General features: G+C 45.5%; 1 protein-coding gene and 1 long non-coding RNA gene across 4 annotated transcripts; one reads left to right on the top strand and one right to left on the bottom strand.

Moving 5' to 3' along the window:
• Positions 1-80,614: 80,614 nt before the first annotated feature.
• LOC140599319 (uncharacterized) lies at positions 80,615-102,264 on the bottom strand. Its single transcript, XR_012002056.1, has 2 exons — positions 85,665-102,264; positions 80,615-83,437 (listed from the first exon to the last, which is right to left on the bottom strand). It is a non-coding gene; the product is annotated as an uncharacterized lncRNA (long non-coding RNA).
• Positions 102,265-103,395: 1,131 nt separating this feature from the next.
• IRS2 (insulin receptor substrate 2) lies at positions 103,396-134,302 on the top strand. Of its 3 annotated transcripts, none has more exons than XM_072761007.1 (2): positions 103,396-107,574; positions 131,795-134,302. In XM_072761007.1, exons 1-2 carry the CDS (start codon positions 103,458-103,460, stop codon positions 131,797-131,799), a joined length of 4,122 nt encoding a protein of 1,373 aa, XP_072617108.1. In that variant the 5' UTR covers positions 103,396-103,457; the 3' UTR covers positions 131,800-134,302. The 3 variants fall into 3 exon arrangements, with proteins under 3 accessions (XP_072617108.1, XP_072617107.1, XP_072617109.1); XM_072761006.1 differs by lacking the exon at positions 131,795-134,302 and adding an exon at positions 109,781-128,243; XM_072761008.1 differs by lacking the exon at positions 131,795-134,302 and adding an exon at positions 109,757-128,243.
• Positions 134,303-144,179: the final 9,877 nt, after the last annotated feature.

The raw sequence follows: 144,179 nt of genomic DNA, 5'->3' as shown, positions 1-144,179 counted from the left end.
AGTACTGTACTAGAACACGGGGCTTGGTGAGCGTCCAGTATGTGCTCACCTCATGTTGGGGTGTGCTCGCTGCTCCCTGGTGGGGGATGGGACTGGTGGTGGTGGGGGCTCGGCTGGGCAGGCCTGGGGTGCTCAGCCTAGAGCACAGTACATGTCAACATTCTGGATATGTCGGGTGGGACTGAAGAACATTTTCTGGGTGAGTTCAGCTGGGTGAGCCTACCCTGTGGCAACAAGAAGAGCCCATTAGGGGATCAGAAGCTGAGATGTGGGGCCGAATGGGGTCAGAGACCTGAAAACAGAGAAACTGAGGGCCCGAATTTTGGGTTAGCAGTGACCAGGAAGTGGTCAGTGAGAATTTTCCATCTCCTTATCCAGGATTGCTTTTTATAAACCCTTAGTACACATTTCTGCCGACATCCCAGAACCCTTAAGCTCCTTTGTGCCACGGATATCGTTGACCTTGTGGGGATGAGTATAGATGCCCCTGCGGATCATGCTTTTAAATGTGTTATATAGGACACATAGGATTATAAGTGACTCCTTTATATTAAAATACAGTTCTATCCTCAGACACCACGGATGCCAGGTTAAAATCCCAAAAGGGTCACAATGAGAGAAAGAGGCAGGTGTTTCTCACAGCTCCCGGGAGCAGATGGTTTCATCTGTGCGTCACAGATGAGGGAAGTGGGTCTCTTGCTAACATCTAGAGACCCAGGTGTGAGGGATTTCAGCCAGGTCGTAAAGATGGCTTTCCTGGCTCCAAACAGCTCTTCCCTGCCTCAACCTCATGTCTTGAGTGAGGAGCGAGCTGAGGCTGGCAAGGGACTCAGGGTCAGGATGCTCTGTGGATCTGTAGCTGACCCCCCCGTTGGATGAAAGCTGGCACAACAGGAACTCGGCTTCCAGCGTGCCTGTGCCACTGCCCCCAGAGGGGAGCGCTCTGAGCCTTGGCACCACGGACACCCGGTGCAGCACTTCTCTGGGGGTGGCCTGTGCACTGTGGGGTTGTCGGCAGCATCCTGCTCTCTTCCTACTCGCCGCAGGGAGCACCTGCCTCAATCGTGACAACCAAGAGTGCCCTCCAGGATGCTCGAACCTCTTCATCAGCACTGCCTGGAGGAGACACCCCCCTCCGTCCGGGCTAGCTTGGGACTAGAATTCCAGGGTCCTTCCAGGTGAACCCAGTCAGCCCCCCAGGACCACATAACCTCCCCCGTCAGAAAGCCTCTACCGGACTTCAGCTGCTCAGGGTAGGAGGGAGCTTGGGGCTACAGGGCATGTGCCTGCAGCTCTGCCTGCACCCCTGAACCCCCGATGCTGTGTGACTCCATGCTAACCTCCCTTCAGCCATGGCAGGTTTATATCAAGCTCACGGTTCATCATGGTGATTCCTGGGTCCAGACCCCTGTGTGCTTAGAGCTCACATCTCTCCTGCTGGTCAGAGCTTTTACACCCCGGTACAGGAAACTGTGGGTGTGCTAAAGAGAAAGCACTGTATCATTCTTTTTTTTTAATCATTACAACAAAGCACCTGCTACTATCTGGCCCATCCAACGTGTTCAGTCCGTATCTGTTGAACATGCAGAGAATGGGTTCATTATATTCTCCGGGTAACTTCATTCTGGGGTTTGGCCCACCCCTTTACCTTTAACTTTTCATTGAAAATGATCTTTGTATTTTGGAAGAATTTTACAATTACAGAAAAGTTGTAAAGGTGGTACGGAGAGTGGCACGCATCCCTGACCCAGTTCCCACGATGAGCCTCTTCCTTGCCCTGGTGCACTGGTCCACCCGAGACCCTGGCCGTGGCACATTAGGGCTAACTAAGCTCTCAGCTTTATTTGGCTAGCACCAAATTGCCCAGTGGTGTTCCATTTCTGTTCCAGGATCTCATGCAGGGTATCCCACTGCGTGTCGTTGTCATGTCTCTTGGCCCAATCTCCTCTGCTCAGAGATGGTTTCTCCATCTTTCCTTGCTTTTCATGACCTTGACAGCTGGGGGTGAGGGGGTGTGGGTACTAATGATGGCATCCTGTGAAACTCCCCCAATCTGTGATTGTGTGATGCATTTTGTCTTGACTAAACTAGTGTTGAGGAGTTTAAATGCCTTTTAAAAGACATGCAACTCGTTTTGCCTTTTCTGTCTTTGAGTTATTTGTGGATAATGGTGGAGACCTTTCCCTATGTGTTCCTTAAGTTGCTAATCAGGTGGAGACATCTGTCTCCTCCAGTGCCCTCCTTCCCATGGCTGGAAAGCATCTCAAGTCTTGACCACTCCCCCACCTGCTGCCAGGGTGGGGATGGTTCCAAGTCGAGGACTGCTGACTAGCGCACCTGCTGGGGTGGGGGGTGGGGGCTCCCCAGGTGCTGGGCTTCCTCCTAGTGCGGCCTCCTCTTACCTGATGGCTCTGGGTTCCAGGTGTGGGTGTTCCAGTGAAGAAGGCAAAAGATGTGCTGCCTTTCATGGTCTGGCCTTGGAAGTTTCAGAGCATTACTTCCACCATGCTCTATTGGATAAAAGAGTCACACCCTACTAGGTTCAGGGAAGAGTCATCAGGTTATGCCTGGTGATGGAGGAATGGCAGTGTCACACTGTGGGCGGACATGGGACAGGAGATTCTGCTGGGGTCATTTTAGGAATCTGCCACAATCCACCACAAGCAGTCCTCCTGTTACACTGGGTTAGGCCGAGGTGCCGTGAAACAGCCCTGCCAGGGCCATCACCAGAGCCTGTCTGCTGGATACTTTCCTTCCTTCCTTCCTTCCTTCCTTCCTTCCTTCCTTCCTTCCTTCCTTCCTTCTTCTCTCCCTTCCTCCTCCTTATCTCCCCCATCCTTTTTCTTTCTTTCTTCTTTTTCTTTCTTTCTTTTCTTTCTTTCTTTCTTTCTTTCTTTCTTTCTTTCTTTCTTCTTTCTCTTGTTCTTTCTTTCTCTTTCTTCCTTTCTTCCTGTTTCTTTCTTCTGCTATAGAACTCCTTTTTGTGTTTTTCATTCATTCTTTCTTTTTTTTTAAAGATTTTATTTATTTGAGAGAAAGAGTTAGTGAGTGAGAGAGATAGAGAGTCAGGAGTGGGAGGAGGGACAGAGACAGAAGCAGATTCCCCACTGAGCAGGAAGCCTGACACAGGGCTCAATCCCAGGACCCCAGGATCATGACCTGAGCCAAAGGCAGATGCTTCACCCACTGAGCCACCCAGGCACCCTGTGTTTTTCATTCTCTCTTGATTCAGTTTTCCCATAAGAAAAAAATTATTTAAAAATTCATCCTATGGCATACAAGACTACCAATTCAGTTTCTGTTCCATAGGACTCTAAATAAATCATGCCAAGCCCTGCTGAGATTTATAAGAAAGTTTTTGAAGATAAGAGAGAGCAAAGCAAAAGCAAAGTCTTCTAATGCATGTAACAATGCTATGTCCGTGCTCAAAGAAAACCACTGTAAACAGCTTTTTGTTTCAAAGAAAATTGCATGAATGTTCATGTAAAAATCAGAACAAAATGTTTTCATCTCAAGGAGAGAAGATACAGGGCCTATTATCCATTAGAATAGAAACTGCAGACAAGCCTTTTCTGTCCCACAATTATGGGGCTAGGCTTCACCAGCAGTATTTCAAATTCTTCCCAGACCTTGAAGAGCCCCATCTCTCTCTCCTCACCATCTCGACACTGCAGGAAATTCTGGGTACAATTTTCACCACAAGTGAAGCAGGTTTAGGCCCTTTCCAACAGTACTCAGGACAGGTTTTTACCTTCTGAATCTTGCAGTCTTGGTTTGGTTCATAAGGGATGAAAAGCATTCTTCATATTCACTTGCAGATTTTCCTGGGAGGCTGCTAGACCTTTGTTCCAGAAAGTCTACCTCCTTCCAGGAAAGCTGGCTGCTGTGATGGCCCTGAATGCCTTTCCCCTGACCCCACCCCACGCCTACACATGGAAAAGTCACCTGGAGGCCACTAGGAATTCAGTTGGGACCTATTTCCCCAAGAAGGGATGCACATATGTTTTAATGTCATGGCCAACACTTCTAACCCCTCCTCTGTCATGTCCTGTGTAAAATCTGGGGTGTTCAGTCTTTTCTTTCTTTGGGTCTGCCTCTCTATTTTCTCAAGTTAAATGCTGAGTTTATTTCTACTTCTTTAATTCTTAATAATGAGAATGTTTAAGGATGACATGTTCATCTCTGAGTACAGCTTTTACTACAATTCTTAATTTTCCTATGTAGTAGTTTTACTTTTTTTTTTTTAAAGATTAATTTTTTCATTTGAGAGAGAGTAAATGTGCCCATGGTGGTGGGGTGGGGCAGGGGGAGAAAGAATCTTAAGTAGACTCTGTGCTGAACATGGAGCCTGATGCAGGGCTCGATCCCACGACCCAGAGATCAGGACCTGAGCCAAAAATCAAGAGTCAGATACTACTCCACTCCAAAATAAAATAAATATTTTATTCCCAAGACCTGCGTTTTAATAAAGCGAGAAAATCACAAAAAGGAAACCCAAAGTGTAGTAAAGCCATCACCCACATTCCCATCCTTCAGACTGAACTGTTGTTACCATTACTTAATATTTTCCCAGCATTTCCAACAACTGTGTGATAGATGTATGCATTTTTCATAAGAGAAAGAAAAAGAAAGAAGATAGGCAAAGCTATATTGTCTTCCAATGGTTACACACTGGCCCGTTGCTGCCTCCCAGCCCCTGGGGCTCACCAGCATGAGTTAGGGAGGTAGTCTTTCATTCATGTACATATCTTTATATTTCTTTATAGAGTGCATCCTATTCTGTGTGGAATAGGATTTCTTGGGTTGCTTCGCCATTTACCCCGTCGCTTCATTGCTGTCATGAACCTCTCACACTTGTTCCGCTGCAGCGGGAGGGGAGGTTTCCACGAGCCACGTGCACAGAAGCAAAGTAGCACAACCGCTGACAGGGCACATTTCTGACTCGAGGACTTGCCCATTGCTCTTCAAAGCCTCTGTTGCAATTCACCCCCAGAGGTTGGAGTTTTAAATGTAATCTTTGATTAATAGGGTCTAGTTTGCAAAGGTTCAGAGCACGTGGCTTCAGTTGTGGAACGAGACAGATGTGATACAGACCATTACATTACATTCATCTTGAATTTCTAACAGATCTTAGCAGTTCCTGGCATGATGTTTTCGATGCATTAAGTTCATAGCCTGTTCCTTTTCAGTCTGGGTTATCCCTTTTATCCATATGAACTAACCTCAGCCCCATTCAATATTTTTCTGGTACATTCTCAAATTGTGCTGCATTACGCCACGGCTCTGCTCTTCTTGTTTGTATCTGCTTAATAATTGGCATGATGTGTTTCTCCTACCCTTGATATGAATGCTATTATTGTCTTCCAATGCATCACTTGGCAAAAGAAATTTAAGGGCAATTTGATATTTATTCCTTTTGAGATGACATGTGTATGGCCTGCATACTTGTGGCAATTTTCTTAACAACTACAGTAAGAATATGACATTTACTGATTTTATGTCCTTTAATTTTTCTTTAATTGTGTATTTCAGTCTGTGTTTCCAAGACATTTTCTTCGGTTGTGTTTTCCCTCCCCGCCCAGCATACACTAGTATTGTTGCTTCTGTTCAAGATGTTGCCTTTTTCTCCTGTATTCTGGAGCTTTTCAAGCTTGTCCCACATTCCTGATTTATTATCAACCATATCAATTCCAGTATCTGCTCTTCCCTGGGGCCAGTTTGCTTATTTTATTGCCATTTTTGAATTTTTGAATTTTAATTTTCTCATCTGCTCATCTTTTCATATCGGCTTTACTGACTTTTCCTTTGGCTTCTTGGAGACCTTTGTCATCCTCCCTCCTCCCCCTGCACATCATTAAACCATGTAGGAAGCACTACTCTAGGTGCTATATTAAGTCAATGTTCAGAGGTTTTTCCTATTGCTGACACTCTAGGAGGTGACTGCTGTATCCTGTGCCTGTTGGATCATTACTGTATTGTCTGTGTGGGTGCATGTGTGCACATACTCATCCTGGAGAGGGATGGGTTCAGACCCAGTATGTGCCAAATGGCAGCGTAGCCTAAATGCCAGCCCCTTGGGGTCAGGGCACTCTGGGTGCTGAAAGATGCCCTTCAGCACTAACAGCAGGAGCTGAACCTGGAACTTTCTGCGAGTGTTGGCTGAGTTTCCTCTAGGGTGGTCTGTAGAGACCCTCTTCTCAGTATCTCAGTGGGCCCCTGGGTACTCTGAACCCACAGCATGCACACAGGTCCCCCTGGGCTTGGTCAACATGTGTCTCTTCCCCCTCCATGAATATATTATTCATCAGAATTACACTGTCCAGTATTTTCTGTGTCTTTCAGAACTCATATTCTATCCCAGTTTAGGGTGTGTCTTCATTTTCCTTATTTTTACACAAACATAGTAAGAATATGAATAGTGATGGTGGTGGTGTGTTGGTGTTGGAGGAGAGCTGTCCCTGAAGAGCAACCCCCATTTCTGGAAGAGGATTGGCAGCCATGTGTTCTGTTCCCTGAGCAGGGAGAAGGGAAAACATTTCCTTAGTCCTGTCTGGAAGTTTGCTCTTTTTGGGGCAGAAAAGAGAACATGTGTAAGACACTCATTTCAGTGTCTCCAATAAGTACTCTGTGGGTGCCATTTTCTTCTAAGATATGTCTAATACGTGTCATTATGCTTTGCCCTTGTTACCTTTGTCTTAGAAGGCTGTTGCACAAACTAGTGGCTTAAGAATATGTGTCCTAGTAGGTTTTCTGGATATCTCGTCTCTCTGTTATAAGTGCTTTTCATTAGATATACCTTTAGTATTATTGTTGAATATCAGTTATCAGATGGCACTGGTTCCACAGAACAGTTACGTGAACTCATCATGAAACAACTCTTGGTATAAGGAACGTCCAGTAGTCAGAGAATCACTAAATTGTGATTACTTCTCAAAAACATAGGTGGGCCAAGGGACTGAGTTTGTGAAAAGAGTGGGGGAAGGGGGAGGGAGAGAGGGAGAGAGGGAGGGAGGGAGGAAGGGAGGGAGGGAGGGAGGGAGGGAGGGAGGGAGGGAGGGAGGGAGGGAGGAAGCGTCCCTGCAAAAGGATTAGATTCCAAAATCTGCAAGATAATTAGAAACATGCATGAAAGCAAGTAGCAGAGCACTCTCTACCTGTGGATCAATGTGAGTAAAAGTCCTAATTTAAAGAAAAAATACAATATGAAAATAAGCCAAGTATGTTTGATTTTATGTGCATATATGCTAATATTTTATGGTTAGGAACCATGGCCAGAATACAAATTTCTATCCGGACAGTTTTATTGATTTGTTTTGTCATAAATTCAGAAGCATAGGACATACTATGCTTTTTATAAATGTCACAGCTTATAAAGTCGCTGGAAAGCTGGCAAAAATCCACAGCCTTTCCGTATTTCCCTAATAATTCCCATGCTGTTCTTTTGTGTATCCCCTTCTTCTGCCAAGCCTCCACACAACAATTCATTTATTTTGTATTAACTTTAGTCGTGCTCTGCAGTTACTTCAGCCACAACCTTAAAAGTATGCAGTTCGGCTCGCCAAGTATGTTTGCGTGTTTCTGCTTTTTATGACTTGTCTCCTTGTTTCTATGACTTTCAATTCCAGACTTAAGGGACACCAGAAAGGGTGCAGTGAACCAGCCTTCACCTGAGAACTTCATAGACATTCTTTGGATATTGTCTCTTCGGAGAGACATCCTGCCAATACAGAATTTTCTCTGATAGGTCATTGAAAAGTCTTCCTGATCTTGAAATGTCCTTACGATTTTCCCTTCAGGAAAATTGTTTCCCCAGGTAAATCATGACTCTGTGCCAATGAATCAGGTGTACACTCTGGAGCATTCCTATCTGTGATTCAGAAGTTCCATTTGATTTTTACTAAAGTGGCTTAATTTGGCCATAAGCCTGCTGTGCCCTGAAATTGTCATCAACTTGGAATATTACTAAGGATGATGTCTTGGTAGGAAATCCTGCGACTTTTCACAAGAAATACACCAAAATCACAGTATCTTCTGCCTGCCAAAAGAATAATTACCCTTAAAGTTACAACGTGAATGTTTTGTCAGAAACGGTACCCACAAAGGAGTGTGAGCTGATAGTTTTTTATGTCAACAGAAGGATCTATGAGTAAGTCAGGGCCCCAAGAGTGTTTGCAAGACATAGGTCTCAATACCATCCTAATTAACATCATTAGACAAAGATTAATTAGTTTACTGTGGATTCACAGGGCACCTGGAACATGATTGCTCATTATGAAGGGGAAAAAAGTCCACTGCAGTTAGATGAAATGCTAATTCTGGAGTTTATATAAGACCTGACAAAGCTTAAACAAGCTAATAATATTTTAACAAAGATTTTAATAACATGTTGATGAATAAGACCAACGGGAAAGCATTTTTAATTACTGTATGACATGCTCTTGTCCCTTGTACTATAAATACAAGAGTCACGAACAGTCACTCACACTGTGGTGTGGAATTATTTACTATCTGAGGTCACTAGAGCTTATTCTGGATCACAGGTTAATTACACAACAGTTTTTTTTTTCTAGAAGGAATGATGGGTGTGTGTGTATGTGTGTGTGTGTGTGTGCTAAGTATGTCAGTTGCTAATTCAGTTTCCCTGTTCATTAGGTCTGTGTCTATTTTCAGCAAATGATATCAATAAAGTTGATAGAATGGGCACCCGACATTGCCCATGACACCGACATGTGAGCAGGCTACTATGCCAACCAAAGTGTTTGGCTTTAGTAGTAAGAAATACATAATGACTCAAAACTACACAAGAGAACCCTAACATTAAACACTAATAACCTAGAGAGAAGCCAAGAAAGTAAGCTGTGAGAGAGGCCTTACAGGATCACCACATTCAGAAAAATCCAGGTGTATCGTGGAAGGCTACCAAACTCAGTCAGATATAGTTTAATTTTAGGTTTTGTTTGAGGCTAATGACAGATAGTACCTCTGCATGGAGACAGGGAAATGTAACAAAGGGAAATTGTCAATGCTGGACTTTCCAAATAAAGCCTTTCCCACTCTTGAGAAATTTTAAGGAACATGGAAACTTTTAGAATGGCATAATGGTTAGTGACATGACATTCTTCTAAACCTTCCTTCTTCCTTAATTATTTGCAAGGCAAAATGTAGCTCCTAGAATGAGGAAATCTGAAATTATAAAACATTGAAACTGACAGTCATCTTGAGCCTCTGATACCTCATGAGTTTTACTGGCATTATTTTACCATTGAAACCTCCTAGTAACATACAAGTGCCATTATAGTCTCTATGAAACATGCTACCTCTTGAAAAAGTACCAGGTTCAAACAGTTTCACCGGTAAATGCCTCACAAACTTCAAGGATAGTGCCAGTGCTATTTAAACCATTACCAGGCTTTAAAGAGAGTTCTTTTTAATAAGGTCAACAATATTACAATATCAGCATGTGATGAAGATATCACCCTGGTGTACACACACACACACACACACACACACCCCTCAGACTAATCTAAATCCATAAATTTAGTTTGATTCATAAATATCAGCATGAAAACCCTACTTAAAATAATAGTAAACAGAATAAAGAGCATGGAAAATATAATTCTCTGTGACCAAGTGTGATATGCCAGGAATACAAAGAAAACTTTCCATTAAAATATATATATATATATATATATATATATATATCCAGGTATGGGATAAGGAGGAGCTGACTGACATGAGACACCTCCAACGCTCTAGCATTTAACTACTCAGCAGGAACTCCAGAAGATGGAGCTCACATTTTGGGTTTAACTCTTTGAAACTTTTATTTAAAGAAATATATTTTTGTGTATATTTATATCACATAAGTATACAATACAATGAATATTTCCATTTCAATATTGAGAAGATAACCCAAAACCACAACAAAAAACAGATTTGTAAAAACACTTTACAAAAAATGATGTACAGATGACCAATAAGTACATGAAAAGATGCTCAACATCACTACCCATCAGGGAAATGCAAATTAAAACCATAAGAAGAGGGAACCTAGGTGGCAAAGCCAGTTAGGCATCTGACTCTTGGTTATGGCTCAGGTCCTGATCTCAGGATTGAGCTTTGCATCAGGCTCTGTGCTCAGCATGTGCTCAGTACAGAGCCTACTTAAGTCTCTCTCTCTCCCTGTATTTCCCTGTCCTCTAAAATAAATAAGTAAATCTGAAAGAAAGAAAGAAAGAAAGAAAGAAAAAAGAAAGAAAGAAAGAAAGAAAGAAAGAAAGAAAGAAAGAAAGAAAGAAAGAAAGAAAGAAACACAAGGGGATACCAAAACACATGCCTCAGCAAATCTAAAATCCTAGTTTCTTCAGGCCTTTTTGCAATCTATCCTTCTGACCTGTTTGTCCCAAATGACCTCTGACCTTATGTTTGTCACTAATGACTAGCTTACATTTTATGAAATTTTATATAAATATATGCCCTTTAACTCTTTGGTGTCTCATTTCTTTTGCTCAGCAAAGTGATTTTGAGGTCCATCCATGTTGTTACATGTAACAATAGTTTACTCCTTTTATTGGTGTGTAGTGTCCCACAATATGGGTACATTTGCATTTGCTTGTCCTGCTAGTAGGTGCCTCGTCTCCAGTTCAGATAAAATACAAATGAAGTTGCTGTGAACATTTGTGTTTAATTATTTGTGAGGGCATATGTTTTTATTTCTGTTGAGTACATTTCTGGGAGTGAAATAGCTGGGTTGTATGATAGGTGTCCTTATAACTTTTAAAGAAACCGTTAACACAGTTTTCTAAGGTAAGAGATTGAACTGAAGCCAACCAAAATGTTTTCATCAAACAAAATTCAACCTCTCCTGAACTCAGCTAACAAGGCTTTCATCCCTAACACTAGTGAAGTTGTCCTTCCAAGGACACCAAAGACCTCGATACTTCCAGCTATAAAGTGTGGTCCTCAGGGCACCTGGGGGTTTCAGTCAGTTAAACATCCACTCTGACTCTTGGTTTCAGCTCAGGTTATGACCTCAAGGTTGTGAGATCAAGCCCTGCATCAGGCTCCACACTTAGTGCAGAGTCTGCATAAGTTTCTTTCCCCTCCCTCTCCCTCTTCTTCTGCTCCTCCCCTACCATTTCTCAAAGAAAGAAAGAAAGAAAGAAAGAAAGAAAGAAAGAAAGAAAGAAAGAAAAAATAAAGAAAGTCTTTTTTTTTTTTTTAAGGGTTATCCTTACACTTTATTTGACTCTACACATCAGCTGGCTCAAATGCAGTTGATCAGGCCCTTTGCCTTGGAGTACTTTCTTTGCTTCCTCCCAAGACAACATACTCTCCTGGGCTTCCTCTTGCTGTCCTGCTTATTCTTCTCCAGTCTGCCCTGTAGGATTCCCTTCCTCTTCTAAAGGTCCAAATGCAATATGCTTATATATATGAATGGCGTTGAGAAAATTGGACAGCTACATGCAGAAGAATGAAACTCAACCATTTCCTCACACCATACACAAAAGAGACAATTATCATATGGTTTCACTCATATGTGGAATTCAAGAAACAAAACAGAGGATCATAGGGGAAGGAAGAGAAAAATAAAACACAATAAAATCAGAGAGGAAGACAAACCATAAGAGACTCTAAATCATAGAAAACAACCTGAGGGTTGCTGAAGGGTAGGGAGGGGAGAGATGGGATGATGGGCATTAAGGAGGGCATGTGATGGCCCTCCTTAATATAACACTGGGTGTTATATAAAACTGATGAGTCACTGACCTCTACCTCTGAAACTAATAATACATTATATGTTAATTAATTGAATTTAAATTAAAAAAATAAAGGTTCAATGCAGAGTGCCATGGAATTTAATGCTTGGGGCTCTATCCTCCCCTTCTGTGCATATTATAGGTTTCTCACACATGCCTGTGGCTTTATTTATTTATTTATTTATTTATTTAAAAGATTCTAATTTATTTATTCATGAGAGACACACACACACACAGAGAGAGAGAGAGGGAGAGAAAGAGAGAGAGAGAGAGAGAGAGAGGCAGAGACATAGGCAGAGGGAGAAGCAGGCTCCATACAGGAAACCGGATGTGGGACTTGATCCTGGAACCCCAGGATCATGTCCTGAGCCAAAGGCAGATCAGATGCTCAACCACTGAGCCACTCAGTCATCCAGGCCTGTGGCTTTAAATGCTATAGATTTTCTGATCTGTCTGTCTCTCCTCCATCTCGCAATTTATCTACCACTCCTCCCCCATCTTCTTTCCTTCCTTCCTTCCTCTTCATTTTTTTATCTTTTCTGCCTGTCTCCGGCCTTGACCTCTTAATTTCAGCCCTAAAGTCATATATCCAGGTACCTACTCAATTTTTATTCAGCAGGTTTATCTAGATGTAGGTATGTATTCAAGGAAGAACTCTTGATTTCTCCCCCAACTCTAGACCTCCAAACCTATTCCAATCTAGATCGTCCCCTATGTTAAAAAAATCACAACTCCACTCACCAAGTGGCTTAGGTTAAAAAAACTACAAGTTGGTAGACTTTTCTTTTTCTCACGCGTCCTAGAGCTAAGTCACCGGCAAGCCTTTGGCTTCAGTTTCAAAATACAGTCAGAGGGTGGACACTTCTCATAATCTTCACTTCGCAACCCTAGTTCAGGGCATTGTCGACACCCAAAAGGGTTTCCCGAGCCTTCGTGTGCACTCTTGCTTCCCGGCTGTCCATCCTCCACATGGTGCTCAGACCAATGTGTTTATGATACAATCGGGTCACGCCACTCCTCACTCAGCAGCACCGAGCACAAATCACTGGAAACCTCTGCTGTCACAGAGTAAGGTCTTGCATGACCTGCCTGCCTCTTTGGCGGCATCTGGTCTTGGACGTGCCCCAAGCCTGGGCTTGTTCGTGCTGTCTCTCATCTGCCCCCAAGTAAACCACGCTTGTCTGGCTGCTGGGGATTTGCACTAGGCCTTTTCCTTTCCTGGAATGCTCCTTATTCGATCTTCTCATGAACCATCTTCGTTTTTCCTTAGACATCTGACCTCTTCAGTAAAAACTTCCCTAAGTTGCCCGCTCAGTTCTCCTTAAAGCTCCCCTAGAGGGCAGTCCCTCCCATCAAGTGACACAATGCTTACCTGATTCTTTATCCGCAGTATCTGGCTGGGATGCAGACCTGTATGGCCACAGAATTCATCTGTGGTTTCATTTAGTGATCCAGGCCCTGCCTACAGATCACCTGAAAACCTGTGTGCTCAATCCTGCACAGGCTTGCTTCTCACCCTTGACAGGCCCAACTGTGGTCTAGATGTCTCTTCAAGGCGCCATGGTCCCCTGTGTGTGGATGCTTTGGTCAGGCTGGGAGATGCCCTGCCCCCTTCTAGGGCACCCTCTGAAACACTCAGGCAAGACCCTGGAAGAAACCAACTGGAGAATTAGGCACTTGATCTCAAATACTTTGCCTGGAACTGACCCAGGTTACTTCTTTTGATACCTTATTTACAAAACCTGCCCTATGGTCACACCCAACTCAAGGGTGTGTGGGTCTAGAGAGGGCATTGGGAGGCCTCCGACCGGTCTGCTCCACCTGCCTTACTGTTCCTGCAGTCCCCACAACCTGGACCTTGGTGGCCAGTGCTTGGCTTAAAGGAGTTCCTCAGCAGAAGTTTGTTCAGGAAGAATAACCTCTGTTTAGATCCTGTTTTTTCTTGCCATGGAGGCATGGTCCTAAGGAATCAAAAAGCCTTGGGGCTGTGCCTCTGGTCTGCCCTACCTCCCCACTTCCTGCTCCCTTTATCAGACATGCAATTCTCTTCTACTTCACTTGCCCCCTTATTAGAAATGCTCTGTTCAGTGATTCATTAACACGGTAGTGTGAATTAGTTCAATATATCATCCTGCCAAGAAGAATTGATGTTACTGTGCTTCCCGGCTGGGCACAGTATTTTTTTTGTAAGGGATGCCCTTCTGGTGCTTTCAAACTACAACATAGAGGTATCTGCCTACTTTTAAAAGGATTGTTTTCTCTGACGCTTGTTATCTTGTTAGTTTTAATTGCTAATCATGGTTCCTATTGATACTGTGTAATTTATCTAAGCCCAGCACAATGGCCTAAAGTTAAAAAAAAACCAACAACCCAACAACCTTGTTTTGGAATGTTCCTTAATTTTTGTTGTCATCAAGCAGGTCTGGTCTGTGCATGGAGTGATGAACTCGGCGTGCAAGAAATCTGAGAGATGGTCTACACTACTCACAGGAGAGCAAGGCAGGAGCAGAGGTGCTAAAGGGGTTGCCCAGAGCCACACAGCTAATCGGGAGGGTTACACATGAGAACCCCAAGTCCCACTTCCAGTCAAGAGCCAAATTGTACAAAAAACAAGCCAACAGGAAGCCATGAAATGTTGTGTGTGCTAAAGAGTTGGTTCTGTGAAATTCTTGAAGGTGATATTAAAATCTATCTTAATTCAACTATGTCCCTCTGAAGGTACTGTCTTCTCATTGTATTTAATTCATTACAGTTGAGTGTGAATTTATAGATGAAACAAACCATTGAGGTCCCCGTGAAATTTCATCCTCTACCTCTGAGGAGATGACACAGAAACTCTATGTCTTTGAGAAGGACTAAGTGGGATGGGAATTGGACTTTTCTAGCAATTTTGTGTATCTATTTGTCAAACCATCAGAGCTGATATCATTTTTACTGGGCAGGAGAATTAAGCTCTTTCCAGCTTTCAAGCAGGAATCATGAAACCAATGTTTTTTGGAATAATTAACAAAAAAAATAAAAAACGAGAGTGAAAATCTGGTTTCTCTTTCAAAGACAGTACTTTTTTTTTTAATTTTAAGATTTTATTTATTTGTTCACGAGAAACACAGAGAGAGAGGCGGAGACACATGCAGAGGGAGAAGCAGGCTCCATGCAGGGAGCCCAATTTGGAACTCGATCCCAGGACCCCAGGATCATGCCCTGAGCTGAAGGCAGATGCTCAGCCACTGAGCCACCCAGGGGCCCCAAAGGCATTACATTCTTGACAGAGTTATTGCTTAAGTGACACATGAGACAAAAGCAGTCATGGTCATAGCCTAAGGATGCAAGTGCTGGCACCTGTAAATGCATGTCCCACAGCCTCTTCTTAGCAATGAAGCTTTGACAAGCCACTCTGGCTGCTTCCCCGTCTGCAAAAATAGGGATATTAGAAATAATGATACCTCCTCCAGGGCTACTGGAAGGCAAGATGAGGTGCTGGAGTGCTGCCTGCCATGCATCAGTGCCCTGGAAGCCCGAGTTTTGTGTGTTCCCTGCGAGTCACTCTGTGATGCTCACCGCTCACCAAGCCTTACCAGCAGGACAGACCTGTGTTCTGTGGCTGGAATGGAGCAGCCACTTTCCCATAGAAGGTGTTGGGGACCCATGGCCACCATTCCATGAAGGCATCTCAGACTTGAATTTCATGGACACAGTTACCTGGCTAATATTAACAGAGCACAGAGGTCATGGGGGCCACCCCCACACAAATCATGAAAGCCTGGGTTATCTCAGGTGCAGTATGTGTTCTTCCTCCCAAAATTCTGTCTTCAGTTCTGCAGCTCCATGAGGGCCTGGCCCATCTGCAGGTTTACTAGGGAAAAAGGCTGCGGAAGCACCTTCACCTTCTCCTCTCTCTGGGCCCTGCGTGCACTCACTGCTCCCGTCCTTTGTGGTTGCTTATCTGACGCTGTGACCCTGTTGCCAGCGCATAGGACTGTAGCTCATGGCAGGTGCTGAGAACGCTGTCAGAGCCACATTGGCTGCAGACGTCAGCATCCATGCAGTGGAATGCAGAGGCTTGCCCTCTACCAACAGAGCCCCAGTGCACAGAAGGATTCCTTCCAAACCAGCAGGGTTGAGCTTGGCCCCACACAGAAGTAAAACAAGATTAAGACAGTTGCTGGCTCCCGGTTTCACCCAGGTGAAGGCCCTTGGCCACTTCGCCCGGGCACGACTGCCCTACCCATTCCCTCTGCAGGGATTGTCCTCGATTCCCCTGACCTGGGCTCCAACCTGATGTGTACTCCATTTTGGCTGCTTGGAACATCCCATGAGATGCACCTCCCAGTTCCCGCCCCCACCGCAGAGCCCAGGGGGACTACACCTGTTGTTTTGAGCCACCTGCCATACCCTTGAGGTCTTTGGTCGGCCCCACAGCTTGTGGCTCTCTGAGGCATAGGCCACACTGCTTGCTAATTGTTTTTACCTTCCCCAGTAAACTGGGAGCTGCTTGAGAGGAGCAACCACATTGTCTCCATCGTTGAACCCCCAGGGTCAAACCCGGCACACTATAAATTCTCACTCAACATTGTTAAAACAGCCATCAATTGTGAGATGGGCTAGAAGCAACCCTCAGTCCAAATCATCCATTCACTGGAGCTCCCTGAAGTGGCTGCACTGAGCTGACCCTTTGTTTTAAGGGTTTGTTGGTCTTAAGTGTGGCAGAAAGAGTGTGGCCTTTGGAGTCAGGCGGGCCAACCACGCCGCTTGCCATCTGACCCCCAAAGAAAGCCCTACTCGGGTGAAAGCAGAGGATACGGACAGGCTGGCCTCCAGGGCTGGCTCCCAAGCTGCTCTGCATGGGTCCTCCTCTGGGGGCTCCGCCTGGAGTTTGGAAGGATCCCCCTGGGTTCTGACCTGCACACGTTTGGGCTTCACTGGCTCAGTAGTTCTTGCTGCTGTGATTACCATTACGATTGTTTTTAATATAATAATATACAGTAATATACATCAGTTTTTCATAAGATATGTTTAATATAAGTGATATGATTTAAATATGTCCAGAGACCTCGGGTGTGTTTAATGCAGATTGTACTCAAGATAGATTTATGGAAACAATTATATTATTTGTGTGAGTGTGGATTAGCATATCAGATTACTTCTATCCTCTCTGAACGAGAAGGATCTAGGCTGCAGAAACCACATTCCCTGAAGGAACTGGGCAGAGCTGAGGGCACAGGGTGGCGGGAGGCCTGTGTCCTCTGGTCATGCTGGACTCATCTCACAGAGCTCAGATACCCCGGGGGCTGCAGGGGGAACAGCAGATCTGGGGGAGACCACCGGTTTCCGAACAATGTTGGTGTAGAATCTGTAGTCAACCAGCAGCCCAAACCGTGCCAGCCTTTTGCTCAAGAGGCTTGCTAAAATGCCTGTGGTTTCTCCCCAATAGAGGAGTTAAAATCCACACAGTTCATCCCAACTGAGCCCCTGACCCGGCTGAACTTTCACATCTTGTGTTTATAATGGTTTCCTTTTCTTTCCCATCATCAGCTTTGTACAGATTTTATGCTATGTATCTTTTATGAGTAGAAGGTTTTCCATGTTTTATAGGTCATCATGCTACTTATTTTAGTTGAACCATCATTAGAAAAGAACCCACACTAAGTATTTATTTTTCTTTAAAAAGGTAGACTATTAATATTTATAATTAGCCCTTGTTTTGTTTACATAATTATATTTTCCAGACACAAAATACCCGCATATATAGAATCGATAGAATTCTTACCCTTTTCCCACCAGCAGTGTTTGATATATTTGGTGCACACTTGTCAACCTAAATTATGTGATAGGCAAAGAAGCTATCACTACTTTGGAAATCTAACAATAACACCTGTAAAATTACAGAGAAACCGAGAAGTGTTCAACAATCACTTGATAAAATGTTGGTCTTGGAAAACAGATTATGTAAAAAAGAGGTATAGTGGGACTATCAAGGGCACAGCCAAAATTCCGGGTAATATTGGGCGGAAATGTCACGTTTCGATGTGTTTTGTCTAAAGAGATGCAGAGGTCAGGGAGGGCAGGTCCTGAAGTGGCGTGACCCCTCGCTGCGGAGAACGGCCCAGGGAAGGGACCGCATGTCATTTTGTGCATGCAACTTCTTCGCTCTTGGGACCTTGATAAGTAAGAGGATGTGTAGGCTGGGATCCTTTTTTAAAAAAAATTAAATATCTCTTTGGAACAACATGAACTAGCAGGGCTGTTGGGAGGACACCATCTATAAATAGAGCCTCTATTCTGGCTCCCCACCACATCCTATCTGTGACATTTGGAAGCCTCTTAGGGACAGAGCACTGGCCTTGGCTGCCTTCGTATTCACATGCAGGGCTGAGGGGGTGTCTGGGGCAACCCAGGGGCGCCCCCATAACACCAACATCACAGCATAAGGCCTCCCCTTCCTCTTTGGCCATATTGACATTTGCTGCCTGGAAAGTCTGTCCAGTACAGTCACAAACCTCAGCCAAGCTTCTCCTTCTGCTCCCACCATAACCTCTGAGGGCCTTCGTGATAACACTGAATGTGCATATCAAACCTGTCTGCTTACTCCATGTCCCTTGAGGGCAAGGACGAAGTCTTGTTTATCTCGGTGTGGCTGGATTTGACCTTGGCACCTGTGGATGAGTGGGCAATCTGTTTCTCGAATACAGGGCCCTAAATCCTTTCTAGGCCTTACTTCTCAACCCTGCAGTCCAGGATTTAGGGCTTTGGCATCATCTGAAATGGTTAGAAATGCAGAATCCTCAGCCCACGCAGACCCAGGAATCACTCTGCAGGAGAGCCAGATCCCCAGGAATGTGTTCACACGCTGACATTTGAGAAGTGCTTTCCTCAAGCCATGCAGGGTTAACTGGATTGTACCAGGTGAACCTCTGTTCAGGACAGTCTCTGCTCCCTGAGCACATTTCGGATAACGGACTCCCCGGGAGGCGTGGAGAGAAACAGTAAATTCATGAATCTCTTATTCATGCGTCTGATGCCACCCTACCATTAGCTGAGAAATGAAGAGTCCTGATGTTAGAGCAGCTATTTCTGTAATGCCACCGAACGTTTCCATTTCAAAAAAAGAACACTACAGCTTGAATACCACTTGCATGTTTGTCCCATTTTCAGCTGAATCTTGCATTAAATGCTAAACCTGAGAGTCATGAAATACAGCTTATTACTTCCTCTGAAGGGAAAGAGCAGCAAAAGACTTGCCACTCTGCCCTCTGCTATGAATTTCACTTGAAACTGAACGCATTTTTCGGATCTGTGACCTCCAGATCTGCTTATGTGTTTGTACTCTATATCACACCAAACTACATTTGGGTTGTCACACACGCACACAGACGCACACGTACACACACGCAAGCACAATCTCACACACTTGTGTTAAAATAAAAACTAAGGAGGGGCGCCTGGGTGGCTCAGTCGGTAAAGCATCTGCCTTGGGCTCAGGTCATGGTCCCAGGTCCTGGGACCGAGCCCCACATCTGGCTCCCTGCTCAGTGGGGAGTCTGCTTCTCTCTCTCTCTCTCTCTCTCTCTCTCTCTGCCTCCTGCTCGTGTTCTCTTTATCTATCAAATAAATAAACAAAATCTTTAAAGAAAAGAAATAAATTGAAAAAACCTAATGATACACTACTTTGAACTGTATGTGATGTTGCTTTGGAATTATTCAATGACTTTGGTACAACTTTTTTAAAAATCTGTATTACATTTAAAGCTAAACCCTCGGGAGCCTGAGCTGTGGGTTCATAGCTGTTTTCCTCAGTAAGTCTCACATTCTGTGACCATGTGGGTTCTGCTGGCACTCTGGCCATGCCTAAATGCGACACCTGGGAACCTGGGAGCCAGGAGGCTGACATGTCCTTGAAGCCAGCCCTCACTCAGAGAGGAGGAGCCACCCCCGTCCCCCGCCCTGTGTCCATAGGTTTGCTTTCTGTGGTCTCAGTTGCTCATGATCAACCGAAGCTATGAGGTCAGAAGGTCAGGAGTAGCCTGATGCTGCATACTATGTGGAGCCTTGATTTGGAGGGTTAATGCTGTTGAAGGGGGGATGTGTGGTAGAATTAAGGACCGGACGGGAAAGAACAGATCCTAAAACACTGAAACCATTGAAGCAATGATTTTTTGAACTTTATTTAAACATACCTAAAATTACATCCTTAGTGAGCATGACAGCTGCTTCTCAACATGGTAGGTAGACACCAGGTGTGCGTTTAATTTGCCAGCATCTGTGGGTCGGGACCCCGGGATGCCTGCTACTCTTTCTTGGGGAGAATAATTGGGAGACAAGTGCTAACCTAATTTCACTCAAAATCTGACTCATTTTTTAAACGTCTAGCCCTCTGATCTCTGGGAGGCTGAAGTGATCCATCCCTGTACAAGGGCCTGTCTTTGGCCTCCTCGCCTGTCTACCTTGTCTGGAGTCTTGGGCTGAGTCTCCCCCATTCACCAGTGACTCTGGGCCCTGTGTGAGGGCAGTCCTCTCCAAGGCTGAAGTTCTGTGGCCCTGCAGGGAGCTGCAGGGATGTCTGGGCCAGAGCCATGTGAGGGCAGCTCTTTCTTCCCAGTGCCCCCAAACACTGGCCGCCTTGGGAACAAGGTTGTGAGTGCGGTCAGATAAACTGATACATACCTGTTTTAAATGGGCACTGAGGAGGGCACTTGACGGGATGAGCACTGGGTGTTATACTATATGTTGGCAAATCGAACTTTAATTAAAAAAAAGAAAAGGGAAAAAATTAAAAAAATAAATAAAACCTTTCAGGAAAGGGCAGTAAGTCACAGGCCTTGCCGTGTTTCCTGTGATCCATGTTTGCAATCATTTAAACACCCCCCCTCCAGGTTCAGTGGCCTTCCACCATTTGCACACGGGGTGCTGACTTTTACCACCCCTCCTACGACACCCCGATAGTTCGAGGACATCATGGCTCACATGAGCCCCCATAGCTGGTGGTCCCAGTGACCCTGGCATGGCTCACATCCATGAATGCTCTGACACAGGTGGCTGGCTGCCTCGCCTAGACAACCCTGTTTCACACATGTGTATCTTGTACGGTGGCGGGACAGGTCAGCAGATGGCCCACATCTGACTGTGTGGGTGTTGCTGCTTCTCTGTGAGTATTTCGCACACCATCAGGTCTACTGTAGCACTAGCAGAGGCCAGGGAGTCTGGGGTTGGAGCTGGAAGGACGCTTGGGGTTCAGCTAGCTGACCCTTCCCTTCACGGGCCACTTGGCTTCTAATTGCCACAGCCAAACCACAGTTCAGACTTTCTCATTCTTTATCCAAAAGAGACTGAATATGACATAAATACTAGATTTCAAATATGTCACACCATAACAGCAGAGTGAAATGGGAGCAACACATACCAGAAGGAGGTGTATCTGGGTTATTGATTTTATACTATCACTTGGTTTCTTTGTGATTTTCGAGCACATCTCTTTGTGCTTCTGACGCACAGTCATCCCACCGGGCAGATTAATCTAATAATCCCTTACCTGTCTGCAAGGGCAGAGCTGGATCCATCGGTGTGTTTAGGTCACTTCTGACTCAGACTGATGACTCATGGAAAAGGGTGTTCTCTGCTGCATCCAGACAGGGCGCCGGGCCAGTGGGTGTGCGCCTCTGCCACGCGCTGGCCGGGCTCCTTACTCAGTGCTCAGGATTCATGCCGAGGAGGTTGTTAACTATTTGAGCGGTGCCTCTCTTGACCATCATCCTCTCCCACATGCCCCATGCTTCCTTTCCTTTCTTGTAAAGGTGTGTGGGCTTGAGATAAAGATTTTCTCTTCTTACTAATTTGATCTTAAGCCCCCCAGTAGCTTCCTTTTCCCGTAATTCCCAGACTCTGGAAAGTAGTATCAGCTGTAGAAAATCATCAACTTGCTATATCTGCTTTATTCCCTGTCAGAAACCTTCCCAGTTCTCTCCAGCAATATCCTAGAGGTCTCTCCCAATTTTTCTAAGATGTATCTTAAAGCCTTTCCAACTCATAAATTTCCCCATTTGAGCTGAATTCCCTATTTCTTTTCATTTTCCTTCAGAGAGGAAATTATGCTAAATTCACTCCACACATATGCTTTTTTGACTGTCTGGATTTTAAAAATATTCCTGAATTATCTGCCTCAGGAATTTCATCTTTAACTTGGATAAAAGAGTATTTAACATTTATAGAAATACATTTTTTGTAGAATAGGAAATATCATAAATGTTAGTTGGTTTTGATAATAGAAATACCTACCAAAAAAAAAAAAAGAAATGAGAATTTCAAATTCTAATTATTTTAAGAAAAGCAGCTTATTAAGTGTTGGAAGTATCATCATGTGTGTATTAAAGCAAGTGGATAACCAGATGTTCATACACTTTATTCTCCAAGGGTGGCCACACGGATTTATATCCCAACCGACTTGTCCTCATGGCACCATGTTGATGCATTTCCTTTTTTTTGTTTTTAAGATTTTATTTATTTATTCATGAGAGACACAGGCAGAGAGAGAAGCAGGCTCCCTGTGGGAAACCTGCTGTGGGACTTGATCCCAGAATCCTGAGATAATGCCCTAAGTCAAAGGCAGACGTTCAACCTCTGAGCCACCCAGGTGTCCACTGATGCACTTTCTTGAGCCTGGAGCCCTTATTCTTTCCCCTGCTTGTACCTACTTCGGCATGAGAAGGCCGTAAAAGTGATGCTGTGTTTCTTTTAAAGCTAAGTGGGAAAAAGCAATATGACCTCTTTTTCTTTTTCTCAATGATTGCCCTTGAAATTCACTCTGTTGTGCCACTCTGTTGTGAGGAGTCTCTGTGTGGGTATTCCAGAAAACTGTTCTGCATCAACTCCCTTGCATCTCAGGAGGAGTCCTCAAGCTATCCCAGCTCCTTGCCTTGGGGTGTTCCGGATAAGCTCCACATGTCAGGGAGCAGAGATACGCTACAATCCAAGTGTTCTGTCTGAATTCCTGGTCACAGAAAGCATGGCAGATAAATGATGACTGTTGTATCAAACCACTAAACTTGGAGGGATTTAGGGATTTGTAGATAGCAATAGATAACTAAAACAGGCTTTTAAAGTTCCTTCCTGAAAAAAAATAAAATAAAATAAAGTTCCTTCCTGCAGTTTGTAAATTACAAGTAAATGTAATTTGTACATAATTAAATGTGAAATCATACAAATCCCAAGTATATAAATTACACTGCCTTCATTATGGTCACAGAGATTAGGAAAGATAAATAGTATGCTTATTTACACACCAGTTTTGTTATGTCTACATAATTCCAGCTCTAAAATACATATATATTTAAGCACAGTTATGCAATCTTAAAATTTAAACATGATTTTGGGGAGGCTTTGTGTTATTGATGTTTTTGTTTATAAATTGACTTTGTTCTTTATTTTGCATTTGTATGGTAAATGGCTACATGTGTAATTAACTAAAAATTCATACCTGACACTGATAAAAAGTGCACCCTAAGGATAAATAAATATTCATGATGTGGGAGTCTTGTGTGGTTTCTTAAAGATTTATGTCCATGCTTAATCAGAGTTTAGTGTGATTTTTTACTTCCCCTGGAATTGAGACATATAAAATCTACAAGTGGATTTATATTTTGTATAGTATCTGTGTAAAATACATTATATGGATTATATCTATATATAAATTACATATAAAATAAAAGCCTATATGTACATATATGCGTATATATGTATATATCCATGTGAAATATATAGGTTAACCAGGTTATTGCTAACCAAATAACAATCCAATCTAATGTCATATATTGTCACATAGACTAACATAATGTCATATTTATCGTAAAATTCAACTCATAGAGAATTCTAACATGTACATAAATTTAAGCCACAGATTATGGCCGAACATTGATTTTTAACATGGCTAATTCAGATTAACTTTGCAAAAATGTTGACCAAAATGTAGGGGTATTTACTGATGCATCTGGGTCTCAGACACGTTCTGAGGGTCCACAGAGCTGAAGACACATATACTTCTTGTATGTATGCTCTTTTTTTTTTTTTTAAGTGAAATCTAACTGTCAAAATTAGATTTTACTTAGATTAATGGGCAAAGTATTTCTATTTCTTCTAAAATTATTATTTTAATGAAAGGTTAAGCATCCAATCAGAATAAACATCAAAGTACAAGTTTTGTTGAGCCACTGTCTTGCCCTGTGAAACCCTCGTGCACCTGTGCCCTGCCCTCGTCACACATGTTCCTCCTACCACATGGGCTCCGCTTCTGCACCACAAGCCCACACTCAGATTTGCAGACTTTTAAAAATTACTTTGTCCCAGATACTCTTACAATTTTGTTTGGGGCTAGTTCAGTGTATTGATGTGCATCCTGGAAAAAAATAGTAAAGTAGCAGTTGCTCCTGCTTTGAAGCACCAGTTTCTTTCATTCTTGACCTGAGGACCCTGCCCAGGCAAGGCTCTTGCCATCACAGGCTGGGAGGCCCCCTCCAAGAGCAGAAACTGGCTTCCCCAAGGATGGGTCACCCTGCACCTGGAGCAGGATGTTGCTAGGTTGTTACTCAAATGGTGGTATCTCCTCCCCTGAATCTCATGGGAATCCCTTTGCATGTGTAAAATAAAAAGTGACAGCGTTAACAACAAAATGCATTACTAACCAGAGAAAGATCTGTTAGTAATGCATGAAGAGGGGTCTGGAGGCTCACAGAGAACTCGCCGTGGCCCTAAGTCCTGACCCCCGTGTGGCCACTCCTGCTCTGCGCTGCACTGTCCTCCAGGCAGGTGTCCAGGTGCCACTCACCCTGTGGGATATGGGGCAGTGGAGGGGGTGCAGTGGCTGTGCACGTGGGACAGCTGGGACCTCAAAAATGACACTTTGTGAGCATTGTGGTTGGAAACACAATTGTCCATTTTCATTAGGCGAATCCTGCCACAGGTCCCAAAGTGAAGACTGAATGAAGGAAACTTGCTTATCTCTGTGTTTTTTTTTCCTCCTCCCTCCCCTCCCTCTCTCTATTCCTCCTCCTTCTCCTTTCTCTCCTTCCTCCCACCCTCCCTCCCTCCTCTCCTCCTTCCCTCCTCTCTCCTCTCCCTTTTTCTTTCCTTCCTCCTCTTCCTCCTCCCTCCATTCCTCTTTCCCTCCCTTCCTCTCTCCCTCTGTCCCTCTCTGTCTCTCTGCTTTGCTTCCTTTTCTCTTTTTAATTATCTTTTTAGTCAAAGCGCTCAATGTTTCCATTAAATGCATCCCGACAATGTTACTTTGCAGCACATCATGCATGAACTCAGCTCTGGTGTCTAACTAGGGCAGACAGTCCTGTGCCACCAGCATTAGGTTTCTGCTAGGCAGGCCACCACAAAAACGAAAAGGCTGTCCACAGGTAAGAGTCATCCTTTACTGGTACAGAGACAAACCAGTCTTTCTGTTTTTGACATCTGTCAAAACCTTGCCAGAAACCAAGGACAATCAGGCCTGTTGTGGTTTTATTTTATCTATAAATCTGTATCAAAAAGTACTGGTGTGGTTGACTCTTAAGCTTCTTGGATTTTTGAGATGTTTTTCATACCAGTTAAAAAGATTATTTTATCAGTGACCTTTGTAGACTAACTCTGTAGTAAACAGGAAAATATTCAGCCACTATGAATTATGTAATACTCTGAAATTGTCTAGACAGTGTTAGAAGGGTACAGATGGAGCAAATTCTTGGAAATGAAAAGCAATTTAGCAACAGGATTTGAGACCAAGATGATGTCCATCTCTCCCCCTGCCCCTCTCATCCCCCATTTGTTCCTCAACCCTTTGGTCCCAAGACACAGAAGGATTTATTTGGAGTCAGCCAGGGTCTACTCTTTCCACTGACTGAGTAACGGGGTGCAATGTCAGCTATGTGCTCTGTCCTATTTCTTTCCAGTCCTTTGCTGCCTGGTAAAGTTGTAACCGGGGAAGAGTCAAGGGTTTTCTGTACAGGTGGGATCTGGGCCGCAGACCCAAGGGCCATGTGGCTCATCCACACTATGGGGGGGGGAAAGAGAGGACATCCTGCGATCCTTTCTGATCACATTGGCGTTTGAACACAGACATTTTCTTCCCTGTTGTAGTGCTGTATTCCTCTAGTTACAGAAAATGGTATGTGTCCATCATCTTGTCTTTGGGCAAATGTACATGGCAGGAATGTAATTAACAGCTAAGAAAAAGGAGTGCCTGGGTGGCTCAGTCAGTTGGGCGTCTGCACTTGGTGAACTCAGGTAGGTTATGATCCCGGGGTCTTGGGATTGAGTCCTGAATCAGGCTCCCTGCTCAGAGGGGAGCCTGCTTCTCTCTCTCACCTCGTGCTCTCTTCCTCTCTCAAATAAATAAATAAAATCTTAAAAAAAAAAGCTAAGAAAATGACTCAATAATCAATTGTCACTTACAGAGAAATCAGATAAATGAATAAATATGCAACTATTGCCCACGGAACTTTCTTCCCTATAAAAACAAAATAAAACAAAACTGTGTGCTGAGGTGTGTGGAAGCCACAAAAAAAACATACAAAGTACTCCTTTATTTGGGAGCAAGTGTGTGCATGTGAAGAAGGTAACTAAGCCACACAGGACAGGACTGACCCCCGCCCCCCGCCCCAGGACCAGAGCAACAAAATATTGTAAAAAGGCAAGTTCCTTTTGTTCCCAGGTAGGTAGAAGTACACTTGCAAGTGAGGTGGAAGTTGAGCTGGCCCCTAAAAGAGGTAAACTCTAAACAGGTTAAGGAGAACGGCCTAAGTTTGAAAATAGGAAAAAAATCTGATGAGCAGAAAGGGGTGAGTATGGCAGAGGAGAGAGAGCAAGGGTGGCTAGGCCCTGGGTCCAGGTGGAGTGCAGGTGCGGAGTATGGGCTGGTGCCCCTTGAGCGTCACACACACTGTCCCTTAGGGATGCTCTCCGGGACCTGCTGCATGCACTGTGCCTGGGTTGGTCCTCCCTCCTTCTGCAGAGGCCGGGAGGGTAGAGTCTCATGGGGCTCTCGCCACACAGGCGTGTGTGCAAATGGTTTATGTGGAAATACAACAGCCATGTGGGAGCGGCCCAAGGAAAGTGAGCTCTCCAGGGATGATGTGAAGCTCATTTCTACACGCAGCCAGCTCGTGTCATGCATTCAGTGGCACAGGGGGACGGGCATGTCACGCACGCAGACCGGAGGGGGTTGTCCACACCCCCATGCTGATCTCTAGGCCGCCGTGCTATCAGGGGCTCTCCCGGTGCAGGGCAAACCTCCTGGAAGGAGCAGTCGCCTGCAGGTGCTCAAGTGGTGAGGTCCGGAAGAAGGGGAATCTGGGAAGGAACAGGCAGGGGAGGTTGTGCCCCCCAACACAGTGTCTGGCTGCAGGAAGCTGGCCGTGTCTGCCCAGTGAGTAACTGAGCAATTGCCAGCAGCAGCACTTTTCCCCCTAATGGAGCAAGACACAACAGCAAAATCACCATTTCTATAGAACTTCTTTGGAATGTTTTTCCCTCACTGAGGATCCCTGAGGTTTGTCACCTGCTGGCACCATGGATGTTCCAAGCTCCAGGGTCAGGGGTCCATCAGCTGGGCCTGAGGAGTCTGAGTCAGAGCAGGGATGGTGGGAGGGGAGCCGGGGCTGCCCTGCTCTGAGTTTCCAGTGCTCCCACTAAGGCTGTAATGACAGATGGATGGAAGAAATGAGAGAGGTACGCTAGGAAACAGGACAGGACACAGGAAATGGGTGACAGGACTGGGAAATTGGGTCTTAGACTAGCTGTTTCTTGAAACATAAGGGCTTGTGACCTCCAGGTAAACTCCTTCTCCACTGGGAAGGAACATGCGTTGGATGCAGACGTGCCAGGAACGTGGAGAAAGTTGCAAAACAGAGACTGGCTCCCGTCCTCTCTGCGCCCCTTCTAGCAGGATGCGGGCAGTTCGATCAGTGGCATCAATGAAGGCGGACTGAGAACCCTCAGGCCCACGTGTCTGTCCAGCTTCTCTTTTCTCCTCAACTGGAAATTAGCCTCGTATGGGCTGTAGCCTCAGAAACACTTGCAGGGTCTTCACGTGATTATTCGAGAGAACAAACATGAGAAAAAACAGGCTTTTTCCAGAAGCCTTTAAAAAATAACCTCCCCTCTAGGGCGCCTGAGTGGCTCAGTCTGTCAAACGTCTACCTTCGGCTCAGGTCATGGTCTTGGGGTCCTGGGAGCAAATGGAGCCCAAGTCAGGCTCCCTACTCCGCAGGGAGTCTGCTTCTCCTTCTCCCTCTGCCTCTCCCTACTGCTTGTTTTTTTTCTCTCTCTCTCTCAAATAAATAAATAAAATCTTAAAAAAAAAATCTCTCCTCTCAGCAGTGCATCCCCAAATGAGGCAGCATGTTCCCTCCGGGCAAATTTTTTATTTCTTTGTGCTGTGACAGAGCAGCCGCATTGCATTTGGAGAAGACCCTCAAATCTCCAGCACAGTGGCTGGATTCCCACTGGCCTCTGAGGACAGTGTGTGTGCTGCAGGACTCTTCCATTCAGGAAAGGCTCCGTGGGTGGGACAGAAGCAGAGGGATGGAGGAAGATGAAGGGTTTGTAGGGTTGGCTATGGCCTGTCTGGTTACCACTTAGATCCACCTATCAGGGATGTGTTAGTGTTCACCAGCAGGATGCTAATTTACGTATACATCTGCAATGTACAATTATAAGTATACTTACACACACAGCTACAATTTACATTACCGGCCTCAGAATAAAAATGAAGAGAAAATGGATGTATGTATTTATGATGCCTTCTATTTGGGCAGTTTTGAATATAACTGTAAAAAAATAAATCTGCAAGGTGTTTTATCATCTAAAATGGATGTCACAGGGGCACCTGGGTGACTCAGTGTGTTAAGCGTCCAGCTTGGTTTTGACTTTGGTCATGATATCAGGGTCCTGGGATCGGGTCCTGTGTTGGGTTCTGCGCTCAGCAGGAAGTCTGCTTGAGTCTCTCTCTCTCTCTCTCTCTCTCAGCCCCTCCTCCTGCTTGTGCTGTCTCTCTCTCTCTAAAACAAATTTTAAAAATCTTTTTAAAAAGTAAGATAAAATGAGTGTCACATACAGGGTTGCTGCCTTTATACTCCATAGCACTGACCAGCAAACAGCTGATAGGTGGATTTTGCTCCCCACCTGCTTGCCCTCACATGGAGGGCCTGGACACAGAGAGAATGTGGATCTGTACCTTCTCCCAGATGTCTGAAACTAAGGTCGTGTGTGTCACCAGGAAATGGTGATCCACATTCTCTGTTCTTTTGCAAGAAGAACTTTTGAATCTGAGCAAATAAAAAAGAAGAGCAGTCTCTCTTGATGCCCTCTCAACCGTGGTGCATGTGTGCTCCTGCTGGTGTGGGACTGTGCACTTAACCACTTACAGAGTGTTGCCAGGTGCGGAGAGGTAGGCCAAATGAACACGGCTGGCTCTCTTGAGGGGCTCAGGGCCCACTGGAGGGGACAGCAGACCATACACAGGCTCTTCTCCTGAGGCTCCTCCTCCACCCTCTCGTGGTTAAGCCCTCCTTAACTCATAGGTCTCAGCTGTAGCGTTGTTTCTTCTTGGAAGTCCTTCCTGACTCCCCAAAGTGGGAGTTAGGTCCCTCTACTCTTGGCTGTCATGATGCACACATGTCATAGCCTTGTGATTATTCCTGACTTGTCTGAATTCCTATCCTACCACCTTCACAGGCAAGGGAGCTGTCCTATGTTGTACCTGTCACGGGTACCCACACAGTACCCCTGACACAGAAACCCCACACACATTTTATGACAGAGTGAATGAAATCAGCAAGCCCTTGCCCAGTAACAATCTGCGTGATGGGGACTGCATGCAGTGGAGATGTCTAAGCCCAAAGCATTGCAGAGTTTTGAGGATAAATAAGTTGTTTTTTTTTTTTTCCACAAAGAACAGAGAACAGCTCCACAGACAGAAAATCAATACATGCAGGGCACCAAGGTCACACCCTGTCCCTGGAGTTGCCAACAGGCCTCCGCTGTGTGCTGTGGGCCCCCGAGCTAGAGGGGAAGGTGGATGCAGAGGGCAGGCGGGAAGCAGAGGGAAGGGGCCCTTCCAGAGCTAGTGGGTGGGGCGTAGGGTGGACAGTCCTACTTCTACGGTGGTCACTGAGGAGTTGAGGGACTTCAGGCAGGTGATGCGATCCAGAGGTTCTGAAATCAGGGCCCCTGGAGTCGCTCCCTTCAGGGTCTTCTGGAGGAACTTGCTGCAACAGGCTTGTCCAGGTCCCAGTCCCTGAGGTTGAGTGGTGGACTCCCTCCCAGTCAGCACACACAGGCAGGGCGGTGACGGAGCTCACAGGCACCGTTGTAGTAATTTGTACCAATGTTTGCTTTAGCCACTGTAACGCCCCCGGGAGGTGCTTCTGTGTGATCCAGTGTCCAGTCAGGGAGACCGCACCCAGAGGTTATGTGACGTCTACGAGGTCGTGGGGATGCTGACCCAGCCGGCACCTGCTCCGGGGCACCTCTAGGCCATTGCAACCAGCAGCCAGGTCTGGGGAGGATGGTGACCTGTGGCTCTTCCTCCAGGGCACAAGCAGCCTCACACATGGTGACAGGCACACACAGAATGATCCCCATCCTCCAGGAGAGGATCCTCACTGCATCCTCACTGTTTCCACCCACAGACAGGTGCTGTTACTGTATCCTTGTTACTAATAGTCACAGTTACAAAATGACTAATAGTTCTGTACTGGGACAAAATTTATCTTTCCACCCTTTACCTGAAACCCCCTGAGCCAGCCCACCCCTTCCTTTCCCATTCAGGGCAGATTCCCTCTAGATTCCAAATGTCTCTTGTCTGCTTTCTGCTTGATGCAGTTTTTCTGAGTTTGTAATTTATTCTCCAAGAGCAAAGAAGAGTCTTCTGGGGAGCAGCGAGGGAAGCCGACCCCTCCTATGTGAAGCCTCCTCCTGGTCCCCAGAGCCATTCCTTGGGTGCCAGAGCCCACGGGGCTGGCTGAGCCTTTGTGGGAACTCTGGCCTCCATTGCTTGGCAATGTGCCATGCCCCTGAGCCCCCCGCTGCAGGAGCCTCCTGTTCGAGTCTGGTGTGCGCTCACCCAGAAAGATGACAAAGTGACTCCTGAGGCACTTCTCTCCTCCTGCGTGGCTATTCTTTGCCTGGTGGTGTCTGTGCCGCAGATGGTTTATTTGTGGCTCTTGCCTGAGTATTTTTCAAGTGACTGTTCCATGTTGTTTCTGGAAACGTGGCCTTTTTCCTTGCCATCTGAAAGAGGCTGCAAGGTCTGCCTCTGGGAAGGCACGGAAGGAGAGGTGTGAAAGGAACGGTATTTCCTCCGGCTTCTGGGAGGGGAGGCCCTGGAGCCAGGTGGCTGCTCAGTGTCCCGCCCTGGGCCTCTCGGCAAGTGGGGACACCGGGTAAGCAGCGACCTGTGTCTGTGCTCCTGGGTAGCAAGCCTAAGCTGGGATTCTCTTAGAGGTTAGGAGGATAACTGGATTTTTTTTCTTATCCATCTTAAATAAGCCCTCATGTCCAATCCTGGTTGTCAGAAGTCGGCATAAAACCAGAACATTGCCTGTGTGGAAGTACCCTTTGATTTCTCAGGATTCTTAATCCTTTGCTCCAGTATTATTGTTTTTAGTGGGTTATTTATTTATTTATTTATTTAAGAGAGAGAGAGAGAGAGAGAGAGAGAATGAGGGATGGGGAGGGGCAGAGGGAGAGAGAGAGAGGGAGGGAGAGAAAGGGAGAAGCAGACTCCCCACTGAGCAGGGAGCCAGACACAAGGCTCCATCCCACGACCCTGGGATCATGACCTGAGCTGAAGGCAGACGCTTAATCTGCTGAGCCACCTAGGTGCCTCTGTTTTCAGTATTTTGAGGCAATATGAGGTAAGTTTGAAATCAGATGACTTAAGGTTGTGTTCTTTCTTGGAATTTTAGGAGCCATGTGATCTTGGGGAGTCACTGTAAGGTCATCATGGTGAGGAAAGCAGTATGTGTTGAGCCCTTGCTGTGCACCAAGCACTGTGCTAAGTGTGTACAGGAACCATCACATCCAAATTTCAGAGGCACATTAGGAGGCATAGGTGAGCCACTCACTTAATATAGTTCAATGTAAATAAGCCTTACTAAAACCCAAAGAACATCCAGGGGTCCATAACAAATGCCCTATGTGAAAGTATTTTGCTCCCTCCCAAGCACCTGCAGACGTGACATGTTCTGGTTGCTATCTGAACACATCGCTGACTCATTGTTCATGGTACGAGCATGCAAAGAGATGCTGCCAAGAACAGGGCCAAGTTTATGCTGTGCAGCCCAGCACACACTCCCTCACGGGGGTCCTTGCAGCCCCTGTGAACATGAGCAAAGCAGACAGCACAGAGCAAGAAGCAAGCTTTATCACCTTCAGTCCTGCATCAAAATGACTTGCAGCCACGAGTCAGAAATTCCACTGCTTGTGACCCTTTCATGGCATTAATTCTAATAATGTTTTCTTAATTTTTAATAAAAAGCTAGCATTTCTTTTTATAACTAATTCTGAAGCAGCAATTGAATCAAATTATAACTTCTACTAGTGACACCATTTCCTCCACTGAGTAATTTTTGATTAAGGACCAATAATTCTACTTAAAAATTATGTTGGACCATTTTCAATGTTTTAGTCATACATCTAGAGCTAAATTATTGTGGCTGCATTTTTTTATTGTCCCAGGTTATGTGTTAAATGCAAAGTATATATGTATTCTGAACTGAGCTGTAAAAATTTGCCAGTATGTGTTGGAATAAAATTGTATTTTCCAAGAACAAGTTTTGATCAAAAGGCAGGATTTTATTAAAGGAATGCAAGGGCTTTACAGCCCTTCTCATGTGTGTGCCTCTGTGTGTATGTATATAGACATAAATAGATAGTGTTACTGGCTGAATTATGTTCCCCTAAGTTCATATATTGAAACCCTGACCCCCAGAACCTCATAATGTGACCTTATTTAGAAACACGGTCTTCAGAGATGAGGTTATTGGGGTGGGGTCTCATTCAGTATGACTGTGAACTTATAAAAAGAGCAAATTTGGACACTGAAGTACATGCGCTAAGACGGCCAAGTAAAGGTGAAGGCAGAGACCAGGGTGACGTGTCTACAAGCCAAGAAACACCCAAGATCGCCAGCAAGCCATCGGAAGCTGGAGAAGATGGACAAGGAGCCAACCTGCCCACACCTGGATCTCGGACTCTTGCCTCCAGAGTGTGAGAGGACAAGTTTTTATTGTCTCAGCCACGCAGGCTGTGCTAACTTGTTATGGCAGCTCTAGGAAATGAATGCATATTTATAGTAGATGGAGGGATGGATGGAGAGGGATGAGGAATGCATGATAGATGACAGCTGGATGATAGATTCCACAACACACTTTATATCCGCAACCCTTTCCTTATCTGTTTTTAACATATGTATTATTCTTGAAGTAAATATCCATTCAGACAAGTGTATGCATCACAAATGCTCATGTTGATAATTTTTCCAACGTGCACACCTCTGTTCTCCCCAGACTAAGGAACAGAATGTGACCAACCCTTCAAGAAAGAGGCCATTCTCATGCTCCTCCAGTCACTAATCCTCCACCTTCCCAAAAGCTACTGCTAACCTGGTTTCTATCAACATTAGATTAATTTACTGATTTGGAAATGTATAAATATGGAATCATATAATCCGTACCAGTTTGTGCCCGACATTTTCTCCTTAATAGTATGTTATGCAATGCATCCATGGAGCTGGGTGTAGCTACATTGCATTCACTTCCGTTGCTAGATAATATCCCATTGTGTGAATACGTCACAATGTATTTATCACTTTACTGTTGAAGGACATATGGTTGTTTGCAGTTTGGGACTATTACAAACAATATTGCCAGAAATACTTTCATTGAAGTTTTTGGTGCGCATTTATGTGCATTTTGGGTGAGTTTATATAAGGAGTGGAATTGCTGAATTGTGGAGTAGGCAATGTTGAAGTTTAGAAAATACTACCCACTGCACAAGTGTGCCGGGTGTTCTGTATGGACCCCAACACAAAACCTGCCATTGTTTCTGTTCTCTTGTTTTCCTCCTTGCTTACTAGCTTCCTTCTGGACTCCCTGTCTCTGTCTCTTTTCCTTTCCTTCTTGTTTTTTCCAGTTTTTATAACTGTAGCCATTCCAGTGAGTAGGTACTCTTATCTTAATTTTATTTTCATTTCTCTGTGTCTTCTCACGTGCTTCCTAGCTGCTTGGGTAGACTCTTACATGAAGGACCATTTCAAGTCCTGGATTTTCTTTTTAAGTTTTTTAAAATCTTTTTTCTTCATAGATACACAGGAGTTGTTTGTTGTTGTTGTTGTTGCTGTTTTTAATGAATTCTGACAAGTCTCTTGATAGCTATGTGTATTTCACTTTACCCATGAGAGAAGTTCTTAATTTTAATGAAGGAAGGTTTATCTTCCCCAGCTCCCGCCTTTCTGAGTAGCACATTTTGCATTCTGTTTAAGAAATACTTCCCTACTCCAAGGTCATAAAGGTGCTTTATATTTTATGTTTCGATCTACAACCCATCTAGAATTGACTTTTGAGTACAGTGTGAGGTGTGAGTCAAAATGTTTTTGTAAAACATGGTCATGCCACTGATTCTCAGTGTTTATTGATACAAGACCACCCTTTCTACCTGCAGTACCACCACCTCAGTCAACAAATCCATGTGAGCGGGTCTGTTTGTTCATCCTGTGAGAGCAGCATACTCCATTCATAATTATTGTGTAATAAGGCTTGATATCTTCTAGTGGTGCTCCAATTTTTTATCATTGAATATAATTGACATACAGTGTATTATTAGTGTGAGGTGTACAATATAGTGACTGGACAATTCTTTTTTTTTCTTTATTTTTATTTATTTTTTATTTTACGATAGTCAGAGAGAGAGAGAGAGAGAGAGAGAGAGAGAGAGGCAGAGACACAGGCAGAGGGAGAAGCAGGCTCCATGCACCGGGAGCCCGATGTGGGATTCGATCCTGGGTCTCCAGGATCGCGCCCTGGGCCAAAGGCAGGCGCCAAACCGCTGCGCCACCCAGGGATCCCTGGACAATTCTAATCCATGACTCAATACTCGTTATGGTAAGTGTAGTCACCTCTGTCATCAAACAGCATAATCACAGTATTATTGACCCTATTTCCTATGCTGTACTTTTTATTTCAGTTATTTAGTTATTATAACTGAAAGTTTGTACCACTTAATCTCCTTCATCTATTTCACCCATTCCCCATCCCTATCCTGTCTGGTAACCACCATTTACTCTCTACTTGTTTTTGTTTGTTCATTTTTTTGTGTGTGTTTTAGATTCTGCATATAACTAGAATCATATGGTATTTGTCTTTCTCTATCTGATTTATTTCATTTAGCATTTTACCTTCTGGGTCCATTCATGTTCTCACAAGTGGCAAGATCTCATAGTTTTTTGGCTGAGTATTATTCCATTGTGTATATATAAACCACATCTTTATCCACTCATCTATTAACAGGCAGTCAGGTTGCTTCCATAATATAGCTATTGTAAATAATGCTGCAATAAACATAGCAAAGTGTATATCTTTTAGAATTAATGTTTTCATTTTCTTTGGGTAAATACCCAACAGTGGCATTACTAGATGGTATGGTATTTCTATTTCTAATTCTTTGAGGAACCTCCATACTATTTTCCACAGGGGCTGCACCAATTTACATCCCCCCACAGCAGTGTATGAATGTTCCCTTTTATCCACATCCTTGCCAACACTTGTCTTTTCTTCTCTTTTAAATACTAGCCATTCTGACGGGTGTGAGGTGTGAGGTGTTATTTCATTGTAGTTTTAATTTGTATTTCCCAGATAATGAGTGATGTTGAGCATCTTTTTGCCTGTCTGTTGACCACCTGTATGTCTTCTTTGGGAAAATGTTTATTCCTGTTTCATAGATCTATGTGTGTATTTTTGTGCCAGTACCATACTGCTTTGATTACTATATCTTTATAGTATCTGGACACAAAGAGTAAACAGATTCAGCAGTGGATTGAGAAAAAATACACTGGGATTGTGATACTCCAGCTTCTTTCTTTCTTTCTTTCTTTCTTTCTTTCTTTCTTTCTTTCTTTCTTTCTTCTTCTTTTCTTTAAAGAATTTATTTATTTTAGAGAAATAATGAGAATGGGGGAAGGGATAGAGAGCAACAGGGAGAGAATCTCAATCAGACTCTGCCTTGAACCCATAGCCGAATGTAGGGCTTGATTTCACAATCCTGAGATCATGACGTGAGCCAAAATCAAGAGTCAGACACTTGACTGACTGAGCCACCTAACACCCCAGTTTGTTCTTTCTTAGGATTGCTTTGGTTACTTGAGATCTTTCTTCACTCCATACAAATTTTAGGTTTATTTGTTCTAGTTCTGTGAAATATGGTATTGGTATTTTGGTAAGGATTACATTGGATCGGTTTTTGAGTAGTATAGACATTTTAACAATATTAATATTTTCAATCCATGAGCATGGTATATCTTTCCATTTATTTGTGTCATCTTCAATTTTTTTCGCTAACTTTCTATAGTTTACAGAGTATAGGTCTTTTGTCTCCTTTGTTAAATTTATTCTTAGGTATTTTATTCTTTTTGGTGCAATTATAAATGGGATTGTTTTCCCAACTTCTCTTTCTGCTACTTTGTATTAGTGTATAGAAACTCAACATATTTTTGTATATTAATTTTGTATCCTACACAATTTTTCTAATTTCATAATTCTTTTTCAAGATTGTTTTGGGTATTCATATTTTTGCAACACCTGATGGTATTTTGATTGACAATGTGTGGAATCTATAGGTCAAATCATAGTTGACATTCAGTCCCCAATCCATGAACATTGTATATTCCTTTAATTACTTAGCTATTCTTTGATTTATTTCTGTAAAATTTTTAACTTATTTACTTTTGTTAGATTAATTCTTAGTTGATGTTTTTTGATGCTATTATATTTTATATTATGTCCTGTTTGTTTACTACCAGTATATATAAATACAACAGATTTTTGTATGTGACCTTTGTTACCAGTGGACTTGCTAAATTGGTATATTAACTTTAGTAGTTTGTCTGTGGAGCCTTATGGATTTTCTACATGTGTAATTATGTGTCTGTGAATAAATGCAGTTTTATTTCTTCTTTTCTAATCCCCATATATTTTCTTCCTTTCCTTTTCTTAAAATGTTGACTAGGAACTCAAACAGAATTATTCAGTAGAAGTGGTGATAGCAGGCATACTTTCTCATTCCTGGTCTCATCTTTTCAATGCCTGTAGGGTCTAGAATGATTTTCCTTGTTTTATTCCTAATTTGGAATTATTAGGCTTCTCTTTTTCTTGTTTTCCTATTCTCTCAATCTTCTCATAAGCTTAAGGGTATCTGGGTGGCTTAGTCAATTAAGTGTTCAAGTCTTGATTTCATCTCAGGTCATGATCTCAGGGTTGTGAGATGGAGCCCAGTGTCAGGCTATGTGATGGCATAACACCTGCTCAAGTTTCTCTCTCTTCTCCTCCTTCTCCTCTCTCTTGAAGAAAAGAAACAAACAAAACCTTAACAAGTGTATTATTCCTATGAAAAAAAATGACTTTTTGACCCACCTATCAGTTTTATTGTATATTTGGTTCTTATTCATTAATTCCTACTCTTATTGCTATTATTCTTTTCTTCTATTTTTAGGGGAGAAGGTTAATTGGTTTGGGTTTTCCAACTCCTTGAGAGTTTACAGAGCTTATTTAACAGTTAGCCTTCCTTCTTGTATAATATATAAATTTAAGGGTATAAATTTCCTTCAAGTACAGTTTTCACTTCACCCCACAAGTTTTGTTATGTTGTATTTTCATTATAATTTAGTCATAAATATTTTCCAATTCCCTTTGAGACTGTTTCTTTAACTTATAGGTTTTCTATAAGCATATTGCTTAATATCCAATATCTGGCAATTTCTGGTTATATTTTGTATTGATTTTTATCTTATTTCCATTATGGCCTCAGAAGATAAGCTTTATAATTTCAGTGTTTTGAAGTTTATTAAAACATGTTTTATGGCCCAGGAGAGTTTCAGTTTTGGTAAATGTTTATGTTTGTTAAAAAAAAAAAAAATTTCCCCCTCGTATTCCTCATTTGTTGGCTGGTGACTGCTACTTTATTTTGGGGCACAATTAAAGAATACCTGTGTCATTTGATTCACTCCATTGGCTTCCTGGAGAAGAGGGAAAGAAGTTTGAAGCTCTGAAAGCAGATCTAGCCACCAGCACGCAGATATGCTTCGCTAATAAGACATGATGTCAGTCAAGCAAAATGGCAGCCAGTATGTGAAGGATAGATCTGTTGGTCATTGGAGATCTCTCACATGACTGAGGGGTATGCAATTTGAGACATACTGGATCTTCTTTGTAGAAGAGTGCAGAAAGATTCTAGGGTATCATAAATAAATGTGTGCTTTCTTTCTTGTGTTCCGAAGAGCTTCCATTTATCCTTTCTCTCTTTCCCTTGTACCATGCTCTTTGTTCAGACTTGCATCGATCCTTCTCAGGACGGACCTCGGAGCTCAACACCAGCAGATTCCTACTTATCTTATTGCCTCTGATCTCTCACCTCTGCAAGTACGATGTTCTTAAAATTCAGGTCAGACCACATCACCCCCATCCTTAAACTCCTTCAAGTGGCTTTCTTTAATCTACTTGATAAAGTCCAAGCATATCATGGCCTTTGATGCTCTATGGCCTGGCCCTACCCTTATGTCCCATCTCGTCTCCTCATGCACTATGTGGCCCAGCTCTGCCTGGCCACCAAATGCTTAACATAGCTCATGTACTCTTATGATTTTATGTTATTATGCCACCATGGGATGCTTGTCCCTTCTCACCAAACCTTATTTATTCTATTGGCTTCATCTCAATTGTAGCATCCTTTCTGAAAATTTTTCTAAATCCCTCCACATTCCCATACTTTGTCCCTTCTCTGAGATCCTATCCCATTTTGTTCCTACTGCTCTGGTTTCTTTTCTGTGCACAGTGTCTTGTATCTTTCTCTACTTGACTCCCTGGCGTGACAGTTTCTGAAATACAGGGCCCTTGCCTAAAGCATTTTTGGTATCCCCACTGGTATTTTATGTGGGTCTTTGCAGACCCACTCAGTACATGAATGTGCAGTTGAACCACCTAGTGTCTCATAGTAACTAGTAAAGTATATGCATGACATAGAACCAGTTTTTCAAGTGAAATGAGTCATCTGAAGTCAGCCTATATCAGTATGATATTTTGTAAGTAAGTCTAAAGCAGGAAGCATTAAGGAAGCCACAGCTCAGAGTTGGGGATAAACAAGATTAAGTAGAAAGAGAGATATGGATTGCCTTCTAACTCAGAAGATTAGAATTTCCATTTTCTATGTATTAAAAATAAATCTACCATCTGAAGTCAAAGGATGTGGTCAAGAGGTGTTCTGTCTTCCTTCTCTTTGAGGAGCTATGCTTCTTGACAGCTGGGGTCCCAGATTGCCTCTATAGTCCTGAGTTCAACTCTATCAGCTGCAGCTTGAGTTGCTTGAGATGGGAGTTATGGAATTGTTGAGAAATATTATTGCCAAGAAGGACTTTAGAAGGTTATCCTGATTATATGTCATGTCCTTAACTTTTGTGGGAAGGAAAGGGGGGAAAACTGTTCTATCACATTCCATAATTCAGTAGGCTTTTCATCGACCTAGTACCCAGGTTAGAGACCGTGACTCTGGCTTCGATTCTACTTATCTCTCATTCCCTTCTTTCTCTGCCAACAGCTATTATTATTTCTTCCCCTGAAACAGACTTCAAATTGGATATTTCCTTCTCATTGTGTCCTTTCTAACTCCCTACACCTGCACTGGTTCCTGCTGGTTCTCTTGCCATCCATGTCTATCATCCTGAATCCCCTCTGTGTGTCTGCAGAGTTATTTCCTTAATTAGGGTTTAATCGGGTCACTCTGTTCCAAAGAGCACACAATAGATCCATACCACCTGTGCAAGCATAATCCGCATCCTCTGTCTGGCCGTCAAGTCCACCCATAACCCAGGCCTACCTTAATTATCCAATCCTTGTCTCCTCAACTAGACCTCAAAATCTAGTTCAGAGGTCACATGACATAATGGTTAAAAGTGTGAATTTGGCTCCATTGCTTACAGGCTGGGACACCGACTTGCCCTCTACCTGCCTGTTTCCTTCACAGGTAGAGTGGGTATAATCATATCACCTTATAAAGGCATAGTGTACATGAGATATTTGATATATGTACCCAGTAGGCAGTACAAATATGAAGATCCAGTAGATCCACTTACTTTTTTTTTTTAAGGTTTATTCATTTATTTTAGAGAGAAAAAGAGAGAAAAACCAAGTGAGCAGGGGGAGACCCAGAGGGAGAGAATCCCAAGCAGACTTCTGCTGAACGTGGAGCCTGATGTGAGGCTTGACCCCAGGATCCTGAGATCACAACCTGAGTCAAAGTCAAGACTTAAATGCTTAACTGACTGAGCCACCCAGGCACCCCAAGATCTACGTGCTTTAACCACTCTGAATTTGCTCCTATCTCTCCTTTTCTACAGAATTTCTCCTTATCTACCCTCTGTAGCCTTAGGAGACTGTGATCACCATCCACATCACTTGAAGTCTTAGCTCTTCTCTTCCCTCAACTTTTCCATCTTGGTATTAGCCTCAGCTCTTCAGTGACAAATGTGCCACCAGGGTTCATTGTACGTGTCAACCTGACCAGCCCTGGCTGCCCAAATTAAACATTGTTTCTAGGCGTGACCCTGAGAGTGTTTCAAGATGAGATTTGCATTCAAGATGAGATAGCGTTTGAATGACAGATTCAGTGAAGCCCATAATGCTCCTCAGAGTGGGTGGGCCTCATCCCATCCATGGACGCCTAAATAAAACTGGGAGGAGGAGGGATTCACTCCTCTTCCTTCCCGCATGCCTTCTTGAGCTGCTGGGACAATGGTCCCTCCTGCCTGCAGACAGCCATTTACACCACCTGTTCCCCTGGCTGTCAAGCCTTTGGACTTAGGTTGAATTATACACCAACTCTCCTGAGTCTCCAGTTTGCAGATGGCAGATCTTGGGACTTCTCAACCTCTGTAATCACATAAATCAGTTCCTTATTATCTATCTATCTATCTATCTATCTATCTATCTATCTATTATCTATCTATCTATCATCTATCTATCATCTATCTATCTATAATCTATCTATCATCTATTTATCTATCATCTATCTTTTTGCTGGTTCTGTTTCTCTGCAAAACCCCAACTACTACATCTTTCAAATACATTATGCTCATCACTTCAGTTAAAATTCTATCTCCATTCATTCATTCATCAATCTATTTACTTAACAAACTTTTTTCAAGACCAAGTGCCTGACTTTATAACCTTCTGTTCAATAAATACATCCTTGGTTTACCTGCAATCTGCATATTTATTACATGATAGGAGGCCACTTTGTAAAATATATTGCTCCCATCTTTATCGTAATGAATATTTACAGGCATTAGATATGCAAAGACAAAGTCTTGCCCTCAAAGAGCCCATAGTCTAGCAGGAGATATAAACTTATAAACTTAGCACTTTAGTATCATGTCATCAGAGCTTACATTTAATCATGTCCTAGAAATTTTTGCATTCGCATTTTTCCTTTTTGGAATAATACCCTATATACATATAGAGTATTTTTATTATTATATTTGTATTATTTACATAGGGAAGTTGTATTATTAAATAGGGAACATTATTTATAATGATTTATATTATTATATTATTTATATTATATTATTATATTATTTATATAGGGAAAAATGCATTTATCTATAATTCCATATATATATATGTATATATATCATATATTCTAGGCTTCTTCCATATAGTCCTGCCTGTAAAAAATGCTGATTGATTAATCCTGTAGTATTTTCACTGTACGAGAGGGGTTCCTATTCAAGGAAGTTCTGGAAACCATACAGACTTGAAGCTCTCTTTGAGATTTACAGTAAACATCTGCAACTCAAAGCTCTGAGCAAAGCTTCAGGAAGAAAAAATGATTAACTGTTGAATTTGACATTTTTCACACTTATATGACCCTAGACATTTTTTTCCTGGGAAATGCAGTGCTAGAGTAATTATGACTAAAATTTTATCTCCTAATGAGGAGTTATCATGTGATTTTATAGAATTGAATGTACCTAAAATAGACTGAAAGGATCAGATTTTAAATGAACCCCCATGCTACCATGGGAATTACACTGTTTGTGTAAACATACATGTGCATATATGAAAATTAATGATCTGAGTAAGCTTTTAATCTAAATTCCTATTATTCTGTTTATTCATTACCTAGCAGATAAAAGTTAAAACCATAAAAGCATGTTAAGATACATTCTTAGAATATCCAAGTTGACCTTCTTTTATTGTCTATCTTTTCCTGAAAATGTTAGAAGCCTATCTGATTTGGCTGTAATTAAATTTGATTGGTTAATAATTCACCCCAAATTATTCATCATTCCCTATTATAGCTCTAGATTTATTTCACTTTGAATTCTCATAGGAAGTAGAGGGCCCATCCTTGGGTTTTAACCAGTTAAAATAATCCATATGCTTTTACCATAAATTAGTACCATAACATGACCTTTGAGATGTGTGGGAGTTTGGAAAGACCAATTTCTTATGAAGTCACATATCTTTTGTCATAGGCAGAATAGTAGGCCCCCCCAAATGCCTCTTGTCTCCAGAACATGTGAATGGGGTACATGACATGGCAAGGGGAGTCAAGGTTGCAGATGGAATTAAGGCTGCAAAAATCAGCTGCCCTCCTTATGGGGAGAGGTCCCATCATCCAGGTGAGCCCAGTGTAACCAAGTGTGTTTGTAAGCCAGAGGGGGACTGGAAATTCAGGGTGATGCCCCCTGAGGCAGGCTCAGCACAGTGCCACAAGCCAGCAATGCAGCCCTGCCAACTCCTTGATTTTAACCCATTTTGGACTTCTAACCTGGAGAACAGTGAGTTTAGAAAGTGGGGATTTGCCACCAGGTTTGCAACGGTCTGTTACAGCAGCAAGAAGAAAGGGATAGGCCTTGGGTGATCTGTGGGAGGCTCAGTTGAGGTCAGTGTTGCTTCCCCTGTTCAGACCTAGCATTTCCAAAGTTCTGCGCTCATTAGAGTAGGGCAATACTCTGTACGAGGCCAGGGAGCACAATGAGGCAGGCCCAGGCCCTACAGCCAGGCCTTGCTCCCAAGCTGCTCACACAGTCTGTGCATCCTCTCCCAGAGTTCAGCTGGATTCCCACTTCACAACCTGGGAACTGCCTCCAGGAAACTCAGGGGATCCTCCAAAGGCCACCTGCTCCTGCTCTGCTCAGCAGCCCCTCCCAGGTGCAAAGAGGTCACGGACCTCTTTGTAAGCCCATTTCTGCCTTTATGAGGTGACTGCTGAGGCTCATGGTGTTCCTCTTGGCCCACAAGTAGCCCGGGTCCATCCCACCCTCTGGGAGGCAGCACTGCTTCGGCTTTCCTCCTCCCGTGAGCCCCCCCTGATGTGAGCACCTGCCCAGGTGTCCCACGAGCATGCCCATGGACTTCAGCATCATGGTGGCATGTGGCCAAGCTGTGTGCCCAATCTTCCAGCTGGCCTGGCAGCTGGGGATCAGACAACTCACTTTTCCTTGCTCACGACCCTGACTCCAACACTCAGACTTTCTTTGGGAGCCAAATATCTTCTTAGCAGCTGCCCCCCACTTCCTTTCACAAATGAACTCCTTTACTGCACGAAAAGCCTCACTGCTCAGCTGGTTACTCTGAACCCACATCTCCCTGGGTCCCTGCAGACCCCATCCTGCCTCTGCTTCTTCTGTGCCAGCCAGAGCTCTGGGATTTTGCTGGGCCCCTTGATTGTTTTTTCCAAAGAGGGGTTTTTGTTCTGTACATTCTTTCCTTTTTTAAAAACTACTTTTTATCAGAGTAAAATATATATGACATCACATTTGCAATCTTAACTATTTTTAAGTGTGCAGTTGGGTGGCATGCAGGGCATTCTCATTGTGCAGCCATCTGCATTTGTACAAGACCCCAGGCCCTGCTCTGTGCATAACAAATTTGAGAAGCATGGCACTATGTGGTTTTAGCGTGGGGACACCCTCTCTTTCTTGAAGAAGTATTAGCTTTTGGCGTTTCCCAGCGCTATCCTCTTGGGACACACATCCTGCAAGTCTGGAATGCTGTTTCCCACATCTTTACCTTGCATCTTCCTAGGTTATGTTCTTGGCTTCCCTCCTTCAAATCTCCACCTCTCCTTCTGACATCAAGGCTTCCAGTCTTGTGTCCTCCCCTCCTCCTGGAGTTAGATGGGGATGCTGTAGTGTAGAGTCACATTCTGCTACGCCAGTTGGATTCTTGCTTTTAATCTGTCCAGGACTACCTGCTATTTTTCAAGAATATATCTGATCCTGTAATTCTCTTAATTAAAATCATGCCATGTCTCCCTAGGACCTACCAACCAAGGTCCAAATTCCTAAGAAGGTCATTCCTGGCCATTCCCAATTTATTTAAAGCTTATAATTTTTCCTAACCTTGTCTTCTTCTGTGTCTAAATTCTAGATCAGTGATTCTCTGTGCTGGCTGCACATTAGACTTACCCGTGGAAATTTAAAATACTAAAACATCTATTCCCCAGACTTGCCATAAATCAGAAACTCAGGGAGGGCAGCCCCAGCATTGGTGGTATGAAGATCAGAACTCAGGAGTAGACAAAGTTCCTGAATTTCGAGAATATGCCACTTCCCATAACCTTCTGGCAAGTGACATCTTAACTCCCACCCATTAGCAAAGAGCCATCTCTATTTGTGGGGGGAAAAGAGAGAGAGAGAGAGAGAGAGAGAAAGAGAACATTCTTTCCTTTGTGAGGCAGACTTTCTTGTAATATCTATAATGGATTTCACTTCATTCCACTTTAGTGAAGATGAAAGCAAATGTAAGAAGTCCAGTAAAATATGATCTTCCAGGAATTAATACATGCCAGGGGATGCATTAACTTAATTGGTCTATATTAATAGAATAAAAGAGGGTAACATAGTGGTCTTCATGATGTATCATAAAACATAGCTGTTGGCTAGATTTAAGAGAAAATCTTAATGTGTATGTGTGCGTGCGTATGCACATGTGCATGTGTGCGTGAGTGTGCCAGTACATAAGTGAGTGTGAGTGTGTGAGCATCAGTCTTGAATTCTCATTAAACTTGCTTTGTCTCTGAAGCCTGACTTCGCTGATTTTTTTACTCAAAGTTTTCACATCCTTAGTGTGAATAAGAGTTAACTGACATTCTGAATGGCAAAGGCCATTAACAAAAATTACAAACAAGTAAAAGTAAAAACAAACAAATAAAAAACAAGTTTGCCTTGTAATTAGGGTCATCTTTAATTTTGCAAGATGCAATATTGACTTTTCTATCATTCTTAAATATGACTTTATGGTCTGACTTTTTCAAATGGTAAAATATGTCCAATACCATTTTGATAGATGACCATCTACTTCAATAACCCAGCATTTGGCTGAAAAAATATTGCTTAGCCTTTTATTACAAAGGAGTGTGTGTGTGTATATACACATATAGGTATATGTAAGTATATTTTGTGTACCAAATATATGTACACACACACATATTCCAAAACTTTTCAAAACCATTCTTTTAGTCAATCATCTGAATTTCCACTCAGTCTGCAGTGAAAACACCCAGTACAACTAGTGCTGTATAACAGAAATTACATAGTGTTTGTCACAAACTGGGTGATAAGAGGCCAGTGACCCTCAAAATGCCAGAGAGGGAGGGACCCAGGCTGGCCCCAACCTGAGTGCAGTCAAAGTCTGTGTGAGAAGAGTTGGAGGGAGACAGCGGGACAGGTCATGGATAGGAGAAGGGAAGAACCAACAATGGCCTCGGGGACCTCACTGGAAGCAGAGGGGCTGGTCTGGGGGCAGTGCTACACCCAGAGGAGGCTCTGCAAACTCCCCTGCTGGGCCAATGTAAGGGGCCCACTTTCAGACTCACCAGCCTTGGTCCCTTCCAGGACAATGTCTCACATAGAGGAGAATGTGCCAGGGATAGAATCCAGAATGAGGGACCCCTGGGTGGTTTAGTGATTGAGCGTCTGTCTTTGGCTCAGGTCCTGATCCTGGGGTCCTGGGATCGAGTCCCGCATCGAGCTCCCTGCATGGAGCCTGCTTCTCCCTCTGCCTGTGTCTCTGCCTCTCTCTGTGTGTCTCTCATGAATAAATAAATAAAATCTTAAAAAAAAAAAAAAAGAATCCAGAATGGGCAGGATAGAGATATCCAGAGAAAAGGGGAGGTGAGGGTGGTGAACACAGCTGGGGGGAGTCTCACCAGGGTCCACCCTTACCCTGGTGGCTGAGGCAGACAACAGGAGGAGCTCCAGAGCCAGCAAGCTGGCAGAGCTCTTGGACCCCCGTCTCCCACCCCTAACTCAGAAAAAACCTTCCCAGGTAAAAATCAGCCACAGCAAAGGCTCACAGTATAATTCTGTTCAAAGTTAGTCTCAGGAAAAGGAGAATACGGAACAGAAGAAAGTTCCTGCAATAGTGAGGCTAGACCTGAAACATGCATCCACAGGCTGACGGGAAAGAAAACACACTCTACCTCAGCGAAAACTAAAAGATGCGGAGTAAGTAACAGAAGACATGGAAGATCAACACAAATCAGGATGCGGAAAATTCAGGAGTGTGCTGACAGCGTTCAGGGAGGGATTGCAATTAAGAGAAACTTTCTTTTAGAAAGGAGACCCGAATGAGAAGAAATATGAGGACTTCATAGAAGGTGAAAAGGAAGAAAAGTTTGGCATCAAAAGGAAGGGATCCAAGAAAAGGTGGAAAAACGTAGACTGCAGGCAAAGGAGATTCAAAATAAGTATCACGGAATTTCCCCCAGAAGGAAGCAACAGAAGGGTAAACACGCAGCTCCGTCCACTTTTCCTGGACGACAGCGAAGACCCAGCTGCCCCCAGAGCTGCCGACTACCAGCAGGACTGGACCGGGCGGCGGGAGCGAGCCTGTGGCTGCCTGCCTTTCCCTGGGTGAGTGAGGACGGCGTCGGGGTTGGACAACAGCGACAGGGGAAAACCCAACCATGAGAGTCAAAATTGCAAAACTGTACTTTGTGTTGAAAGGTGGAAGCGTGAGGGTACTAGCATGAGGGTACTTAGGATTAAGGATTAGGATTCGGTCCCTCCCTCCAGAAGAGGGGTCAGTGCACTAAGTGGGGATTGCCCATTTAGCACATTCTCTCCCCACCCCCAGCCTTGTCCAGAGATCGGTTGTGGGGAGAGGGCACCCAGCAGCACAGCAAGACGAGCTGGCTCCCACGGCAGTAAATCAGGAAGCTCCCAGGGCAACCCCAGCTGAGTGGCAAGAACAGTTTCCCCCCTTAATTAAAAGAAAACAAATCTGTGTGGGCTGCAGTGTTTACTTATTACTATTGACACTTATTTTCTGTTTGGAAATGTCTTCGGATTCAGGGAATCGATAATGCTCACACCTACCCTCCTCTCTTGTAACAGCAGTTCTGATATTCCGGTAACAAATAATACCATTTCCTGGTCACAGCCTCACTCACTGGGGCACTTGGGAACATTCCCCGACCCTCTCAAAACAAGAAACCATGCGATTCAATAGGATGCAGAATTGCAAATATCCTTCAGGCATGAAAAATAAAGTATGAAGATGTTTTGAGAAGTTCCTTTGAGGAGCAGAAACTCTAAAAACAGCTAACTGCTCCGGTGCTGCGGCTGGTCATTCAGTGAGCTCGCTCTGTGTAGCACTAAACAGTAAATGTACTGGTGAGGATAGTTTGATAGTTCTCTGAAAGGCAATTGAAAATGATAGAAAATTAAGTTTTCCACCTTTTAGATCAGAGAATCTAACCATATGTGCATTTAAGTATGAAATTTCCCCAACAGAGGAACTTAACAAAGGAAATAACTTTTTTTGTACTTGAAATAAGATTGGAAAGAAATAAGCAAGAGTTATTTACTTTATTGCCTAAGAAGTTAGCAAACTCTGAAGTCCTATAGGTAGTTTTCCACAAAGGGCATTGTAAGTAAGAGGATTATCAGAGAGGGTATAACAATTAACCCAAATGAGGAAATGTTTGGCAAAGAGGGTGTGTAAAATTTCCCCGTGACTTATAATTCCACAGCACATAAGTGGTTTCTTTTTTTTTTTTTTTAAGATTTTATTTATTTATTTGAGAGAGAGAGAGAGAGCTCACAAGCAGGAGAGGGAGGAGCAGACTCCCTGCTGAGCAGAGAGATGGACGCGGGACTCCATCCCAGGCTGCTGGGATCACAACCTGAGCCGAAGGCAGACACTTAACCCACTGAGCCCCCCAGGTGCCCCCATGAATGGTTTCTTTTTTAAAAATTTTATTTATTTATTCATGAGACACACACACACACACACACACACAGAGAGAGAGAGAGAGAGAGAGAGAGAGGCACAGACACGGGCAGAGGGAGAAGCAGGCTCCATACAGGGAGCCTGACGTGGGACTCGATCCTGGGTCTCCAGGACCACACCCTGGACTGAAAGTGCGGCGCTAAGCCACTGAGCCACCCAGGCTGCCCCCATAAATGGTTTCTTAAGAAATAATATATCACACTGAAATCATATACTAATATTGATTTTTAAATATTACGTTTAGGGATCCCTGGGTGGCGCAGCGGTTTGGCGCCTGCCTTTGGCCCAGGGCGCGATCCTGGAGACCCGGGATCGAATCCCACGTCAGGCTCCCGGTGCATGGAGCCTGCTTCTCCCTCTGCCTGTGTCTCTGCCTCTCTCTCTCAATCTCTCTGTGACTATCAAAAATAAATAAAAATTAAAAAAAAAAATAAATATTACGTTTAATTTTTGAACTTTGTTGGTGGATGCTAGAGTATAGCAATATCCTAATGACTTATGTTGCTTTTATGGAAATTAAAGGACAATAGGAAATAAGCAGCTATTTTTCATGAATACTCATGGAGAGGAACAGTCCGATGCCTCGTCCTCATTAATACCTTCTTTCCAATCTCACCAGCATCCATCTAGTTGGGGGTTTAGCCCCCAGGACAGCTCTGCTTATCTTCTCATTGGCCATATTCACAAAGCCAAGCCCCTCCTCCACCAGCAGCACCTGCTACTTTGTGGCTGGAGGCATCTCTTGTCAGGAATCTTGAGAATCTGCATCTGATTCAGGTCTGTATGCATGAAGGTGCATCAGAACATTTTAGTCTTTTTTTAAATAAATTTATTTTTTATTGGTGTTCAATTTGTCAACATACAGAATAACACCCAGTGCTCATTCCGTCAAGTGCCCACCTCAGTGCCCGTCACCCAGTCACCCCCACCCCCCGCCCACCTCCCTTTCCACCACCCCTAGTTCGTTTCCCAGAGTTAAGAGTCTCTCATGTTCTGTCTCCCTTTCTGATATTTCCCACTCATTTTTTCTCCTTTCCCCTTTATTCCATTTCACTATTTTTTATATTCCCCAAATGAATGAGACCATATAATGTTTGTCCTTCTCCGATTGACTTATTTCACTCAGCATAATACCCTCCAGTTCCATCTACGTTGAAGCAAATGGTGGGTATTTGTTGTTTCTAATGGCTGAGGAATATTCCATTGTATGCATAGACCACAGCTTCTTTATCCATTCATCTTTCGATGGACACCGAGGCTCCTTCCACAGTTTGGCTATTGTGGACATTGCTGCTACAAACATCGGGGTGCAGGTGTCCCGGCATTTCACTGCATCTGTATCTTTGGGGTAAATCCCCAGCAGTGCAATTGCTGGGTCATAGGGCAGGTCTATTTTTAACTCTTTGAGGAACCTCCACACAGTTTTCCAGAGTGGCCGCACCAGTTCACATTCCCACCAACAGTGCAAGAGGGCTCCCCTTTCTCCACATCCTCTCCAACATTTGTGGTTTCCTGCCTTTTTAATTTTCCCCATTCTCACTGGTGTGAGGTGGTATCTCATTGTGGTTTGCTAGAACTCATTTTAGTCTTTTTTCTAAAACCATTTGTGACAACATGATGGACCTTGAGGATCTTCTGCTAAATGAGACGTCAGGCAGGGAAAGACACACATTCCATGATCTCACACGTGAACTCTAAAAGAGCCAAACAGAGACTAGGATGCTGGCTCCGAGGGCTGGAGGTGGGGGAAATGGGGAGATGTCAATCACAGGGCCAAACGTCCAGCTAGCTGATGAATTAGTCCTGGAGATGCAGTGTGCAGCAGAGATGACAGTCAACAGCGCTGTGCTATAAACTTCAGAGTTGCTAAGAGACTAGATCTTAATTGTTCTCCCACAGAAAAGAAATGTAGCAGAGGCGTTAGCTAACACTGTGGCAGTAATCATTGCAATACATAAATGCATCAGGTCAACGCTACTGCACCTGAAGTTTACACAGTGTCATCTGCCAATTATATTACAATAAGAACAAATAAATAAAGACAGTGAGTGACTTTTTGTCCCGAAGTTACATCCAGGTTCATGCCTCTACCTCCCAAGAGAAATGGTGACATTTCAGAAAAACCTGGCCACTTTTACTGAAGAATGAGGAGCAGTGTCTGTGCATCTGGGAATACTATATATTGAAACCAGCTCCAGCTTGGCAGCATTCTGCTAATGGAAGAATCATCTATACCTTGTTACCACGGAATTGCTACCAGCGTGTTGTATAACTAACTCTTAGCACACCCAACCAGCCTTGTGTGCGTTAAGTATCAATGGTTATCTACTAGGAGATTTTTGTTTCAATCACAAAGTAAACTCATAACTTGGGTGTGTTCTACACCCCTTGGACCCACCAAAAAGCAGGGTTGAACAAGAGGGCAAGAACAGGTGCTACGAAGTGTGTTCTCAGCTGGCACGCTGGAGAAGCAATTAGATCATAAAGAATTCCTGGTATTTTAGGAAACACTTGTGCAGCTTTAAAATTTTGTTTGGTTTTCTTTTGCTGCCTAAGTTTGCCATCTCCGAGATTGCTTTGCCCTTTCACTAAACATTCAGAACAATAGGAAAAAAGTTGCAGTTCTGGCCTATTATTATTTTTTTAAAGAGACTTGTTATAAGTTAGACCCACTGTAATAGTGGGCTTTATCATGAGACTGTGTGGGGCATGAAAAGAGAGCAGATTGTGGGCTGACAAACCTGCATTTAAATTGCAACTCCAGGACTTATTAGCTGAGTGACTCTAAGTGGGTTGGTTGACTTCTCTGAGCTTCTATCTCATTCTCTGAAAAAACACGGATGACTACAGCCCCCTGCTGATTTATAGAAGAGAATCAAAGGAGACCCAGGACACCGGGTAAGCACTCAGGAAGTCTTCCTCTCCTTACTTCCCATGCATCCTTTACTCAGCCTTGCTACCTTATGACCACGGATAATTGAACGTGGGCTGTGGTTTTACGTATTTTGATATTTTAATGATCCTGCATAATGTCCAGGACTGTGCCGAGCGGCGCCTGGCAGGGAGGGTTGGGCTACGGGGCCTGGGCTTGCTGCCCTCCAGGAGGCGAGCTGGACCAGCCAGCTCAGGGACAGCCGAGCTGAGGGAGCAGCTCTCCCTCCTGCTCCCGCCCTGCCCCCACCACTGGGGTTCCGAGCCCTGCCACCTGCCGGCCAGGGTCTCCCCACTGCAGAGAGTTTCTCTCTTCCTGTCTTGGGTTTCATGCCGGGCAGCGAGGGGGGGGGCCCTCGCGCTGGTGGTTTCTCTCATGGCACCACACATAACTCATGTCCTTCCCAAATATGGGAAAGGCTGAATTGCCCCTGAAGCGCTGCTGCCGGCTCACAGGCTAATATTTGCACACGTTCTGAGACCAGTTTTATTTCTTATGAACTATCTGAGTAACACGCACTAGATGAATTTCATTCAAGTGACTTTTACAAAAGGATCTGGTGTTTTTTTCTTACAACAGAAAAAAAAAAGTATTGCACATTTTAAAATAAAAAACTAACAGGAGATAGAAAGCAGCTGAGTGGTGGCTGGGTAGGTGAAGAAGCTTGATGTTATTTAGCTGACACCCGAGGGTTTACCTTCTCCAGGGCTCAGGCTGGACACCTCGGTATGTAAGATTTCTTCAAGGACTACAGTTATGTCTGCATGACATTAGGCCTCACACGACTGGGACGATGGGGGCGGCCAGAGGTGTGTGTGTGAAGAGACTAGGTCCAGTGATTCATATCCTGGAGCATTTTTGCAAAATGAAATGCAGCAATGAGAGGTAGTGTTCCAAACCGTCCCTGTAAGACAGCAGTTGGGACCTAGCTCACCATGCTATTTTTAATAAATGAGGTCACAGAGTATTTATATGCACCCTTGGGGCAGGCCCCTGATTGAAACAGGAACCAACAAACTTACACTTTAGTGACCCCACCACTCTCAAACTTCCAGTTTCATTACATTTAGAACATTGTGTTATTTGGGGACAAAGCGGTAAAGAAGTGACGCAAAAGAAAGAAAACAAATGCACGAAGAAAGGGTTTTCTCTTCACCTGCCTCCTAGAATGTTGTCATTTGTTCCATTTAAGAAGAGAAGACAGATAAGCAAACCATGGTACCAACAATGGAATATTATTCGAGGATAAAAAGGAATGAGCTCTCCATGCACAAAAAGATATGGAGGAAACGTCAATGCACATCAGTGGATGGAAGATGCCAGTCACACGCCATATGATTCCAACTATGGGACATTCAAGAAAAGGCGACATGATGCACACAGCAAAAGATCAGGGGGTGCCAGGGGTCACAGGGGAGACACGGATGAGCAGGTGGACTACAGAGGATTTTTAGGGCTGTGGAAGAGTCTGTTCATGACCATAATGGCAGATACGTGTCATATTACACATTTGTCAGAACTTACAGAAGGCGTGACACTCAGAGTGAACCTTAATGCACAGGTGGATTTAGTTATTGGGGAAGTTTATCAACACTGGCTCATCCATTGTCTTAAACCATCCAGGATGTTAACAATAGGAAGGAGTGTCAGGAATGTAGGTTATTTAGGGGATATATGAGAACACTCTATGTTTCAGACAATTTTCCTATAAACTTAAAACTGCACAAAAAATACAGTCTATTAAGTTTTTTAAAGGGAAGCAGCTATTGGCAACTTGGGATTTCTTAGGGCTGTCCTCTGTGCTCTACAGGGAATCCTTGGGGCCATTTGCTTCTGGCCCTGTGCTCTGCCATTTCCTTGCCTCTGTCTCCCGGGGAACCTAGCAGCACTTCTGTTCCTGTATCATCCCTGGCCTGGCACAGTGTCCACCAGGAAAATGAGTGCCAGGCCAGGGCTCGAGCCTACTCTGGAAGCTTGAAGCTCTTACTCCACTTGGCTCTCTAGTGAGAAGTCCTTTTGGGTGACTTTAGTGAAATAGCAACACTTTCTGCTATGAGTGGAGCATGGGCTGTTTCTCTTTTCTTCAAGATGACCCACCTGGGGATGAGTTATAAAGCACTGGCATTTGTACAGATGTGTGTCCATGTTGCAGTGGGCCCTCGGCCCTGGAGGGAGGCACGTGAAAGGCACCCCCTGGCCCTGACACTGACAGAACCCTAGGCTATGGGCATTTCCTGGCCATCTTCTAAGTGCCAACCAAGCTCTGTACCAGGCAGGGGATGGACACAGTGGGGGTCAGATCTACCCCTGGGAGACTGGGAAGGAAGGATGGACCCAGCGACACAGGAGGGGCCATGCAGACAAAGAAAATCTACATAAAGCGGTATGTGGGGCCAGCCCCCCAGGAAGGCAGGACAGGAGAGCTCTCCATGGTTCCAGGCAGCACCCAGCTCTGGCCCCACAGATGCTCTCTCTGCAGCCCCCAGGCACCAAGTAGCTGTTCCCTGTGCCCGCTCACCCTCCAGCTCAGATCAGATGTCCCAGTGGCACCACAGGGAGAGTTCAGGGCAGGTGAGGACCCTGATTCACCCTCTAGTTCTCACTCTCTGGGATCTTGCATGGATTATGCTTCAAGGGACCTTTGCCAAAGCTCTTCAGGGCAGTTACATTACATTCGGAGCAAGCCTGGGAGTCACCATGACATCTAGCTCATTCTAACTCCTCTCGTCATGTAGATTCAAGGCTGGAAGGAGTCTCTGAAAGCCTCCATATTCTCTAAAGCTTAGGAAAAGGGGGCACCAGGAGGCTAAGTCTAGGTAGAGTTTTCCCCGTGCCACAGACACATTTCTCAGAAGCAGGGCAAGGAGAACAGAGAAGTGGCACGGAACGATCACCTCATTCGGGAAAAATCAGTCTTGAGCAATGTCAAGGGCACAAATCCTCTTTGAGACAAGCACGTAGATTACCACGTATGTCCATAAGCCCAACCATTCTCTGAATGCCACCTACACTTCCTCGTTGCCAATTTACCTGGCCACAGAGCACAGGTATGGGGACTTGTTCCATCATGGGACATCTCCCACAAGGGTGACTGCAGGTAGGTCACCACCACTGCCCCTTCAGCAGTGAGCTGCGGGGGTGCTGACCAGAATCCCCAGGGCAGGTCCCAATCATCCAGGAACTACGGGAGCAGTGTCCACTGAAGCAAGCCTTATTTTACCTTGATTTACCTCTTGGGCATTATCTGTTGTTTTCTGTTTGTTTTATTAGTTTCCAGTTTTCTTCACTGCCCTGGATACACTGAAAGGCTCTGCCATACGGCTGTAGCAGGTGCAAAGCTGAAAAAGAATACTGGTCACCAACATTACAGGGTGGATGAGACGGTACAACCTCTTCAAGCAAAAAGTGTCTAAGGAGGGCAGATCTAAACGGTTTTTCCAAGACCAAAAAAAAAAAAAAAAAAAACAGAAAAAAATCCCCTGTAATATTAAAATATTAATTTTATGATTCCAAACTCTTAAACTAGTTTTGTAATTATGAAAAAGGGAAGTTTTGCCTTGCTCTGTGTGTGTGTGCGTGTGTGTGTGTGTGTGTGTGCCAGTTCTGCTATCACTAATGTTATACGTTGGCAGTAAACTCCATGGGTTCTTGATTGTGCCTGTACTGGTTCCAGCCACATCCAGAAAGAAAGAGCCCAGGGGGGTGGGGTTGGGGGGGACGGGAGGTGGCCGTGGGCCACAGAGCCCTGAGCACGCAAGCCAGCTGCACATCTCGGGTTACAGCCCTGAAGCGGCTGCAGTGTAAACGTCACCGCCCAGAGCCCAGAGCGAGCAGAGATTCTTCTCAGAGCAGAGAACGAGGCGAAATAGAACAGGCTGCAATTGCTTCCAGCAACTCCTAGGCGCTCCCGGAGAGGTTCCCACCAGGTTTGCAAGCAGGTGGCTGCGCAACCACACTCGTCCCTCAAGCGTTGCTGACCTCTGTTCTAAGGCCTCCGTGAGGCCTTCCCAGACGGGCTCTGTAAACGTCTTTGAGAAGAAAGTAGAGTAAGGGGAGGGCTGAGCCACAAGGGACTAGGCTCGGTGATGATGCTCGGGACAAGGCTTAGGATCTGCACTTGTCTTCCATCCTCCATCCTCTACCTTCCAGGACTTGGGGCAGGGGGGCGACAAGCACAGCATGTGGGATCACTCGGTGCTCCCTGCAGGCTGACTGTCCCCAAGTCAGCCACTCTTCTGCTTGCCCAGCTATATGGCTCCTCATTTTGTGAACTGGCTGGGATCAGATCAGTGGGGTAACACCTCACTCCCTAGGACCCCTGGACCTCATTTCCCCCATGAACCCTAGCCCTTCCTATAGGGTGGCGACACCACCAGGAGTTTCTGACGTGTGTTGTGTGTGCCCTGTCCCTGAGCCCCGGGGAACAGACATCAGGTCCTGCATCCCTGTGTCCCCAGCAGCAGCAGCAGCAGCAGCCTGCCACAACCAGGTGTCCAATAAATGCTTTCTTCAAGACGTTCGTCTGAGATGAACAAGAGCCTGAGGACCATAAGCAGGATATCGTGCTGACAGCAGACGCTTGGTCCCACTTGCTCCCGGACCCTCCGTTCGGCTCCAGCTCCCAGACCACAGGAAGTGGACCCCACGCACTAGGGTGGCTTTATTGGCTCTACCCTTAGACTAATCATCCCTAAACATTCTTCCTGTTTCATTTTAAATGCCTCTTGTCTTCCCCAATTATTTTTTTTTAAGATGCTTCCTCTGTCTTTGTTCTATTGATATCAGTTCTCTTGATTACAAAAGGAGCCTGTCTTTTTAGATTAACTTATGTATTCGTCTGTACAGCATCTGAGTTATAGAGCAGATATTCTTTAAAACTAAGTAGTAATGGAGGTTTGGCCTGTCATTTCCTCTGAATTTCATGTTATACCACAGGCCATTGGCTCCGGTTAACTGATCCATGGTTCACTTTCTTACTCAGAACAAGTGCACTAATTTTTATTTTGGTCTCTCATGATTTCAGTAAAATGTATTTTTTTAAAGATTGTATTTATTTATTCATGAGAGACATACAGAAGGAGGCAGAGGGGGAAGCAGGCTCCCTGCAGGGAGCTTGATGTAGGATTCAATCCCAGGACCCTGGGATCACGCCCTGAGCTGAAGGCAGATGCTCAACCCTGAGCCACCCAGGGGTCCCAGTAAAATATCTTTTATTTTAGTGTATTCCCTGCCTAAAATGGATCTGTTATACTCCAGCCACTAAAGAAAGATACTATAGAACAAACAATACCTAATGGCATAGGAGAAAGCTGGCCTTATACCATTTCTGAAATAATGTGTGTGATAGAGTCTCTATTACATTATGGTCCCGAGTGTGCAAAAGTTAGTAGTTACACCAAGCTGGTAGGCTTATGAATGATTTTAACTTTCTTCTTTACGTTTCTCTGGATTGGGGAGTGTTCTTTGATGGACTCAAATTTCTTTGTCTCAAGGAAGAGAAAATGTTGACATGTGAGAAAGCGTAAACTCTCCTTTTCCTTGGCCATCCAGAGTGTGGGGTCGTTGATTCATATAAAGACCAGAAGACTCCTACTGCTGCCTGGCAGCGTGGGAAATCTCTGGTGTCATCAATGTTAGAAGGCTATAAACTTGGATTTGGGAAGGACAAGAGCCTGAGAAGTGGTCTGAGGTTTTGGCTCAGGAGGGCAAGAGTGTGGGAAGTGACGTTGTGATGGCTGCCAAGCCAGCAATGTAACAAGTGAAATTCTGTGATAAGACCAGTCACCGAGGGGCAAGAGAACCTATCATGTCCAACCAAGGACCAAGAACTCATCTGTTCAGTAAACCTAGGAACTCAGCCCTCCAGGAACAGTCACAGATTGCCCCTGGCAGTTACCAACTTCTGAGCTCACTGTCCAGGACAGCGCCAGGGCAGTCAGGAAGGGTGACACCAGAGGATGGTGCAGCTGGGTGGTATGATAGGGTGATTCAAGGCTGAATGAAGCCAGGTAGATCACCCATCATATCTGCCAGCTCCAGGTGCCTTTAGTAAAGGTGAAATAACATTTCCAAGCATTGCTTCTATAAACAGGGCGTTTTACCTACTGTGCTCTGTTCAATGTCTGTGAAACAGGCAGCTGCTTCACTATAGATGGGATCATTGGCACCGGGGAGGTGACACACCCAGAGATAGAAAGGGGCAGCTCTAATTTACACCTGGGTCCCCAGAGTCCCTCCAAATTCCCTGCTTCAATGAGACAAGAGGGTTGTATCCCTTGGACAAGCCAATGTCTCCAAGCTACAGTTTGTCTGTAAATGGAGGTGACTCAGTTAAGTGGATTTTGAGGTCCTCTTGGGCCTTTGCATTTTATGACTATAATGATTTTACCTATACTAGAGTCACAGCTTAATACAGTTTTTAGTGAAATGCTACATTCTTCTGGCATTAACTTCACAGAGTCCCAAGAGCAAAGCATGGCAAAGCAGAGACAGAGTGTGTGTTCAGATGATGGAGGGTTGCAAAAAGGTCAAGCTAGGAAATGCATTCCAGAGACCTCTGCTTTCCTCCTCGGAACAAGACCCAGAGCTGGTGGACTCAGAGCATCGCCTGCAGTGGTGGGAGTAAGTGTGTGAGCAGTATAGTCAGTCATGCTCTGATGCCCCATATCTATCCTCTCGTGACTTTCACACAGTGTGTACCACTTGCAACATGCAAATTAACTTTTCATTTTGAAATTCTAATTTCCTCAAAGTCTTTGAAACAAGGCTTCAAAAAGACAAATGGAATCACATACATCTCCACTCTGATACTGAGCTATGATTGAAAGGAACGTATCGATCCCAAGAGTTCTCAGTAAGCTGTAAGGTCTAGGTCTGTGCCACGACAGCCAGCCCAGCAAGGTGACAGAGGTGGCACGTCAGAACAATTCAGTAATAAGCACCCATTTAGGCATTTGTTGTTTAAGTTCTGCATTTCTGTGGACTAGTGCTTCTGCGTGTCATCACTATTAATGTGTGAAAAAAAGAAGTTTGCATACAGAGGTGTCAGAGTTTTTTTAATCCAATGGTAGAGATGGGAAACTCAGTTCATAACTTCTATGAATATATGTTTGTAAAGGCATACAAATTATTTTTTCTAATTGCTGACAACTGTTGAGAAATAGAACTCATTTGGGCTTTCTGTGTAAAGACTCTGAGGCACAGTATGTAGACTTCAACTGTGTTCAGAAGTCCGCAGAAAGGACCTGGTGGGCTGGAGCCTGTGGTGGTCGGACTATTTGGTCCTGGGGGCAGGGAAAGGCTCTGTGGTGAACTCAGAGGTCGTGAGGAGGGGCCCTCTGAGGGATCCAGCTCAGTTCTTACTGGTTCTGTTCCTTATTTGGAGTCTGTGACCACAGATATGTTGCCTACGCTGAAGGCTCCATTTCTGCTTCTGTGGGCTGGATTACTAACTGTGCTTCTTCATGAGGTGGGAGCAAGGATGCCATTAGGTGGTGTAAGGGAACATGCCCGCCACTGCCTAGCACAGGACCAGCATCCAACAAATGTCAGCGTTGATAAGGATGAAAGGGAGCATTGCATGTGTATCTCTGTCTTGGAAAGCAGGGTGAGAGCAGAAACTCTGAGGCTGGAAAGAAGGTGTACATGGGGAGAGGTGCAGAAAAGGCCATGCCGATCAGACAACGGCCAAGTTGTGTGGCGTGGGGCTGAGATCTGCTGGTAGCAGAGTGTTCTGCCTCTGACTGTCTTCTTTCTCTCTCTCAAACATGGGCCATTGACGGCTCTTTCCAATCATTCATTCTCACTTCAAGAAGTAGCTCTCACTTTCATTTCCTCAATGAAACCGATTCTGGTCTTGTGTTTGCAGGAAATCTGAGTTAATGAATGCTTATCTCCACCTGCTACAAATTCAAGGTAGTGTCTCTTCCCTGGTCTGCACCAGGGACACATGCAGGCTGGAAAAGCTTAGTGGACAGGCTAAATTTATGGGTCAGAAAGGCTGGTTATGTGGTTTGGGAAGCCCCATGACTGTGAGGCAGCCAAAAGCCCAAGAAGCTGCTTGACCAGGAGCCCACACAGCACAATAGGCCATGGGGTAGAGCTCAGAGAGCAGTGTGCTCCAACGACCAGGTAGAGGCTGAGGTGGGTCATGGCCACCCCTGACCAAATCACAATATAATCTGCTTTTCCCCAAATTTGGTCATGGTCCTTCCCTGATTGGATGGCTAATTTTTGGTGTATACTTGAAACTCTTTAAAAATGTTGTCATTCAAAAATCTGAAATAGCACCATGTAATACCAAAGATGCTCTTTTTCATTTAGAGGAGGAAAAAGATAAATATAATTTTGTAAATCCTTCAAGAGTCTCATACTGGATCAGAGTGCAAGGCCCATCATCCATAGACTGGCTTGCAAAGTGGATGGAAGGAACTTTGGTAAAAGATCTGAAGTCTTGTATTACTAATGAAAGGAAGTAAGTTTGCAAAATTCTGCTCTTATAGGTGTCAACTGACCTACAGTCATAAAAAAACTCACAGGTTTAAAAAGTTAACTAGGGATGCATGGGTGGCTCAGTGGTTGAGCATCTGCCTTCAGCTAGTGTCATGGGTCCTGGGATCGAGTCCTGCATTGGGCTCCCTGTAGGGAGCCAGTTTCTCCCTCTGCCTATCTCTCTGCCTCTCTCTCTGTCTCTCATAAAGAAAATCTTTAAGTAAATAAATAAATAAATAAATTAATTAATTAATTAATTAATATAAGAAGTTAACCATTTTAGAGCAAAAGGTTACTCGTTTTAGAACATCCAAAGATGTCTCCCCTTAACTCAAGGCCTAGTTGAAAGCACAGAGGGACTATTTGTTTTTCTCACTGGTTGTACCATACTTTTGCTTCCCCTGAAAGTTCACATTAGAAGCAAAGGCTCAACCAGTAAAAATAAAGCTAGCATATGGGTGCTTTCTTAAGCCGATTCCATTACTGATTTTCTCAGATGTTAGTATTTTCTCATTGATTTATTCCTTGGCCGAGGGTGATATTTGAAATCTGAAATATCACAGATGAGTTTTCAGAAGATATATAATCATATGATCCATTATCCAGGGAGTGTGCCAGATTTTAACTCTCATTATAACATCAGAGATAGAATTTTTACTATTATCTGTGCCTGAGATTCTGTGAAAAATATAACATCCAGGACAATTTGGTGTTTTGTCCTCAGGAGTATGATGTGCTTTTGATGACAATGGGAAGAAAGTGTGGTTTTGTAGTAAATTGCCCCAAAAGCCTAGTTAAAAAATATTCTTTAAATGGTTAGGCATAGGGATCCCTGGGTGGCGCAGCGGTTTGGCGCCTGCCTTTGGCCCAGGGCGCGATCCTGGAGACCCGGGATCGAATCCCACGTCGGGCTCCCGGTGCATGGAGCCTGCTTCTCCCTCTGCCTGTGTCTCTGCTTCTCTCTCTATCTCTCTGTGACTATCATAAATAAATAAAAATTTAAAAAAAATTTTAAAAAAATAAAAATAAAAATAAATGGTTAGGCATATGGCTCATTTCCATCGCATCAGCAAACAAGGAAAGTGAGCTGTAAGAAGGGGCACAAGTCATTTCATTTGATTTTAAGAAAAAGAAGAAAGGAGTAGATGATGGTGTGCATAGTGCGGGTGAGTCAGCAGACACAGATGGTCAGGGTGTATGGGCTCCATTCGGGAGGAAGAGAGGATGGATTCAAAGAGCCTTACGTCAACCGCTCATTTGTTAATTAATTTTACAGAAAGACAGTTGTGTTTCCTTACCCTGATCAACAATGGCATTTCCTCATTCTGCTGCATGCTGACGTGGGGGATTTTTTTTTTTTTTTTTCAAAAACCAACTCTTGGATCCTTCCCAACTGTTCATTCAAGCCATTCATGTTTTGCCTCCATTGATTTGAACCACAGCAATATGTTTTTCAATGGATCTCCACCCTCCTCATGAGAGGGAGCTATGCCTTTCACCCCAGGGTGTGTTGCTCATAGAGAGATCCACAAGCAGGGCGGAAGGGGCCTGATTGTTCCCACCAGAACCAGAGAACCCATGGGAGCCATGGAGGATGATGAGCTGTAATATCTACTGGGACAGCTTTAAAAGCCAAGGAAATCTCACTATTCTGGTGGAAACCCTACTCTGTGGCAAAGTGCATTCCCATGCTCATAGAAATTGTCCAGTTTGTTGGTTTTCAAAATATTTTTTTTAAGATTTTATCTATTCATGAGAGACAGAGAGGAGACAGAGAGAGAGAGAGAGAGAGAGAGGCAGAGAGAGGCAGAGACATAGGCAGAGGGAGAAGCAGGCTCCCTGTGGGGAGCCCAATGTGGGACTCAATCCCAGGACCCTGGGATTACAACCTGAGCCGAAGGCAGACGCTCAACCACTAAGCCACCCAGGGGTCCCTTTAAAATATTTCTTATCAGCAGATCTTCTTTTCAAACAAAATTAGAGAGGTCTCTGCACCACACTGTGCACTACAAAATACACAGTGAAGATACAGAAGAAGCTGCTCTACTAACAGCAGAGGTTGGGTAGGGAGCCCAGAAGGGCTCGATTTAGACAGTTCTGGTTCAAAATTGCAACCCCACAGAGCAAGCAGAGTGCTAAAGCACTGTTTTGTTGTCCAGCTCATTGGAAGCAAAAGTGCTCCGACAATCCAAGTCCCTTAAAAACTCATTGGGGTGCTGTTCTTTTGGTACACATTGGGTCAACAACAACAAGAAAAAGGTTCGGTTAAGCCTGGGGTATAGTGCTTAAGAGGTTGTGAGTTCTACATTTCAATTTATAAAACTTTCTATTAAGTGGTCAAGTTAATACACCACATATTAAAGGATTCACTTGTACTTAAAAGTTATTCTCATGGAGGGAAAACTTCATTTACTGGAGCTAGATAATATGTAGTCTGGTATATGAATTGATAACCATACAATTTGCTTTTGTTTTTTTTTTCCTTTTTAAAGATTTTATTAATTTATTCATGAGAGACACACAGAGAGAGGCAGAGACACAGGAAGAGGGAGAAGCAGTTTCCCTGCAGGGAGCTGGATGTGGGACTCGATCCCAGGACCCTAAGATTAGGACCTGAGCTGAAGGCAGATGCTCAACCACTGAGCCACCCAGCTCTTGTTTTTTATATTAGGATACATACCTTTTAGGGCCTGGGAACCCCAATAGCGATAAGACCCATTTCTGGTCTCGTCCCCACCAGTTCTACTGGTTATCCCCATGAAGCATCTCCCAATCAAGACACTATGTGCCAATGCATTGCCCACCATTGCAGGTATTAGAGACCTCTCTGTATGATTCCTACAATATCTTGATACTATCTAATTGTGCACCACTCAAAAAAGTTTTTAAAAAGAGCCCCTGGAACCTTTTAGCTGGGACTTGCTGCTTCTGCCCACCTTTCTCTGGTGTTCTACTTCCACTGCCCAGGCGGGCTGGCAGGGGTTGGCAGCTCTGGGGGAAGCAGACAGGGACATGCCAGAGCCTGGAGAGGCCAAGGGACCCCCTGCCTCACTTGGGCCCCTCCCTGGAGTCACCAGATGCAGGCTCTCCATGCACATCCGCCGTATGGCCACGACACCCATTAGCTTGACGGGATCTTTTGCCATTCTGCATTCAGTACCCATGTCCAAGTCTGTATGTGACAGATCTCTTGAGATGGATTTTTTTTTTCTAACAGAAATTACCTTAGAGCAGCAACTTAGAGTATTTCAACTTTAAAACACATGGCTTTCTAGGTACTTTTCAGAGTAACACACAAACAAATCCCTGTTAAGATAACAGAGCTATTCAAGGAATGCTCCTTGGGTTCACCATGAGGCTATGGATGGGAGTTGGCACTCTTCCTTCCCAGTTTGGTTGGAGGTATAGGAAATCTAGGTACTTTTTTCCACCAGCACTGATATTATAAAGTGAGTAATATCATAGGACAATGGGAAAGCCCAACCAGAAATTTTCAAATGTTTTCCTAAATATTACTCCTTTGAAAACTAGCTGTTGACAGCAATCGTATTTATCAGATTTGTGCCCGTGCACCAGTGTACACGCAGAGCTCTCTCCTCTGAGATGTGTGGGCCAGAGATGTGCAGTATGGACAGCTGAGCGTGTCGTCCATGGTGCAAGGAAGACACGGCAGGCCTGGCATGGGGGCAGAGCCACTGCTACTTCTGGCTGTACCAGCATCTAACCATTGCCAGATATGCTATTAGAAAGGCTCAGTATTAAGACAATTTGGAAAACAGTGCTTTAAAATTCTCCACCCCCTGCTGCAAATGAAGCACGTTTAAAATTTTCTCAGGGATTTGAGTAAATTATTATTAAAGAATTGAAAGTGAGGGGAAATAACTAATTCTGGTCTTTGAAGCCCATTTGAAATTTAATTGACCGCTAGGTCACCAACTATCTTGGCGCATGACCACTTAATAATGAGAAGCTCAACCTTACATTAGGAATGAGAGCGACATAATCCATCAAAAGCTACACACCATTTACAGTGCTTTCCTCGGAGGTTTCTTGGGGAAAGTGCAGAACACACAGTTTTAAGTAATTTATGGGCTTTTTAGTAGTGTTATAGAGATTGAGTTCTGGCAATAATGAAAGTGTTTGTCGACAAGTATGCTTAAATTTTATTTGACGCGGGCCATAATTGTACCTTGTCTCCTGCCTCAGAAGCTCAGGCTGCAATTAATGAAGTCATGGGAGGAAATTCTTTGAAAAAAATCTAGTAATACAGATAAACATAAGCATCTTAAGTGTTGAAATCGAGATAAAACAATAATACCACCTCATAGTCAAACAAAATCAATTTGTTAAATTGCATTGCTGTTCTGATGAATCTCATTTGCTCTATATGGACCCAATCATTAAAATTATCAGTTTAACAATTAATTTTCAGACTTGAAAATTACTCTTACATTAACCCTATGATATGCTTATAACAAATAAATATGACCAACACCACTGTTTCCAGTTTTGACCTGAGAATGGACCTAACCCTGATCACCATGGTAAGGGCACTGAATTAATCCCTACCAGCTCTTCTGTTCTGAGAAGCCAGCAAGATACAGCAGAATGGGGATTCTGCAGGCTGAATTCTGAGCTTTCCTTTGATGAATGCCATATAGCTTTGGCCTTGAGTTTGGCACTCAGTGTCTCTGGGCTACGGGTTCCAGTCTGTGACTCCAAAATGTAATGTAAAATGGTGATTTTTAAGCGTTTTGCATAGGAGGACCATTTTTATAACATCAAAACTATATAGACCACCATGCAAAAATAGGGTAACCTTCATTCTCTACTGATATAAAAAAATGATATATGACACATATATATCATCAGGACTTGTAGTAAGTGTGTGTGTACCATAGTAATCACAACATCTGAAAATTCTAAAATTATCAGCATATGTGTATGAGAAATGGAATTTATCCAGTCTATAAAATTGTAAGAGCTTTGGCTTACTGAGTACTTATGGGATAAGCATTGTGTTAATTATGCACTTGACATTATAAAGGTAAACTATTAGTATGGTTATTTATTAGTATGGTTATTTTACAGATGAAGCCTTGGAGGCCTTGAGAGATTAATTGACTTGCTCAAGACCACAGAGTTAGAAAGATGTGGACATACTGAACCCTTGCAAATTACCCTAGACCCCAGACTCCCACATCCCCAGACCACATGTTGGATGCAGCCTGAAAGGACCGTTCTAGGCTCCATCATTCCATTATAATGCTCAACTCTAGGTAAATTCTTCCTCTAATCACCACATCAGAGGATAAGACTATGCCTGTTTCATTTATTCCAAAACATTTATTTACTCAGTTATGTGCAATGATAGATTCTGGAGGTAAGCACAATGTAAGTAGTTTATGAACCATGTGGGTGAAACTGTCATTGGCTTATAATGTGTTTCTACCTGATTCCATGTGATGGGGAGAATGGCTCAGATGAAAAATGTAGGAGGGAATATATTTTTGAAGGAATTGGCTTCAGATCCTTCAAAGCAAATGATGATTGAAAACTCCTTTTCATGGACTCTTCTTATATTATTTATCAGATGGTATAAGTGCTCAAATTCAAGTAGCATTCCAAGGAAAACAATGGCCTAGTCTTCCCACATGCCCTAACGTTCAGCAAGAAATTTCCTATGGGGGTGCCTGGGTGGCTCAGTCAGTTAAGCGTCTGACTCTTGGTTTGGGCTCGGGTCATGATCTCAGGGTAGTGAGACTGATCCCTGCATTGGGCTCCATGCTCAGTGAGGGTCTACTTGAGTTTCTCTCTCTCCCCCTCTGTCCCTCCCCTGCTCGTGCACTTTGTCTCTAAATACATAAAACAAAATCTTTAAAATCTTAAAAAAGAAAAAGAAAAAAGAAATTTTCTGTGGATTTTAAAGTATGGCCACATTGTCCTTCAACAACTATGTGAGGATACTCACTGTTATATAATTTGGCACTTCTGATATGATTTTAAATGTCTCTGCTGGACAGAGCCTTTTTTCCACCGTCAACTTTGCACAGATATAAGATGCTGCTTTTTTTTTTTCAAGATTTTATTTATTTACTTGAGAGACAGCAAGAGAGAGAGACAGTGAGAGAGAGAGCACGGAGGAAGAGGGAGAAGCGGGCTCACCGCTGAGCAGGGATTCCCCACATAGGACTCAATCTCTGGACCCTGGGATCATGCTTTATCAACTGAGCCACCCAGGGATCCCAATAAGATGCTGCTTTTAAATTTATACCAAGCAGAAACAACTTACCTCTGATAATGTTTGTGTTGTAACTGGAGCTCTAGTCTCTACGCCAATCAAACCCCGGAAATAGGTTTGTATTCGATTAATCCCACCTGTGATTCATTAAGACTATTGTAACTTCAGGACCAAGTGTTGTGTTGGGATGATCCCAGAAACTACAAAGACAAGTGAACCAAATACATGTGTTTGATCTCACTGTTATTCAGGGTTGACATTTTTCTTATCAATCAATGACTTTCTACCTTTGCGGTCTGTACCCACATGTTAGTATGGTTTTTGAGACTGGAAAGTGCCTCTGTGCACACATTATCATCATTATGAATAATGTTAAATCATTTCAAACTGGAATATTTTAAGGTATTTATATAAACCTGGTTATGAAAGTAATTTGCATATGGAATGTTGTTTAAAAGCAATTGTCATTTCCAATTATTTTTGCAACCACATTCTTTATTAAATTGATTTACTTCAAATGGTCCACAAGAGACAAATTTTCCCTACAGGAATCCACTTACTCTGGAAATACTTTTATGTTATATAACTCTGCGGCTGCCAAGTGTTCTCCTTTTTCCAAGTCATATTTCCTATTTGAAATTTGACCAACAAATATTTACTTACACTTCATATAATTTAACCAGCTATGGACATTTTCTTAACTATGTTTTTAATAAACAGGAATATTGTCTCAATGGCACTTAGACACAAGAAAGTGTCTTGAGATTCATTAATATTTGAGGCATACTTAGTACGTACCAAGAGGATAACAAGCCACATTGACTTCACTAATTGAAATTGCAACAGAAAACCTTCAACTGTATGTGTTGGTTCCAGTGACCAAAAAAAAAAAAAAAAAAAAAGAGTAAAATGTACTTTCAAAACTTTTGAATAGCTCCATATTTTACTTGCAAATTTTATTAATAAAATCTGTCGACTCTTTTGCTTTTGACCAAAATAATTCATCTTGTCTTCTCAACACACACACACACACACACACACACACACACATATATATACACACATAAAAAATCTGTATCAATATATATATATATATATATATATATATATATATATATATACTAAGTACTAAGGATATCTGAAGTATCTAGTTGCCATACTTAATTTGTGATTCATTACGTCATTCTGGACAAAAACAGAAACCAATACTTTTTTTCCAGGGGGTCTTATCCTCTAAAGTCTTTGACAGATGCTAACAACTGCTGGAGCTAGTTGCCCCATACATTGATCAGTTACAGTTACTGAAGACCTACTAGGCTCCAGACAATCAGTGAATCAGTGAACACAACAGATGTGGAGTGTTCTATCCACAATGGGAATGCACCATAAAGAGTAGAGATAATCAATAAGCATATCACTCTGTGTTACAGAGTGACGTATATCATGAAAAATAAAGTAGATGATAAGGAGGAGTCAAGGCGGCATTCCACCAAAGCCTTGAAGGAGGTGGGAGGCTGGAGGATGTCAGGGTAGGGTTGGCAAGGCCAAGTCACGCCCTCAAGGGTGCCAAGACAGCAAGTGTGCTGACATAGCAGGAGCAAAGAGGGGCAGAGTTAGAAGGCAGATAGGAAGAGGTCCTTGTAGGCCACTGACTAGCCCTTGGCTTTCCTCCCCAGAATGAAGTGGAGAGCCAAGTGGAGATCTGAAAGCATTGCATGCAGAGGGAACAAAAAGGCACAATCCTACCTGGAGTGGGTTGAATTGTATTCTTAAAAAAGATTTGAGGAAGTCCCACTGCCCAGTACCTAGAAATAGGAACTTATTTGGAAACAGGATCTTTGTAGATGTGATGAGGATAAGATGAAGTCATTGGGATGGACCCTAATCCAGTGTGACCAAGGACCTTACAAGAAGAGACATGCAGGAGGGAGGTCACATGGGGACAGAGGCCGAGGCTGAAGTGTTCTGTCTTCAGGCCAAAGATGGAGGCAGAAAGGATTCTCCCTTAGAGCCTTCAGAGGAGCATGGCCCTGCCAGCACCTTGATTCAGACTTCTGGCCTCTAGACTCCAAGAGAACGCACTTCTTTTGCTTTAAGTCCCCAGACTGTGGTGTTTGTCATGGCAGCTGTGGGAGACTCACATGTGATCCGAGAATGAAGGTGGTGGAAGGCTGATGGGGGTGGGCAGAGGGGCCCTGGTTCATGGGAACACTGGACAGCGAGCTGCATAGCCATCTGGGCTCACTCACCATCTGCAATTGTGAAGTTCATGGAAGGCCAGGCAGTGTGGTCTGTGTTTTCTCTGGCCACACTTAGCTGTTGGGCAGAGTCGCCCAAGGGCAGAGAATTGCATGTATGCATAAATGGATGTGTTACAGGTGAGTGAGGGGCGAGGTGCAAGGCAGTGAAGGGCATTTGCAAGGGAGTGACTGTACTATATTGACCACAGGAGTATAGCTGTGTAGAGAAGCCACGGCTTGAGAGAGGATGAGGACCTGGGAGAAGCAGTGAACTCTGAGTCCCACTGAGTTAGTTTTCATTTTCCAGTTCCTGGCATAGTACCTCACATATAATCTTTGTCCAATAAATCTGAAATTGCAATAATAACAACCCCAAAGCTGTTTTTCTCACAATCTCTCAAAATTAGAGCTCTGGGTTTAAATGCCATGGAAAAATGTAATTTTTTAGACCAGGAAAATGCCTTAGCAAGCATCTAGCCAGACATACACGTTTTTAGATGGGAAATACCTAGGGTCAGCATGCTGCCCATGATTACTCGGCTGCTAGGACCTAGAAGCAGAAGTAGAATCAGGTGGCTGCTTGCTATGTGCTGTTCCCACCACATCTGTAACTTCTTTACCTCAATGTCTGTCACTCACACATGCTGGACTTGTGGTTCCTTCAATGTGTCTGCTGTTGGATGATTGTTAGGATGATTTGCTCTACAGAACACATTTTGAGAACCAAATAGTATTAGAATAAAAAGGAACCATATTATTATATCTACGTTCTATTTTAACCTGTTTGCTTTTCCCACTAAGTTACACCATAAAAAAACGGAAAAGCAACCACTATTTTGTGTCTTCTATTACTGTAAGTAAATGCAGAGGTACCAGGTGGTTTCTGGGAGCGGGATGGGTGTGGTAGGAAGGACTGTATTCCATGTAGTCATTTGCATGAAAATGTATGCCAGATGCTTGGCGATAATTTATGGACAATGCATTCCCCTGCATTCCCTTGGTTGTCACACACTGACAGAAAAATATCAGTCACATGTGGGAAAATCTGCAGTATTGGCCGTACCGAATGCACAATTTTGTGTTTCAATAAGCTACTTTGGAGGGGGCTAGAATTTCCAGCATCATTGGGTGCGTTTATTGTTGGCCTTCAGTATGCTGTTCTCTTGGGCAATTTACCTATTTAGAAATGTTAATGTAACCTCACTACTTTTATTTGCCCTGAGTCCACGTCTTTCGGCTCCAGATACCATGGCCACCAGACTAGACAGATGGGACTTCATTTCTGTTCCACTGAAGATGGAAGCTACATGTAATCAGGAGCCTTTTATGGTCTACCTCTCTGGCCTGATCCTCAGAGCTCTGCTTCTGCCTAATTTTGCTTCATCCACTGGGTCTCCATACAGGGGACAATTGCTCTTTTCTTGGCCCCAAACATCTCTTTCTACTGGATGGTTAGCTCTGGGACCTCTGGTCCCCAGCCACTGACTGAGCCTGGCAATCCTGATATCTCATTAGCCCTATGCAAGGATAGATTCAAGGGACAGAGAGTCCTTCTGTGAGAACAGACACACATGGGGGAGGAAGGAGGCTCCGTCTGCCTTGGGATCACTAGCTGTAAAGAGAGGAGACGCCCAACAGCTATCTTCCCTAGCACTGAAGAGAGCCTGTTTGCAGCAAGAGACAATAGAGCCAACCAGAAAAATGAAATGGAAATAAGTAGAGATGGGTGGGGAGGAGGGAAAGAGAGAGACCAGATTATATGATGCCACATAAGGTCCAGATCCAAATGCGCACTCGGTCCGTCCATTCTGATGCTGGACTTAGGGTGGTAGACCAGGCAGTCTCGCCTGCTAATTGAGCTAGTGCAGTCAGTGGCACCACTGTTTTCAAAAGCCTTCTACCTCTTTTCCCATCTCTGCCTCCTAAAGGTACCTCAAACAAGTCCCATTGAATTTTCTGGTCACTCTTGCTTATTGCAAGATTCACATTCTCAGACACAGAAAGTCCCATCCCTGTTCTAAACCAAAACTTTACTCTTCCTTCTTTAAAAATCTCAGCTTCTCAGCTCAGGGTCCCCTGAAATCCTGGGGTCAGCATTTGTCCTTCCACTCCTGGGCTTCTGTCTTTCCCCTTGCTACTCTGACTGCTTTAGAAGAGAAGGGAGGAAGTCCAACTCGAACACAGTTCATAATGTGGTTGCTTCCTCTTTCTGTTTGCAAATGTCAGGACACTGGGTGCTCCTCTCTGTTGTCTGGATTCAGGGGCCCCATCCTCCATTGAGGACTGTCTCCTGGCACTTCCTTTTCCCTGCAGCCCTCTTGGGAGAAATCTTTGAGCTGGGCTCCACCCAGGTCCCAACTCCCTGGTATCCACCTGGGTGATGAGGAACCTCGGCACCCTCTCCCACCTATCACCAAATTCAGGAAGAGCACATGTCTCCCACTTCCACCCTGTCCTTTGCTCCTGCCCTTGGGGACTGTCCCAGCCATACTGCCTTCCCACCTTGTGAGGCAAGACTTGAGGGTCTCTTTGTTCAAATGGGCCCACCAGTTCCAGGAGATGCCTCTCAGCCCCCCAGGATAGACACTTCACAATCTTATGAGATATCACAGAAAGGCTCTTCTTCTCGAAAGCACATCCTGTGGCTCACAGATTCTAGTGGAGATCTATCATTTGACTGGGGAGAACCAATGTCATAAAGTCCAAACTGGACCAACCACTCTTTGCAAAGAAAGTAAGTTCAAAGGTCAGCCCCTGAATTCTCTCTTCTTTTACAGTGGCCAGCAGTGGGCAGAGGGTCTCAGAAAGAACTTTTGGCAAGTCCTGTGATTTTCCCCATTAATGATGGGGGCATCCTTACCCTGTCCTCCTGGAGCTCCAAAGCCCTGGGGAAGTTCCGTGTAATATTCCATTACACTGACTTCAGCTTGAGTTGGGTTAGTTGTCAGCAAAGGACTCCTGACATGTACATCTTCTGTTTCTCATTTATTCCCCAGGCCTTGGGATCTACTGTTTATGGAAACTCGTTTCTGCCTTGGAAGGCCCCTATAAATGCCAGGTTTATGACTGCTGTGTTTCAATTCCCTCCCATCCACTTGGCATACCCTAGGAATTCCCCTCTGCTTACACAGAGGTCCCAAATATCCTCTTTCCCACTCCTTGGCAACAAGCCCTCGATGAGTACATAAAGAGGCAAGTCAGCACAGAAACCCATGCACTGCTATCATCCTGATGTATGCAAGCCAGTGATTTTCCACCTGAAAGTTCATGACCAGTTTTCATCACTACCAATGGTGAGACCGTTTTCCTACTCACAGAGAAAAGTGTGCATCTGCCTCTAGAAAGACATACAGACACGGAAAGGTAAACTCTATCTCATGGTCAAAAAGACAATAAGGTGAGCGCCTGGGTGCCTCAGTGGTTGAGCATCTGCCTTTCGCCCAGGGCGTGATCCTGGAGTCCAGGAATCAAGTCCCACATCAGGCTCCTTGCATGGAGCCTGCTTCTCTCTCTGCCTATGTCTCTGCCTCTCTCTGTGTCTCTCATGAATAAAAAAATAAAAAGACAATAAGGATTCTCCAAGAGAGGACAATGAGTTTCCACCAGCTTGAAAATAAGAAGACAGAAATAGGAGCATCCTTTGGGACAAGCCCATAAAGCAGACACCACAGTACAGGAAACAAATGTAGATCTCTGTGAGTTGCTGTAGAGCCAACACGTTCATCACAGCAACCAGGTCAATGCACTGAATGGTGCCAGCCTCCTTAGAAGCCCTCGATATATCCTCATCCCAATCACACACTCTTGCCCATGTCAAAGTCACCTCTATCCTGACTTTTGTACTAATTGCTTATATTACATTTTTTATTGTTATACTTGAACCTGATATGCCCTAAAATCTGTGTGCTCCCCAACACCCCGTCCCATCCCTTTTCTTCCAGTGTGTCTGTCTGTCCTGTAGCATTTCTGGCAGACTAGGTCTGCTGATTGCAAACTGCACGTGGCTGTGACCTTGTGTCCTCTGTGTGCAGCTAGATTTCAATGTTTAATCAGATTCAGTTTTGACTCCTTTGGAAAGACCACAGGTAGCATCATGCTCTATCATCAGCTGGCCCTTCCTGTCTGTTTTTTTGCTCCTTTTCAACAAAAACATCTTCTGGTGCCCAGTTCCTCGATCCATAGAGTTTTGGGGAATTGGAAAATACTTATCTTCTTCCATCATTAGTTTTTCATCTATCAGCTGGAATAAACCTCTGAGAAGACCTCTCTTCTCATCTCACCTGTAGGTATGTAGAGTTGACCAGGATAAGCACAAGAAGTGCTTGACTCTTTCCTTTTATTTACTGAGGTTCCAGGATAATGGGTGCATTAATCATCCTCCTCAAAGAGGGACCAATTTGGCTTTTAAAAATACCATTATAATCACAAAAAGGTATGTCTACTTGATATATGTCAATCTTTACCATTTCTACTCATTGAGACTCAAACTGTACCCTTCTGGCCGGTGGGAAATTTGTTGAGCTAGCTTCCTTAGTTCTTTTGAAATAAGTCTAAGTAGTCTTTTACTGCTTCTAAATTTTCTGGCATTACAAAATGTTTTAAGCTAATTGCATTAGTTTCCTAAGGCTTCTACAGCAAAGTGCCATAAACGGATGGTCCAGAGCAACAGACATTTATCCTCTGAGTTCTGGAGTCCAGTAGTCTAAAGTCAGGTGTCGGCAGAGCTCCGCTCTCTCTGGAGACTCTACAGGACCATCTGTTGCATGCTGTTTTCTTAGCTTCTGGCATGGCTGACAATCACTCCAACCTCTGCATCACTGTCCGGTGGTGTCTCCCTGTGTCTTCACATCACCTGCCTTCTGTGAATGTCTGTCTGTGTCTCTTCTCTTCTGTAGGGACACATATCATGTTGCATTAGCCCACCTCTATATATTTTATTCTATAGTATATTGCACTACCTAGGTTGTGGTATAGAAGGAAGATACGTGTCTCCATCCATCTGCTCTCACCCTCCCATGTGGCATGTGGTGATTCCCACATGCCACGTGGTATGCTAACTCCCTTGAATGTCCAGGTAGCACAAGCATGAGTATTGAGAAGACACTTCCTTGTGTCTTCAGCAGCAGGAAAGCCCAGGGAGAAAGCAAGAGATAAGTGGTATGTGTTTGAGTCATGGTACTGTTAGCCTGAGACAAGCTACAGCCTCACTGAGCTGTCAGCCACCACCATGGCTGGAGATGAGGCTGAGAGGCTGGGAGACATTGCAAAAACACTCCAAAAACAGGCCTGAGATGGCCTCAATATCAATCCAGAAGTAGCTTCTATGGAACCAGGAGGGCAGCTCTGCCATCTTCACAAATCTTCACAAATCTTTCACCTCCAAGTCCAAAGAGGTTCTACTGGGTGCAAATGTCAGGGAGTACATGCCCATTCCCTGGAAGGGCATGTCCTGAAAGTGGCATCTGTCACATTCCATCAGCTGGAACTCAGTGACTCACATGCAGATTGGAATGTCCTTAGGGTGCTCAGCCAGCTGGTCCTGAGCTTCCCCCAGCCTCCACGTAGGGAGGAAGGATAGAGCATGGTTATTGGTGGACAGCGGTGTCGGGACCTGTGGTGGAGGCAAGGTGGGGAGGAGCCATGGTTGCAAACAGGCTCTCGGAGGACCTGAGGAGGACCAGTGACGGTGGAGGTGGAGGAGTGCTGGCTGTCGGCTTAAGGGAGTGTGGTGTTTCAACCCTGATGGAAACTTCTTCTCATTTGCTAATGTGGGTTCAACATAGAGGAGTTGGTAGTCTTTCTTTTCAATACTCAGACCTATCTTCTGCCCGGAGAAGCCCCCTCCCCTCTTGGCCAGTATTCCTGTGGGGCTGCTCCAGGACCTGTAGTAACGCTCTCCCGTTTCAGCAAATGGTCTGAGGCCAAGTATATGGCAACTGCTCCCAAACTTTACAGACAAAGAACAAGAGCTTGAAGACAGCTCTACCTGGTCAATTTTTCAAATAAATTTGCAGCCAGGTACTTCCAAGAACCCACTTATCTTCATCATACTGGCAGTCACCACACCAAACCCAGCACTCAGCTCCAGGGCACATTCGATGATATACTGAGGGTCATTCAATCTCATGTTTACAATCAGATTCAAGACACAGGACAGGCTTCCCCAGCGCGCCTCTCACCAGGAGCCCAGTAGAAGCAGCCAAGCAACAAGCAACCACCTGTGGATTGGAGGGGCACGCTACGGTCTGGGGTCCCCTGGGGATTCTGGGAATCTCTCGGCTGGCAGAAGAGTACATAGGTCATTCTCTGAAACGAGGAGCCCTCTTCCAACCAAACCAGTTCTTCAAGAATTTTAGGGTTCAAAGTAGCCTCAGGCTGGCCAGTAAGCAGGCCTTCCCAGGAGTCTCCCAGTGAGGTCTTCCTCATTCAGAGCTTCTCCACTGGGAGGGGGCACAGGTGCAAACCCAGGATGCTAACCTGAGTTCCTGGCACACAATAAAGGCTTAGTTAAGGTAGCCATTCCTATTCTGTCTGTTTCCTATCCAATTTATTATAAGATTCTTCAGGGCAGAACCCATGTGGCATGCTTCGTTGCCTCCCTGCTCCTGGCTGGTGGCACAATGCATTGTACACGGTGGCCCTACAAGGTCCTTTTTGCTTAGCTAGTAACGGGAATGTAGAGAAGCATATCACTGGCAATATTGCTAGTCAGGTGGCCTCACATGTCCGAACCTACCCTGTGACTGCACGCATCACAGCATCAGGAGGGTGCCATGTGACATTAGGGAAAGTTACCTCTCTGTGGCTCAGTGTGAGTTCTACATATGCAGGATATAGGACAATCCCTAGTGTACCTTCTATTTTCCTTACTCAATCTTATGTCCCTGAGGGAAGGGGCACATTTCTCTCTGGGTTCTTGGAAGCCAGTGCTCCTGCATGTAGGAGAAGTTGAACAAATGCTCAGTGACTTGAACAGAGCTCGTTGTCAGAGATGAGCTTCTCTGCACCTGCTGATCCCGTAGCATCTTAGGAACACTAGTTATTGGGGCTGCGGTCGACGGGGGTGCTCACTGGTGTCTGGCTCCTCTTTCCTTCTGCACACAGAAGTCTGTGCTTCCCAGACACGCAGAGGTTGGCGGGGCCGGGTACCACGTGCCAGACCACAGGCAGCGAGCGGGAGTGGTGTGGGAAGTACTTGCGGGTGCCAGCCTTCTGGTACTTCTGCCAGCAGGGAGCAGCGGACCACGTTTTACTTGGCAGAGCCCCTGCCAGCCTCTCCACACAGGATTCTCCAGAGCTGAGGCCACACCAGCCTGCGAGGACACGCACTAGGAAACACAGCCTTGCTGTGGCATTCAGTCATCATGACTTAGTCACAACCATAGTGTCACCTGGCCCAGTCTGACTGCTACACCTGGAATGGAACATGCATGTTTGTTCAAGTGTATACACACACACACGTGCACACACGCACATACACAAATGCACACACATGCACACGTGTGTCTCACGCACACACATATATGCACAAATATAAGTGCACATACGTACGCACACACGTGCACACATGCACACACATAAACACATATAAGCACACGTATATACACATGCACGCACATATATACATGCACAAATACAAGTGCGCACGTGCATGCACACACATGTGCATACATGCATATACACACATGCATGCATGCACACACATACACACAGATACACACACACACAATTTATAGACAAGGCAATTAAAATTGAGAAGTGACCTTGATTACCCAAGATGAGTAAGGACCTAGATTCTCTCCATCCCCATCCAGGGAGCTCTCTGCCTCCCTACCCGGGGGCTGCCTCCATCAGGTGGGCCTCTTTGCATCGCTCCCCTCAATGTGTGGTGCTCTCTCCTGTCTGAGATTTGCACAACTTGCTCCTTCTGCCCGGAGTGCGGTTCCTCACTCGCCTCACTTACGTGCATTCAGGCTCTGACATATTTGTCCACTTCTCTACATAGATAGAACATTTAGCCCCCTAAATCCTGGTGAGGGGCTCCTCCAATGCTCCCCCTCAGCTATCCATAGCCCTCTCCTAAAACAGAGGAGCCCACACTAATGTGTATTTATGCATTAACTTCTCTATAATTTCAAATGAGGCAGAGGCTTCGCCTGCCTGAGCTCACTGTGGCCTCCTCTGGCCTCCTCCATGGCAGATGTCCCATGGATGTTTGCAGAATGAATATATGACATATTATAGCTACCATTTAGTAAGTGCTTATCAGGGGCCAACTTCTGTGCCTGCCTCTTCTCGTAAAGGACTCCAGATTTTAAGATGTGTGAGGTAGATAGTATCATTCATATTTCAAGATCAGGAGAACTCTTCAAGTCTAGAGTGATTTAAGATCAAAGATTTAAGATTTAAAATTTAAAAACATCTTTAATCCAGAGAGACTACAAATTTACCTGAAGTCCCCCAGTCAAGGAGTAGTGGAGATGGGACAAAGAACTTGGTCTCAGGCCACCAGCTACCACTGCCTAGCAAGAATGCAGGGAGCTGGCAGAGACGCCACTGGGGAGGCACCTGGACGGCCCGCAGTCCAGCTGAGGTTCTCCAAACATTGCCATGGATGTGAAGAAGGCATGGACTCAGATCCTATTTCTCTGTGAGGCCCTTCTGGCCCACCACAAAGGACACAGGCCTTTCTCTTTGTGGGTACTCATAACTTCCCTTCCCCAACTCACGGTTGTGCCATGTTATTTCCTGTGTGGGCTCAGTGCACGCCCGTTTCTGAAGCACAGAGCGCAGTGGCCTCCTCGGCCCTGTGACTTGGGTGCTGGGACACTGGCGGGGACTGCGTGCTGGGGGCGCAGGGCCAGGTGCGCAGCGGGCAGCCAGGTGGGCCTCCCAGCTTTCTCTCGGGACAGCCTGACATTGCAGCTAAATGCTTCCATCAGAAAAACACAAGCAAACGATTCGTTTGCCATCTTCAGACCACAGAATGCATCTTGGGACCAAGTAAGGGATCCCCGAAGAGAAAGAAGTGGACACCAGAAAAGAGCTGATGCCCTTGGACTCATTGAATTTCAGATAAGGAGGAGCAGCAGGTGCCTCCCTCTTCCTTTGAGGGAACAGCCAGTCAGGGCCATCTCAGGACGCTGGCACCCATGGCTGTCACCCTTGCCAACCCGTGCGAGACATGCAGGCCACAGCTGCCCGCGGTGCCCCCAGTTCCCTGAAGGGATCCCAGGGAATCCGTGCGCACTGCACTCAACAACATACTGTCACCTGGAGGGCGCCAGGCATGCCTGCCACCATGGCTTCTGAATGACCTTGTGAGGTCGGACACAGGATTCCGAAGATTCCAACTGTCGTGTGTTCTATTCAACACAAATGTGTGCACTGCTAAGCAGCCAGAGGCACCTTCCCAGGGTGGATGCTTCCACTACCCACCCACCCAGCCGCCAGCTCCTGGGCTGTGGTCCACCTTGGAGGCAGCGGTCCCCTAGCCCACAGCTTGGTGGTCCACACACGTGGGGTGGGAGGAGCGGGGCCCCTTCACGCCCATGTGCTGGCACCTTCCAGCACTTAGTTAAGGGTTCCCCATCGGTTCTACATACCAGGATGCAGTAAAGGGCCGGGGAGTCAGTACTTTGGGCTTTGTGGACGGTATGGTTTCTGCCATAGCCATGGACAGGTGGGCAGGAGCCAGGAGTTTAACTTAGTTTATCTGAATTCAAAGCCCCGAGCTTTTTTACTGTCATTACCACCCCCCAAAAGTGATTGGTTACACTTATATGCTGCTACATGCCAGACCTTGTTTCCACGCTCTTCACAACTAGCACGTGTGATCCTCACGTTCCCCCTGAGAGAGGAGTGCCTTTCACCTCCATCTTAGAAATGGGGAAACAGAAGCACAGAGAGTACTAGTGACTTGCCTAGGGTCACACAGCAGTCTGCGGTGGTGCTGGGATATGAACCCAGGCAGGCGTCCTAACCGCTATGCTAAAACACAGGTGAACCAAATGTCTGTGATCAGGATGTTGTATGATTCAGTGTTATGTTGGATGACAAGGACCCAAGTGGCCACAGAGGTTATAGGAAAGTCCGCAAGGAATGGAGGTGTCCAAGCAGTAGTCCTGAGTGAGGGGGCAGGTGAGGGGTGTGGAAGGGCCAGTTGGCGGAGCAGTGTTCTGGGGGCAACAGGGGACAGCCCCAGGCTCCACGGAATGGAGTTATTTGCTCCTTATCCAGACACCTTCTGCCTCCCCATAACCAAAATTTATCGAGCACTTACAATGTGACTTACCTCGTTAAGCACTTTCACTGTCCTAAAAGACGAATTAATCTGCTTTACTACATAGATAATCAGAGAATATGAAAACTCAGCATGGCTTTAAGAACCATCTAGAGAGTTCCAGCTGCCCTCCTGAAGGAAAGACTGGCTCGATACCTCGAGGGAAGTCTGACTTATGGCCTCACATGCAGCATTGTTGTTCTCTGGGAGGCTTCTCGGGTAGACCCTTCCTCGTTCAGGTGGCAGAGAATCCAATTCAAAGTGGCTCAGACCAGTAAAGGAGAGTTTACTGACCACATACTGAAAGGTCCAGAGTCACTCCCTCAAAGCAGAGTCCACCGTCCCCATGGGCTGGGCACAGACACTGATGTCCCAGCGTGGGTGTGTCCACCCTACACAAAGCTCCTAGGCTGGTGCCTCATCCTTCATCTCTGCCCCAGATGCTCTAAAAGCTGGAGGCAGTTAGTGCAGACTCTCTAAAGTGAGTGGTTCTTTTATCCCTCATCTGAACTCTCTGTGATTCCTGCCCCTGCCACCCAAACCTGCAGGGGAGTCATCCTAGACCTGGCCCAGCACTTCAGGAGGGTCTCTCCATCAAGAGACAGCTCCTTGGGGGTGGAGAAGTCTATTCCTGAGACCTACACTATTTCCCTTTTATTAAAGATTTTGTTCATTTATTTGAGAAAGAGGGAGGGAGAGAGGGAGGGAGAGAGAGTGAGCATGAGCAGAGGAGGGACAGAGGGAGAGGGAGATGCGAACTCCCCACTGAGCAGGGAGCCTGATGGGATTTGATCCTGGGACTCTGGGATCATGATCTGAGCTAAAGGCAGCTGCTTAACCAACTGAGCCACCTAGGCAACCACCACTCTTCTTTGAAAATGTTTTCCAAAGCCCCTGGACTTGGCTGCCGAGGTGGGGCAAGGGGGAGGGGCCAAGGCGCATGTGCACAGGGTTGTCTAGAGCCGCTTGTGTGTCCACGAGACCCTCCAAGTGCAAGACAAAAGCCCCGTTGCAAGACACCGGGAGGCAGACGGCAGGCTGGGCACAGGGAACCACATCTCCAGCAGGGCTGACATGCAACTTGAGAGGTCTAAGAATTTGAACCTGGACCTGTAGCCCCTTATAAAGGCACATTTGCTAAGAGCAAGGAGATAAAAGTGATTGTAGTTGACCGTTTTTTGGCTTGGTTTATCCATATGGTGTTTGAGGCCCAATCTGTACTCTTCCATGAATGCAGGTAAACACTTTTTTCTTGTGAAACAGGGAGAAAGGCCATGAAGTGCAGAGAGAGCAGGTGTACAAGATGCAGACCTGAATCTTGAGAGAATGAGAGACATTAGTAGAGAAGGAGCAGGGAGGGAAAAGAGGAAGGAGGAAAGAGGCGGCTCACGTGGATGAGGGACTAGGGGAGGCAGAGACAGAGGGGCCGGCGGTACCCCTCACTGCTGGAGGGGCGGTGCTCAACTGTTTCTAATGTTCTTTGAGAAATGCAAAGAAACTTAACAATCACTTTGAATCTCCTTTGGTAATACACTGTTTTGTCTGAAGGCTAGTCCAATGTTTTTCAAGCTGTGGATTGCTGCCCATTCATATGTATGGACAGAAAATAAGTGCTGTTTCCAATAAACAAGATAGATTGGCAAAGCATAGACAATAGCCTGTAGGAAGTATTGCTTCAAAGAAACTTATTTCTGTCGAGAGTGAGTACATATGTACAGGGTCATGATGTAAAATGTTTTTCTTACTTTGGGCTGTTATCAGAAAGTTTCAGAGTCCCTGTGCTCTCCTGTGTGACATACTCATATTTGTGTTACATGAACATTAAGTGAAATAAGATGCGTAGAATTCTAGCATAATGCCTGGCATACAGGGGCATTCATCACTCTCATGCCAACCTATACGGTGTGCGAACGCTATCCTGGAGGTTAATTCTCAAGGCCAAGACAAGCAGAGATGAGCCTGGAATCCAGATGTCTGTTCTCAGCCCCAGAGCTTTGCTGAAGTTCTATACCCCTTATTAGAGAGGTCTGACCAGCTAAGAAGCTGTCAGTACTTGTCCGTACTTCCTTTGTGATTTTAAAGGTTTGCCTCAATACCTAGCACACAGAAAAAAAGAAATCTTAACTCTAAATGATTCCATCTAGGAACACTTTTCACTTTTTTATTGAGGTATAAAGTACAAACATGGTAAGCATATAGCTTGATGAATCTTTGCTTTTATAGACTGCTGTGCAAACACCACCCAGATCAATCAAATCTCCCAGAAGGATCTCGGATGCCCCTTCCAGTTAATGCACTTTACTACCAGAGATCAGACTTGCCCATTTGTAGCTTTATACACATGGGATCGTACAGTATGAACTTTTTCACTCAACATTTTGTTGATGGGTATCATTTTGCTATGACCTTATGCAGTGGTTCCTCTGTCTCATTGTTGAATAATGTTCCATTTTATAAATACAACCTAATTTGTGATCCATTATAACCTTGGTGGATATCTAGTTTGTTTCTAGTCTTTGCTACTATTTATCCATTCGTTGTTATTAAAAGAGCTTCCAGGAGTGTTCTTGTACCTGTGTTTTGGTAGAATTAAGTATCCACTTATATTGGGTATTTACACATGCCTATAGAATAATTTAATAATTACAACTTTGTATAAAACAGATACAAAATAGTATTTTCAATAGAAAAAGAAAGAAACAACAGAAATCAACAAGGAATAGATAGACCATTAAAAATGTAGTCTTGGGGGGTGCCTGAGTGGCTCAGTCATTTCAGTGTCTGACTTCGGCTCAGGTCATGATCCCAAGGCCCTGGGATCGAGTCCTGCATCAGGCTCCCTGCTCAGCAAGAAGCCTGCTTCTTCCTCCCCCACTAGCCTTGCTTGTGTGCACTTGCGTGCTCTCTCTCTGTCAAATAAATAAATAAAATCTTTTAAAAATGTAGTCTTGGGAATGAGTACTTATGTATGGGTAAATGCCAGTTTTTATTTTTATTCACACCATTTACCAAAATGAAAGCATCAAATAAATAAATGAAACCATAATTGAATATAAGAAAACATAAGCAATACTTATGTCTGGGAAAAGAAAGAATTCCTAAAAAATGAACGTTTGTTAAATAAACCACAATGGAAAATAAAGATGTTTGGACACATAGCAATTTTAAACCTCCAAGGATCCAGGCACATCGTGAACTAAATTACAACTCATATACTATTTCAGAATAATATTAAGAGGTACATCATAAAGGGTTAATAACCTTAGTATAAATAGGGTTCACATAAAATTTGGTGAGAAAATCGTTAGTGACCCAAGAATTAGCTAAACTGTAGGAATGGATTTATAAAAGATAAGATACATGTGTTTAATGAACATGAAAACATTCCAACCTTAATGGTAATCAAAAAAGAGCAAATGAAAACATGGGCACATCACTTTTCCCACATTACAAGGTACGAAGGAATATTTAGCCATCCTAATAACCAAGAGCAGGAGAGAAAGCAGAGAGAGCCCTTCTGCTAAACTGTTGGGAGGGCTGCTCCAGGAAGCAGCTCAGTACTATTTGTACAAAACTTTAAAACATTTAGTCCCCTTGAACTTGTATTTCAGGATTCCATTGTTTGGGGATAATGCAAAATAGAAACAAAAATGTGTTTGTCTGCAACTAATTGTTTGGAATGTATAACACATTCATCAGAAGATTATCATTGCAAAATATAAGGGGAAAAGTGATACTTGTCAATCAGAAGAAGAGAAAAAAGGACCATCTGATGTCATGGTGCCAACATGGAGGATGAGGCAGGCATTAAATGATGCTGTCGTGCAGAGCAGGGGCAACCAGCCCAGTGGCACATCCACTGCGCCCTTGGGACCATCGTGAGCAGCCTGACTGGGCAGGACAGAGCGGGGACAGCAGGTACTGTGCGGGCCCTGTTGTCTGTCCATCACTTCCCGGCAGGAGCAGCGGTCTGGCCCATGTGGGTGGTGGCTGCAGAGCCTTTAAATCACAGAACCGGAGAAGGACCACTGTGGTGTCCTCAGAACCCTGGATGATCCCAGGGTGGTGCTGAGGGTGGAGGTGGCCCAGGCAGCAGTGGGCGGTGGTCGTGCCACCTGCACTTGACACACGGAAGCCTCTCGCTGCTTCCCAGGCTGTGAAGCTTGCTGTGGGTTCATCAAGCTGAGTTAGTATGTGGTGCTTGCGGGTCACACCTGTTAGGCGGCCGGAAAGGCTGGACATATAGTAAATACCAACAGATAAGTGAAAGTTCTTAAGAGACAAAAAAATAAAAATAAAAATGTTAGACCAAACACAGCAAAGGGCCAGACGTTGTTCTTTGGCTGGTGGGAGAATGGGAAGCCCAGTTTGGGGTAGGTTCTGTTCCTGTGGTCCTGTCTTTAATTTCGTGTTGTGTTGAGCTAAGAAAATGTTCCTGGTACCCAGGAGAGAGAGAACGGAAGAATACGGCTTCCTAACTCGCCCTAAGATTAAAAGGGAACAGCAGGAAACCAGGGCTATTCTGCTTCTCTGCTGACGCCCTTGGCTTGAACCAGGCCATTCGCAGGACTTGCTTACATCACTTGAAGTTGTTCACAGAGTTGAGTCAGCAACAAAAATCTGGCAGACTTTGTAGCTGTTTTGTAGGTTCTCTCAAAGATGTGCGCAGAGGTAGGGATACCATTTGTAGAGTCGTTTCATGTGGGTTACCCTCTTTATTCAGCACATCAGGATTCTCATTTCATCGGCAAGTAACTAATGCCTGGGAATGTCCTCCACACAAGACCAGAGCCACCGCTCTGCCCAAATCCAGGGACCACTATTCAGAAAGTACAATGGCCCTAGGCTGAGTGTGGCTTTCCGTGATGGCCCCCACTCAGCAGAAATCACTGGTAAACAGAGATGCTCAAAACTAGGTTCTTGGTCAGCTCATTCCAGGGTATCGCCTCACTTAAATCTGTAAGGGAAGGAGGATTTCTGTTCTACCCTTTATGTTCCCATACTACAAAATATAATTTATGTTGCAAGTTAGTTTCCATTCATATACAACATACTCAAGAAATAAGTCATCCTTTTAGGGTTCAATATCTTTAAACTGTCAAGTAACTTTGTCCAAATGTATCTTATTTAGTATTGCTAAATGTGACACATTAGTCACATCTCTTGGTGTGATACAGTGGTCACATCAAATGCCATTGAAAGAATATGTACACAAATAGTTTAAGCTATTTTAAGTGTAAAACAAAAAGATAAATCACAAGAAAGTTCTCTAGATTGAGTTAAAAAATTTGAAAGCCTCCGCTTTTCCCTTTGGGGCAAACTTATAGATTTGATATCTTGAAAACTTTCTGCTTTAAAATATCCAGGAGTTTTCAAATAAAAAACATATCACCTTTAAAATTTTTATTTATTTATTCATGAGAGACAGAGAGAGAGAGAGAGAGAGAGAGAGGCAGAGACATTGGCAGAGCGAGAAACAGGCTCCCTGTGGAGAGTTCCATGCAGGACTTGATCCAAGGACCCCAGGATCATGATCTGAGCCGAAGGCAGACACTCAACCACTGAGCCAAACTGGCGCCCTAAATGCACATCTTTTTAAGTTCATAACAAGTTTGCAAGATATTACGTGAAATCCTCGGGAGACCAAACAAAATGAGGCAGGAATATTGTGGCGAGCCAGTGATGAATAATGGCTTGCTGGAGGCAAATGCCCGTGTGCCCCCCAAGTCCATAAAGACACAGAAGAAAATAACAAGGGTTCCTAGAAGGCTAGAGTCTGGCTGGACCTTCTCCTGCAGCCAGAAACTCCAAGAGCCATGCTTAGCAAGAGGATGAATACAAGAAACCATCTGCCTTTCAAAGAGACAGAAGGTCACTTAAACATCCAGACACAGAGATTGACAGCAGACAGATAGGCGATGATTCGGACACACACAGACACAAAATCAGATGCTGGGACTCTCAGACACAGAGACCGTATGTCAAAGTCTGTTTTTAGGAGAACCCAAAGTAAAAGAATGACAAGATTAAATTTATTCCAGAAACACAAATTTGGTCTAACATTTGAGAATCAACAAATGCAGTTCACTATATGTAGAAATTAAACCAGAAAACCCAAAGATCACGGCAGTAGGTGCTGAAAAATATTTGATAAATGTTCACATCCCTTCAGCTTAAAACCATGAGCATATTGAGATTCAAGAGAACTTCTTTAAACTGGGAAAATGGAATCTACCAAATTATTTGAAAAAAAAAAATAAACATGATACCAAATGGTAGAATTTAAAATATTCCCTTTCAAAAATCATTAAGACAAGGTTATCCTTGGGGAACCTGGGTGGCTCAGCGGTTGAGCATCTGCCTTCGGCTCAGGTCATGATCCCAGGGTTCCAGGATGGAGTCCCACATCGGGCTCCCTGTGGGGAGCCTACTTCTGTCTCTGACTATGTCTCTGCCTCTCTCTCTCTCTGTCTCTCATGAATAAATAAATAAAACCTTTAAAAGAAAACAAAAGACAAGGTTGTGTTTACACCACATACCTGGTTCTAGAGAGTTCAGGAAGGGGAGAAAAAAAAAAGGGAATGAGAATTTGAAAGGAAAACACAAAAATTCCATGACTTGTACAGTATTTGCAAAGTATCCCCCCATATTTCTCCAAGTTATTTAGTCTAATAACAAGGTTTAACACAATTGCTGGATATAAGATAACTGATTAAAAATCAATTTGATTTCTATACCCAAGCAGTGAAGAGAAAAATGGATTTTTTTTAATATACAGAGGCTATTTACAATAGCAACAAAATACACAAGGTGCTAGGAATAAATCTGACCAAATATGTTTAAGATCTCGGGGAGGGAGCACCTGGATGGCTCAATTGGTTGAGTGTCTGCCTTCAGCTCAGGTCATGATCCTGGGGTCCTGGGATCGAGCCCCACGTCAGGTTCCCTGCTCAATGGGGAGTCTGCTTCTCCCTCTGCCTCTGCTCGTGTATTCTCTCTCTCTCTCTCACTCTCTTTCTCAAATAAACAAACAAACAAACAAACAAACAAATCTTTGTGGGGAAAAAGATCTCTAGAGAGAAAATTAAAAACATTTTCAAATCCCCTGAATAGGTTGGGAGACATGCCATATTCATGGATGGAAGAACCAGTATCTTAAAGATGTCCAATCTTCCCAAACTTACCTCAATTTTAACAGACTGGTTCATTAAATTTGTCAAGCTGATTCTGAAACATCTGAGGAGTAGGGTCACGGGTATTCACATGTTTCTGTAGCAGAAGGTGAAATAAATGTCTCATCAGTGAGATGTGTTAACAGAATAGAATACTCAAGTGGTGTGACACTGACCTGCAAAGAGAACAGCGGAAAAGAAGAAGCACATTTATCCATGTATCAAGGCAATTTGCTCTATCAGAGAAGTCTCATTCAGACCCAGAGGGGGAAAGTCAAAAATTCAGAACATGCTTCCAGAAGAACAAGAAAAAATGGAAGTGAGCCTCTATCCCATGCATATGTAAGTGCATGAAAAAAATGTCAAAATGAAAAAGGAAAAGAAAGAAGGAAAGAAGGAGGAGATATAGGAATAAATGCTTGTGACTTAAAAGTAGGGTAGGAAAAAAATAAAATAAATAAAAGTAGGGTAGGGTAGGGTAGGGATTTTTTTTTTACAATGAAACAAAGCACAAACCTCAAAAGGAAGTTTGATAAATGTGACTCCATTAAAATTTAGAATTTCTGTTCATTCAAAAGACAACATAAAGAAAATGAGGAAACAACAAATCAGAAAAATGCATTTTTATAAAGGATCAGTGACACAGTAGGTAAAGGACTGCTACAAACCAAGGAGCAAGGATCAACCATCCAGAGGAGAAACGAGCAGGAGCTTGATTTGCATTTTACAAAGGAAGAGCTGCAAATGGCCAGCGGCTCTCCAAGAGCCCCTCCACCTCCACAACAACCACAGGACACACACAATGAAGTCATGAGATGCTAGTTTGCACCCCCGCATGCAGGAGAAATGTTAAAGCCAATGAGACCCTCCTAGTGGAATTCTTAATTGTATACATAGTTGGAAAAAAAATTTAAATATGCATTACAATTAAGGCAGGGCAGATTTAAGAATAGAAATCCCATTCCTATGTCCAGATCCCTGTAAGAATATGCACACATGTGCGAGTGATTTATCAACAGTGCTTTAATTGCTAAGAATGACTTAGTTGTTAAACTTCCATTGTTTAAAGCAAATGGTTTTATTTTATTTTTTTTTAATTTTGTTTTAAATTTATTGATGATAGTCACACACAGAGAGAGAGAGAGAGGCAGAGACATAGGCAGAGGGAGAAGCAGGCTCCATGCACCGGGAGCCCGATGTGGGATTCGATCCCAGGTTTCCAGGATCGCGCCCTGGGCCAAAGGCAGGCGCCAAACCGCTGCGCCACCCAGGGATCCCAAAGCAAATGGTTTTAAAACAAAATTTTTTTAAAAATTACAAATAGTCAAAATTTCCACTGGCAGAAGTGAAAAGTTATTATACATGTATTACAGTTACAATGAATGACCTATGGCTTCCCTGGTCAAAGTAGATGACTCCTTAGGACGTATTGTTGAACAGAGACAGGATTATTGGTGGCTGGGGATGAAAAAGGGAGTGTCAGGGGTGACTCTCCGTGGGTGCAAGGTTTTCTTTAAGATCATGAAAATGTTCCAGGTTTAGATAGTGGTGATGGTTTCACAACTTTGTGATTATGTTAAAAATCCCTGAATTGTACATTTTATGTAATATGAATTATATCTCAGTTAAGATAATGTAAAAAAAAAAGCAAGTTGTAGAAGAGTACAATAGTATGATAATGTTTCTATAATGCTTAAATATAAGCATAATGTAGAAATTTATTATTTAGGTTTACACACACGTGGTAAAATCATAGATAATCAAAGAATAATTAAACACAATTTAGGACAGTGGTAAGCCCAGTTGATGGATTTCAAAATATTGGTAACATTCTCTTTATTAAGTTTGGTGCTGAGTATACCAATTTCAAACTATTTTTGGCATATATTGGCATATATGTTAAATATCTTTTGGTATGTGTGTATTATGTTTCATAATGTAAAAAAACTTTATTAAAATAAAGTTTGTGCTGAGTAAACCAATTTCAAACTATTCTTAATTGGCATATATGTTAAATATCCTTTTGTATGTGTGTATTATGTTTCATAATGTAAAAAAAACTTTATTAAAATAAAACAAAATCGCATCAAAAATGTGCTAGAAAAAAAAATGCGAGAAAAGCTGGAAGAGGAGAAACAGGATCTGTGTGACAAGGAAGAGATAACAAGTGCCTAGCATATTACACAACCACTCAGGAACTCAGAAAATCAAGACCAAAGTATCCACACAGGAGTGGGTGGTGGCAGAAAAAAAGTGATAGGTCTGCAGGATATTTTGGATGTAAGTCTATGGGCCATGGTCATGGACTGGGGCTGAGAGCGAGCCACAGCAAATATGCTTGCAGGTGTCAGCGTGCCTAACTGGACGTGTGGCAACCAACTTGCCAAAATAAAGCACAACACGAAATTGTGTTTAGTCACCGCAGTTCAATGTTTAACAGTAAGAGATTAGAAGCAACAAAAACAGGCAAGTTTAAGACAGTAGTTGAATGAATCATGGTGCCATTGCACAGAGGAATGGCATGCACAAAAATTCATAGTTCAAGAAACTGACGGCATTTCAAATTTTAAAACAATGTCTGCATAGGCTATGGTTTCCACTTTGCACAATTATATGTACATGATTTGTATAGCTCTATATATGTATACTTTTGTATGTATATTTTTATATACATACACTTAACGATGGCCTAATGTCCTACAATGTTAGCAATAGTTGTCCCTAGGTGGTACAACTGTACTAATTTAAACTTTCTTCTATTCATTTTCCTGGAATCTAAAAATTTTTCTACAATAAGCAATGATTACTTCGATAATCAGAACATATATGTGCCCTTTTACATGGCAACTAGAATCGCTGCCAGGCTCTTCAAGTGTTTGTGAAGACAGCAAAGCGACACAGCGGCTGCAGAGCCGCTCAGGAAGCCACGCGTGTGCTGCGAGCTAGTGTGGGAGATCAGCGGGGATGAGAAATGTATGTTTGTTATGAAATAATTATCGGTGGTTGGGGGTTAAAAGCCTCTGTAGGCAATCCAATTCCAACTTTCACTCAGACACTTTGAATGCCCGATCATAACACCTTCTTTTCAAGTGCATCCCAGGGTGATGCAAAGTGAGTGCTCCGCACAGCACCTTCCAGAACAAAACCATCTTCAGACAGAAGGTGTCTCAGTGTTTCAGAGACAATTTCTTTTCACCTGGTGGGATTACAGGCACACTGCGGTTCTTCTCTCCTCCTTCACTCTGGAACGTCAGAGTTTGGCACATTCGTCTTGTTTTGCCTTTTTGCCTTCATGTTCTCTATCCCTCTCTTCTGCTCTCCTACTTCTCTGCTTTGGGGAATAAGAACATCTTTTGGAATAAACACATGTTGGGGTGTCTTGTACTGTAGGTTCACCCCGTGGGGCTGCTTGAGGCCTCTCTGCAGATGTGAAATGCTTCAATCACGGCAGATTTTATCAAGTAAGATTCACAGAACACAGAATAATGATGTTAAAATATGCAATTTGGTGATATTTCATACTACCTCATGGTAGATTTTTTTTAGAGAATATCTTGAGGCTCAATTGTTTTAGAGCAGATTTGGGATTACAACAACGCTGAGCAGAAGGTGTGGACATCTGCCCCCACCGCCTACCCCAACGCAAAAATGCACAGCCTTCCCCAGTGCTACCATCACTCGTCTAGACTGGCACAAGTTTTACCAAGGATGCATCTAGGAGAGTAGACTTCAAAATATGATAAGTATGTTTGCATAGATTTCTCTTGAGCTCTGAAACATATACATGCTTTCACTCACTGGACTGTAAACAAAAACTTAAAAACTATATACTTCATCATGATAGGTTTCTGGAATTGAGAATTAGAATAAACAGATCCTAGATGACCATAATAGCACACGGGAAGTAGACTAAATATTTTATATATTAATCCTCTTTCCTGTAAAATTACATTTTTCCCCCTAGAAACCTTCAACTTTTTGTTATTGGCTTTACTCATTTTTTTCCTTCTAGCAATGTTTAGAAAACAGACCATTACTTTTCTAGAACTAAATATGGAAATAATTTACTAGATATCTACTAATATATACTTCATAGGTATAATCCACTTCATAGGTATTCTTCCAGAATGCACAATATGGCACAAGAAATAGTTTTTAGTTATAAACCTTGTTGGACAACCCCCACAGAGGACTCAGATTTCCCTACCTCACCAAGTCCCTTCACTAGGCGGCGCTAGGATGGATTCTTCCAGAAACCTTGAGGCCGATGAATTCCTCTATGGCTCAGAGGTCTGTAACTCATGGTCATGTTCACAATGTTGGTTTCCTGGGTCTTGTTTCCCCTCCACATGCTACCGTCTCCCCGCACCCAACACCCACGGCTTCCCTTCCTTCCTGGTCATTTGTTGTACCCTCTGGAATTCCTAAATTTCTGTATCTAAAGAAACCAGCCTCTGTCTAGCCTCTGTCTATCCCCCTTGAACAGAAGGTCATAAGGTTTGTGATCCACAGGTGGTAGGATACAGAACACAAAGTACTCTTAACATTTATTGACTGTGTGATGTGCCGGCCCTTTATTCAAAGGGCTTAATACATCAATCTATTTGAGTTTTTCTATAATTACAGAAACGTCCAATTAGAGGAAACAGCATACAAGTATAATCCAAAAAGGTAGAAGAACAATCCCGCCAAGAACGTATTGAGCATCCATCTACTATGTGGTAGGTCCCTTAAGAAAATGAGTCAAAGGGCAACCCGGGTGGCTCAGCGGTTTAGCGCCGCCTTCAGCCCAGGCCATGATCCTGGAGACCCGGGATCGAGTCCCAAGCTCCCTGCATGGAGCTTGCTTCTCCCTCTGCCTGTGTCTCTGACTCTCTGTCTCTCTCCTCTCTGTGTATTCTAATGAATAAATACATAAAATCTTTAAAAAAGAAAGAAAGAAAGTGAGTGAGTCAAGGGACGCCTAGGTGGCTCAGTGGTTGAGTGTCTGCCTTTGGCTCAGGGCATGATCCCAGGGTCCTGGGATCAAGTCCCATATCAGGCTCCCTGCGAGGAGCCTGCTTCTCCCTCTGCCTGTGTCTCTGCCTCTCTCTGTCTCTCATGAAAAAATAAATAAAATATTTAAAAAAGAAAGAAAGAAAGAAAGAAAGAAAGAAAGAAAGAAAGAAAGAAAGTCAATAGTAAAGTGTGAACCAACAAATGCCCAGGGCAGGCTCGAGAGCTGCCATGGAGGGAAGCTCTCTGAGGATGTGTAAGAAAGCCTGCCAGCCTGTGGTACCAAGGACGGGAGGTGAGATCGGGCATCGGTTTCCATGTCTGTTCCAGAATGACATCAACATTCGTCCCACATGGCTGGTGGCATCTGACAGTCGGCTAATGGCACAGCATCTGGAAATTCCTGACCCGAGCCTTCACGGGGAGCTGCTGGTATAAACAAGTTGCATCCACCCCAGGTATTATGTGAACAAGTTCTAACAGGCTACCAGCCTGAGAATCAAGGAAACAGATTCTACCCTTGTTCCAAAAATGCCAAAGCTGAAGAGAGATAGTATGATGATACTTATGTTGGGGGAGAGTTGGTAATGAGGGTTCTATGATTTATGACAAAATGGAACCCTGAGATTGAGAGGGACAATGGAGAACCCCTGTCCAGACAGGACAGAGGTCCCCAGTAGCTCCGTGCCAGGGACTCATCCAGAACAGTCAGGGGCACACACAGATCTCTCCCTGCCCCACACTGAGGACCCCCTGCCTGGAGCCTCTCTGGTCACCCATAACAGCTGTCAGCCGTAGGCACCGTGGATGCCAATACAAGCACAACCGAGAGGAGGGGTCTTGGGTGCCCTTGCTTTGTGAGGCTGGGCTGCACTCGGGGAGCACCTCCACAACCTGCCACATGCACAGGCTCCCGCCCACAGCAAAACCCGTCCTGCCATGCACCTGATCCCATGGGGTTGAGCTAAGTGCTCCACGCCTTTACACCAGCCTCATGCCCCTCCTTTGTGCCCTAAATGCTTCTAGTACATTCTTAGATGTGTCATCACACTGCAAACCCGAGTCTGTCCTCTGGGAACCCTGTTCCACCCTGCGCACGCTGCTGCGTTTGCCCCTAGGACCGGCTCCATCTCCATCTCGGCTCACTGGCACCTGTTGACCCCCTGGGTGTCGCTAGCACATGAAGGGAAGTGCTGCGTCCGTGGCACTTCCTCATCCTCTGGGGCCCTGGCCCATCTTCCCTGCAATCCTGGGCTGCGTCCCCACCAACTCATCTCCACAGTGCTCCCGCCGTGGAGATCAGAGCCACCTCTCCAGGTGCCTCCCCATGGTTACCCATGGCCATGTGGGCGGCCACCTTGTCCTCTGCTCAGTTCCCTGACTCTTCACCTGCCTGGTGACCTCCTGTCTCAAAGACTGCCCCTTCCCCTTCCCTGGGCCCTCTGCGGACTCCTTGCCAATGGCTTCTGAGCACCAGCTGTGCCCTCCTCTCGTGCACCCTCTGGCTCAGTTCTAGTGGTTCTGATCTCCTGTCCACACCCGTCTAACAGTCTGCTGGCATCTTCCCTGGGGCAGGTCCCTGTCACCCTGCAAGATTTTCCAGGAGGCAGTTCTGATTCTCCCCACATTTCCGCCCACCCAAACCATCACCAAAGTCTACCGAGCCACTCGTTAAAGCAAAAATTAATTATTTTCACACCTTTGACTACTTAATAGACTCTTGTGTTACAAAAGTCATAAAACCCAAAAAAGTAACTGGGTAAACTGGGAATCCTCTCCCTATTTCTCCCCCCGGCAACCTAGGTCTGCACTGTTGCCAGCTCTGTGAGCATGCTTCTAGAACATCTATGCATATACATACACATTTCCTTTTTATAAAAATAGCAGCATTCTATTAAACACACTGTTCTGTGACTTAAGTTCCCACCTTACAGTGTATCCTCAAACATGATTGCAGGTCAGTGTAGCTAGAAATGCCATGTTCCCGTTCCTGTTGCATAGCATGCTGGTATGCATTCATACTACACTTACACCTGCTAGGTTTTTTTTTTTTTTTTTAAGATTTTATTTATTTGTTCATGAGAGACACAGAGAGAGAGAGAGGCAGAGACACAGGTAGAGGGAGAAGCAGGGTCCCGGCAGGGAGCCCAATGCAGGACTCAATCCCAGGACCCCGGGATCATGCCCTGAGCCAAAGGCAGACACTCAACCACTGAACCACCCAGGTGCCCCACACCTGCTAGGTTTTACACGGATGTGCCCTGTTTAAGAAATGGGCACTTGGTTATTATCATTAAAACGTTTTAATTATGATTATGTTTGCAATTGCAACCCAGTCTTGATTAGGGACACCACCTACATATTTCCTTATGAGCTAAGATAGATAGATAGATAGATGATAGATAGATAGATAGATAGATAGATAGATAGATAGACAGTTTGATCAGTCCCAAATTGTTGGCATTCAACTTGCTTCCAAATTTCTGGTATTCTAGGCAAGGCTGAGATGAAGACACAATATACATGGTTTCACATATGAGTACTTGTTTCTAGTCCAATCATTAATGCGATGAATACCCTTGAAAAGAAATCACTTCATGTGTGCACAAGTAATTCCTAGAAGTTAAAGTATAGGTCAAGGCACGTGGGTATTTGCCATCCTGATAGATACAGTCAAACTGCTTGGCGAACGTGCTTCAGTGGGTACTCCCGCAGCCCATAGTGGAAACCTTTCCCGACATCCTGGCAAACACACTGTGTTATCAAACTTCCCAATCTGAGCCAATCTGATAGGTGAATGACTGTACCACTTTGTGGTTTTAATTTGCATTTATCTTATTTTAGGACAGGTTAAGCAGACTTTGATATGTTTAAGACTTTCTGGCACTTACTTATATTATTGTGACATTTGTGTTCAAATATCTCACCCATTTTTGAATTCTTTGTTATTATCTTACAGGAGTCCCTAAGGTATCAAATAAAGACAGAATTAGCACTTTATCTGCAGTACTGGCTGTGATTACTCCCCCCTCCCCCCCCCCAGAATTCTGTTTTAGTCGAATTCATCAATATTTCTTTCATTTTCTCCTAAATTTTACGGTTTCATGTTGTAGTATTTAAATCTTGATTCAACTGACATTTCAGTGAAAGGAGACAGGTATTCCAACTTAACATGTCTTCAGATCTATTTTCAGGGTATGCCAACCCCATTTATTGATAACCTGTCTTCTTCCCCAATGAAGTAAAATGCCCACTTGGTAATGCACTATTTCCCCCTGTGTGGTTGGTCTATTTCTGTACTTAGCACGATTGGTCCTCTGATTTGGCCATTTGCCTGTAGAGTCTCCCCTCCCCACTAGACCATGAGCTTCCTGAGGGCACTGTCAAGGTCTGAAATTTCATTCTTTCTCAGGATGAACTAACTGGGTAGCCTGCCTTGTGACATGCATGCTAGCCGAGGATGTGAGCTTCTTGGGTCATAGACTCATGGCACAGAAGACGGTATGAATTGTTTCTGCTCCAACCTGAGCACCATAGAGGGTAGCCTGGAGGGGCTCAGAGCAGGCTACCTCTGCAGGGAGTTGTTCACAGCTGACTCACAGGGGTTTGGATAATCTGCCTCTTTTGTAGCAGGAAATAAGCAATCCTGCCGTTTGTCCTGGAAGGAGTCATTGCTTTTTCTCTTAGGGCGATTGTCTGCAAACCCACCCCTAGAATTGGCTTGAGTTAAGAGTGTCCACTGTGCATTGTTCACTCAACCAGCAAGAGGTATGGCAGCCAGTGAGACCCTGGAAGACCGTCTCTCCCAGCAGGCACCACTGGGTGGCTGTTGTAGGTTTGCATTTTTGTGTCCAAGGGACTACACGCAGTGTCTAGCACAAAGTAAATACTTGAACTATATTGATAAATTTGCTAGAATCAAATATTTCATTGGGTTAGAATGAATTTATCACCAGACAACATAAACAGAAACTCGGTATTCTGTATGATTCCATACTATGCAAATAGCTCCTTAGCCTGTAGACTAGGCAGGATCAGAACAACTGGCTTTTTAAAAATTAACCTAACACTGGACTAAATAGAATTAGTAATGTTTGACTAATTAAAACTAATTTCCACAGAACAAAATTTGGAGACTGTATTTACTAGTTTCATTCCCTGGGAAGTGTTCAGCCAATAACTGGGAAAGCATGTGCTGGGTTTAAGTGCCCTTAATCTATTTTAAATGGATGTGCCTTATTTATAAAATGGGCACTTGGTTATTACCACTAATATGTTTTAATTATGCATTTCCATGTTTGAAATTGTAATCCAATCATGATTAGGAACACCACTGGGTAAGCAGCGCCGGGGAGACAAAAAAAGGGGGTTTGCCCTCCTCTGGAATTAGCTACAGATGGCAAACACCATTTGGAAGGCAGGGAATAGGACCTGGATTAAGAATGTTAAGGGAAGAGAACCAGCGGGAACAAGGGAGATGCGCAACAGCAAGTCACTTCATTGTACTTGAGAAGCAGTTTGAACTGGATTACAGGGACTTCCATACCATGACTATGGAGCTGTGGCTTTCTACCTGAGCGATGAACCTGAATGGAGGAACAGCAGAAACGCTTCTCTGGGAGTGAGGGGGACCCCTGATGGCACAGGTGTATGTGTCAGAGGCTGCCCGGAACCCCAGTCCCGACAATACACTCAGGGTCACGGGTAACACAATTTCCATGTTAACTGCTCAACATCTAACATCAATCAAATCAAACCAAAAGGCATTTTAAAGTTGTACCTTTTACTTGTTCTCATGTATCCCCTGTCTTCTAAGTGCAAACAGAATTATAATCAGAGGATAGTTCTGCTTAGCAAGGTGAAGTTCAGTTCTTGTTTGTTTGTTTTGATTTTCATACCACCTTGTCCCTGCAATTTTTCTGAACATGTAATTTGATGTGATGTGAGATGGTTTGTAAAACTTTCATGCTCAGAGATGAAAATCACTTTCTCTGATATTTGTTATTGGCCAGAAGAGGCTAAAGCAGCAGCATTAGGAATTAATATAAACCATTACAAGAATTAAGGACATGCCAGATGATGATCATAATAACATATAATAATTTTTGTTTCCAAATTATGAGACAATATTGAATAAAAGGTACAAGAAAAAACAAGCCTCTTAAACAATAATCATTTAAGGAGACAGTACCTTAAAAAAAAAAAAAGGAGACAGTACTTTATTATTTAGATAGAAAAGCAAAAGGGCGAGGCACCTGGGTGGCTCACTGGTTGAGCATCTGCCTTCAGTTCCAGGATCGAGTCCCACATCGGGCTCCTCACAAGGAGCCTGCTTCTTCTGCCTAGGTCTCTGTCTCTCATGAATAAATAAATAAAATCTTTAAAAAAAAAAAAAAGAAAAAATGGGCAAAGACTTACATTCTAGATAATTCCTAAAAGATGTTCGATGCTTAACAAATACCAAACAAATGTTTACTGATTTTTATATTTTGGATTGAGGAAGATACAAATTCACCTGAGTAGTAAAGGGTACTACTCCTCCTTTTCTATTATTCTATAATTAAAAAATACTGTGATTTTTAACCAATGGGACCAAATGGCTACATGCATATAACTTCCTTTTTAATTCATACTGTAAGGTATATGGGTGCCATGCTGAAATTGTAATGAACTCTTCTTATGTAGAAATTTTACAATCAGGTACAAGTTTACAAAAATAAAAACAGAAAAACATCAACTCTCAAAATAGCAATATATTTCATTTTCTATTTGTTTTCCAGTAGTAGTAGTAAACATGGCTTTTTAATTCTTGCTCTTTACTACCCCAAAAGACATTCTTGTAATATAAAATCTAATGTTAAGAAAATTTTTATATAGCATTCTTAGTTTTCCCTCTTATAGCAAGACTATAGGCTGACATCTTAATAAAGACCTAGTCAAGGTGAAATACTGGCTGGTGTTTACACTCACAGTGGTCATTCTTAGAACAAGCTTATCTGAACTGACATCTCCCCTTCACACTTAACAGCTGGCAGGAAGTGGCAGTAAGTTCATCTTTATTATTTTCTTGTGAACTTCACTAATATTTCCTCAAGCTAATTCAGTCAATATCATTTGTTCTAAGTGTCCTTGACAAGGCAAAAAGTATAGTAAATATGTAAGTGCTTGATCGCTCTTAAAATTATATGTGGAGTGCATAGCACAGGTGGTGGGAATGAAAGATTGAGGTTGTATTCCTACTTGCGCTGAAATCATATATTTATGGTATGAGTAGTATGGGCGAATTATATATATTTTACTTGTCCCATAGGCTGGTAAGAATCAAATGCCTTAATACACATGCATATACTGATAAACTACCCTTATCAGTTATTATTATTGCCTTTTTTTTTAACATATCAGTATTTTTTTTCACCCACAGTAAAGGTACCTGAAGGGCATGCTTGGTAGCAAAGAAATCAAGTATTCTGATCTCTTCACTCTACTTAGATAACTTACCTAAGTGCGGTTACTAAATGAGTATCTCAATCATTTGTATTGCCTGAGGACAGACTAAAACAATAAAAAAGAAAATGCAATTTATACATTTAGAGTTGATAAATAAGTCATGAGTATATAATTTCAAATTATTTCAATTAAAAAATAGCCACATTTGACACTTATAACTACCATTTATTATTTATAGTTTAAACATGCTTTTGTTATTCTTCACTTTTAAAGTATATTTTCTTTACTATCTGTACTTTTTCAAATTTTGCTTTTCAATATCCCTCAAAGTGACTGGCTTATTCTAAAAAAAAAATTGAGACTGACAGGTCAGTTTAGTGAAGAAATATGATAAAAAGTTTGCTTGCAAGACAAACAAATATTGATTGTAATTCATGTTTACTCCAAAATAATCCTGAGTTTAGAGCCTTATATTTTTTTTTAACTTTGTTGGTTAGGTAGCTTTCTAAAATCTTAAATGAAGATTGGTACTCATTTTTTTAATATAATAACTGTTCTTGGTAAATAAATATGTGAAATGGGATATAAAATATATTTTAAAATTTGACTGTATTAGCTTGATACTTCCCAAATCATATAAAAAGTTTTTAGACAGAATGTATCCATTTGTTTGTCACCTGATGATGCCTGAGTTGCTCATTGTCGATATTTCTTTGTTTTATCTCAAATGGTTTCTATCAACTTATTTAAAGATTCATGCAAAGCAAATGTATGCTTAGGTTGTAACCAACTTTCTGCTACTACTCTGGCTGCAACGTCTTGCAAAAAAGCCTGTTCTGTCTTAGGAAGAAGCATTGCCAGTTGGTGGCACCATTCACAAGAACGGGTCACATTTCGCTGTTATCTTTAGGTTGGATTTCAAAACAACTCTAGAAAACAGACTCAAAGGCAAGCCTAGAAACAGCACGTGAACTGCAGAAAAGTGGAAGGTTTCTAACTACAATCCAGTTCCACAAAACGCCAGAGCATCTGGCAAAAAGCAAGGTGGCTCGCGTCCTACTTAGCTCCTGAATGGTTTACAAACAGGGTGAAAGCTCGCTCCTAGAGCAAACAGTAGGATCAATGAACAGGGGCTGATCTTTCCTTCCTAACATTTGCTCTGTTCAAGGACACACAGCTCCCCTCACTGCTCATTCCCCCTCCCTCCTAGAAAATATAGCTGTGTCATTTTAGAGACTTTTTTTTTTCATGTCATCTGCTCATGATCCACAGATTGAGAAGCAGACAATTTTGTTCTGCTCTGACAGAAAAGCCACAATAACAACAAACAAACAACTTTTTAACCCAGCAGCTAGAACACTGACAGCCAGCACTACCCAGGGCACCAATCTGGTCCAGCAAAACGTGAGTGTATTATGTTACAGGGCGGAGCATTCCAAGAGGGATATTCTAAGAAGGAACTCTTTTGTGTTTTTATGGTTCAGTAATGTTATACAGTCATTAATGTAAAATTTTTATTCCTATCATGGAAAGTCTATGGGAAAAAAGGTGTTTGCTTTTTTTAAAAAAAAAGTTAGAAATACTTTCTCAAACACAACAAAATCTAGAGGTGAGTTAATAAAAATTTTAAGTTACTAACTATAGTCACTTTGTAATTGATTGTTTATACGTTTAAGTTTCTTCAGCATAATTATATTTAAAATAAAAATGTTTTGAGTATTGGGTGAGCTGTACTTGTTCCTACTACATAGATGAGTATTGTTCTAAAGAGTATTAATTAATTCAGTGTATACATTTTTCAGAAGAATTCTTATTGTTAAAGTTACAGTAGTTTGCTCCATCATATATGCACACGAAATAGTCATTTATTTTAGAAAATCCCCCCTCCCTAACGAATATTTAAGAAAGAGAAGATTAAAATACGTAAGTATTTGTAATAAGCAAAATAAACACTAAGGTGGAAAGCTTTACAATTTCCAAGGAACCAATATGATCTATTACCAAATCCTGATTCTTCGGACATTTGGAATGCCTGCATAGATAGTAAACTATCCAAACAGTAGTTACATTCTCTCATGTCAATCATTCTGTTGCACACAATTAGCATGTTACAAAATTCTTGTGAAATTTCAGTTGAAACATATTAGCAAATATATTGGTGGTGGTGGTGGTGGTGGGGGGGAAACAGCTACCAAAGTCCAGGAAGTCCTCTTATGAATTCTAAATGAGGAAAAGTCTATCTTTGCTTGGTTCATTCACCAGAGAAAGAGAAATGTATTAAATGAATTACTGAAATTCAACATTTAATAAAGCAAAATGTGATGAAATTCTGTCACTTTTTTAAAAGACTAAATAGGTCCTCTGACAATAGCCTCTGAGGTTAAAATCTAGACCTCCTAAAGCATATTTTATTTTTATTTTTTTTTCCTCCTAAAGCACATTTTAAATTGAAGCTATTCTAACTGGTTGTATAGTGTTCCACTATCTCCCTGCTCAGTCTGGTTTTAGATACAGTTCATCTAGATAGGAAATACTATCAAACAGATACAGGGTTAAGGATTAAAAAGAAAAAAGAAAAAAAAAAAAACCTCACAAGCCCTAAAATGTTATCTACTTTTGTCCTCCTATGTTGTGCCTTTCTTACATGAAACAGAGAATTAATGATGCTTACTATTATTTGTATTATGGATTTGTGATGCATTCTTAATGACTACATTTTTATGAAATTGACTACTTTATGAAAGGTAATCAAATTATTCCAGAAAGGACCTTTCGTTTTAAGAAAAGAATCATTGCATATGATCCTCTGTAAACGAAACAAAACAAACAAAAGACGCTCCTTGCTAAAAGATATGGCCATTTCGTTATCCATGATACCAAAGAGAACTTCCAAGGAAAGGTCTTGGACCATGAGAAAAAAATTTCATCCAGGCTGCTGGCTGGCAACAGGCCATGCGAGCAGCACCCGGCCCTGCGTGGAGAGCAGGTTGGCAGATGTTATTAGCTGACTTTTGCTGAAAAAGTATGGGAGAACAGTTGGAAAATCACAAGGTGTCGGACAAGCTTTAAATAAATAAATAGCTTATTTGGCAGTAGAAAGAGAGAAAGACAATGAGCTCCTTCCTTGAGGAAGAAGACGGGGATACTTCTAATTACAGAGTTCCTTACTGTTGGTTTCACGGGCTGACTTCTTAAATGAGAATGGAAACTGTATCTCCCACACTCGTATTTAGAGGTTCTAGGACTTCAGAATGACAACTAGTTTATAGTTTTGCTCCAGGAGATTTGTGATCTTTCTGGTATGAGAATGCCACTGATGTAGGTGAGAGTTCTTCACCCTTCTCTCCTGGTGACTGAGGCAGCATGTGGGGAACGTGCCACCTGCTAACTTAGAGCTTCTAACGCCTTCGCTTGGAGATGGCATAACACTGGAATAGCCCTAAGGAGAAAAACAAACCTTCCAAAGATGACACTTGTTAACATCTGAGGGGCACCCCAAGCAAGCATTGGTGAATATAGGAAAATCTAATTTCATATGAAAAGGCAGGGTCAAAAAGAAAAGAATGAAACAATTGAAAAAGATGCTTTCTCAGAGGAGATCATTACTATCCCCTGAGGCTGAGAAGAAGTTATCCCACCATGGATCACTGCTGGCTACTTAGGGCTGCCGAACCTCTAGGCAGGCCCGTTCAGATCCCCCACGGAGTGAGATGGAAATCATCACAAAGCTGACAAAATTGGGCCACATTTTCTGCAAACTCCAAGAATCCCTTCATCTCCCCTTTCTGAGTAAACATATTGCTAGGCAACATTTGTCAACATAGAAAGGACAAGATCTAAGAAGAACAGAAAACCAAAGCACCATGTCCATGAAGGTGCCCCGGACACACATACATACAACCTCACACATGCATACACCCACGCACCCTTAAGATGACATTCCGAGAGGTATTATTTCTATAAGGCTAGACTTAAAATGGAAGAGTGACTTTAAATATGCCTCCTTGAGGCAAACTCTACTATGACTGACGCCTCGCTGACCCTTCTTCCCCAATTCATGCTACTCAACAACAATTGTAAACTGTATACAGGCCACAACGCTGTTTTATCTTCGTGCAAATAGGGTTCTTTTGGCACATAATATTAACTGGCAGGATCCTCGAGTCACATGCTCACAAATATGTGAAAATATTTATTGCCCTGACAAAAAATCACAATCTTGTTATCTTTAGACGTAAGATCTCATTATATTTAAAAATAAAGACCTTTATAAACTATAGAGGACATTCAAAGGCAAACTTCCAGGACTTAATAGAAAATAACCAACATTATTGTTTCAAATTATGTCACGAAGATACACGAATTAAAGGAAGAAAACAGACGAGGGCTTGTTTTGTTGGGGCTTCTTAGTTTCCGCAGGACTCGGAGCCTGCTAGGAGGGTCTCCAGTCGGGGACACGTGCCCTCACCCGCCGCCCCCACTGTGACATTTAGGAGATGCGCTGCAAGGGTACTTATTTGTCACCGACTCTGAAAGTCGCAAAAGCCATCACAAAAGCCGCGTAGATGTAGACCTCGGGAGCACTTGTTCAAGGGCATTTCCGACCAAGCCGGGGCTGGCGGCGCGGGGCGCGCAGGTCTGGGGCCGCCGCCTCTAGCGCGGGGCCGCCGGGGCCGGAGGGGACCCGGGCTCGGGGCCGCGTCCTCGCCGGAGCCCGCCCTCTTGCCGGCGCTATGGAAACCGCATTTTTGTACGCCTGCTCGTCCTCCTCCTCTTTCTCTGGTTACATCCCAAACACACGATTTCAACTTCCCGAGAACCTGACAAGTGAATGGCGCTGACGACGCCCCGGAAGAGCCCAGGACCCGGGCGCGGGGGAAGGGCGCCCCCGGGCGTGTGGGACCCCGGAGCAGCCGGGCGCGGGCCGGGATGGGGGGACGCCGCGCCCCTCCCCTCCCTGCAGGAAAGGGCGCCGAGCCGCCTCGACCCAGCGCTCCCGCCGACGACCGTGATGCTCGTCAACAGGGCGCGGGCAGGCCCCCGGGACCCACCCAGGCGCGCGCCCACCCCGGCCTGGGGCTCCGGACCGGCGCGCCCGCGTGTCCGCCCGGGAGGGGGGTTACGAGGGGCAGCCAAGTGCACCGCCCCGGGCCCCGAGCGGAGGGGCTCGGCCCCGCCCCCGCCCCCGCCCCCGCCCCCGGCCGGCCGCCCGGGCTCCCGCGCCGCCGGCCCCGCCCCCTGCGGAGTCCCCTCCCCCTCCCCTCCCCTCCCCCTCCCCCTCCCCCGCACCCCGGCCCCCTCCCGGCGGAAGCTCCGAGCCCAATTAATTGAGTCCGAGGCGGGAGGGAAAAAGGGCCCTCGGCGCCGAGGCCGGCCCCCGGCCCGCCCCGCCCCGCCCCGCCCCGCCCGCGCGCCCCTTTTCCCGCCCTGGGTGGCATCTCCTCCGCCGGCATCCGCAACGAGCCTCTGATTAATGAGGCTCGGGCCGGCCCCCGCCGCGCCGGGCCCGGGCCTCCGCGGGAGGGGGGAGGGGACGGCGGGAAACGCGGCCCGGGGAGAAAGGGGGGCGGGGCGGGGGCGCGCGGCCCGCCCCCCCGCGGCGCGCTCCCATTGGCCGCGCGGGCCGTCCGTCGGGGGGCGCGGCGCCAATGCGCGCGGCGGGGCGGGGCGGCCGCGCCGTGTGTGCCTGCGTAACGCCGAGTCACATGTTGTTTTGCTCCTGTTACTTCAGTCACTCGGTGCGCGATGTGTTACTCACTGTGCGGCGGGGACCGCGACGAGCCCGGGTCGCCGTTGGCAGCAGCAGCAGCAGCAGCAGCAGCAGCAGCAGCAGCAGCCGCCCCGGTGGCGGCGCGGACCCCGAGTGCCCGGGCGCACCCCGGCAGCCCCGAGCGCGGCGCAGCGGCCGGAGCGGTGCGGCCGCGCGCGCCTTAGGCTCGGCCCCGCGGCTCGGGGACCCCGACTCTCGGCCCAGCCAGCGAGTCCCCAGGCGCCGCCCGAGAGCCCGGGAGGCGGCGGCTGCGGGCCGCCGGGCCGCCGGGCCGCCGGGCCGCCGGGCCAGGGGGCGGCCACCGCCCGCGCCGGGCATCCTCCGGGGCCCGGGGGCGCGGAGGGCGCTGCGCCGCCGCGCGGGGCCTCCCCGGCCTGCCCCCTCCCGGGCCCGAGGGACGAGGGCTCGCGCGGGCGAGCAGGGGCGGGGGAGGGAGCCGCCCCCGCCGCGCCCGCGCCCGCGCCCCCGCCGCGCCCCCGCCCGCGCCCGCGCCCCCTCCGCTGCCCCCGGCGGCTCGGCTCGGCTCGGCGCGGCTCGGCGCGGCTCGGCGCGGCTCGGCTCGGCGCGGCGCGGGGCGGCCTGAAACGCCGGCGATGGCGAGCCCGCCGCTGCCCGGGCCCCCGGGGCCGGCGGGCGGCGACGGCCCCAACCTGAACAACAACAACAACAACAACCACAGCGTGCGCAAGTGCGGCTACCTGCGCAAGCAGAAGCACGGCCACAAGCGCTTCTTCGTGCTGCGCGGGCCCGGCGACGAGGCGGCGGGCGGGGGCCCGGCGCCGCCGCCGCAGCCGCCGCGGCTCGAGTACTACGAGAGCGAGAAGAAGTGGCGGAGCAAGGCGGGCGCCCCGAAGCGGGTCATCGCGCTCGACTGCTGCCTCAACATCAACAAGCGCGCCGACGCCAAGCACAAGTACCTGATCGCGCTCTACACCAGGGACGAGTACTTCGCCGTGGCGGCCGAGAACGAGCAGGAGCAGGAGGGCTGGTACCGCGCGCTCACCGACCTGGTCAGCGAGGGCCGCGCGGGCGACGCGCCCCCCGCCCCCGCCGCCGCCGCCGCCGCCGCCGCCCCCGCCCACGCCCACGCCCGAGCCCACGCCGCGTCCTGCAGCGCCTCGCTCCCCGGCGCCCTGGGCGGCTCAGCCGGCGCCGCCGCGGCCGACGACAGCTACGGGCTGGTGGCGCCCGCCACGGCCGCCTACCGCGAGGTGTGGCAGGTGAACCTGAAGCCCAAGGGCCTGGGCCAGAGCAAGAACCTGACGGGCGTGTACCGCCTGTGCCTGTCGGCGCGCACCATCGGCTTCGTGAAGCTCAACTGCGAGCAGCCGTCGGTGACGCTGCAGCTCATGAACATCCGGCGCTGCGGCCACTCGGACAGCTTCTTCTTCATCGAGGTGGGCCGCTCGGCGGTCACGGGCCCCGGGGAGCTGTGGATGCAGGCCGACGACTCGGTGGTGGCGCAGAACATCCACGAGACCATCCTGGAGGCCATGAAGGCACTCAAGGAGCTCTTCGAGTTCCGGCCCCGCAGCAAGAGCCAGTCGTCGGGCTCGTCCTCCACGCACCCCATCAGCGTCCCCGGCGCGCGCCGCCACCACCACCTGGTCAACCTGCCCCCCAGCCAGACGGGCCTGGTGCGCCGCTCGCGCACCGACAGCCTGGCCGCCACCCCGCCGGCCGCCAAGTGCAGCTCGTGCCGGGTGCGCACGGCCAGCGAGGGCGACGGCGGCGCGGCGGCGGGGGCGGGCGCGGGCGCGGGCGCGGGCGCGGGGGCGGGCGCGGGCGCGGGCGCGGCGGGCGGCAGGCCGGGGTCGGTGGCCGGGAGCCCCCTGAGCCCCGGGCCGGTGCGCGCGCCCCTGAGCCGCTCGCACACGCTGAGCGGCGGCTGCGGCGGGCGCGCGAGCAAGGGGGCGCCGGCGCCGGCAGGGGGCGCCCTGCAGCACAGCCGCTCCATGTCCATGCCCGTGGCGCACTCGCCCCCCGCCGCCACCAGCCCCGGCAGCCTGTCGTCCAGCAGCGGGCACGGCTCCGGCTCCTACCCGCCGCCCCCGGGCCCGCACCCGCCGCCGCAGCACGCCCTGCACCACCCCGCGAGCCAGCGGCCGTCCAGCGGCAGCGCGTCGGCCTCGGGCTCCCCCAGCGACCCGGGCTTCATGTCGCTGGACGAGTATGGCTCCAGCCCCGGCGACCTGCGAGCCTTCTGCAGCCACAGGAGCAACACGCCCGAGTCCATCGCCGAGACGCCGCCGGCCAGGGACGGCAGCGGGGGCGAGCTGTACGGGTACATGACCATGGACAGGCCCCTGAGCCACTGTGGCCGCCCCTACCGCAGAGTGTCCGGGGACGGCGCCCAGGACCTGGACCGGGGGCTGAGGAAGAGGACCTACTCCCTGACCACCCCCGCCCGGCAGCGGCCCGCGCCCCAGCCCTCCTCCGCGTCCCTGGACGAGTATACCCTGATGCGGGCCACCTTCTCCGGCAGCTCCGGCCGCCTCTGCCCGTCCTGCCCCGCGTCCTCTCCCAAAGTGGCCTACAACCCGTACCCCGAGGATTACGGCGACGTCGAGATCGGCTCCCACAGGAGCTCCAGCAGCAACCTCGGTGCCGACGACGGGTACATGCCCATGACGCCCGGCGCGGCCCTCGCGGGCGGGGGCAGTGGCAGCTGTAAGAGTGACGACTACATGCCCATGAGCCCCACCAGCGTGTCTGCCCCCAAGCAGATCCTGCAGCCGCGGGCCGCCGCCGCCGCCGCCGCCGCCGCCGCCCTCGCCCTGCCCCCCACGGGAGCTGCAGTGCCAGCGCCCACCCCGCCGGCCGCCGGCAGGGCCTTCCCGGCCAGCGGGGTTAGCTACAAGGCGAGCTCCCCAGCCGAGAGCTCCCCCGAGGACAGCGGGTACATGCGTATGTGGTGCGGCTCCAAGCTGTCCATGGAGAGCGCCGACAGCAAGCTGCTCCCCAACGGGGACTACCTCAACATGTCCCCCAGCGACGCGGGCACCTCGGGGACTCCTCCAGACTTCTTCTCGGCCGCCTTGCACGGCAGCGGGGACATGCTCAGGGGAGTGCCTGGCTACTGCTACAGCTCCCTGCCGCGCTCCTACAAGGCGCCCTACACGTGCAACGGGGACAACAACGACCAGTACGTGCTCATGAGCTCCCCCGTCGGGCGCATCCTGGAAGAGGAGAGGCTGGAGCCGCCGGCCAGCCCGGGGCCCGCGGCCGGCGGCGCCTTCGCAGGGGCGGGCGGCCACCCCCAGCCCCCCCACCCAGCAGTGCCTTCGCCTGGCAGGCCGAGTAGCAGCAGCGCTGGCCGCCCCGACGGCTTCCTGACCCAGCGCTGCCGGGCAGTGCGGCCCACGCGCCTGTCCCTGGAGGGGCTGCAGACCCTGCCCAGCATGCACGAGTACCCTCTGCCGCCGGAGCCCAAGAGCCCCGGCGAGTACATCAACATTGACTTCGGCGAGGCCGGGGCCCGCCTCTCTCCGCCCGCGCCCCCGCTGCTGGCCTCGGCCGCCTCGTCGTCCTCGCTGCTGTCCGCCAGCAGCCCGGCCTCCTCCCTGGGCTCGGGCACCCCGGGCACCAGCAGCGACAGCAGGCAGCGCTCCCCGCTCTCCGACTACATGAACCTCGACTTCAGCTCGCCCAAGTCGCCCAAGCCCGGCGCGCAGAGCGGGGACCCCGTGGGCTCCCTGGACGCCCTCCTGTCCCCCGAGGCCTCCTCGCCCTACCCGCCGCTGCCCCCTCGCCCCGCCGCCCCCGCGGCCTCCCTGCAGCTGCAGCCGCCCCCGCCGCCGCCCCCGGGGGAGCTGTACCGCCTGCCCCTGCCCCCGGCCGCCCCTTCGCAGGGCCCCAGCGCGGCCTCCTCCTCCTCGTCCTCGGAGCCCGGGGACAGTGGTGACTACACCGAGATGGCCTTCGGCGTGGCTGCCACCCCGCCACAACCCATCGCGGCGCCCCCGAAGCCGGAGGGCGCCCGCGTGACCAGCCCCACGTCCGGGGTGAAGAGGCTGAGCCTCATGGACCAGGTGTCGGGAGTCGAGGCCTTCCTGCAGGCCAGCCAGCCCCCGGACCCGCACCGGGGCGCCAAGGTCATCCGCGCCGACCCGCAGGGGGGCCGGCGCCGCCACAGCTCTGAGACCTTTGCCTCGACCACCACTGTGACCCCCGTGTCCCCCTCCTTCGCCCACAACCCGAAGCGCCACAACTCGGCCTCTGTGGAAAACGTGTCTCTCAGGAAAAGCAGCGAAGGGGGCAGCAGCGGCGTCCTGGGCGCCGGTGACGACCGCCCCACGTCCCCCCGCCAGCTGCAGCCGCCGCACCCCCAGCAGGCGCGCCCCTGGGGCCCAGGTCAGCCCGGGGGCCTGGTCGGCTGCCCTGGGGGCAGTGGCGCCCCAATGCGCAGGGAGACCTCTGCCGGCTTCCAGAATGGCCTCAACTACATCGCCATCGACGTGAGGGACGAGCCTGGGCTGTCACCCCACCCGCAGCAGCATCAGCATCCGCATCCGCATCCGCATCCGCAGCCCGGAGACAAGAGCGCCTGGGGCCGGACCCGCAGTCTCGGGGGTCTGATCACCGCCGTGGGGAGCAGCGGCGGCGGTGGGGTGTGTGGGGGGCCCAGCCCCGGCGCCTTGCCCCCCGCCAACACCTATGCCAGCATTGACTTCCTGTCCCATCACCTGAAGGAGGCCACCATCGTGAAAGGTGAGGCCCTTGGACCTTGTGAAGGGTGGGAGGACCGGTGGGAGGACGGCTGGAAGGACGGGTGGGAGGACCGGTGGGAGAGCGGGGGAGCTGCTGTTCTTTGGTACCTGGACCTGAGTGCCGAAATATCGGGCCAGCCTTCCGGCTTGGTCTTCCTTCCTGCCCCCTCGGCCTCCTTCTTCTCCAGACACCAAGAGCCGTCCAGTGGTCTTCAGTGATATCTCTGAGTTGGATGTGAAGCTTCCCACTCAGGAGCTGTGGACTTGTTGTTTGGACCCCACCCCCTCCTCCCTCTGTCCCCAGGGCACGGGTCTTCCCAGTCAGCCACCCCAGAGTGCCAGGGGTTGGTTCTTGACCTGAAGTTCTGACAGCTCCCTCACCCTTTCTCTTTGTTTTCCTGGAAGCAGGTCCCACCTGGTTTTTGCTGAGCCTTAAAGTTTTTAAAAACAGGCCTGCAAGTCATTTAGAAAATGAGCATCCATTTTGATGGCTGCAACAGGGAACAGTTATAACCGGTGGTTCAGTTTTACACAGAAACTGTAGGGGCTTTTCCATAAGAGGCATCGTTTTTCTCCCAAGGGTCTGACAGGGTGGCAGTGCCTACACGTGGGGTAGACGCAGTAGTTCTCTGACTCGAGCATACCTGGGGGGGTCACCTGGTCAGAGTTGGCTGAAGCCCGGATGGCTGGGTTGTGCAGAGCCCCAGAGATTGTGATGCGGAAGATGTAGGGTGTGGCCTGGAAGGTGCCTTTCTCGGAAGTTCCCAGGTTGTGTTGCTGCTGCTGGTTGGGGAACATCCTCTGAGAACCCTGTCCCAGGTTAGGCTCACCTGAGGAGGTTTGAGAAAGCCCCTTTGGGGCCTCGCCCCAGACGCATTGAAGCAAAGCCTCCGGTGGGCAGAGCACAGGCACCAGTGCTGTTCACAGTTTGCCTGGGTGATAACGTGCAGCCGGGATTTAGAATCAGTGCTTTAGAGAAAACAAGTGGAAGACAGCCACATGGTGTTTTCAAGAACAATTGGACAGGATGGTGCCCCGTATCCTTCACGTTCTCATCAAATATCCATGAGGAGAGGTGTGCTTGCTTTGCAGCTGGTGGTGCATTCTGAGGATCTCAAACTTTGAATGACTGGGTGGTAGGGGTGTGAATGTTCAATTCACAAGTTCCTAATTTTTCTTTGGTGATGTGTGTGTTTGGGGAGGGTTCTAGTAAGGTAGAGGCTCTGGAGGAACCACAAAATATAAAGCAGCAAATAGTGTTATGTAGATGCCGGCGTGAGGTCAGAAGTCTGCAAAGGGTCCGAAGTGACGATCTCCACAGCTTTTGGGGATCCACGCGCCTTTTGTTCTTTAAACAGAGTAGCCAACATACAGTTGATAGTATGCCTGGGACTGTTAGTCCATGGGATGTAAAAGTATAGCTGTAGGGTAAATAGCCTGTTGTTCTACTGTAAGAGAGGAAGAGCTCTTTACTTTTTTATTAAAACCATAGAATAAAAGATGAAAAGAATCCTAGAGAATTATCAGGAGTATGGTGCTCTAGCACCATCTAATTAAATCATTTGGAACTTGTCAGAGTGTATCCCATAAACGATGACTTGCCTCTGAAGGTCACTTTGCTTGCAGTTAAGTTAAACACTACAGATACTTCTGAAAAATTGTTTGTGTGTCAGGGAGTTGAAGGATTAGCTGCAGTCTAGGACACAGACCATAGAAACACACAGGCATGACTGGAATCGGCGGGGGGGTGGGGGGGGGTGGGGGGGGGTGGTGGTGGAGAAATGCATGCATACAAACATTTTCCTCTCATGCCCAGATGGGTATATGGGGGATATGCCATAGTAAACATGAAAGTACATTTTGCTGAAATCTGATTCTAATCAGAAAAGCGGCCTGAGAACATAACACCTTTTTACCCCTTTTGGTGAAACAGGAAGCAAAACCCTGGCCTGGATTACAGAAGGCCCCAGGAGTGGGTTCCTGCAGGAGCAGGAGGAGTGAGCTGGGGTTTGCCTCTACCAGCCTGAAAGGATTCAAGGCCTTTCTGATAAGGGAGATACATTAAGAAACGTGATTCATGTTATGATATAATGCCCTTTTCAGACTCGGGGAAAATGTTAAACTGCGAGAGATAAGTTTAGTTAGAGACCTGATTTAGCTTGTTCTGTTTGTTTTCCCACCAGTATAAAATTCCTTTCAACCTATAGGACTCAGGACTCCTGAAACCAAAACAGCAGTTCGTAGACTCGGTGGTGGCTGAACAAAGATGAGATTGAATTTGCTTGCCGTTTTCCCAAAGTCTCTGTGAGCATTATGGTAAACACCTTTTTAAGAAGAGAAAGGACTATTTTTAAGCAAAATCGAGAACTGCAATTGATCCATTGTGCCAGAACCACAGTTTTTTAAGAGGGCTACATGCGAAATGGATTTCTAGTGAACTGATTTGACACAAGAACAGTAGAACAGGAAAGACAAGGATGTCATCTTAATGAATGTGGAACCTGCGCTGTGGTCTGTGGAGCCAGAAAGGAACTCAAAATGAACATCCACTTTTATTTAACTCACGTGTGCATGTAGAAATTTGTCTGTGGTGCTCATAAATAAAGAGTTCACGGGAGATAAGCGTCCTTTGGGAGGATGATTTATAGGGAGGAAGACTTGGAAAGCATTTCTTTGAAGATGAAATAGGAGAAAAAAACTTCCTGGGTCATTGTGTGCATGGCCTGGCGCTCAGAAGTGGCATAGGTGTCTGTTCACACTGAGCTCCTCCGTCTCCACATGGGGAAATGTCATTAATTATGCTGAAGCAGAATGATTTGGGGTTCTGCAGTAGGGTTTGGCATTTGCATAAGTGGTAACAAAGACACAAGATTTCTGCAACAACGTTTGATAGTTGTTTACAGTAGAGTTGGGGGATGGTGGGATTTCGGTGCCAGAAGCAAGTCAGTGCACTTTAGGGGTGTGTGTGTGTGTGTGTGTGTGTGTATGTGCATGCTCTGGGTTAATATATGATAATAATCTGTATAACACAATAGTTATGGATTAATCCAGAGCAAATAAAACTTGAACTGTAAATTACCCATCTTATTGGGAAGCAAAGGAAGGCCCTTTCTCTGTGTGCTTTGCGGGTGCGTACGTAGAACATTGAACCAATCTGTCAGAACGTTGTTGTTTTGGAACTGAAAATACAGTGTGGAATTTACTATGCTTTAAAACAGCATTTAAAAATTAACTGTATACATGTTTGTGCTACGACTGTAGGTTGGTGTATATATATCATAAAAGGTGCTATCTAACTGTTCTTCTTTGGTGGGATTTTTGTTCTAAAATTGGTTTTTATGTATGTATAAGGCAGATTAGATACGAGTTACCACTGAAAGCATCTCTGTTTAAATTCTGATTGATAAGAGGACTATTTGTTCATATCCTATGGTCACAGAATTTGGGGACAGCAGGAACGTCTCCAAAGGAACAAGATAATCACGATTTATGTTTAAAAGGATTGCCTATTGGAAGTCTGAAAGCAAAGAACCTGAATATTTTTAGAACTCCAATGAGATTGCTTGACAAACCACATGCCCTTTATTTTTCTGTTTTGCGTGCTCTCCTGCTTTGGTTGGCCAGCTCTGGTCGTAATAAGATAATAATGAACACTGCTCCTGCCCTGTTCCCAGGAACAGACAACCAAGGTGCTAATGAAAACACACAGGCTTTCGTGAATGAAAGTCACGTGACTTGTTCTACTTCCTTTATTGAAAGAGAAACCTTTACAAAAATAGTACTTCGTAGAAGGAAGCATAGTATGTGGAACATTAAACCAGGAATCAGGAAACCAGGTTTCTGGTTGCTGATCTTAATGAGTCATTGTGTGACAGAGGAGAACCATTTAACCCCACTTTCTCACTTTCTCTGTCTGTAAAATGGGGTAATTATAACCCTCTCACTCCTGTGGCCTCGGCCATTGGGAGGTCCAGCAGATCATAAAAATCAAGAACAGTTAAAATGCTCTCCTGAAGGATCCTGCTAATAAACTCACTGACACTATTGATACTTATTGCCTTGAAACTATGAGGGTTTATAGGAAAGTCACTTTTGTCAATGAGTGTTCTTAAAAAGAAACAACTCACGGTCGTCTAAAAATGGAGCTAACGCCTTTTTTAAGAGATGCATGTCTTTTCTTCTTCGTTGCTAATTCCACTCCAGTCTCCAAGAACCATGTTTTCCCCCCGTCTTTACCCAACTTGAGATTTCGTTCATAGATAATTATCAATTGCAATGAAGTAGTGTTTTAAATTACGTAGTAAAATGACGTAATCAAGGAAAACAGCGTCCTAAAGCTGAAACTATATTAAGACCGTACTTTTGATTACCTTTTATAATTTGTTTGTATGTCAAGAGGTATTGTCAATATGAAAATTAATAATTACGATATACATTTTTTTAAACTGATCGTTTTGGCTTTTAACATGGGCTTTATTGAGAGAAAAACAGAACCCTTAAACTTTCAGCTGCTGGACCTAGTGTTGGGTTTGGAGGTTCTCTTTTAGGGTTGATTTAACTAGGGTAGCCCCTCCTGCTCTGTTTTGATTTTTTTTTTTTTTTTTTTTTGGTTGTCAGACATGGTAGGAAAACCTCCAGTGATTGTTTGATTCATTTGCTCTTGCACAGGCCCACTCCCCCACAAAAGGAATTTTAATAGATAATTAATTATAATTATTTTCTTTGGAATTATATGTATTAAATGAATCTCTCTGTTTTTCTGGAGAGGAGGAGGACTCGCAGCACTTTTATTTACTACCAGCATGGGTATAATGGGTTTTCTGTTAAAATTCCCACTAATGCATTTTCTGTAGAAGCATAGTTCCAAGAGCTAGTTAACTTTTGGTATCAGATTTGGCAAGTTGAGAGGGTTTTTTGTTTTGTTTTGTTTTTTGGGTAGCACAGAATCAAGTGTTCCCATTTCACCTTAGAAACTTAAGGGAAAATGTAACTTTACTCTTTTTATCTGCACTGCCAAGTAGAGTGAGGAAAAACTCAGAGGGAAGTGAAGCCCCGCCCAAAGCCTGGTCTTCACGGACTCCACTAATTGTAGGAGAATTCGCTGCAGATTTTCTCTACTACAGACATGAGGAGAATGTCTTTCTATTCAAGATGAGCAAGACATTTTAATAAACAAATGAAAAAAAATTTTCTGACCCTCCAATGTGATCAGTTGTAACCATGTTACTGATCAAGTAGAAACGTACTATCTAAATATAAATGGGGAGACTCTTGTGTTGATTTTATCTATTTGAATGTGTTCTTCAAGATCACTGTGGTTTTTTGAATCATTCAAGGTAGATCATTGCAGACTGAGTTCATTGGTAGGTTTGTTTTTTTTTTTCTGAGGAGGACGAGTGGAGTCATCATTCAAGATGGGGCAAATGCTGAGGCTGAGAACTGCTAGTGATGATTCGATTTCTTTCTAGATAGCCACAGAGACTTGAGTTAACGGCACACGAAAATAAAAGGCACAGAAGGAAGTTTGAATAGAGGGAGTTGAAATACACGTTGTACACTACCATTTTGCTCAGTGGATGCGAATAATACAAGATCCTTCTGTGCATGGTACTCTTGCTGCTTAATTGAATTCATTGCATGGGAACGCTGGGATAGAATTGGGTTAAAATTTAAAGGCTGCACGTTTATAAGCGGTAAAATAGTCAAGTTAGCGGTTCTGATTTCTCAGCGATTACACTAGAAAAATATTAAATTTGCATAAAGTCACTTTAACATGTTCAGAGACGTTGTAAACCTTGAGCAGACAAATGTGTCTTCAGATTTGGCCCCATTTTCTTATGCCATACATAATATTTACACCCACAAACAAGATTTATAAAATACTCCTTGCCTATTGTGCTTTTAGTGGAATTTGGAATATTTGGTTAAATATTGTGGTACGTAATATGCCTTAAGATAAATGACCGTATACACAGCACCTTGTCAATACTGGTTGTTTTTTTTTGTTTTATTTTGTTTTTAGTTTTTATTTTATTTTATTTATTGGTTTTTAAGATTTTACTAATTTATTTTAGAGAGAGGAGTGAGGGAGGAGCAGAGGGGAGAGGGACAAGCCGACTCTGTGCTGAGTGTGGAGCCCTAAGCCAGACTCAGTCTCATGATCCTAAGATCATGACCTGAACCAAAATCAAGATCTGATGCTCAACTGGCTGAGCCACCCAGGTGTTCTTTAGTATTGATTTTAAACAGTATCAAATTTTCCAGAAATAAATATTGTGTGTGTGTGTGTGTGTGTGTGTGTGTGTGTGGAGGGGTGGGGGCTCCATGTCTCATCTAATCATGCCCCAAGAGGCTTGGTGGGAATTTTGTCTTTGTGAAACTCAAATACTGAATAATGACGTGTTCTCTAATCATGTTAAAACTTTACAACCTTAAGTATAATTATAGTCTTACTGGTGCTTTAATCTATCCATAGGGTGTTGGTATAAATCGTTGGGTGAATGATTGTAGTCTAGTATTAAATTGCAATTTTTTCAGTGTGTAAAAATGGGGATTATGATAGATTTCGTTATATTATGTGATTTTAATAATTACCTTAAAATCCGTATGTTTATCCTAAGAAGGATTTATGCTTTTACATAGTATTAATGCCTGATCTCTAGCATTTATGAGTGTGACGTAGTGCTTCCTCTGTCCAAATGTAAAAATAGTTACTCAGGGGAGAGGGCCCATCATTTGCCTCTGAATTAGGTGCTACTAAGAATCCCAGAACCTGATGCGCAGTGAAAGAAGGCAGCTGGAGCTGGTGCTGGTGAAATTGTAACCATTATGCTGATCAGTATTGGAAGAGTATTGTGTTGCCCTATCTCCTTTAGGTCAAAAGAATTGTTTAAAATCCAGGCACTGTTTTTTTCCTCACTTCATGGCATCGAGACATTTTCTTCCCTGTATTATCACATTATACTCCCAAGCCCAGTGACATTAGGCAGGGCCACTCCTTGGGAATGAGGAATCTGCAGCAGAGAGAGGCCCCGGGCCTTGGCCAGGTTCCGAGAGCTGAGAGGCATACTGTTGGGTGAGCCTCAGAAGGTGCCCATTGACCATCCTTGTCCTGCCTTGTCCTGCGGTCCTGCCTCCTCAGGTCTGACTCGGCAGCCTGTGCTCTTACATCCCATCATACTGTCTCTGAGTGCTACAAACTGTCTGCTGGGGAAGCTCAGAGCCAACAGTTACATTAGGATTTTAGCCTAGACCCGTCTCAGGCAACTTTCCAGGTAGCTGTTTTGTTTTCTATTTCGCTTGGCTGATACTTACTGAATTTCCCTCTTTTTTTCTTCCATGTATTTATTGATTCTGAGTAAAATGTGGGCAGTTAAGCAGGAAGTAGGACATGGAAGGGAAGCCCCCTAATTTTTTTTTTAAGCCCCCTAATTTTTTTTTTATTTTTATTTATTTATGATAGGCACACAGTGAGAGAGAGAGAGAGAGGCAGAGACACAGGCAGAGGGAGAAGCAGGCTCCATGCACCGGGAGCCCGACGTGGGACTCGATCCCGGGTCCCCAAGATCGCGCCCCGGGCCAAAGGCAGGCGCCAAACCACTGCGCCACCCAGGGATCCCCCCCCTAATTTTTTTAAACCCGTTTTACGCCTGGCAGTATGCAGAGCTCAGGATCTGATAGGACTTTCACAGCCGTCACTGTTTTGGTGGCTTCAGAGTGGTGGTTCCAGGTTTGTTGGCTGGTCATCCGTTCTGGGGCTTTCCAGTCTCACTTCCTGGGGTCCCAGTGGTCTGCAACACTGAAAGCTCCTATTCCTCTAGCTGCTTTTTGTTTCAACAAAGCTGACTATACATTATCCTTGAGAAGATGCCTCTCCACCCTCCCACCACCAAATACATGAAAATTCTGTCCACACAGTGTGGTGAGGATCAGGAGAGAATGCAAGGTCGTTTCAAGGGAGAGGAGTTGGGAACGGTTGGTATAATAAAACTCATTTAAGCCTGCGTACACAGAGGCCCAGGGAGGTCAGACCTCTTTTCCAAGGTCACCATTTAATTCGTTGGTGGAAATGTTTGTAAATATTATCAAGAAAGAATAGAGTATGCCCTGTCTCTGTGGGTCTTTTGTGTACCACTGAATAACTTCCTCCCAGGGCTGTCGTATTCGCTCCAGAACAACTCAGTGTTTGTACAAGTGGTATCTGTCCCTTTTTTTTTTTTTTTTTTTTGACTTTGGAACATTTTGCTTCATGGGTAGACTAGCAGGTCTGCTGGCCGACAGAAGCAGAGGATACAGAGGCACCTAGGTAAGGAAGCGTGCTGTGAATCAGGGAGACACGCCTGCTCACGATCATGTGGGCAGTGTGTACCGGGGAAGCAGAAGAGCGAAGGTTTGGCAAACATTCAAGATCATGTGCTTACTTGTTAAAAAAAAAAAAAAAAAGAAGAAAAGAAAGAAGAAGAAAATTCTTGGCATGATTCCAGTGGAAAAGCCTCTGTTACCTGGGAAAAACGTATGTCCTTGCCATTTGTGATGGGTTCAAGCTAGATGCTTGATCTGGTTATGGCATGAGGTGTCTTTGTGATAGATTTATTCCATAAGTGAAATACATATTCTCCTCCTTATGAATAAGTCCATTAACAGTTTCCTAAGAAATGAGTCATTAACCTACTTAATGATGAGTGTATTTGAAAACTAACCAATTTAGAATTTGCCTAAGGACCAATAAGTTAACTAATCAGTTGTTGCTAGGTGGTAATCTTTTGGGGACCAGATTATTTCACGAGTGCCTCTCTTATTTTCAAGATTTTTTTTTCTGAAAAAAAAGAAATCATTTAACTGAATTTTTGAATGAAGAGAAATGGTTTTTCTACCTTCCTAATGATGTGACTGTGACCCCACTTTCAAAGGCAGAAGGGAAGATGTAAACAAACCAAAATTCATAGGCTGTCCATATTTTTAAAAAATGCAGTGGGGGTCTATGGGCTGAGTTGGTTTTGTTTACATTAGCTGCCAGTCTCTTACATTAGCTGCCAGTCTCTCCAGCATCCTCCGAGAGAGGACTTCCTTCCTAGCAGATGGCAGCCTGGGGCCACACGCCTCCCTGGTAAGCATCGTGCACCAGTAATCTACCCAGCCCCTCGGGAAGGAGGCTGCCGGGAAGGAGGCTGCCGCTGCCCACTGGGGTCAACAAACCAGGGCGATGCAGCTCCCTCCCCTGCCCTTCCCATCAGTGCACTGCAAAAACAGCCTTTCGGGGTGAGGGTGGGGGAGAGCAGAGTTCAGAGCGCCCTGTCTCTGGGTTCTGGGTCTGGAGAGTACTCACCAGGTGAAATGCAAAAGCTGCCGAATAAAGATGCTGCTGTGCTCGCGCTGTAGGGAGTCTTCATAAATAAATGCAGCAGTGTTTCCCAGGGCGAGGTTTGGATCCCCTCCTTAGAGAACCCCTGAACTGGCGTGGCCGCACTGCCAGGTGCTGGCGGTGGGAAGCCAGGGAAGTAGGGACTAGGGTGGGTGAGGCTGAGAGTTCCCGGCCTGCAGCAGAAGCCACGCCCATGCCCCCCCCCCCCCCCCCCCCGCAGGGGACTTGGCCCCACACCACAGCCTGCCAGTGCCTCCTTCCCTGTCCCGGGTGCAGGGTCCCAGGCACCCGCTGGACCAATGGCAGGGGCGGGGGGTGCAGAAGCATGAAGAGAAGTTTTGGAAATAGGCCAGGACGTTCTTAATAAGTTTAAAAACTATGCAAATCGTGCTTTAGAAACTCTGAGCAATAAGCAGTATTAAACAAGGCACCAATTAGTGTGCAGCTTGATTTTGTTTGAGGGTGAGAGGGAGGTAGGAGTAGTACTCCGGGACCCTGTCAACATTCTGGAGCTCCTGAACTACTCAGAGGACAGAAGTTGCTAGAAAGGGACACTCAGGCGGTCAGTTTCTTTCACCGAAGCCTGGATGCATTTTTTGGAAGATAAATTGCTCAAGTGATGGGTGGCAACACATACCTGTTTTATTCTTACATGATAGCAGGGTTTTCAAAAACAGTTTTCTGGCATAAAAGTGACCTAAAACAGCACTTTGTGTATACAGATGAAACAAACAAATGCATTTGCTACTCATTCCGTCTTCCAGTTATATTTATCAAATAAGTCTGAAGACATTTCTGCAAAGAACTTTCATTAGTTTGCTAAGTAGACTTCTTATAAACGTACAGTTCAATTGAAAATATTTAGGTACTATTTAGCCAAATACACGAGTTGCAAAACTGCAAAATCTGTATTTCTTCCTTCTTTAGGATGTTATAAATCCAGGAGCGTACATTTATTTTATAGTCAGCAACAGAAAATTAACTTTTCAGCTGGTTCGGTAAAAAGTGGAAACTTGAATAACGTGTGGTGTGGAAATATTAAATAATGAAAGCCTGACAAACTTACAAACAATGAATTTTAAAACATCCTTTAGCCTTTACTTATTTTGAAATTTTAAAATGAGCATTTTCTCTGAAAGTTTACATAGCTTCTAAGCATAATGACATTTTGGTGTTTATGGTCCTATCAGAATTTTAAAGATGCAGTAGAAGAACTCACCTTAATTCCATTTTACTTCTTATCATTATTTGCAGTTTAGCTTATCAGTAGGGCTGGTTTATTAGTAGCCTTCGTTCCAAATGAAATAACCACAGCAGTAAAATACCCAAGTTTCTCTGGCATGGAGCATTTAATTAAGTTCCTAGAATAACTCTGGGTGATAAGCATTCATCTCCACGACTCTGGAGTCTGTCCTGTTCAGCTGGAATGTTCAGAATTCTTCGTGTCTTGAGGCATTTCCTAGAGTTAACAGTTTAGCCAGTTACTCGATGGAGATTCAGTGTGTATGAACACCTGAGTAGTCGCGGGGGGCCGCTCGGTGCTCCCCACGTAGGCTGTTTCCTGGGCAGTGGCATGGAGCGTTCCAGGAGTCGTCCGTCCGCCCTTCTCAGTGGGGTGGCCTCGCTGGAAGGTTCTGATGGAGCCACTCCGCACTCAGTCCTGTCTCCATACTCTTGGGGTTCCTCCAGTGATGCTGGGTCAGTTTTCTTCTCAGAAACTATGGGTTCAGTTTGCCAGGGTCCTGGCTGCTGGGTATAGCTCACTCTAGCCTCTGCCCCGTAACTGTCCCAGGATTTCTCCTTGTGCCCCATCTTTGCTGTCAGTGGAAGTATTCCAGAAACTTCCCAACACTGGGATGTTGGCCTCCTTTTCCAGAGCCTTCCGATTCTTTGCAGCTCCCCCACCACCCACTGCTGCTTAACGGATCTCCTCTCTTTTGTTTGGGTGGTGTGAGTTCTTTCTGTGAACTCATCCTTAATTCTGCAACACCAAGCGTTCATGGCCACACACGTGGAAAGCTCACATGTAAAATGTTTACTGCCACTGCTCGCGCCCCACTGTGGCCTTCCATAAATGGTGAACATGTAGATTTTAGTCACTATCCTAATAATTTCCAAATCAGGCCGACACATCTTTAACGCACCTTCAGTGGCATGCAGGTGTATCTGAAGCCCTTGAAAGCGGACGTCCTTTTTAGAGACCCAATGATCTGGCCAGGAAAGCCCGTCCCCCTCCTGCACAAGGGAGGCCCCCCCTGGCTACCAGCAGCTCCCTCTGCTCTGAGACCTGCCGCTGCCAGACCCATCTCTGCCTTGGCAGCCACTGGAGAGGAGAGGGCCATCCATTGGCCAGGCAGCTGTATCTCCAACCCATCAGGCTGATGTGGGAGTTGGTTTCCTGTCCTTTTACATTTTCCCACCTTTAAGTGCTCATTCGGGGCAGGGAGTGGTACCGGGTGGGGGTGGGGGGACACACTGATAGGAATGTCGCTTAATGCTGCTTGGGAGGGTAGAAAGATGGGCTGTGGGCAGGAGGGACAGAGGCAGAAAGGTTAGATCTCCCTTCAACTTTCAGAGTTAATCAAATTGTTAAATTTTTTTTCATGACAAAGATGCCAGTTGTTACTTGTTGAATACTTTTAAACTGTTTCACTCATTTGAAAAATATCAAAGTGTATGAGAGAAAGAAACAGGTTTGGTTCCCAAGCTAAAAAGAAAAACAAAAGGTACTCAGAGTTCAAGCCTATATTTGAAACCTAGGAAATAAATTTAATTTTGTAATGTGTTCAGATGATGAAGTATTATAGGTAGTAATAGATGCTCCAGAAAATAAAGTGGCGGAAGGGAGGGAGGGGAGAGGTGACAGCTTGAAGGTGATGAAGAAGCAGGTCTTCTAGATCTTTAGGGGGAGAATCCATATAGGCAAAGGAATACCTGTGCAAGGGCCCTGGGGCAGAAGATTGCTGGTATGTTCCGCAATGAGAAGTGGATCAGTGTGACTGACGAAGGAGGAGAAAGGCAGAGCATATTAGGTGAAGTGAGTGGGTGACAAGGGACCGTGATCTGTAGAGCTCGGTCAGCCGTTGTAAAGATGTCAGTTCATATTTTAATAATGTAAAGGAGCATAGAATCATCTAATTCTGCCATCTTGTGTGTGGGGTTTTTTTTGTTTTGTTTTGTTTTTTGTTTTTTGCCTCGTGAGGGATATGGCAGCTCTTGAATTTCCTTTTCCAAACTATCATAGAAGCTGGGAGAAACCCTGAAAATGGGTTGAGGCACTGAGTTGTGAGGCGGTGGGTGCTGGAAGATGATAAACAAGATTAACAGCCAAGCACCTGCCTCCTGGTGGAATTATGTATGTGATTATGCAAACATCTGTAAAGCGCCTTATAATTTATAAAACATTTTTTTTAAGATTTTATTTATTTATTCATGAGAGACACAGAGAATGAGAGAGAGAGAGAATGAGGCAGAGACACAGGCAGAGGGAGAAGCAGGTTCCATGCAGGGAGCCTGACATGGGACTTGATCCCCTGTCTCCAGGATCAGGCCCTAGGCCAAAGGCGGCACTAAACCGCTGGGCCACCCGGGCTGCCCTATAAAACATTTCTAACTGTTGTTGAGTCCTCAGGACCTCCTTGGAGGGAGGTTCTTGTTATTCTTATCTTTTAAAGGAAAAACCTGGGGCTGGAGAGACTCTTCGGGCCTGGGAGGTGTGATGCTGCCTGCTTCTGGGTCTTCCAGGTGACATGCTGGTTCCTTTGGGGGGAGAAAGGACACTCACTCACTCACTCAACCTGACCAGCCAAACCGTGGGTGGGTCTGGAGCTGGGTTAGTGCCGCGTGCGGCCGCCTGCCATTAGTTGGGCAGGCTCTGCTCTTGCTCAGGAGTGCCAGGTTCAAGCTGCACACTGGATTGGTTTCATCGTCCAGGGATGGAGCTCGGATTCCTCCGTGTGTTTCACAGAGAGAAACCGGCAGGACGGTGCTAATACTAGGAGTGAGCCAGGATCCAAGGCTGCCAGGAGGACCCCACCCGGCCTCAGTCTGTGTGTGAGCAAAATGGATGTTTTGCGAGTGGATTTGTGTGCAGTTATTTGTAGCTTGTATCGTTTGAAGACTTGACGTAGCATGTAGGTATGTCTTCAGGATTTAGGTTTTGTCTCAATTTTTGTGAAATACGTACATCATATGGTAGCATACATGCAAGGTGTTAAAGAAGCTCCTCCATTGGAAGAAGACTGGTGGTCTGCTCCTGGCGGTTTGCTTACCTGCATTAGCAGTTACAACTTCCACTTGAGTTGCTCTTGCCTCTTCCAGGCCAGAATCATGAAATTTCCATGTTGACGCTCACGTGCAATGTTTTAGAAAATCCGTCTATGCTTGTGGGTCTCCTTGGTGTCTCTGCTTCCTAGACTCTGGAGAAGCTGATAGATGAGGCTCTGCGACAAGAGGCGAGAGTGGGAGGCAAGTAGCCGCAAGTGGGCTACTTGCCCCACATCCAGGGCCTTTGCAGGGACTTGTGGCTGTGGCCGTGGCGCCCACCCTGTGACCCGTAGCCCAGGGCTGGTGCGGATTCCCACTCCCCCGCTCCTGTGTGACTGGCTGCCGCCCTGTTACCCTCTGTTCAGGCTGCTTGGAAGCCTGTTCATGTTCCGTTCAGTACAATAAGTAGAAATGACAAAATGTAATTTGCTGTGTTGCCTTTTGTCATTTGGGCTCCCAAGGACGTGGTTAGGAACACATGTGACTTGTCAGTCCGTCCTGAAAAGTCGCAGAGGCTTCTGCTCAGCTTGAAGGAACTGGAAATGGGACCAGGCCAGTCTACGCAGACAGGCTAGCCTTCTTCTCGTGGAAGGAGTGATGTCTTCACCCTGAGTTGACTGTTTCCCCCTCCCCGAGCCTTCAGCACTTTGGGAAGCTGGATCTTGCTGTGCTTGGCTGTGTTGTTCCCTCACTGGGCTTTCTTCTCACTAGAGAAGGGACAAGAGTGGGGGACGTGTGTGATCACGCGTGCAGCTGCGGGGACCAAAACTGGGGCCCCTCCATCCTCCCAGCCCAGGGGCAGCGTCAGGCGCTCTTCTTGGCTCTGTGTGTAACCGTTGTGGGTCTGGCCTCCAGGAGGACTGGGGGGCCAGGGTGTCCATGTGTCCATCCTGCCTGCTCTTTCGAATCCCTCCGAGGCCTTGAGAGATGCCAGGCTGGACCCCTGGCTCAGGTGTCCTGGGCTCCAGCGCCTCCCGTGTGGGAGGTCCCTCCTGGCAAATAAGTGTGTAAGATGCCTATCGGGTCCAGCCACTGAGTTCTCCCAAGGCTGGAGAAGTGAGTCTCCAGAGCCCTTTCTCTGCAGAGACTCCAGTGTGAGTGACTGGAAACACTACACTTTGGCACTCTTTGGCCGAGAGGGCATGTGTAGTAGCCTAATCTGCCCCAGGGGCTGCCGGGTTGTGAAGTGGGGGAGGGGGCTGGGGGGGGTCACCTGCAGGTCCAGGTGGGGCCGGTGGGAGGAACCGCCGTTTTCCTGGCCCACTTCCTGGGAAGGCCTGGCCATCCATGGCTGCTGATTTTATTTTTCAGTAAATGAACTCGGTAAAGACAGTTTGTAACTTAGCACTTCACATTTTTCGTTACTGAAATTTTAATAAATAGTACTTGGTTTGAATGTAAATCTCTCTGTGTGCAGCAGAGTCTGAATGCTGATGTTGACCTACAGTTTGCCACACCTTGGAGCATAAACCCGAGAGAACAGAAACTCGTGCCCATGGCCCCACTCGCCAGAGCGCAGCTAGCTGATGGGCACCGTGCTGCGGGGCGCGTTGGACGTGGAGAGGCGTCCGTCCGGGCGGTCCCTGATGGCGCAGCTGCCTGCTCCGGGGCACATGCGACCCCTGTCCGCACGCACGTTCTGTCCTGCCCACAGGACGTGGGGGGAGCAGCCAAGCAAGGCGATCAGGGCAGCATTTGAGAACTATTAGCTTTAAATGGCCTGGAGTTACCCTCAGAAAAACAATTCTACTTCTGTTCTGCTTCTATCCAATTAAAACAAGTTTATTCATTTCATTCCGGGAGCTATTTGCCATTGTTTTTGTGCATTCATGAGTTGTTTATTTGCTGCTTGAAGTTCCAGTTGTTCGTGATGTCATTCATGGGTAGAATTTTGAATGAAGGAAAATGCTGTGGTGGCAAACGTGCTCAGAGATAGCACTGTTGTGGCCGCACAGATTAGCCAAGAGAGCGGGGTGGGAGGAGCCAGGCTTTCCTTGGCCGCCTAGGGCTGCTGGGTCTCATTAAGTCTTTGTAGTTCACAAGGAACATGTGGCTACGCGTATACATCATTTAAAGGAACTTGAAGAAAGCAAAGGGACCCACCTGCAAGGTGCCACTAATGCTAGTGGCATGTACTCCTCTGCACACGGAAAGTCAAGAGTATCTCTACATTGTGTATGACTTATATGCTTGTAGCTTTCACATGTAAAATTTGGTAGTTCCACAAAGACCCAGGAAGGAACTCAGGGCAGGAGAATGATGGCCCTGTTTTCAGAAGGAAGAACAGAATGGTAAATGCTGGATCCTGGGCCCCAGGACTCCCTGTGGGACCAGTGACTGTCCACACCCACGTTGCATTGAGCCATTAGAATGGCATTCAGTTTGCAGGGGTGGGGACGGCTTGACCTGAGTCATTCCTAAGCTCCCAGAATGCTTTTGAGATGAGTGATGGTGAGAATGAGCCAGGACACCTGAGAGTTGGCTGCCCATTCACACAAGAGCCTTTAAATGAGATCTATTCTGAGCCCCCAGGAGATGGGAGAGGATGCCGACATCTGCATCCTGTGGACGTTAATAGACAGGGAGGGAATCAGCCTGCAGGTTAGAGGCGGAGGCCACTCAGGCCACCCAGGCCACCCAGGTGCATTTGCACAGTGGAAGCTCGCACCTAGGAGGGAGATAGCTGGGCAGGGGCTGGGGGCAATGGATTCCAGAATTGCCCTGTTTTCTTTTTTTTTCTTTTAAAGATCTAATTTATTCAACATTTCTTTCTTTCTTTTTTCCTGTAATGAAAGACAAGCAATTTAGTGCTTATTATGCTCTATTTTCAATACTTTTCCAAGTTACTGTATTATTGTTAAATGTGAAAACTAGAGTATATATCTTAGAATCATAGGCCATACCTTTTAACTATACTCATAAGTCTGTTTCCTATTCAGTGATATTATAGAGGGGATTTGAGGTGTGTTTGTCATAATTTCAGACTTCCAAAAAATGCTTATTTCGGTTTCAATAATAAAAACAAGGAATGAAATCATAAACCTAAAATAACCCCAGTAGCAACTCTTACATATCTAAATATTTGAAGGAAAGAAAGGTGCATTTGAAATGATATATAACAACAGGGTATTTGGGGTAGATATATTTTGAATAAATTGTTATTGTACATTTCTTAATTTTGTAGGAAAAACATAATAGGTCTGAGAACTTCAGATATAAACAAGAAAAACATTTTTGTAGTGTACATAAAATACATGTTCTTTACATCGGCACAAGCTCATGAGCATAATAATGTGTTAAATCTGAGGAAAGAATTAGTGTTCATAGGATATTTGCAATTTTAGTGCACATTATATCATTTAGCTCAATTATTCTTACTGTTTCATAGGGAGAAACATAACACTTATATTCATGCTCTTAAATGACCCGAGAAGGAGAAAAGATTTGGACCCTTCTAGAATTGAAGGTCTAACTTATTATAACTTCACCTCTGTTAAAGTTGAAAGAACGATACTGTAGGATGTATCTTGTGTATGAAAACCGTACTTTCGTATTGTGTATGAAAAACGAACTAGAAGAGCCATAGGTAGCGGAAATTAATCCCCAAAGTGTGCTGGCTTCATAAATGATTGCATGACTTGCTTCCTCGTTTTCAGCAGGGCCTGTAACAAGATAGCGTGTTTTTTAGTCAAGGGTATTACATTTCTGAAGGACATAAGCTGGCAGCTTATATCCAAAGGGGGAATCAGGCTGTCTCCAGGTGTAACACAGATGGAAATGTATGGTGTTATTTTGACTCCCCCACCCTACTTTCTCCTCTGATGCCTTCCTCTCATCTCAGGGCAGACGGTCTCTGCACAACCACTAGCTCTCCCGCTGAAGTGCAGAAGCTACCCTGTGCAAACGAACGAGCATGGCTGTGTTCCAATAAAACTTTATTTACAGAAACAGACGACAGTCAGATTTAGCCGTACTTTGCTGACCTCTGCCTTGGAATGCCACTCTCTCTCATGAGGTGAAGAGGGTTTTCTTTTCTTTTGGGCCTCAGACCGTTCTAAGGTTTCATTCTCCTTTAGAAGTTTTGTTTGTTTGTTTAGCTTTTCTGCCTGTGAGAAATGGCATAAACCACATGGGTTTTTATTTCAACTTCATTGAAGCTAAAGAAAGGGCCTAATAAGCATTGTGCCAGATGCTGGGGACAGGAGGGTTTGAGTCCCCAATTCCCAGGGGAGACAGGAACAGGCGGCAGGAACCTGTGTAGTATTTTGTGTCCCTGGGGAGAGTTTTGTGATGGGCTAATGGTGCTTACTGTGCAAAAGTGTAAACTCCGAGGCGGACCTCCTCTCCCTCTCCCCAGTCCCACCCACTCCTATAATTTGTAGAAATGCTCCCAGTGGAGCAGGGAGGAGAGCCCTGGGGGAAGTAAAGGAGCATCCTTTACTTCTGACCAGTCTCAGGTGCTCCCTCACCTGGTTTTTCACCTAGAAAGGCCTTACATTTCATGATGTAAGAGCAAGGCCCCCAGCAATCCGGAGGAGGGTATTTTGCCCCTCTGCTGTCTATGCTAAATATGAATAATCAGGCTTATTTCCGCTCTGGACAATGTTGGACTCTGCTGCCCTGGCATGGTGCACACTCTTGCTGCAGGAGATTGGCTGGTAGGGCACAAGTACAGAAAGGAAACAAATAGTTGAGATGTAAGTGTGCTGAGGTCGTGGTTCAGGGAGGAAGGGGTGGTGCAGTAGCTCCAGGCTGGAACCCCAAGGGCAAGGGCTCTTGCTCTTGGTGAAAAGGTCAATGGGAGGTAGAGGTGGAGAAGCCACCTTTCAGGGTCCCCAGCCTCCTACCAGGCTAGACCTTCTAGTCCCTGTCTGTGCCATGTCCTTTCCATCATGTACAGCTCAGTGCCAGGACATTTCTCCAACAAGCATTCATGATGAGATGATTTTACCTGTCAGTGGAAACAGTGATCTCATATAGAAGACAGTTTTAAACCTTGCACAATTGGTAAAGTCATTTACTGCCCCCTCTCCGTCTGTCCTGAGGAACTTCGTCTCCCCGAATTTCCGTACAAGTTATTATTTTTTTCTGATTTAAATGAAAAGTTCGAGTAACCGTTTTTCTTAGAATCTCTTGTTATCACACTTAACCTTACTTTTTTTTTTTTTTTTCCTGGTAATTCAAGAGTGTTTTGCTTTTCTTCAAGTAAGGAGATACTGTATTATCAGGTTTATTTTTCTAGGAATTTCTCCTGTAACTGAAAAGTTTATTTTCTCTTGTAATTCTCTGTTTTCACATCAAAGGTTTAAATGGGCCAGAGGACATGTCTGGGCTTATTGCAAGTTTCTTTCTTCCTAATCATAGTTGCCACTGGAAATGTAGGGTTTTGTTAAGTACATTGTTTTGTTTGTCACGCAAGTCAGTATTTGCGCAGTCTTAATGCAGAGGTGCCTGAAATTTAAGTCATTGTTACCTATTAAGTGCAGATGCCCCCTCCCCCACTCCCCTTTTCCAGTGCCCTTGCTCCCTGCACCTGAGCCTGACCCCCCCCCCCCCCCGCCCCTACCTGTGGAGTTCTGGGTTGCGCCCCATAGCATGGCTCACACACAGCCCTGCAGGAGACCATCTCCACCCAGGCCTCCCTAAGGCTCTGCGTGCGACCCTGGGTGGGACCCACGGGGCCCTCTGCAGAGAGAACCAGGGCCTCCGGGGGCTGACTTGCAACCATTCAGGTCTGTGTACCAAATTCTGGGCACTGAAATATTGACTGTGAAGCCAAACACATGCAGACCCATATACTTTTGAGAAATCAAAGCGAAAATGTCATAAGTCAGAATGTGTATGAAAAATGCTGCTTGAATTTATTTGCTGGTGCAGATTTCCCCAGCTTACCTCTGGAACACCCTAGAACATTCTAGACCTAATGATGCTCACTGTACTTTCCACTAACGTATTGGGAATTGTGGAATCCAGCTTGCCATCGGCAGGACATGTCAGTGTTTTGACATTTGTGCTGTCCATGGCAAAGAAACCTTCCCACTTGTTTTCTATTTCTTTCTGGTTGTGTGTGTGTGTGTGTGTGTGTGTGTAAAATAGAGCAGATTGAAGGTGGGGTCTTTAATGACATTGTCCTTGCTCATTTGCATTGTGATTGCTCTTAAATGGAAGAGAAAAGGCAAGGAATGATCCCTCCTCCTCAGAAATTATGATACCTGGCACATGGAAACCTATTCTTCATGTGGCGTCATTTGTCACATGTGACAGAGCAAAAACAAGATGGGAAAGTAACTGGCCTGTGTGACAGATGCTTTGGAACAGCTTCTATCTTTTTAATGCAAGGTTGTTTTTTTTTTTTTTAATCAACTACTTTAGACCAATGCTTCTGTGAATGGGTTTCTTTACAAAGCAATGTGTAAGCTACAGAACAGTACTGTGTGATTATAGGACAAATTCAATGAATGCCAATAAGTTTAAATTATTTTTAGACGCATTACCTTCAGGATACAATCCAGATACCTTGGTAATTGCATTCATGAACAATGCTTCTTGATATGTTTGTTTTTTATTTTGCCTCCACATCTAATGAGTTCCAGGAATGTCTCCCATCTTAATGAATATTCAGTATGGAGTGATCATAAAATTAATAATTTGTACTTTTCTTCTACTAGAATTAACATAGATAACAAAGTACGTAAAATTTTGCTGGGATCACCCTCAGAAGTCATAAATATTTAAAGGTGAGGATGTCAAGTTTGTGGCATTTCCTAGTCTGGATGAAGCGGATTAATTTTCAGGAGGAGAGATCACTTAACTTACTTTAAAAGTCAGTAAACAGGGATCCCTGGGTGGCTCAGCGGTTTAGCGTCTGCCTTTGGCTCAGGACGTGATCCTGGAGTCCCGGGATCAAGTCCCACATCAGGCTCCCTGCATGGAGTCTGCTTCTCCCTCCGCCTATGTCTCTGCCTCTCTTTCTCTATGTCTGTCTCTCATGAATAAATAAAATCTTAAAATAAATAAATAAAAGTCAGTAAACAAACGAAAAAGGCAAGTATGCTCATGCTCCCAGGGCCAGCTCCTGCCACTCTCCTCTTCCTCTGGGGATGGGGGAACAGGGGGTTCCTGCTGCCTCTGCATCCTCTGAGCCCTGGCCCAGTTCCTGAGCGGTCGCCAGGCCACCTTTTCCTCCGGCCGCTCCTCTTCTCCACTTCTCCACCAGGTTCAGGGCCCCAGCCAGCATGTGCCACAGCCTCGGGCTGGAAGGGCAGCTGGGGACACTGTTGGGCCTTCTTTCTATAACAAATTAAAAACTATAGTTAGGTTTCTAAAACCGATCCCTTCTTCCCTATGTGTGTTCTTGTTGAGTATTCACCCCTGGTGGATTCTGTCCAGATTCTTTTCATCATCATGTCATGGTCCTTGTGACCTGATTTGGGGTGCTCCAACCTTCCTTTCTTTTGCATCCAAACAAGGATGCTTGCTGAAGGCACGCTGTTTGTTGCACATGAGGCCACCGCCAGCTCCCTGAACCGCAGCGTGTGGGGGAGGGCCCTGGGCGCACACATGGTGAGCCATGGGTGGGGTGTCGTGGGGCAGCTGCTGGGTGTGGCAGGTGGTCCGGACCCCAGGTCCTTGTGCCTGGGACCCCCCGTGTCTTAACCCTCCCACTGCCACACCAAGACGCACTGTGGAAAGCAGCTGCTTTAATCTCATAGGAGACAGGTTGCATGCATGTATTCACTCTCGTATTCATTCACGTATTCACTCACTCACTCATTCACTCACGTATTCACGTGGAAAAGGTGTTTTCCACGTGTAGGGAGCACAGCACACGTCATGCTGGGACCTCTGTCTCAGAGCTGGTGGGCGTCCTCTTCCTGCCATGCCCAGCTTCAGCTGGTGGTCTTCCCATGGCCAGGAGCAGGTGCCTCCTGCTGTGACAGTGCGGACGCATGTGTGTGGTCACCTCCCCAAGTGTATGTGTGTGTGTGTCTGTGTATGTCTGTATGTGGTCACCTCCCCAGGTGTGTGTATGTGTGTGTGTGCGTGGTCATCCCCTCCAATGTCCCCAATCCTCAGGATCTCTCCCTGTCCACCCTTTCCATAGTGTCCCGGGGTTGTGTGGGCAGCCCTAGGGTCTCAGAGACCAAGGGAACTGGGTTTCTTACTGTCCCCACCCTGCGCATGGCATTACTGGTGTGCCCCCAGCCCACTCCTCTGGCGCCTGTGGTGCACCTGTCTCTATGCTGGTGACTGTGGCCTGGCCATCCTTCAGCGCCAGGCGTGGGCTGGGAGCCGTGCTTCCACTCGGGGGAAGGCTGGCAGTTGGGGTCCCTGAGGGCTCCCCCTTGCCCATCAGCCCTGCGAAAGTCACCCTGTGCACAAATGTATGAATGAAAGATGATCCCGCCTGTCTCAGCGCTACTCCCACCATGCTAAAGCGCAGAAATTAAGGTTTTGTGCTGTAGTGCACAAAGGGAAAATCTCGTGTTCACCTTGATGAGAGCCCATGAAGATCTGATGACTGGAGCTGTGTCACTGCTGTGAAGCCTTCCTTCCATACGGAGTGAGCGGGCTGTGGCCCCCAAATTTTGCCAGTGTGAATGGAAAATGCATTTCTCAGGAGCAGCCAACCCACATATCTAGGACTATTCTTAAGTTTGGGAAATTGAGGAATTTACTTGCTTAGCTGTTTTCACAATAATGGATTGAGGGTTAACAGGAGACAATTCAGCTACATTTAGCTAAGCTTCAGAGTGAAAAGAAAACAAACTCTGACCCAAAATCTTTATGTCAGCAGATCCACTGTGTCTTGACCACCTGCTCTGGAGTGGCCAGGAATTCATCTCCTCCTCAGGACCTCAGGGAGAAAACGCAAGCACTTATTTTGGGGAAACTTGGAAGTCAGAGGTGGATTTTAGCAAACACCTGCTGTCTAAGGAACGTGGGCATTTGGGTTTGGACTCTCACACGCGCTCTCACAGGGACAGTGTTGAAATAGCCAGGGCACATCTCTTCCCGGGACAAAATCTGGCCCCTGTTTCTGCTTTGGGGGAACTCTTCACCTATTAAAGTTTTTAAAGAACATAAAGCTTTTTTTTTTTTTTTTAAGATTTTGTTTATTTATTCATGAGAGACACACAGAGAGAGGCAGAGACAGAAGCAGGCTCCCTGCAATGAGCCTGATATGGGACTCGATCCCAGGATCCTGGATCATGACCCAAGTCAAAGGCAGACGCTCAACCATTGAGCCACCCAGGTGCCCCAACATAAAGCTTTTTAAAAATAATAAATGATGGCAATACCACATTGTAGGGGACTTATGAGAAAACAGGAAAAGGTATGATGTTTACAGTGTATGTTGGCAGTTGACAGAAGCTCGTGTGTCCAGGCCTTTTGTTTTTCTGGCCACACATGGGATGCAGCCCTCGGAGTCAGTACCAGGGCACGGCCTGGCATGCGAAGCCATCAGGGCTCTCAGGCGCTCATTCTGGGCTGCATGGTGCTCTGGAAATTCTCTCTTCCTGGGAGCAGCACCCTGAACTCAAGGTGAACAGAAAAGAATTAGCTTCACAACAAAGTAAAACAGGTAGTGGGGTGAGAGTTGGGGGCGAGTTGTAATGATTCTGGGCAGTGTTGGGAAGTGCAGGTCCTGTGAGTACAACAGCCAGGGAAGAGCACCTGCCTGCGTAGGGCAGGGCGTGGCCAGCAGCGCCCGCAGGTGTCCCATTGGCTGCCATCACGGGGATGGGCATGCAAAAGAACCACCTGGCATTTTGATTAAAAAGCCAAAAAGCTTAAAAAGGAAGGCAATTTGCTGTGAGATGTTGGAGTCTCTCAACTTGGTTGGTCTGTCCGCCAAAGAAGGAACATAGGGAGTAAAAACATGCTGGAAATGATGAAAATCAGGAACAGGTTAAGGAAGTTTGATCCTTGGGCCTGGAAGGGAGGAGGGAGTTAGAGCAGGCTGGGGTCCTAAGGCCTTGTCACCACCAGGCTGGTGGGAGTAAGTGACCTAACCCTGCCCCAGGCAGCCACGCAGATGAGGAGGGTGTGGGATGACAAGCATGTCCATGTCGCTGCAGGTACTTGCATCATCCTGGTCATTCGGGGGGATGGGATCCACGATCCAGTGGGAGGGCTTCCGAGGCAGGGTGTGGACTCACCAGATGTCCCGTGTTCCCGCCAACCCCCAATGGCACAGCTTCCGGGACGCGCTTCCGGCCCTTGGTGCCAACCCGTGGTCTTCGTGAGCTCCCCGGCCCCTCGCCAGCAGCCCCCACTCGGAGCCGAGGGCCCGAGGCACAAGGTGTGCAGCCTGCCTCCCGCCAGCTCCCCCCGGGCCTCACGGAGCGCACCGCCCCTCACAACTCGCGTCACCCGCCAGAGCCGCATCCAGGGACGCCAAGTGGGGACTATCCTTCCAGGTTTTTCTGGCAAACAGAATGAGTGAATGGTGGCTTCCCAAAGTGCATCGCATTTGGCAGTGTTCACGCCTTCACAGGCCGTGAAGGTGGCTCCAGGGGTTTCTTCCTCTAAGTCAGGATCGCTCTGTCCCTGTGACAGTCACCACTGACTTCTTTCCTTTCTTTTCCAGAGTGAGGATCTGTCTGGCTTTGTCACCGTGACATCTCACATCAGAAAATGACAGTGAAAGAAGATGCTCAGCGGTGGTGGTGGTTTGCGTTCTTTTTGTTTTGTTTTGTTTTGTTTTGTTAATCTGAAGCTGCTTACAATTTTCTTTTTGGATCTGAGCAATGACTAGGATTTGGAACATCTGCCACCGTATTAGACTCTAAACCCACAAGGCAAGGACACCTGCCCCTCTGCCTGGTTCCCGCGGGGGCATTCATCATTCTGCTGTTTGTGCTGTGTTCTGTTCCTTTGACAAAATTCGCCGAAGGAGTTGTGATCACGAAAATTGGATGTTCCCATTGGCCTTTTAAATTGTGGCCAGTGTCTTTATTTCTTCTTACTTTCATTTTGGCAAAGCAGATTTATCCCTCAGCATGCTAGGAGATTCCACCAATACCCACGAGAGTGGTAAAATCTGGCATTTACTGGCATGCACTCAAAACTACCACAGTCCTACCTCAGTTCTAGGGGAAGCCGGATTTGCGTGGCCGGGGGCCGGCAGGACCTCCCGTGTGCATCTCTGCTGAGCGTGTCTCGAGCGCGGCCTTTCAGCCTTAGTAACTGGTCCCAGGATGCAGCTGCTCCGTGGACTCCAATCCAGGTACCTGCGTGTTTACTCAGAGCCCAGTGTGGGACTGACATTTCTCAATGGAAATGCCATTTGGGATTGGACTTCAAAGATGGATTCATAAATAATAATAATTATGTGTAACTGAAGCAACCTTCTTTTGAAAATCATCAACTCTCTTGGGTAGTGGGGGCGGGGGGGGGCTTGGGGCAGGGGGTGAATATCTCTTTTTACCTTTAACAGACTTGTTTAATCTTCTCTATGTAGATGTTTATGTAGGTACTACAAATTGCAAAAAGCCTTTGATCCTATTTACAAGCTCAAATGTCTCTGCTATCCTTAATCTTGAGCTTGCACTTCTTTAACCAAAAATTCACCTAGGCATGCTAGCGATCCAAGGGTGGTCACGGCTTTGGCAGATTAAAAAAAAAATGTATTATCTTTACTCAACGCTATCATGTCGGCTAGTGAGGCTGCCCTGAGCAACAATAAAAAAACGCAAAAACTCAGAAAAAGAAAAGGGAAGGAAAGAACCTGGCATAAGAGCTATTCTGGCCCCTGTGTTGTTAAAGGAAGAAAAACAAGGAGACAAAAAAAAAAAAAAAAAAAACCTCACAGTACATCTGACTTGTCGAGAAAGTCCCTAACGAGACTACCCTCATTTTATGTTTCCAGTGTTCTGAAGATAACAGTGTTGTGGCCATTAGTACAGGTGTCACCCAAACCTGCTGACCTTGGCCAGCAGAATGTCATGTCACCTCGCTGCCCCCTTGACACGTGGCAGAGGGCTGAGGATCCCCTCCCCCGGGCACGTCCACGGTGCCTCTGCTCGGATAGTCCTGTAGAGGTTACACTAATTCATTGGAGATGTGAGTTGTCTTTTTTTTTTTTTTTTGGAGAAAAATATATATAAATATATAGATATATATCACTATAGAATAATGCATTAATAAAATGAGGCTTTTTTAGAGGAAGACCAAAAAATTCAATGTCTTAAAAATATATTTAATGGCAATGCAAAAGTCTTCCTGCTTCCATGCTGAACTTTTAGAACAGAGGATTGTATTGCAAGACAAAGTTGAATGTAAAGTGATCCCCCTGAACATTTTTTAAGTTTTACTTTTCTAAAATTACACATTGCGACAGTGTATAGACCATACGATGTTCGTTTGGAGGTCAATTTCAGTGTATGATGCATATACTTTATGAAGATGTATAAAATGTCCTGACATTTGGATTTAGTTTTGGGACTCGGAATCGGAAATGATGGACGGTATTTGTATGGAATCCCCCCAGGACAGCGTGGACCCTGCTGGATACAGTGTATGGCGTATGTAAGTAGTGCCCTATACTTAGCGTAGTCATAGCACTATACTGCAGCTTACAACAAGCAAAACGAAAAGCTGATAATATTACTAAATTTTCCTCTATCCTGTACATTTCAAAAAAAAAAAGGCATATGCAATATTTACATTTTTAATTTAGTTTACAGAATGGAACCAAAATGTATAAATGTTATGTTTGCTAAAACTTCACAATGTATATTGGGTCTTTGTACATTTTGCCTGACTTACCTTAAATTTAAAATATTTTTTGCTATATAAACTTTAACAGTTATTAAACAGTGTTTTCTTTTTGGGTACGTATTGTTTCTGGATATCAAGATGTTAAATATATTTCTTGCTATTGTGATATGACAAAAGACTTACCTTATCTTGCTCTGTCTTCCACTGTACACGCTGTATATAAGGGTCAATGTGACGCTGCTGGAGACGACAATAAATGGATCTAGAATAGTGCATTGTATTTAGTCTGTATTGATCATGGATGCTCTCCTTAACAGCCATATGCAATAAAATAAAATACATTATTTATGAAATGAATAAAGCCTCAAGGATATCTTTTTCTGTGTGGATGATTCTGAGTTCAACATAAAACCACTCTACTCCAGGTGTTTGAGAGTAAAAAAGTAAATAGGAAGCTCTTAAAATACTTTGATGCCTCTTAATTTAAATGTTTTAATCCTGGAAACCCAATAATATTCCCCAAATGACAAAATTTATGAAAAGTAAGTGTATTAAGAAAACAAAGATGTTACTTATTTCACAAAACACAGGTTGTGTAACTGTGCTGGCTGGACACAGTTCTAAGTGCTGTACGAACATTCACTCCTTTGTAGTTCATAACAACCTCAGGTGGTAAGACACACCATCCCCATTTTACAGATGACCAGCTGGAGCACCAGAGGGCAATGTCCCTCCTGGGGGTATGTAGCTCTGAGCGGCGGGAGCTGGAGTCGAAGCCCAATCTGCAGGCTTGTGCTGTCCCGGCCCCGCCTTCTCCCAGGGATGCGGTTGGGGGAGGGCTGAACCAATGCATTCAAGAGAGTCATCAGGGCCAGGAGGTACAATTTAGGAGGCAAAAAACATAAAAATGATGACTATTGATTTTTATCAAGAACAACTTTACCTCCTTGTTGGAAATAATTTTTCTGCACCTCCATTTACCCTGAAATTACAGGAGTGCAATAACATGGGTATCCCCTCTTTTGAGCAAATAGAACCAGAGCAGTTTGGCAGACAATTTTAAAGGTTGGCTTTTAAGTCACAAGACTGGTGGACACTGTGTGTGGTGCTCAGGGACTTGGTGCAGCCCGTTCATGTCTGGCTGGATTACGTGGGGTCTCATTAGACACACAGGAGGAGGATGGCCTGCCCAGGTTTGATGCCCTGAAATCTATTTTAATGAGCAGGTCATAGCTGCCATTCTAGGAGAGTCGTATAGGAATCGGCAAATATATTTACCCAAAAGAGCTGATTATAAATGAAGTGGGGAGTAGTTGCAAAGATGCACAAACACTGGAGGAGTTTGCCTGAAACCGATTTAGAAACCTTGAGGAGAAGGCTAAGTTTTGTAGGACAGAATGATGTGAAGGTTGGAGATCCCACTCTGGATTTAGGAAGAGTTGGATTCTGAGCCCTAGGTGGTCTCAGTAGTGAATTTGGAAGATGCACCTCTGTTCCCAGTCTTCTGACCTGTCTTTGCAAGAGTCCAGTATCTGAGCTGACCTGCAGGACTCCAGGGCCCAGGCCACACCTTACAGAACAAGTTTCCAGGCTGGCCTGGGCAGATTGTTCATTTGTTTGTGCACAGAGGTCTGAAGTGACCATGTGCTATCATTTCGGTGAAGCAAGCATGATTTAATGTATCAGAGCAACACTTTGATGCTCCTGGGTGAAGTATGATGGGGAGATAATCGCCCCTTTGAAAGGTGCAGTGTGTCTTTTCCATCACTGCCCTCCTGCGGCTAACCCATTTTTCTCTGATTCATACAACTTGGTGCACTAGGAAGTTTGCAATTCTTGCTTTGGCAGGAATCCACGGGACAGGGCAGTGTGGCCTCGCAGTGCTTGACAGCTGGGCAACACTAAACATCCCTCCGGGATCTGGCCAGGTTTTCACTCTTGCAGCCCCGTCTGTCTCTGTTCTGTTCTTCAGCTTGTTTTCGCTTCTCCTAAGGACACTGTTTAGCAGTTGGGTGGTTTCGTGCCTGCTTGTCCTTAGCACCTCCTTGATTTCGTGCTAAAACAATTACTTGAATCCACCTCAGCCCTCCAGTGACTCATGGCCTTTGCCACTACATGTAGAGAAAGTTCTGGGCTCTTCTGGGCACTGGCTTTTCTGATCTGAAGCTGCACCTCCTGGGTTTTCTTTTCTTTTTTTTTCAGAGTCCACTCCTTTCACCCAGGATGGGAACTCTAAAAGCTCTAAATTTTCTCAAAATTCCTTACACCTCGAGAAACCTACCTGAGATGCCCCAGCCCCCTCCCTCCAGCTTTCCTATCTGAGACCTCACAAATTCCTGGGTGACCCCATGTAAAACAAAAACATCAAATGTTTGCATTTCCCAGAAAAGATGTGTAAAATACAAGTATTCATGAGGATAGAGTTCACCGCAGATAATAGAAAACCCAAGCAGTGGCTTACTCCAGTGGTTCTTCAGCACATAGGCTGATCAAGATCACTTGGAATGCTTGTTAGACCAGATCTCGGGATGATCAGTCCCCAGACTTTCTTTTTATTGATCTGGGTAGTAGGACTCAAGGATTTACATTTCTAGCAACATCCCAGGGGATGCCGAGGCTGCCAGTCGGAGACCACACTTTGAGAACCACTTAACGGTAAAGGGATTTATTATCTCCTGTAACAGGGGTTCAGGGCTGGGTTAATTAGGCAGCTCCATGGCATTATCAGGGGGGCAGGACCTTCTCACCTTCTACTCAGCCACCCTCAGTATCTTTGTTTTTTATTCTCAGGCCTGTCCCTTCATGTTTATAAGATGGTTGTAGCGGCCCCATAAGGCATATCCTCCCATAACAATACCCAGTAAAGACAGTCTCTGTTCCATGGGTACTTTTCAAAGAGATACAAATGGTTCCAGAGCCACCTACTCCCAGCCAGCCAGGCCTCACTCCCCGGACCACAGCCAGGTCCCTGCCCGTTGTGGTCTTGGTTACTGGGGAGAGACACTGGTTGCTTTGCACTGAATGAGGCTCACCCTCTGGGCCTGGGAGCAGTCAGCATCCCCAGAAGTGCCAGTCAACTGGGTAGTGAACAGTCGGCTGCTGGTGACAAACTCTTGAGAATGGGTGGTGTCTCGCAGAGCCGGGCTGGCAATGGCTGTGCCAGCAGCAGAAAATGAACCTGTGATTGGAACTCTTTCAAATGCAAGAGGCCATCTGTGTTCACGGTGCACACACTCCTAATCTCCGGGGACTTTGAGAAGGGGTTCCTAATAATGTACAAGTGGACCAAAGTGAAAAGTCTAGCACGATCAAAAATCATAATAGTAAAAAAAAAAAAAATCATAATAGTGATACTGGCCTGTATTTACAGAATTGCTGTTTTCAAGACCCTGAACATAATTCCCACCACTGTGTTCTTTATGTATGTTTGCTCTTGTTATTCTGCACAACATTGGAAGCTATTTTATGAAAGATCAAGATACAAAGGATGGAAAATTGGACCTTTGCAGGAGTATTAAAAGCAAAGACTGTTTAGGTTGGAAGAGAGAAAGCCACAGTGATTTATCCCCCTTGCTGATGTTAGAAGCTAAGAAGAGAGACTGGTTACTGACCTTCTTTTGAAAGAAGATTTAACTAGCAAAGGGGATGAAAGGCAGTGGGAAAAACATGTTCATTTTCCACAAGGAATAACTTGATAATAATGAGGATTATTGAATGCCAATATTGACGTCGAAAGAACTTTATATTCTGTGCAAGTCTGAAAAAATAAGACTTTCTCTGAAAGGGAGATGGCAGGTGGTCCTTGCAAAGTCAACTGGCCCTTCTTCCCTCTCTCAGCTCCGGAATCAGGGCCAGCTTTCCTGCCCCTACCACCAGCACAGTCTGGAAGCCCATGGAGCCCCCTTCTGTTTCTTGTCCTGGCATATCTGAAAACTAGGACACTACTTGGCGTTGGGTTTGAGCAGGAGCAAGAGAATTATTAAGCCTGGTTGGCTTTGTAATGAAAGTATGTAGCCAAGTGCTTAACAATCTGCAGTAAGGATCTAAAAACCTAGGGTGGTGGAGGGGGAACGATCAGGATCTTAGGTCAATCCTGACCATCACCTACTTTATCAATCATGTTGATAGTGCACCTCCAATCATGCTGCTTCCGGAGATGATAAAACTTGGTGCAACCAAAGTGACAGAATGATCCTTACAAAATCCACGAGTGATCGAATCTCCATCTTGGTTAAAGGTCCTCTGCCCCTCCACCAGCCCATTATCTTACAGGAAAAGTCAAACTTCCTCAGTATGGTAGACACAGTGCTTCATGGTGTGGCTTTCTAGGACTTTGGTGGGCCCTTCAGGGCCACCCCTTTGGCTCATCGGCACCAGAGCCTTCCCCACTGCACCCAACCTCGCACACAGATGGAGACAGAATGACGCTGAGAAGAATCGCTGGACTTGAAACGTGTTGGAAACGTTCTTGTAGCATACCTTTGAAAAGTTCTTATTTTGAAATTTATTGAGTTTTCTACTTTAGGGACGATTGTTGGATGGGCTTTATCTCTGACACATCTTCATATCCTATCATTAGCTTCCCTACAAACGTCTGAATACCGTTCTCCTGTTTTATCTGTCTGTATTCACTATGGTTTATTAGAATTTTCTCCATGTCTGTAATTCCAGTTTTCAGCCAAGTCTAACCTACTTTGTATATGTCAGATGCAATAATGCTGCATCAATGTTGCTTGGTCCTAATTCATGGCTTTACTACTTTATTCCCCCTTTGAGCTTATTCTGATTTTTGTTTACAGATTCGCTTTTGAGTTCTTAATTTATTGACTCCAGAGATTCTGCCAAATGGTTTCAGCATTTGAGTCACTATTGGGGAATTGGCCTTGTGAAAGGTGCCTTTTACACTCTGCCCCCTGTCCACCCAACCAGACTCAGCTTACACCCTCCCAGTGCTGGTAACAGTTACCTGAACTGATTACCAACATGATTCCTTTAAAGACTCTGTTCCCTTTGACCTAGAGTGCGGAAGGCTCCTTCTTTACCTGGAAACTTGTACTCAGGCTTCAAGACAGATACCATCACCTGGATCAGTCAGGATAAGCTAAGTGATGCTGCAGTGATAGGCAGGCCCCAAATCTCAGAGGCTTATTTCTCATAATAACACATCCAATGTGAGTGGGTAAAGGGAGGAGCTAGACCTAGCTTACTGTGGTCATCAGAGACCAGAGCAGATGGAGGCACACTCCTTTCTCCCAGCATCACTGCACAGGAGGAAACTGTGAATTGTCCACTGCTTTCTTAAAATTTACAGTCAGAAACGAGACATGTCTGTCTTTCCTGCTCATTTTTCATTGACCAAGCACATGCTGTGGCCACGTCTTCAAAGGGGATGGGAAATTGCACCACCATGGATCAGAAGGAGTGAATCCAGAAATATCTGGTGAGCAGTCTTAATGACAACACAACCTATTTTCATTTCACCTAGGCAGAGCTGGTTACTCACTTCTCTGGATTCACAAATCCCTAAGGGCTAAGTATAATCCAGAGCACCGAAGCTCAGAGAGATTGCACACATAATGAGTCAGAACTCAAAACAATCCAATTGGCAGGTCTTTCCCACTATGCTTGGTAGAGCGAACACAACACGTGATACATAGTAGGCTCAACAAATGTTTGCTGAATATTTTCAATGAATGCCTTTGCATTGTATACTACTTGAACAGCACCAGTCTAAGTGAGTTCATTGTTTTTGAATGATTATACTGTATTGTACACTTGCATTATTTCTCAATATTTACCTTGTTTATTGGCTTTATGAATGCATAACACTACTCAGGGAATTAAAATACATCTTTCGAATTATAATAAGTGACTGATATTCAATCCCAGTGTTCGCTCAATACCTAGCATGTGCGGCATTACATGTAGCTCCCTAAGACAAAAAGGTCAAAACAACAATGATTCAAACAAAGAACTGTTTATGTGGACATTTCAAATTGGTATGGTATTTTCACAAAGTTTCCCAGGACCATGGCTCCTTTTGTCATGAAGCTCTGCTGTCCCCTGTGAATGGCTTCTGTCTTCAGGTTTTCTTCGTGCTCCAATGTGGCTTCTGCAGCTCCAGGAATCACACATGCTTTTGCACATGTAAAAGCTGCAGGAGAAGGTGGGAAACGGACTTTGAACTGGGAGCATTACACCCTGAAATGTAACTGGGCTCTCAGTCTAAGGAAGAGGGGGAGACAAATCATGTGTATAGATCTGACTTCAGGGGATCCCTGGGTGGCGCAACGGTTTGGCGCCTGCCTTTGGCCCAGGGCGCGATCCTGGAGACCCGGGATCGAATCCCACATCGGGCTCCCGGTGCATGGAGCCTGCTTCTCCCTCCGCCTGTGTCTCTGCCTCTCTCTCTCTCTCTCTGTGACTATCATAAAAAAAAAAAAAAAAATAAAATAAATAAATAAATAAATAAATAAATAAATAAATAGATCTGACTTCAGGGACGCCTGGGTGGCTCAGTGGTTGAGCATCCGCCTTCGGCTCAGGGCATGATCCTGGAATCTGGGATCGAGTCCCACATTGGACACCCCACATGGAGCCTGCTTCTCCCTCTGCCTGTGTCTCTGCCTTTCTCTGTGTCTCTCACGAATAAATAAATAAACCTTAAAAAAAATCTGACTTCAAAAACACCTGCTTCTTTTGCATTAACTTGATCGCGTGGTTTGATTTTTAAAATATATACCTTTTATTTGGCTTCTCAAGGAGTTTTAAAATCACATGACTCTGAACTGAATGAGGGACTTGGTCCAGAGGCTTGAGGTGCTCATGGACAAGAGCCGAAAGTGTCAGGCACCGCAGAGTCATGGTTTACCTCACACATGTTTACTGTGACATGTGCAGTGCTGAAAGAGAGGTACACACAGAGGTACATCATTAGCAGTTACGCGATCCATGCGGTGAGAAAACCTCCACCTTCTCAGGAGAACATGTACCCATTTACAATGACAGAATGTACATGAACCTCGACTCTGGCAGGACATCCTTAGCTCTGGTTCCTCACTCAGCTTCCTGGAGGCAATGGGGAAATTTGTTCGACAGTAATTCACAATGAGAGTCACTAGACCAGAAAATTCACTCCAGTTTCCCCACTCAGAAGACATAGAAAAGCAGGATTGTCCATGTCCAGCTGTGAACATGTTCATGTCCAGGTAATTGAGAAGCCAAGTCACTATCTGCACCTCCACATCTGAGACATGTCACTGAGAACCTTTCCTTTCAACACCACTAGTTTTTTCAACAATGTTTATTGTGTGTCTCTTCTACGCCAGGCACTCTTATAGGCACTGGAGCCAGTGTGGGGAGGAAACCTGTGTCCTCGCACTCACAAAACTTCGAGTGACAAACAAATCACTAAACATGAGATGAAGACAAGATAGGGAATAGTGTAGAGAGGGCTAGCTTGGGGGACAAGGGGAAGCAATGTCTTCTATGGTAGCTAGAAAGGGCCTCTTTTGGAAGGTGACCCTTGAGCAGAGCCCTGAGCTCTGTGCCCTGCCCCCCCCCCCCCACTGCTGTGTAGACATTCAGAGGAAGAGTATTGAAGGCCTAGGGGCTAGCATGTGCAAAGGCCCTGGGGCTGAAATGAGAAGGAGGCCAAATCTCAGTTCCTGCTCTACCATTTCACATTTTCAGCTAACTACTTAACTATCTTGTTTAAATGTGAATCAGTTATGCAGATAATCTATCAAAATGTATCATAGTTGTTAAGAGTTTTGCTTTACTGCCTAATCCAGAGAATGGGTGGAATTGGAGGCAGAAAGCATTAAGCAAACAACAGAAACTTCCCTTGAAATTGGAGGGATATTCATTTGGGGTGAGTATATATTCCATGAAAAGGGAAGGACATGGCAGGCCAGACATTAGCAGAAAGAGTATGTCTCCTAGTGGCAGGTGAGCCGGCGGTGGATGCACCAGGAAGGCTTGGAGCAAGGCATCGGGCAGCAGACCCCTGCTAGGGAGCCCTCTCTTCTCTGCTGTCTTGACAAGGCCGGCGGCTTCTGTGCGCCCCAGAGCTGCCTTGGGAAGCACAGCTGATGGTGTGGTGACCCCCTCTTCATCACCGACATGACCACGTGCAGCGTGTGGGAGCCGAGGCCGTTGGGACCGCTGAGCCTGCTCACGGCACCAGGCATGCGCTTATGAGCCGCCAGCTGGTCTCCACGGCAGGACATCGCGTGTGCCGGGTCATCACCTGCAACTCACCCGGAGGGCTTCCTGCGAGGTTCACAGGTAAAGTGAGGCTGGCCCCCTGTCAGCAAGGGTCCTGATGGTGCTGAGCCTGTCACCCCACGTTTCAGAGGGTTATTGTCATGAGTCAGCATAACCAAAGATCACCAGGCTCTATGGTTTCTATACCCACGAATGCAATTACTGTTATCACATTATTGGGATCTTGAGTATCATCATTATCAGGGACATCTGTGAAAGGGATGGGGACTGCGCTGTCCAAAGAAAGCAAAGCATAAAACATCATCACGGTCTCACCCGTCCTCACAGGGCAAGGACATGACATGCTGAGGAACGGAGATTGGCGTGTCCTGCTAAAATAAGCGAAGATAAGGTTTTAAGAAAGTACCCTCTCTCTGGCTGTGTATTTTTCTTTACAAGGCATCTCTCTCCACCATCCAGCACTGCCAGAGGAAGCCCATTGTAACTTTGTAAGATTAGAGGTTTGGTTTTTAGCTGTGTCGTGCTGGGTGTGGGTGAGCAGGTCTCCCCTAAAAAACAATAGAGGCCGGTTCATGTGCAATGACATGAGAGGACACACACAGGCGTCCAGCTCTGCAAAGCTCTGCCGTCGGACAGAGTGTTCACACACCTCTCAGACTCCTTGCAAAGGAGGAGGGAGGTGTGGGGCTGAGAGCAAGCCAGGCTGTCCCTAAAGAATGTGAGAGGTAAGGGAACCCAGGCAAGAGGGAGCTTCTGGGCGCCCGGGGCACCTGCTGGCAGGAGCCTGGCACGGTGCTGTCAGGCCGGGTTCTTCCAGGCCTTGGCTCTCCTGTGGGGTTTCCCAGCCACATCCAGTTTACCCCAGCCCCAAATGCTCTCTGGATGCGTCCTCCCATGGAGCACGAGGAGGGAACAGATGCTTGCTGCCCGCTCATACCAGCCACCTGAGCTTTCGAGGACCTACTGGTAGATGTCAGTGCTCCTCCCTGGCAGGTGGCCCAGACTTGTTTACTGCTCCCAAAGCAAACTCGCACTCCTTCCTGCCGTCCGGTCCATTTTCTAAAAATATGAAGTTCTTGGTTCAAATTCGCTTTCATCTGTTCGGCCTGTCCCGATGACATCCAGCTGGCATCCAGAGCCAGCCCTCTGTGGGCAGCAATAGTGTCCCCACAGGTGCACAGAGGGACCCGGGCTCAGCCGTGGGCTCCCTTTGTTCATCACAATACCCCAGGAGTTACTCGAAGTCAGTGCACTCATGAAGACTCCCCTATAAAAGGCCACGTGTCTAACTCAGGTCTTGGTGACATAAAATTAAAATAACACCTCTGCATCAAGTTCAGCCATGTCATACCCTGTTTCGGGTTCCACCAGCTTTGCCAGGTGGCATTCCTTGGGGGCTTTTTCCTCCAGGATCTCCTAAATCCAGGCTCTGGCAATGGAGCCTCCTTTCCAGCATCCTCTAGAAAGCTGATTAAATAATAAAGCAGGAAGTCATCATGAGAGCCTCTTACCACGTCTGCCGCCTTTCCCCTCCACGCTCCTCCAATAGCAAGCGAAGCTGCTCCGTTCCAAAGAGTCATTATTTCCTTCTGCACACACATTCCGATTATTCAAAGGTATGTTATTTCCCTTCCACTGAAAGTTTTCTCCTGATTACCTGGAGGCATCCAGGTGTGGCTCTGCTCAACCCTGGAAAATCAGCTCAACCCCAGGAGTGAGTACCTACAGCAAAGAGCCGTGCAGGCCGAGCAAGGCAGCCTGTGCAGGGCGAGGATGCTCAGGGCAGCCTGCAGCTGCTTGTCTACCCGGTGACTCAGGCTGGTGCACAGGCCAGATGGACGGCATCTCGAACTTTCATCTGATTGCTTAAGAGCAGGTTCACTGGAAAGCGATCTCATGCCCTCACTCCGTCTGCAGTCCCTCGGTCCACTCCCCGGCTTTCTAAACTATCTCGAGGAAGAAAATAAAACTTTTCATTATGTCTCCTTTGCATTCAAGGTGTGGCTGGTGATTATTGATCGGCA

The sequence above is a fragment of the Vulpes vulpes genome, chromosome 6, assembly GCF_048418805.1.
Source record: "Vulpes vulpes isolate BD-2025 chromosome 6, VulVul3, whole genome shotgun sequence".
NCBI lineage: Eukaryota > Metazoa > Chordata > Mammalia > Carnivora > Canidae > Vulpes > Vulpes vulpes.
This window is presented reverse-complemented; position numbering and strand designations above follow the sequence as displayed.

What these genes read in the sequence shown, in the direction of transcription:
- IRS2 (XM_072761006.1), top strand. Translation starts at nt 103,458, where the DNA reads ATGGCGAGCCCGCCGCTGCCCGGGCCCCCGGGGCCGGCGGGCGGCGAC. An exon ending in GGAGGCCACCATCGTGAAAG is followed by an intron (nt 107,575 to 109,780) that starts GTGAGGCCCTTG and finishes TTCAACCTATAG; the next exon opens with GACTCAGGACTCCTGAAACC.